Raw genomic sequence first — 108,300 nt, 5'->3', positions numbered from 1 at the left:
AAAAACATGCAATACTTTTAAATTATGAGTATGCCGCTCTTGACACAGTGATTGAGCTGCGCAGGGTCCTGCTTTGCGTCCACTGATGCTTTTCTGTATTTTTCATTCTCTCCCAAATGTATTTTGTTCCCTCATCCAGTGTCCAATTTGTTCATACTGTCCTTACCTCCCAGCCAACAGTGCTGTTCACAAAAGGGAAGAGCTCTTGAACAGCTGGAGAAGCTTGATGGACATCTAGCCTTTCTCAAGAAGCAGATAAGAGAAACCCTGAAAGAAAAAGTAGACCAAATTCAAATCACAATGAGTCCTCCATTTCAAGTAGCTCTTGTATAATTAACATGTACAAAGTATACAAAATAGTTACTCTGTGAAGACACCTAGCCATAGTTTCTGAACATGTAGAAATATCCAAGGCCCAACATTTCTAACTCAGAACATTACAAAAGGACAGTATATTATTCCCTTTGTTGGTAGTGCACTCCTTACCCAATGTTGAAAAGGTTATTTGGTGTGCCATTACTGGATATATGAAAAAGAAATTACTTTTTTACTTTGAGTGAATGCCAAAGACACTGCCAAACCATCCTTTACACTAAAAACGGTTTCTCTGGGTTCTGTGAGATGAAAATATGCAAGAGTGGAAACAATTTATTGGTCGCTTTAAAAGTTAACATATGAATTAAATTTCATGTGGTCACATTTTACACTAACCATTCTGCCGATTATGTGAAGACAATCCACCGCTCCTCTGCTTCACTCCAGATTATTCGAGCCACCGCTGATGACCCATCACCAAATGGCGCACAGAAAGTTATATGCCTGTCTGCCCACAGCTGTCATTAAGTTTTTATACTCTTGTTCTTATGAATATTTTGAAATGTATAGGAGCATAAGCAGTAGAGGATACGCCTGATCTTAGTGAAGAAACTGAGGTTCCAGAGTAAAAAGCCTGCACCTTCTTCAGTTAAGGTGCCAGGATCTTGTAGCCCAACATGTGTTGGGGGTGGGATACGGACAAGGAGTTCCTCAGCATATTCTGTAGCTTATTAAGCACTTCGTAAGCAAAAGTAGATTGAAAACATGAGTTTTAGAAGTTAATGCACAATATTCCCACGCTTTCACCTGCAAGCTTTCGGTGCTTGTAGTTCACCATCACATACCCTCCAACATTTCACATCTAGAATCCGATACAAGGGCGTGGCAAATGATAAAGGGGGCATGTCCTCTGGTACTGTACCTGGGGTCCGGAAGCAGCCAGTACAGGCTGGTTGAACTTCTGTACAGACTACATTGCAGAGAACCTGGGGAAGAGGAGCAGAGCCGCATGTCACTCAACAGCGCTGCTATAAGAATTGGGAACTCAGTACAAACGGTACAGCCCGTTTGCTGGTACAGACCATTAAAAAAAAACAAAAAAAAAAAACAGTACTTTACCGGCTAAAACGGTAGAGTTGAAAGATATGCCATCATGTTTTTTCAAAAAAGACATGTTGAAAAGGCAGCAAATGTGCAATTACTGATTGTATTTTACCAAAATATGCCTACAGGAACAGTACTTGAAAAGGCATTGTGAAAAATTATATATAAAAATGTGGTTTTTTTACCATTTCAATACTATGGCAGAGTAAAAAAACAAAATATTCAGCTATTGTTCCGATTATGCCCACTCAGTCATTGTTCTGTTTATAGCTGCCACATTTACACTGCAAATACCTCCCAACCTGCGAAGATGCGACATCAGAACAGTGGAACCGCCCATAATGCTCTCAAACAACGGAATTGGGACTCTGCCCCAAGCCGTCCCGCCGAAAATTGTGGAGGTAGATACAGCATGCTGCACCACGCAGTCAGTGTAATACAAAACAAAATCTATGTATTCAAATGCATACATCTGCAAAGCCGCGGGGTATATTACCGCAACATTTGACTTAGTACTATCCTCTGCAAACAGCTGTCACTAAGCTGTTCAGATCTCGATACGCTGAGGTATAAGAAAACCAGCGCCATCTCTCCCAGCGCCGCCATGACCAGATCGTGCCGCGCTAAACACCAAAGCAAACAGGCGAGATATTACTAGGTAATATAAACGCAAAAAAAAAAAGTTCAAAGCGAGTCGGTGCGTTCGTAACAGTCAAGAGATCTACGTAAGGAGGCAAGAGACCGATTAACACGCCCGCAGCAACGCATATTCTAGCTCTGTCTAACTGAAAAAAAAGACAAGCCTCAAAATGGCGGCGGCTCGTCTCTCTCTCTGAGAGGAAATCTCTGCCTCATCTCTATTGGCCAGAGTTTGCCGAGCGGCGAGAGTCCATTTGTCAGGTCTCCAGTTGCCCCGCCCCGGGCTGTGTCGGAGAAGGAGGGGGGAAGGAGTGGAGAAATAATAAAGGCAGAGACGGGGAGACGACACGAAAGGAAAGGAGACGAGCAGTGAGAGAGAGCAGCCTGAAGAGAATGTGGCAGCCTCGCAGCGAACATTAGAGACCGACTCGTGCGCGCACACACACACACACACCAAGCGGTTAACGAGACCACACGCGGGGGGGAGCAACCGGGTGGCTGCGTGACGCTTTTGGTGTGGGTGATGTCACACGGCTCCGGGGAGAAAGAAGACGCCGAGGCGATGGAGGAAGAAAAGCCCGCCGCAGTCAGGGACTACAGCAGCGTGGGCGGTGGAAGCATGAGACTGGCAGCTGAAGAAGGAAGATTCGGTGCCTCACAAAATGGCGAACTGCTAGAGAAAATGCCGGGCTATAGGCGCAGGCACAGCAGCTTCACCGGCGAACAGTTGAAGGCTGAAAACAGCGGCGGGAAGGGGGTGACACCCCCGGATGAACCCCCCAGGAAGCGTTTTCAGATTCCGAGGAAAAGCAGGGAAAAGAAAGGTTGTCACCTCGTGTTAATCTCGCATACCATTGTGTATATACCATGATACCTTGCATGCCGCCTGACCGCTTGTGGAGGAAGTTGCGCGACTGCAATGCTCGAGGGGCCAGAGTAGACCTCTAGGGACCAGTGCACGCCCTACTTAATGGCGGCGGAGAGAAGATGTTTCGTTGCATCACTCGGGTTGCTGTAGCTAGTATCGATGCCACTCGTGTTACTTGTAGTTTTTACATGCCTACGTCATGGAACCGCAGTGGATCCGCGCAGTGGTTAAGCCCCGCCTACGCGTTGTAGCTCAACGCAGTTTGTAGCTTTCTCTTCTCAGTCGTTAGTTACAGCTATAGTTTGCCATGACTCAAAGTTGAGCCAATTATGGGGACGTGCTCATATACATATTAAGCCATTTAAGATCAAAGGCATGTCTAATATTTGACAGTTATCGCTTTTTGAGTTGGATAATTTGTAGTGTACTATTAAACTTTTAATTCTATATCAGTATACTGATTAGATAATTATTCCCTTGGCTCATTCTACTTTGAGAAATGTGTACATTATAATTGTGTCTTGAATTTTGGGCACAGTAATGTTTAAAAAATAAACGAGTGCATGCCTATGAAGAACTAGTGTATGACTTTGTTTAACTGAATTATGTATATTTGTGTTTTTAGGACCATTTAATAAGACCTTTTCTATTGTAGAATAAAGCTGTTAGCCTTTTGGGAACATATTATTTTGCATATGCTTGTGTCCCAATAGTATCATTGTTTACTAATTGTAAATAATTACAAGATCTTAATCTCCTAATATGTGTAATTGACAATAAATATAAGAAACCTGAGCTCTGCAATGGGATGTTTTTGAAAGCCCTTTTGGGAATCTACATGGTTGCTATTCAGTTAAATTTTTATTTGCCATGAAGCTTTTTTATTTAAAAAAAAAAAAATCACATCTTGCACCGATAATTGTACTCCCTTTTTTTTTGTTCTACAGCTGACAATTGTTAAGTGAAAGCAGCTGTATAGTAGACCTCCCCTTAAGGTTATTCAGTTTGCTCACGCCCTCAGCTTCTGTCTAAAGTGATGGGTGTTATTCAGTTGTTTGTGCCGTGTACACCCATTATGGTAGAGTATTTCCACTTCAGATATTGTACCTGGAAGTGATGTGTACTAAGGGCGGAAGTGCAGTTTCCTGCCCACACAGCCAAAAAAAAGAAAGTTAACCCCTTGTGGGCTCGCTTCGCTTGCCACGCTTCGGGCACAGTGGCTCGCTACGCTCGCCATATGGTTATGCCCACTTGGATGGTATGGAATGTTAGACACTGGCTGCTGACGTCATGGTCAATCTACGGAAGGGGATCTAGATATTACCTACACTCCCGAGGTAGCAAGCAGACAACCACCCGAAGTTGGGCTTTTGAGTGCCCTTGCTCATCACGCCCAGTAGTTTGCATGGGTTTGGCCACTCTGTGGCCAATTCTGCGTTTGGGTATGACACGTGTGATAATAGGTGCTCACCAGCATAACTATTGAATATTGGACGTCGGGCACCCAAAAACAATCAAATTCTCAGAATAAAATATGCCTATAAATTTTTTTGTATTTGGAAGTCAAATATAAAGTAAATTAAAACAGGAAAAAAAACAAAGAAGCAGATAGTTTATCATTTATTTAAATGTACATCACTGATCACATGGACATGCCTTTGATGATTCTCATGTCATTGTTAGACCTACATTTTTCAAGCGAATGAAAGTTATCACATTGACAGCTGACTACAAGTAAGCCTCTTTAAGGATGAATCATGGGGCAAACGCCTCTTGAGTTCAACAGGATATGGGGAGGTATCAATAAATAGTTTCTGTATGTATTGCATTATACTGAAATTACAGTACAATTACAAGTCTTCTGAAGCCATGTTCATTAGTGGTACATGATGCAGATAATTTTTTTCACTGTGAACCACTTTTATTTGTTTTGCAGGTAATGTTTTTAGTAATTTCCATTAATGTCCTCTATTTCAGTTAACAGCCCTGTTAATGGAGGAAGAGATTTCTGTGTTGACATGATGCACACATGGCAATTTCTGCCTAATAAGGCTACCCAAAAATGAGTACCATGATATGAGATAAAAGATGATCTGATTTAAGTCATGATTTTTTGGTGTCAATTAGGTGCAAGTTGGGTCCTGTGAGCCATTCTCACGGTGAACTCGTTCTGCAAATTACACTTGCAGTACAATTCCAAACTTATTGATTTTATTTTTTAGAGGAAATGCAGATTTGTTTTTTTGTGTGCGCATACCCCTGAGAAGGGGAAAAGGAAAGGAAAATATTTGGTACACTCCTTCCAATGAATAATCGTGCACTTGGAAGGTTTTAAATAGCATAATTGCCCAATAAAGATGTCTGTTTTCATGTAAATTTCTCTAAAAAGCTGTATGTGTTGTATTGATGAAAGAGAGGTTTTAGAACTTGCAGATGAGTGGAAAAAGTTTGTTCCAACTTTTTACAAAATTATATGAAAACACTGCAAAATTACTCTTACTGTATCCCAAGATGCTGGAAAGAAATTAATTTGCTGAAAAATACTGGCTATAATTTCTCAACCATTAATAAAAAGTGCAAAAGTCAGCCTCCAGTACTTTCCTTATGGCCACTAACAGCTTTTTATATGGTCCTATCTCAATTGTCACTTTCTAGGTGTCCAGGATGGTTTCTCCACTTTTTCATGCAATTCTCCCAGGTTGCATTTTGTAGATAAGTTGCATCATTCGATGTGAGTACCGGGAATTGGCATTTCTAATTGAATCTCTCATTTCTCGGGTGCACGCATTAATGCGTTGTGAGTTTCATTAAACAAGCTTGCTTTTGCAAACTTTCTAAGTGAATTGACCCTAAATTTGATTACAAATGAGTACAGGCTACATGTGTGTGGTGGTTTTATGGAGCAAACACCTAATTGCCATACAGGAAATCAATCATGTTGCTCTGCTGGCACTTTTGGACAGTTTAGGCAATCATTTTCAGTTAATAGAATGTTCATCTATACTTTTTTTTTTATTTTTTATTTCCCCTCCATTTTGATAAGCCATTTTGTCAACTTGGCACTAAACAGAATCAACACATTGGTATTTTCCTAGTGTTGGATGGGTTTACTCATATCTTTTCATAGGTTATTCTACATTAATGATTTAATAAGTATGCCTTGTCAAATTTGTTAATTCTGCAACCCAAATAGATCTACATTATCTTTTTAAACTAATTTAAAAACTGCGCTAAGAGAAATCATTCTACTCGTCTGGAAGTAAAAAAAGCAAACTGCACTGAGGGAAGAGCATAATAACTTTGTCAATGGCAAACCTTGAACTAACTGATAGACTCCACTAGCACAGTTAGCCCACTTGCAGTGTTTTCCATTAATGGCAATGATTACTCACCGTTCAGTTATTCTTTAGTCTACAACTCGACATATCTAGGCTCATGTTTCCGAATTTGTGCAGTTACTACTTTTGTGGTCGATTCTGTGACACATGCAAAGTATATTTTTATTTGTAAGACTGTCTTACAGTGTAAGGGAAAAGAGAGCCTGGGACTTAATAAATCAGATAATTTGGCTTTGCTTGGGCGTCTTTTTGGTCTGTAATGGTAGTTACATTTTTTATTTTTTTTTGTTCCTGAACTACAAATTAAAGCTTTAACACTCATCCATTTTTGTAAATTTGTGTACTTTGTCAATTGGTTTCCAAGGTGTTTCCTTGGTAAATGTATTCTGCAAAGTAAAACATAATAAAAGTCTTTCTATTTTTGTTGTGTGAATTTGAGTTATTTGATAAATATGCACACTTATACATTTTCTGATATTAAGTTTAAAATACATATCAAAAGTAACTTTTTATTTTTTTTCTTCATGTTTTAGCTCTTCAGTCAATTAGTACTGACTCACGGGAGTTTGACGAGATTTTCAACATTCTTCAGTCATCATTCTTGGATTTAAATTCTAAGATACATTTTACATACAAATCTGCCAGACTGGTTCATAATGAATTCTTGGAAAAAGAGGTCAGTGAGTATAGATTGATCATTCGTGGACTTTAGGGTTATGGATGCGTCAGTTAAAAACGTATAGAGAATTCATAATGGTGATTTACAGTCACTAGATTTTTGTTTTGGCAAATCAAGATTTAAAAAAAATTCATATAGAAAGGATTGATTCTTCAAATGTACTCTTTACCGTCGAATAGGAATTGGCAAGTCCACTCCAAAAGTCTTGTGACATTCAATAACGATAACTTGACCTATGTTGCATGCAGATCCTAGTATGCACATTTTAAAGATTTAAGTTATTGAACTATAGCACACTTGATATGTAGTTAAGTGTAGTTTGAAATCTTTGCCCCATAAATTTAAGGTTTGTGTTAACACCCAATCCTGTTTCCAATTCCACATTTTTATTTTTATTTTCTTAGTTCACTGAGAAAAGAAGACAATTGAAATTTGATGGTCGACTAGAAAAAGAACTTGTTGAATCTTATGCTTTTCTTTTGGTTGATGAAGAGCAGGTAAGGCAGACGGGCAGTGGCTAATTCTGTCTTTGAAGACTTCCATTTTAGCATTACACAGTATATGCACTTTGGATCATGGGAACAAAATACTTTTCCAAAGCTTTCATTTAGTAAGCATTTTTAAAACCCTGTAAGTAACTTATTGTTCATAGTAGTTTAGATCTCTCAAATATTTTCATCTACCTTCTAACGAAATATCCTGTACATTTTGTCTTGGCATTCACAAAGGCTTTATTGGAATATATTTGATAACGGAAATGAACAAAGCTTGTGTCTTCTGTAATTTGCCATTTGGAAAATTGCTAAATTTTGCTACTTGGTTGCTTTCTATTTGTTTTTTCTGTTCTGGCCATTCTACCACAAGTCCAAATATTCACCATGGTTTAGTTTTGGCTGAATACTTAACCAAAATCCAATTATTATGGTGAATGTATACTGTGATCAGTACATTAATTTATAGAAATCATTGCCACATTGGTTTAAAAGGGAATGTGTGCCTATTGGAATACTGTTTAAAGGGTTTTGTCATTCTTTTGACTTCTCTAGAGGTTTAGTATTCTATAACCATACTAAAAAAAATCTTGACACGATTTCTTCAAAATGACTTTCAATGTAACACATGGTTTTTAGAAAAGCACTCTATAACAGGGAAAATTCAGTTTGTCTACTAAAAGTGCGTATCTAGATCGTTTTCTTTGCTTTCCTTAATCACTATTGTTATATGAAACCGAAAAGAAACCGTAGTGCAAAACCTTTAAACAATTTAAATATTTACTATTCCTGAACACTCACATTTAAAAGATAACTGGCATATCAATCCAAGTAACATGGAAAATTCCTGTGCAAAAGTTCCGGAAACCTGCAGTTTGTCCAGATAGGTGTCCAACTATTCCAAAGACAAGCTCAATTCCAGAGGTCCTTTTCACCGACTTAACGTGTTACGTACCAGTATGGTTCTATATCAGAAGCTTGGTTCGAAACGCGTCACACTACACCATCTGTAAATATTGTAATCTGATCCAGTGGAAAAGTGGTGTTAACACGTTTAAAAGGCATCTGACCATGTGGACTTATCCATTGGAAGGTTTCATTGCTTTCTTAACTTCATTTTAAGTCCAAGGCTTATTTAAATTAGTTTGGTGTGGAAGCTAAGGTTGGGTAGTTTCAGATATTTAAGAAGTTATTTTTGATTTTTCTGTTGGTGGTTTAGGCATTCTTTTAGATTTGCAGTGTAGTGTAGGATTAACATGTTGGTAACATTCATAGTTAGAGGTACTATATTCATTATTGGCTAACTCCTGGGAATCTGTTTATAGCATGTTGGCCTCTAAGATTTTGGGCAACATGTTTGAGTTTTTGACTTTTATGCTTTGAATTTCTGATGTAGGCAGAAAAACGCTTTGTAACTTGGACAGTGAGTTTTTCTTTAGTGCCTCTCTACCATTTTCTGATGGGATTATTTAATACTGAGTTTCTAAGACTGGAAAACAGTTTGCCAGGTTCTCTGGTTTCCCCATAGTTACTCTTAAGTACACTATGTAGACAAGTGCTTGGACACCCCTGCTTTTCAGCTGATTTTGGCATGGTTGTAATGCATGGTCACATTAACTCTGAGAAGTATAGAGTTCTCGATAAGTCTGTGCTCCCTACATTGTCAGTTTTACGGAAACCACAAATGGTTTTTATCAGGACACCTGTCATGTTTCCAGAAAATTCGGTAACCCAGATGGACTGGCCAGCTCAGAGTACAGAACTTAAGCCCATTGAGAACCTCTGGGATGAATTGGAGCGACAGGTGCATTCTAGGCCGACTCGATCTTCAGTGTCACAGTTGGTCACTGTTCTTAAGGCGGAATGGCAAAACCTACCGTCTGCTTTTGTCCAGGAACTTGTGGACAGTTTGCCAAGGAGGGTGTCTGCAGTAATCACTGCATGTGATGGACCTACAAAGTACTGATGTCAATAAAATCTTGTTGAGATATTTGCTGTCGGTGTCCAATCACTCGTCTACATAGTGTATATAAACAGAAAAGATAAATGGATGTCTTCTGGAGCGTTGGTGTGAAAGTAGTGACTTAGTCAGACCACGTTATGTATAGTAGGACTTTAAATAGTTCCTCTACCAAAGCACTTAAATTAATCAGTCACTATCAATCAATGGGGCAGGTTCAATTCAGAGTGAGTTGAATAGCGCCGGGAAGTTGGTCCTGGAGCTATTCAATTCCTCACACTTTTTAGTCTGGCAATTGACAGTTAAGTCGTAGAATGCTGGTTGTTGTGAATTAAACTGAGTTTTTAGTTACGAGAACCGACATTCTCCAACTAAAGTGCGGGCCACGAGTCTGTTAGCACCGCGCTAAGCCGGAAAACAGCCTTGCAGCTGACACTTTAGTCCGATTTCTTGCCCCCACAGGAGAGTGCAAGAAAAAACCATTTAGTCGCCCTAACAGCGCACTGAATTGATTAGCCCCAGGAGCTCCCTCCCGATGATATTACCAGTGCTCCGAATTGAATCGCCCCCTATATGTATGTGTTATTGGCTGCTTAAGTGTATGTGTTGTCCCTGACACTTGTATTGTCCTCCAACCACATAACTGACAATTTTTTTTTCTAGAAAACCGCTCAAATTGTCATGTTTTTTTTATTTAACAGTATATATAATTTTTTTTTCATATGTTTGTTTTACTGACTCAGAAGCAGTTTCAACAGTCAATACAAGACACAGTATCTATTAGATGAGGACAAATAAAAAGGATGAATTTATCACCGTTAACAAGTGACAAGACAACATATTAATAAACCAAACGCATCTTGTGCAAAGAAAAATAAATGAAGAAATAAAAATCACTCAGTACAAAAAAACAAAATAGATAGGTAAAGAATATAAAGCATAAAAACATTATATATATATATATATATATATATATATATATATATATATATAATATTTATTTTAATCCATATCAAACGGCACTCAAAGCTGGATGAAAACAGGTTGAAGGTCCCTGGTGCCCTCCGTCAGAGACCAACTCCAACCGGTCACAATATACAATCCAAATCGGCGGCACTCGGGTAAGAAAAAAATGTCTCAACTCAGGGGTATATTACCAACGTTTTGGAGCCTTTTATTGCTCCATCATGATGGAGCAATAAAAGGCTCCGAAACGTTGGTAATATACCCCTGGGTTGAGACGTTTTTTCTACCTGAGTGCCGCCGATTTGGATTGTGTGTGTGTGTGTGTGTGTGTGTGTGTATATGTGTGTGTGTATATATATATATATATATATATATATATATATATATATATATATATATATATATAATGTGTGTGTGTGTTTTGCACCTCCATCCCCTCATGTTTATATGCCCCCATTATAAAATAACTTCCCACCCCCCATTGGCAATGGACCTCCTGGTGGTCATAAATCCTAATAACATTACCTCCCCACCCCCTTAATAGTAAAAAAAAATAAAATCCCTCGACGACGAGTGAATAGATGAGCCCAGCATTATTCGCATATATTTATGTGGCTCCGCAAGTGTTCCGCAGCGCCTTATAAAGTACATAAACAAATAGGTGACCAGCGACCTACAGTATAGTACTATACAATGCAGGACAAGGACATGGATAATATACATTGCTACATTAGCGACCAGAACACCCACATAAGCAACCAAGTGTTAGGTGCTCTAGTGGGGGAGTAAGAAGTAGATTAAAGTAAGGAGAAGCACAAGCGGGTAGAGGGCCCTGCTCGGAAGAACTTAGTCTAAATCTCTTAAGTACTGGGAATGCCTCCTACAGTGATGAAAAGGGAGGGCGTCTCTAGTTCATGCCCCTTTCCTGAGTGACCATGCCCCTTTTTTTGGGCACGCACTGCAGTGGCCTTTTTATGACAGCCTGCCAGCCCTAGAGTGAACACTACATATTGTATTTTACCCACCCTCAAATTATACAAGATTCTCTCCCCCCCCCCCCCCCCCCCCCCATAGTCAAAAATTAGCTTCCAACAAGTCACTCACATTTCTTCCCTGTTAGAGCTGTTTGGGACTGTGGTAGATGCTGTTATTGTAAAGAGGAGATGTTTGAGAGCTTTATGGACTTGATTTACATGACCAAGCAGCAGCACACAAGCATCAGATCAATATGTGCAATGGCTAACGTCTGATGCCTTGGGACTATTGATCAATAGAATGTGTTCTCTGAAGTGATTGCATTTTACCATTTGGCGGTTTTGCTTCCTAGCCGAATGCAAACTGTAAAAGATTGATAGAGAAATAATTAAGGTCTGGGGCAGTTTTTCATGATTTGGCCTGGACTCGCTGATTTTAGCAAAAGGGCATTTTAATGACATTCTAGAGCATTTTAGTGCTTCCAACTTTATGGTAAGAGTTTGGAGGAAGGCCCTATTTTTTCCCTTTTTCCATGACCATCCCCTGTTCAAACTGAGGTCCGTGGAAAAACTTAGATGGCCTGCACAGGCGCCATTAAACACCTTTGGTATAAATCAGAACGTTGCCTGACCTCACTAGGCTCTTTTGGCTGAATGGAAGCAAATCCCCAGCATTCGTGTTCCAAAAGTTAGTGGATGCCAGGCAGGAGTGGAAACTGTCATAGCAGCATAGAGGTGACGATCTCCTTACTAATGCCCAATGAAAACTGAATAAAGTGTGAAAGCTGCAGTCTTAAATTTTTTTAATAAGGGGCCAAATATATACATCATGGTTCATACTAGAGCAGACTTGGCGGAACCCCCTAGTCCAAGGAGGATAGAGTCAGCTAATGTTGAGATTCCATTGGAACCTCTCACTAATTTAACACTAGCAAAACAAGCAATAATATACCTCCTATGTGTACCTATGTGCACTTACCAGTAATTAAATCTCCCCCCAGAAGTTTCCTATTAAGTTACTCAGCTAAATTTTCTGATTTTCAGAATTTTTACGTTTTTCTTTAGGGACCAGAGGGAGATATTGGGGTGTAGGTGGGACCTGGAGGAGCGAACAGTAAAGCTTTTCAATCCCAGGATGCTCCGGTACTCCCTCCCCCTATACCCCCGCCCACAGCCTGAGGGCACTTCAGTTTCGTTGGTGTGCAGCGGGAGCTGGATCGCCATTATAACAATGCTGCATTAAGCAGCCCAAGCCTTTATTTTGATTTATTTTATTTTCTACTTTTACTATAACGGGCGCGCAGCACCAAACTGTCCTCGGGACTTATGTGCCGCCGCCCCTTCACTCCATGATGGTGCCATGTCACCAAGCCTGTGCTAGGTACTCCTGGCGAGGCTTCGACGGGGGCTAGCTAGTAGGCTCCCCAGACTCCAGCCTGGAATTCAGGGGACAGGTAAGGCGGGGATCCGCATTACCTCTGGTCTTAGGAGACAGACCCGGAGGTGCTGATGTGGACACTGGTGGGGGGGACCCGGTGGTTAACATCTGCAGGGGGAGAAGGTGCTCTCCCTGCAGCCACTCCCCCAGCCCAGGATGCTGTTCCACAGCGGTCCTAGTGTTCCCTGAGCTGCTCCTCCGTCTCCTTCAGAGACACGCGGCAGCCATTTTATGCAAGCAAGTCTCTGGGAACGCTGGGTCCAGTCTCCCTGTATACCTCTCCCACGGTCCAGGTCATACAGCGCTATATCCTACTATCCACTGTGGTCTGTGTAGTTGATTTTAGTGCCCATTGCAGACGTGATTTTTTTTCTGTGTTTGTATGTGTATCTCCTTACTGTCTGCATATATCTTTTCCTTTATTCTACTATACGCTGAACATACTAAGGTATAGGGGGTTAATTGTACCTCACATATCCTATATAATTATGAGGGCTATCACATACTATATAGCACAGTTGCACACCACACTGTGCCATGTTACACATACTGCAGGGTGTTCACTGCACTGTATTTTATTCTTGTGGCTATATCTGGCAGAGGAAAGAACAAACAGCCTGATGCTGCTCCTACTCTGGTGTCTTGTAAGTCCTGCTCAGTGGGCTTAGCCCAAGAGGACCTCATTCAGGATGGTCTTTGTACTAATTGTTACACAGCCCCAGGCCCCAACCCCTGTGTCTCTCTGTCAGTACCCACCATGGGCTGCCTTTTCACAGATGCTGGCAAAACGTGCGGACCACATAACTGTCCCAGTGGTAGCTTCCCCCTGTAGGATAACCACAGCAGGTACTCCCTGTAAATCCTTTGCCTTCCCCATAGGTAGACGTACAGTCTACCTCAGTACAGAGTATGGCTAATACCTCTACTGTTTTTCAGCAAATGCTGCAAAAAGAAAAGCAGTTACCTACTAAGCTTACTAAACATGCTATGTTTTCCCAGTCCACACAGTTATCTGATTCTGGTACATCTGGGGAGGCAGAAATCGCAGACCTCTCTCAATCTGAATCCGGCTCAGGAGAAGAGGAGCTTCCCTCTAAAATATACCTGCTCTTGTGAGCGCTGTTAACTATTAATTATTATTACAAATAGAAGAGGATGAACCCGCTCCTAATAATAAACACATATTCTTTAAATGACAAAGTTTTTCCAGAGTTTCCTCACTTTGACCTGCTATCTGATCACGTGTGAAACTTGGAATGTGCCCTGTAAAAGGTTTCAAATTCCAAAACTGTTCAGTTCCTTTTACCCTCTTCCAGCTACTGATTGTACTAAATGAGAAGTTTCCCCAGCAGTGGATGCTCATGTAACACGTCTGGTTAAAAATGCCACATTACCCATTCATACTGCAACTCCCTTGAAGGAGACTACAGATAGATGTATAGAAGCTTGTAATAAATCCATATACTCTTACAGGAGCTATTACTCGTCCTGCTACGGCCGGGGTGGCAAAAGTAATTGAGAGTTGGACAAAGGGGTGTCTACCTTATTCTGGTGACATCCTATTTGGTCCAGAATTGGAAAAAATTGTGACTACCTTGACAGCTTCAAAGACTGCGTTCTTGCCTTCTGCATATAATTCAAAGCCGTGGACGTTATCCTTTCAGTCCTTTTGCCCTCGAGGAAAAGCCAAGGGTCAGGCCTTTCCACGACAGCCGACATCAGCCAAGGCCTCCAAGCCTAGGGCCAAACAGGCCTGGGCTACTAGATGTCCACCTGTCAAGTCTGAGGACAGGGTGGACCTCTCCCTGGGGGCCCCAAGGGTGGGAGGCCTACTTCTTAAATTCGCCCAGGTTTGGCATCAAACTACGTCGGATGCCTGGGTAAGGAAAGTGGTCTCCCACGGATACGACCCCCACCCCCCCAGCAGTTATTTTGCACAGGACCTCCATCGGACCCAAACAGGGCCCTGCTGCTCCAAACAGCCATTCAGTCTTTACTGAATTCAGGAGTAATAATCGGATCCCCTCTTCACAACGGGGCAAGGGCTATTATTCTACCCTTTTCTTAGTTCAGAAGCCCAGTAGGTCTCATCGGCCTATCCTCAACCTCAAATCTCTAAACAAGTTTATTAGGGTGCCCAGGTTTCGTATGGAAACCCTCCATTCCATTATCCTAGCTATGGTGCCTGAGGATTTTATGGTATCTAGACATTCAGGGCGCTTACCTACATGTACCTATAGTGTCTTTTCATTAACAATACCTCCGGTTTGCTATACTACAGCAACATTACCAATTTCAGGCTCTACCGTTCACCCTTTCAGCGCCCCCCAGGTCTTTACGAAGATCATGGCAGTTATGGCAGCCTCTCTTCGTCAAGGGATCAGACTGCTTCCATACTTGGGCTACCTCTTGCTGTTGGCCAGTTCCACAGAGACTCACCACCATCTGCAGATAACCATTGCCTTTCTTCAAATGCATGGTTGGCTGATCAACTGGAAGAAATCTTCCCTAACACCCTCTCAAAGGATGGAACATTTGGGAGGATGGTATGGCGGACAATATTTCAGCAATCCAGCTCAAACTACGCAGACTGCTCCACAATCGCAGTGTGTCAATTCACTCTGCAATGCAGGCCTTGGGATCAGTGATGTCCACCTTCGACTAGGTGGAGTTCGCCCAGTTTCACTCCAGGCCCCTACAATACCTGATCCTCTCCAGGTGGAACAGGCTACCCCATCTGCTCAAATACCAGATGATAGGCCTCCCCCCAGAGGTTCGCCTGTCCCTTGCCTCGTGGCTAAAGAATTCCCGTTTGAGCAAGGGTCGTCCCTGTTAGATCCCGGACTGGGCTCTCCTTGCCATGGACGCCAGCACTCCTTCCAGAGCCGATGGTCCCCAGTCGAGGCAGTGTTACCAATCAACATCCTGCAACTTCGAGTCATCTACAAAGTTCTCACTCTGGCTCAGAATATTCTGAAAAACGTGCCAGTACAAGTACTGTCCGACAGCGCCACATCTGTAGCCTACCTCAATAACCAAGGGGGCACTCGAAGGCAGTCAGCAATGACAGAAGTGTCCCGCATTCTCACACGGGCCGAACGCAATCTCCCAGCCATCTCCACAGTGTTCACCCCGGAGATTCTCAATTGGGAAACTGATTTCCTCAGCCGTCACGATGTGCATGGACTCTACATTCAGAAGTCTTTCAGCTTCTAGTGGACAAATGGTGTTTTCCGGAGGTGGATCTCATGGCCTCGACACAACGGCAAGCTTCCAGTTTATGTAGCCAGAACAAAGGACTTCGACGCGGCCTTCATAGACGCATTGTTAGTGAATTGGAACTTCCATTTGGCATATCTCTTCCCTCCAATGTCCCTGCTTCCTCGAGTGCTACGAAAGTTCCGACAGGAGGGGGGCACAGTCCTGTTCATAGCTCCGGCTTGGCCCAGACGTCATTGGTACTCCGATCATCAAGGGCTCTCCATAGACGTTCCTCTTCAGCTTCCTCTATGAGTAGACCTTTTGTTTCAGGGTCCATGTCTACATCTGGTCCTAGCCTGTCTGTCTTTAACGGCTTGGCTCTTGAGACATCCCTCCTAACGGCTAAGAGTTTCTCCAGCTCTGTGGTCCACCATGCTCGGAGCGCGCAAACCTACCTCAGCCAGGATTTACCACAGAATTTGGCATTCATATTTCCAATGGTGTGCTCCAAGAAACTGACCCGCAGGTTTTTAAGGTTTCTCAAACTCTTGCCTTTCTTCAGGCTGGATTGGAACTAGGCCTCTGCCTAGCATCTCTGTAAGTGCAGGTCTCTGGTTTGTCTATCTGGTTTCTGCGCAGAATTGCTACTATACCTGATGTTCACACCTTCATGCAAGGTGTTCTACGTATACAACCTCCCTTTGTCCCTTATGTGGCTCCATGGGATTTGTCAGTGCTGTTCCAAGCACTTCAGGAACCTCCATTTGAACGCCTGGAATCAGTGGATGTGAAGTGGCTCACTGCAAAGACTGTCTGGCTATAGCATCTGCCAGTAGGGTATCTGATGTAGGAGCGCTTTTATGTTGCTCCCCCTTTTTAATATTTCATCAGGACAGGGCTGTTCTTTGAGCACGCCCAGGCTTCCTTCCCAAGGTGGCTTCTTGCTTCCACCCGAGTGAGGAAATCATGGTTCCGGCCTTTAAATTACCAGACCTCTTGGCAGGTGTGGTCCATGCTCTGAAGATCTACGTGGACTGTACTACTTCCATCAGGAAATCGGACTCCCTCTTTGTCCTATATAGATTCCACAAGAAGAGATGGCCAGCTAACACTCTGGCCAGATGGATTCGCATGACCATTTCATAGGCTTACAAACAGACTGGCATTCCTGTACTGGCTACAGTATCTGCTTAAACTACTCGCTCTGTGGGCCCGGCGTGGCGCCTCAGCTGAACAGCTATGTAAGGCGGCCACCAGGTCTTCTGTCCACACCTTCTTTAGGTTTTATGCCTATAATACATTTGCCTCTCAATATGCTTCCTTCGGGCGTAGGGTTCTCCTATCATCTCAGGAGCGTCATCCCAATGTCTCCCTGTAGAGCCCTATGCACTCTGAAGAAAAAAAGGAGTTATGGTAAAACTTACCTTTGTTGACTTTCTTTATAGTCCATAGGATCCACAGGGCACCCGCCCTGACGGTCCTAGCTTCTATGGGTTTCTTCTCCTGGTCACTTGTTTCCTTCTCTGTGTGAGAGTGTGATTACTCAGTGTACCAGTCTTCCTTCTCTCCTATCCTACTCCTGCCTTGGGCTTGTTAACAAAACTGAAGTGCCCTCAGTCTGTGGACGGGGTATAGGGGAAGGACCAGAGCATCCTGGGATTGAAAAGCTTTGCTGTTGGTGTCCGGTCCTCCCAGGTCCCACTTACATCCCAATGTCTCCCTGTGGACCATATGGACTTAGAATAAAGAGAGTTAACAAAGGTAAGTTCTACCATAATGCTACTTCATACCTTTGCTTCAATTATGTGGTGATGGACATAGTTGTCTCTGGTTGTTCACCAACATTTGTTTTGCTGATCACACTGAGAAGAGGAGGGGAAAGGAGAGGCCTGATAAGCGGAAGGTGAGGATGGAGAAGGTGGGGATACTAAAGGACAGTGGGTTTAGTAGCAGACGTGAGTGGGGACAGATAGGATGACCTTATGCTGGGACTTGTAGTTCCACAGCAGATAGCGCACTGGTAACCTGCAGTGTCTCTGCATAAGAAAATATTTATTCATATCTGGTACAGGTCACAAATTACAGTATTTTTGCAGGAGCACAAACATTCAGAGTTCCCACTCTTGCTTATTGTACTTTTACAGTCCGTTCTTGCCTACAGAGGAAGGAGGTGGAGCACTACACTTCATCCTTATTAATCGGCATGCTGTTCCCCACACGACTGTCGGGCAGGGTCCAACTCGCAGAGGAGGGACTGGTGGGGGTGGAGCCAGATATGCATGGCAACTGCATTATTGCACAGTGCGGTAGCCTGTTCCCTGCTCTGTGTACATGGCCATGCGCTGTAGCTAAAGCAGCGCACGGCACAGCCTACTAATTTTCCGGCCCAAATCATTTGATTTGATTTGGGAACTGACTGGACCTCCTGGGTGCGGCACACCTGTAAGGGTGTTGCGGCACACAGTTTTGGGAAACTCTGTACTAGAATCTGTAAACTACCATCGGTTACAAAGTAAATTGAGTTTCTTTGTAAAATGGATCTTGGATTTAAAGAATTTCTTCCAAACGGTAATTTTAGACTATTTGAAATGTTAGCTTTCAATCTAATAAGTTACAGTTTAGATAGTTTGATACATATTAGATGGGAAAGGTGGCCTTTGTGTTTGGCAAGGTAACTAGTAAGTTGTGATGACATCTACCTTTTAGCCTATGTACTTCTAATCTAAATTTTTTTATTTAGAATTAATTTCCCAAAAAATATATAATCTGTGGAACAGGATGTTGCCAATGCGTGACTAGTTTATTCCTATAGCAAAGTGTTTACAGGAAGGAACAGTGTAAGGCTAAGTTCACATAGGTGTTAGGGCTTCCATGTTAACTATGCAACATAAGAACAGTAAGTTGTACTAATTATATTAGATATTGTGAGTCTAGTTTGAGAGTAAAGTTGGATACACACTAAGAATAATCGTACAATTTATTGTTCCTGCTCAGATTGGAAAGAGATCGTACAATAGTGTGTATGCCCAATTGCACATTCCAGTGGGTCGTTCATCGCATTGTCCCATCTAAGGAAACCAATCCCCCCTAATTTTTTCAATCCCGGAATTCGGGATAGAAAAATATCTCAATCCCAGGATTGAGTTGAGCAATGAAAATAATATTAAAATAAAACTTTCATGGTCCCCATTTTTTTTTTTTTTCCCTGTGGGCCTGTGCTTCTGGCCCAAAAAAAGCACAGGCCCACAGGAAAAAAATTAAAAACTTTCAGAGCCCCCCCAGAACCCCAACAGAGAAAAAAAGTAACTTTTATGCCTCCTCCCCCCTTCCAGTTAACCCAGCCCCCACACAGGATTCACAGGAATAAAATTACATAAATGCCCAGCCCCAACCCCACTTGAAAAATATACCCACCACAGGGATAAAATAACTTTTTAATTTCTTCCACTCCACTCCAGAAGGCAGCAGCACTAGTCACTCAGCACAGCAACTTCGAGTTCAGGCAGGCTGACAGCAGGACAGCCTCGCTCAGCCTTGGCCCATGCAGCCAGCAGAGCCTGGGCAGGGCACTCACACCAGTGACACCACCAGGTCCACCACAAAATAGGCAGTGCAGCTTCTAGTCTCTGTTGGTACCTGGCTCCGTCTCCTGTCATTGGCCTCAGTGAGCAGTCAGTGCACTGCTCAATTGCAGACTTGCAGGCAGCTCACCTCCATGGACAGGCAGGCACGGCTGTTAAGGGGGCGGGCTGGCTGGCGTGGGGCTGCGCATTGTGATCTCTGACATCACGCCCGCTCAGCCTCACAGTCTGCCCTCCGCACTGCCTGCCTATGAACGATGCCATTCTGTAACATGAAGCATGGAATAATACATTGCACAGTTGTACACCGGGTCGTGCAGTGTAGGCCAGTGCATTGTATCGGTACATCGCTTTGTACCTTCGGCTTGCTACGCATTGTATAGTGCTTACTCAGCTTAAGGGGCCAATGCATGGTTGAACGCATGTCCGTTTTGTGAACAGATCTTGCTTGATCATGCCCTCCACATGCGCCATTGCCGAGCGCATACATCTACAGGCATTTCAGAGTTATACGCTACTCTGATAACTCTCACTTGCAGCTGGGTGGTAACAGGGCGTTTGAACATTGCCTTAGTTTAATGAAGAGATTATATCGTTGACTGATCGCCCTGTACCTTCTTGGTATGCTGGGTGATCGTTATCGTTCATCCAGCACACCACCAACGACGGACCAGCGACTATGTAACCTGGTAAATATCGAGCAGGTTGGCTGGCATGCACGGCCGATGGACGATATCGTTGTTATCCATACGTGCCCGCGCATCGCTGGTCGTTTGTGGGTTGGAGGGCACCAAAAAAATTAACTATATGAACGATACGCATTTTTATCGTACCGTGTATGCACCATAAGAATAAGAGGCAGTACGTTTTCATTAGTCAACTTTTTTTTTTTTTTCTCTTTTGAAGTGCATCCTTTAAGGGTCTAAACTCTATCTCTTTAGGAGCTGAAGGCTAAAATCAGATCCTGATTATTGGTCCATTAATATTTATTGCCTGGTTATCACCAGACAATGTCAATGTGCACTGCAGAAATACTAGTAGAGCTGGCGTATGGGGAGAGCACTTAACTTGTACGATTTCCCCCATTCAGGCTCTTACACACCTCATGACCTCGTTTGGAAGAAGGGATTTCTCTCTTTCAAACAATGTGCCCTTAATAGTTGTTGTTTACCAGATAATATTACCCTATAGTACAGAAAGTTCAAATATTTTCCTGCTCAAGTGCAGATTTTTTTATGAAAAACTGTGTGTAGAATTTGGTAGTTTGCCGTTTTGGAAAGGTGGATTAATGCAGCAGCAAGAACCGCAAATAATTTCTCGGTGGTGGTTAGAGAAAATAAATGAGCTAAACGTAATAGGCGGATATTGTTGAAGTCGAACATTGTCACCAATGACTTAAATTTGTCCCGCTGTTAAACTCTATTAATTATGCTCTGCCTGACATGTAATTGACTAAATGCCTTACCTCTTAGGTACATAGTATATGTGAGAAAGGATTACTTGTGGGACATTCACGGATTACAACGCTTGGCAAACCTTCTATGGGTAAGTTGTTTTGGTTTTTTTTGGCCTTAATCATGGCCCTATATCATACTGTGCCTCAATGATTTTAAACACCCCCCTACGCCTTGCACAAAAGGTTTTGTTTGTGAGGAGTATCACTTCTCAGGAAAACCGACAAGAGACCTATGTATTTAAGACAAAAGCATCTCTTCTAAATTAGGAGCTTGGAAAGTATATGATTATTGCACTAATTTATATTAAATGAGTTAATGAACAATTAAAATGTAGTATTGAAATGTAGTTCATACACAAGCCTTGTTGCATACATTAAAGGATAACTACATATAATAAATGTTTAATTTTCAGTAAAACCATGAATGTGTTGGGGCACACTAATAACTCCGACCTATAATTTTTTTTATATTTTTTTTTCGCTTTAACACTTTCCATATATAAATGCTAAACATTATAATGGCTTTTCAATAATGGGAGACATATGGGACTTACCCACTCCATCTCATGTTGCTTTTAACACAATTACCACCACTGGATGACTACATGTTTAAAATGAATATTTGTGGATGATTTCATTGAGCAAAAATAATACAATATATAAAGTAGACAAAATTAATGGCACCCAGGAGCCCACTCATATGTACTGTGTGAAATTAATGATTTCAGCATTATGGACTGAGTAGAACATTTGTCATGAATCTTGGCCTGTATTGTTTTCTTTTGCACATCAGTAATTTTTTATTTATTTTTTTGTTTACAAAGCAAGTCTTTAAGTCCTACTGTTAAAGGTGCCCATACACTGTGCGATAAAGCAGCCGAACTGACGCATTGGTACTATTTGGCTGCTATATCGTACCATGTATGGGCATGATATCGGCCAGTGCGTGCACCCGTGGGGTCGTACATTGCACCCCCAGATCTTACTGCAGGTTCAGTCGATCTGGGGATGTGATGTGCGATCCCATGCAGCGCTATGCGAGTGGGGGAGGAGGCAGCCGGCATATCGGGCAGTCGGTCAACCGATCGCTCCGTGTGTGGGGACCATTCGATATATATCGTACGTCGGATCCTCGTCACATCGCACGGTGCATATCGCACCATGTATGGGCGGCTTTAGAATATTTTCGTTATGATGGAGCAGTAGCTGTGAATTCTTTGTTTTTATATTTCCGGTTTAGGCATGTTAGTTGTTTGTTTCATTAATTAGCTGTGGCAACACTTAATGCAGAGACCCCAAGTTGAGTTTTTGGATCACATTACACAAATCGCAAGCAAACATCATATCATCCTGTTTGTAGTAGGATTAACTCATTGGATATTGCTGTCTGTTTATAAACCAAATGTTTGTATGTTTACCAAGTACCTACTTTTTCAAGGGAGAGTCCTATTCACACTGTATGAGAGTCCTGTACACACTGTACGATATCTAGGAACGATAACGAAATTGTTCATTTTTATGCAACGAACAAGCTGCACTACAGTAAAGTTCAAGGGAAATCATTCACTGAACAGATCGTACCGTGTGTATGTAGCTTTACATCTTTTCTAAATTGTCCCTCTTGATTCTGCTCCAAGATTGATCTGTTTATTAAATATTTAATGTATGCAAAATTACAACTACTGTTGTAATTGTCTAATGTGCAGCTTTTGCCCCTCCACAGACAGCCTTGGAGAAAGGGATTTAACCAAAACAAAAATATCCTGATTGAAGTACACATTGAACTGTACAAAAAACTGCATTTCTGCGTTTTTGGCCAAAGGTGTTTGCATCATGTAGACAAACTAATGCTGTGTACACACTGTACTATATATAGTTTGTACAGCTGACAAATGATATATTGTTCAGTGCATCGGCTTGTATGCTCACGCTAGATCTGTGAACAACATCTTTCACAGATATATATCGAATCGGCTGTGCAGCACAGTCGCTGGGTCCATCTGTCGGTGGCGCCGTCGGCTAAGTTGTATACCCCACATAAGATTTACATGTGTCTTAGCTAACACAAGCAATTTTATTTTATTTTTATTCTCCGCAGGGGTATACCTGTCTAAGTTTTCAGATTTATTGCAAGCCAACCCCTTAGAAGCAGGCGCAACTGGCAGTATTTTCATATTTAAAGTAATAAAGGTAATTTTTTATATTTAATCATGGAAAGTAAATTGAACACCATAAAAAATGTGCATCTTTGTGTGTGCGTGCACCTTGTTATCTGATAAAGAGAATTTCATTCCAATTTCTTGAAACTGATCTGAAGGGCTATTGCAGAGAGGATTTGGAGCACGAACTAATTAAAGTGTTGTGGATGATCCCTAAAACTGAATTATCTATGATACTCTCCTAACCCCTCTCCGTCCATCTGGTCTTGCGTTTCCAAATGCTTCTGCCATCTCTTCCTGGATGTCTCAATGTTTTCTGAAGCTTAACATGGCCAACACTGAACTGATTGTTTGTTCTTCCTTATAGGGTCCCTAAACACCCCTTTTCCCCCTTATTCTCTATTGCTACTATCAAACACTCTCCTGTCCCTTCAAGTTCACTACATTGGTATTTTCCTCAACATCATGCTCTCCTTTCACTTACATTCAGGCTATCTCTCAATCCTGCTGCTTCTACAGATGTGTCCACATACATTTATTCTCCATGTACTACACATAACACAGGAGCTCTGTGTGACTGTAGTGCCGAGTTTTTTCGTGCGTTTTTTCGCATTGTGAATAGATAGCACAAGCAGCCTCTGCTGATTAAAATGATATGCAGCATGCCTATGTTATGTGAGCGAGTGCGGGTGTATCTGCATGCAAAATGCTACGTTACTGACACTAACTTGGCATTTTGCATGCAGATACACCTGCAGTGGCATACCATGCTGCATATAATTTTAATCTGCAGAAGCTGCTTGTGCACAAGGTACCAATCTACTGTTAAAGCGCACAGGATCCAGGCAGCCAGTGTGATGCAATAAGTTCCTTGGAACTTCTCTCTTGTCTTTCTATCTCCCCCTCTAGCAGTGTTGCTAAGGGTCCTAAAGCAGTAGCAAGAGAGGGCTCAGGTGATTCTAGTGGCATCAGATTGGCCTTGCAGAACCTGGTATTCCGACATATTAGGAATGTAAATAGATGCACGTTTCGTATCTTTGTAAGACTGGATCTTCTCTGAGACCAGTACTACGTCATATACCTTTAATGGTGTGGCTCTTGAAGCCTCCATAGTTGAGGCAAAGTGTTTTTCTGATTCTGTGATTCAGTCAATGCTGAAAGATAGAAAACCTTCTTTGGCTAAAGCTGGGTACACACTATATACAATATATTGGCCAATCTTGCAAGCCGTGATGGACCTCAACGACCATTATATACACCCAATTCATTGAATGCTTAATTGGGTGGTTAACATCAAGCATGCAACAATATATTGTGTTGTACGGCGGATCATGCAGTGTGTACGTCGATGTGATATAACGTTGCATCGCTTGCTTGACACATCGTTGTGTGTTCCCAGCTATAGTGGTGCACATCAAACCAGTTCTCTGCATCATCGTTCTGCCTTTCACAGCTTCTTTGATTCATTCAGCAAGGGTCTGGAAGGTGGTCTCTGTAGTAAATTCTTAAGTTTAAGCTTTCTGCCCTTTCTATTTTTTTCATAGAAATCTTGTTTTAATCCCAGATATTCAGTCCTTCTTACAAGGGATGCTCCATTTTCAACACCTCTTGATTGGCAGTGAACCAAAGCACCTTTGATTAGTATTCAAAAGGGGGGGGGGTTCACAGAAGGGAAAAAAAAATAACATATTTGATATAGAAAGTTATGAGATGGCAAATTTCCAGGCATTCAAACAAGGATAGAACACAAATGGGAAGGAGGAGGAAAGGGGGAAGATGAGACTGAACATAATACACAGTTCTAATTTAGGCTGTAAAGAGCCATGACCACCGTTAGTGTCTAACTGACAAAGTAAAAAACAATTTGTTGATTCAAACAATTTTGGATATGACGCTGAGTGTCATTGTCTAGATGTTTAATATAATGTCCCCATTTTTTATAAGTGGCGTACACCTTTCTCCACATATGACAATTGACGTTCCAAATATAAAATACGGAGAAGCATATTCTTGACTCCAAATACGGAGGGGAAAGATCTACTCGTCCAGTGGAGTAGTATAAGTTGTTTTGGCAACAGTGAAGAGAACTGTGAGCAAAGGGATAACTTAATACTGGGATCCAAATCCCACATTAAAAAATTGGAAAATAGGCATGGAATAGGATCCTTGGTTAGGTGTTGTACTAAACTTATTACAAGGATAACCATTTGAGCTTGAAAGACCATTTTCCTATTTATTGCCAAAAAAAGGAACGTTTCAGAACTCGGGGCCTGATTTAGAGGTGGACTCTAATGTGAACGTAGCCACAATTTCCCTCACTCGTAGCTGGGAAAATATGCTAATGTTAGCAATCATCACCCAATCATAATGACGCCCACTGCTGCCTTCTTACCTGCGTGCACGTTCGCAGATGCACATAAATGTCTAACTTCAAAGGACATCGGCGGCCATTTTGCCCAGCCTATGGAGCTCTTCTACCATACACTTGCAGTGGCTAATTTATGTATGCCCATGTAACGGCGTTAAAACTGCCAGGCACGCCTGTGTTTCGCTAACCATCCCCTGTCAACTCCCCAAAACGGTCACTTCCTATCAGTCTGCACAGGGTCTGCGTGATCGCACTGAGGCCCTGATTCAGAGCCGGACGCTCCTCCTGGCCGCTCGCATAGCTGTGGGTGACCACAGCCAGGATGATGGTCGCGATGGTCAAGACCATCGCGACCATCGGGCTTGCGACGAGACCCTTGTGGTAGGGTCTTGTGGCCGCAAGCCCCAAAGAGCTTCTGGCTCTGATAGAACCGGAAGCTCTCCAACTGACATCACTGGAGATGTCAGAGGGACCGCATGGGAACGCCTCCGTTTGTGAAGCCACCCCCACGCCACGACTCCAAAACGGTGCGAGCTGTCGATCAAAATCGACAGCTGCCCCCTTTTGGTGCGAGACACGGAGCACCCGTCGCTAGCCGGGTCTCACGCATGCGCACGTCGGAGCCGGCTCCGGCGTGCGCATGCGCAGTGGCCTAACATCGACCCGCTCGTGAGCGGGTCTGAATCAGGCTCTGAGATCACAGCATGATCGCACTGCTGCCGTCGCACATGCGCACTGCGATGCATGCGCACTGGCAAAAAAATTGCGAATTGCACTAGCGTCCATCTCTGAATCGGGCCCTCAGTGCTTTACTCTGCAGTTCCCCTTTCTTGATTTTTCAACAGGATAGGGAGGTTTTGCACACTAGGCCATCCTTCCAACCAAAGGTAGTTTCTAAATTCCACATAAATCAGGAAATTGTAGTTCAAGCTGTAGATCTTTCTAAAGGTGCTAGACACATGGCGATATTTTACCCGATCTGGCCTATTCTGACGCATCGGAACGACAGATCGTGTAAAATATGCCGAAATCGTGAGTCCACGATCGCGATGCACGTCCCCCGCAGGCCGCACATCGCATCTTCAGATCTGCCATGCTGTCTCAAGTCACGATGCACCCGGATAGTTTAGGCACTATAGATCGTGTGTCAAATTGGCAGCTTTTTCAGTCCAAATCATGTCCACGACTGCTGGGGAGAGTTCAGGGGGAAATCGTATACTTCGTGGGATTGTGAGCACATCGCTGTGTGTGTAGGCACCATAATTCTTTACAGGATTCTAGCATACCTTTTTTTCTTCGGGTATAATACCTCCCTGGAGCTGTGGTGTTGTCCTTAAGAGTCCCGATATCTGCTATCCTGAAGAAGCCTTGCAGGCGAAACGCATCGATCGCAGATACATCAATCCTGACACGAGCCGCACAGCGCATATCACGGCCGTCTCGGGCAGTCTGATGGCAGCACACCACAGCTCCAGGGAGGTATACCCGAATAAAAAAGGTAGTTTACACGCCAAGGAACTAAAACTGAATTACCAGGTACGGACCTTTCACAATATAAGACCAGAGTCGCTATGCCACATTTCAGCGGCACTGACCGCGGAACTCTCGTACAAGGCAGAAGCCTTAATGTGAAGTGGGAATCATCAGTATATGGTGACATCTGTCACACGGCATTAGTCCAATCCGGACACAAAAGGAACATTGACTATCTGCATTTTAAATACCCCTCATGCAGAGTGAGTAAAATGCTTCAAGCATATAACTACACACGACTTACAGTAGCTTGCAAAAGTATTCACACCCCTTTGAATCTTTCATGTTTTGTTGTCTCACAATCTGGAATTAAAATGGATTGTTTGAAGGTGTGCATCATTTCATTCACAGAACATGCCTACAACTGTGAAGTTTTTTTTTTTTTTTATATTATGAATCAAACAAAATTTAGGACAACATAACAGAAAACTTCAGCGTGCATTACTATTCACCCCCCTGAAGTCAGTACTTTGTCGAGCCACCTTTTGCTGCAAGTCGCTTTGGATTTTTCTCTGAGCTTGCCATATCTTGCCCCTGGGTTTTTTGCCCATTCCTCAAGGCAAAACTGCTCCAACTCCTTCATGTTGGATGGTTTCCACTTGTGAACAGCAATCTTCAAGTCTGACCACAGATTCTCAATTGGATTGAGATCTGGGCTTTGACTAGGCCATTCCAACACATTTAAATGTTTCCCCTTAAACCACTCGAGTGTTGCTTTAGCAGTATGCTTCGGGTCATTGTCCTGCTGGAAGGTGAACCTCCTTCCCAGTCTCAAATCACAGGCAGGCTGAAACAGGTTTTGCTCAAGAATATCCCTATATTTAGCACCATCCATCTTTCCCTAGACTCAAATCAGTTTCCCAGTCCCTACTGCTGAAAAACATCCCAACAGCATGATGCTGCCACCACCATGTTTCACGGTGGGGATGGTGTTCTTGGGGTGATGGAATGTGTTGGGTTTGCGCCAGACAAAGAGTTTTCCTTGGTGGCTGAAAAGTTAGTTTAGTCTCCTCATCTGACCAGAGCACCTTACTCCATACTAGGGGTGTGCACCGGCCACTTTTCGTGTTTTGTGTTTTGGTTTTGGATCTGGATCTTTCTTCGTGTTTTGGATCTGGATTGGTTTTGCCAAAACCACCCTTCCGTGTTTTGGGTTCTGGGTTTTGTGTTTTGGATCTGTATTTTTTTGAAAAAAAGCATAAAAACAGCTAAAATCACAGAATTTGTAGGTTTTTCTGCTCCTATGCTATTATTAACCTCAATAACCTTAATTTCCACTCATTTCCAGTCTATTCTGAATACCTCACACCTCACAATAGTGTTTTTATGTCCAAAAGGTTGCACCGAGGTAGCTGGATGACTATGCTAAGCGACACGAGTGGGCGGCACAAACACGTGACCCATCTAGGCGTGAAACTGCAGTGGCAGACAGGATGGCATTGAAAAACTAGGCCCCAAACTGTACATAATGCAAAGAAAAAAAAGAGGTGCAAGATGGAATTGTCCTTGGGCCCTCCCACCCACCCTTATGTTGTATAAACAGGACATGCACACTTTAACAAACCAATCATTTCAGCGCCAGGGTCTGCCACACAACTGTGGCTGAAATGATTGGTTCGTTTGGGCCCCCACAAAACAAGCTGGCAATTTATCTGTCCCTGCACAAACTGGCTCTACGGAGGCAAGAAGTCGTCCTCATCCTCCTCATCCACAGATTCCTCACCCTCTTCAGTGTTATGTACATCCTCATCCTCACAGAGTATTAATTCGTCCCTGCTGGAACCACAGGTCCCTCTGTACGTTCTGGAGGCTGGTCTCCCTGGAAGAGTTGATCATTCATTTTATGAACATCATCTTCTCCACATTTTGTGGAAGCAACCTCCTACGCCTTTCGCTAACAAGGTTCCCGGCTGCACTAAACACTCTTTCGGAGTACACACTGGAGGGGGGGCAACTCAGGTAAAATAGAGCCAGTTTGTACAGGGACCTCCAAATTGCTTCTTTTTCCTGCCAGTACAGGTACGGACTGTCTGACATGCCTACTTGGATGCTGTCACCGATGTAATCCTTTAACAGACAGACGCACGCTTGTCGCTGCTGCTTTGAGGATTCAAGTGCGGCTACAGCCCACACAATTCACAAAGATAGAAAAAAAAAAAGAATATTTTTATTGTTTGTGGAGCACACTTTGAGGGTTACACCACCCTCTAACAGACAGACGCACGCTTGTCACTGCTGCTTTGAGGATGCAAGTGCGGCTACAGCCCACACAATTCACAAAGACAGAAAAAAGAAGAATATTTTTATTCTTTGTGTAGCACACTTTGAGGGTGTCACCACCCTTTAACAGACAGACGCACGCTTGTCGCTGCTGCTTTAAGGATGCAGGTGCGGCTACAGCCCACACAATTCACAAAGACAGAAAAAAGAAGAATATTTTTATTGTTTGTGTAGCACACTTTGAGGGTGTCACCACCCTTTAACAGACAGACGCACGCTTGTCGCTGCTGCTTTGAGGATGCAGGTGGAATCTAGACGGGATTTGGAACCGAGGACACACTACCTCCATCAATTGTCTAAATCCCACTGCACTAATGTCGGATACCGGACGCACGTCTAACACCAACATAGCAGTCAAGGCCTCAGTTATACGTTTTGCTTCAGGATGACTGCTGTCGTACTTCATCCTCATCGCTAGGGACTGTTGGAGGGTCAATTGTTTAGTAAAAGTAGTGATGTTCCTACTTCCTCTCTGGGATGATGAACAACTCCCAGCAGCAGCAACAGCACTAGTAGGAAGTGGTTCTTGATCTTTCCCTATTTTATTTTTATCAGAGAAAGTTTGGTCCTCCATTTATGTTATATTGATATATATACGTGCGGCTAAAGCGCACACAAACACAGAAAATATTTTTTTATTTTTGCTGGAGAGTAGTGCACTTTGTGGGTTACACCACCCTTTAAGAAATGAGCCAGCCGGCTCTTTACTTATGGGACACAGGCGCACGCTTGGCTTTGTTGATGCACGTGCAGCCACAGTGCACACAAGTCACAAACACAGAAAATATATATTTTTTTGGTTTGGAGTGTACTTTGGGGGTTACAGAACCCTTTAACGGTCAAGCCAGCCGGCCCTTTACTTATGACACAGGCGCACGCTTGGCACTACTTTGTTGATGCACGTGCGGCTACTGCGCACACAATTCACAAACACAGAAAATAATTTTTTTTTTGGTTTGGACTGGAGTGTACTTTCGGGGGTTACAGCACCCTTTAACGGTCAAGCCAGCCGGCCCTTTACTTATGACACAGGCACACGCTTGGCACTACTTTGTTGATGCACGTGCGGCTACTGCGCACACAATTCACAAACACAGAAAATAAATTTTTTTTTGGTTTGGACTGGAGTGTACTTTGGGGGTTACAGCACCCTTTAAAGGTCAAGCCAGCTGGCCCTTTACTTATGACACAGGCGCACGCTTGGCACTACTTTGTTGATGCACATGCGGCTACTGCGCACACAATTCACAAACACAGAAAATAATTTTTTTTTTGGTTTGGACTGGAGTGTACTTTGGGGGTTACAGCACCCTTTAACGGTCAAGCCAGCCGGCCCTTTACTTATGACACAGGCGCACGCTTGGCACTACTTTGTTGATGCACGTGCGGCTACTGCGCACACAATTCACAAACACAGAAAATAATTTTTTTTTTGGTTTGGACTGGAGTGTACTTTCGGGGGTTACAGCACCCTTAACGGTCAAGCCAGCCGGCCCTTTACTTATGACACAGGCGCACGCTTGGCACTACTTTGTTGATGCACGTGCGGCTACTGCGCACACAATTCACACAAACAGAAAATAATTTTTTTTTTGGTTTGGACTGGAGTGTACTTTCGGGGGTTACAGCACCCTTAACGGTCAAGCCAGCCGGCCCTTTACTTATGACACAGGCGCACGCTTGGCACTACTTTGTTGATGCACGTGCGGCTACTGCGCACACAATTCACAAACACAGAAAATATATTATTTTTTTAGCACTTGGGGGGAGCACCCCTGATGGACAGAGCACCCCCTGGACAACACTACAGCACCTCTTTAGGACTGGGACACTGCACAGGACTTTGGAGTGGACACAGCCCCTATGGAGAACTGACTGCACAACACAGTCCAGCCAGCCCCTATGGACTTTGAAGTAGTGGACACAGCCCCTATTAACAACAGCAGCACAGCACAACACAGCCAGCCCCTATGGACTTTGAAGTAGTGGACAACAGCAGCACTACACTACACTACACTACACAGCCCTAACTCCCACCCTCCCTCTTCACTGTCCACAGCCGAGTGAGAAAATGGCGCCGACGTGGGTACCTTATATAGGATCCAAAACCCGCGAGACTCGGAAGGCGGGAAGATGACGTTTTGCCTCGATTTCAGAATCCGAGTCAGGCGGGAAAAGTCGAGCCTGACTCGGATCGGGGGGGCTCGGGGGGGTTCGGATTTCAGAAATCCGAACCCGCTCACCCCTACTCCATACATTTATGGAGTCGTCCACATGACTTTTGGCAAACTCAAATCGTGGAGTCTTATTTTTATCACTTAATAATGGCTTTTTTTCTGGCCACTCTTCCATAAAGCCCAGCTCTATGAAGTGTACGGCTTATTGTGGTCACATGCACAGATACACCAGTCTCTGCTGTGGAACTTTGCAGCTCCTTCAGGGTTACCTTTTGTCTCTGTGCTGCCTCTGATTAATGCCCTCATTGTCCGGTCTGTGAGTTTTGGTTGGCGGCCCACTCTTGGCAGATTTATTGTGGTACCATGTTCTTTCCATTTGATGATGATGGATTTGATGGTGCTCTGGGGGATCATCAAAGATTTGGATATTTTTTTATAACCCAACCCAGAATTGTACTTCTTAACAACTTTGTCCCTGACTTGTTTGGAGAGCTCCTTGGTCTTCATGGTGTGATGCATCTTGCTTAGTGGTGTTGCAGCCTCTGGGGCCTTTCAGAAAAGGTTTGTTTATACTGACCGATCATGTGACACTTAGATTTCACACAGGTGGACTTCATTTCACTAATTATGTGACTTCTGAAGGTAATTGGTTGCACCAGAACCTTTGAGGCGGCTTCATAGCAAAGGGGGTGATTACATGTGCACATGCCAATTTTCAGAATTTTATTTATAAAGATTCTTTTTTTTATACATATTTTTCTCATTTTACTTCACCAAATTAGACTATTTTGTGCAGATCCATCACATAAAATTCAGATACATTACAACCTGTAATTTATTTATTTATTTTAACAAACAAGGTAAAAAGCCAAGGGGGTGAATACTTTTGCATGGCATTGTACATTGTGTTTTTTCACTAGTATATATAGTCTAAGTTACATGTTGTATTAATGTTGTATACCAGTATTAGTCCCCCAAACAATTAATTGTGCATCATTAGTGCATTTATTTCTCTATCCGTTCAGATATTTAATGCATTTATATTGATACATACCGTATCACAGACTTACGATTTTGTATATTTATTTTATCCTGACCTCTTCTAATAAAATTATTTATACTATACACATGTTATATTATTTTATTCTATTTCATTTTTTAGTCTGCTCTTAATAATTTTATTTTATTCTGCTATTTCATTACAGTATTTTTTTTATTCTTCTTTGACACTGGTTTTAGGATATTGTATGCGCTCAGTGTCCATCTTTACATTTTCCATATGTATTTATAGTGAGGTTCTGTAATGCCCTCACTGCATAAAGCAGCTACAATAACAGCCTTACCACCGCAGATTAGCGCATTCCCTTTTCATATATTTTGTATCTTCAACTTGCTCTGTTGGAGCCGTTGGGCATCATGGCATGGTGCCTCCTATAAAAAGTTTTGCAGGGCAGCGACTTTGTTATCCATTCAGACTTTTGCCTATTTCTATAGGGTTGACACCTTTCCATCCAGAGACAGCACCCCTTTCCGGGAGGACAGCTTTGGGAAGTCCCCAGTGTTCCCCACAGAATAAAAAGAGAAACCTGGAATTTTTTGCTCACCATAAAATCCTTTTCTCTGAGTCCTTGGGGGACTCTGGACGCCTTCCCAGCGCACTTGTGTTATCAAGTTCTTGTTCAGCAAGTGAAATTCATTCTGTCGGGTTGAAATCCAGTCGTTGACTTGCCCATTGCACAATATACCACTGTTTTGCCTTAAACTCTTGGGTTGCTTTCATTGTCCATCTGTACTGTGAAGCGATGTCAAATCATCTTTGCTGTATTTGATGGACTCTGAGAAGACAGTATATCCCCTAACCACTTCAGAATTCAACTAGCTGCTTCTATCATATCATCAATAGCCCCAGTACCATTGGACCCATGCCATCACACTGCCTCCACTATGTTTTACAGATTATGTGGTATGCTTTGGGTCACAAGCCATTCTAAGCCTCCTCCATACTTTTTTTTTCTTCTGATCATTCTGATTAAACAACTAATTCCTAAACCCTTCCTCCAATTTGGATGTGAATACCCTCAAATTAAAGCTTGAAGGTTTTAGTAAACTGTCCAAATATATTTGGAACCGTGTGTGTGTGTATATGTATATATGTATGTGTATGTGTGTGTGTGTGTGTGTGTGTGTGTATATATGTGTATATATCTCATCTTTTTTCTGAATATATTAAAAAAAAAAGAAACTTCTACAATGCATTTATCTGATTTTGTACTTCTAAAATGGTATTCTTCTGATTAACATTTATTCACCAGTGCACTACTCATGTCTTGGGTTAACTTTTCTTTTAAGTCTATTGTATGGCATTCAGCTTAATCTTTGTGCCATGTCTATTAAAGGAAAAATTTCTTGCGCATTACTTAGAGAAAAAAAACATACATTACTTTTTTTTTTTTTTTTTCATTAATATAGGGAAAAATGAAAGCTATGTATGATAACTTTAGGAATAATCAGGATTCCGTTACTGGTAATGGCAATTTGGATCCAGCACCTAAGCACGAGTGCCACGTGTTAAAGAACTCCAATGCTGTCACATCACTGCTAAGCTACAGGGCGTTTGAACGCACTCAGGTACTGTTCACGTTGAATTGTATAGATCTGCTTGCTGTGTAATCACTGGGGCTGTACCTATGTATGAATCCATTGACCTGCAGTCAGTACAGATAATTTCTGTTACAGTTGAGACTAACAAACTGATATCAAATAATAATTTCCTGCTGCCCCTGAATGATGCAGAAGCATTCCCACTCCAACACAGGATCATTTTATTTCCTGCGAATGCTTGTGAAATTTTGCATATTAGAGCCAATTAGATCTAACAATCTATTACAGGTATATTTTGTAAATTGGTAAATCCTATATTGGATTTGTTTTATTATCCCAAAGTGCCTTTATCTGGAATGCTAATTAGAAAGCTGATAAACATCTGCCCTTTCCATAGCTTTCTAAAGATTACAATACCAGTCAAATATTTATTATCATAGACCTGGTTAAGGCTCTTGTTGGAGTCTCCAGTTTTTCTCAGCCATCATGTTTCATTCACACTGTTTATTTTCCTAGAATTCATTTTAGAATTCTGTAATGATTTTGCAAAGTAGGATGGAATTCATAGTTTGAGCAACTTAAGGTGAATTGGGTGTTCTAGTTTTTAAAAATTATTGGAGCTCTAACTAGACCTGTTTTTAATGTGACCATCAACATGGCAGTTGCCTGTTTGGTTTGTATTACATTCATGCAACTCGCACAAAACAAAGTCATCACTGATATTTGGATATTCCTCAGCCATCCAATCTGGGGGACACTGCTGACTGAGAGTTTGAGGGGCCGGCAGAGGGGTAGACAATAACAACTCTGCCTCCTATAACCCCTTCCACCTTCACCTGAACTGTCTTTTCTTTTAGTGCGTTGGAGTAAGTCACATTTCCTAGGTAGGTAATTTGTTTTGTCTATGTCTAGTTTTTGTGAGTGCCTCAGTCCCTGCTTACAGGTCTCAACGTACCTCAGAGCTGGACCATAGTTAGTGCTGCAGACAGTTAAAGAGGCACATAGAAGCACAGTTCTCGCTTTGCTCCTGGCTCATGAGTGGTCACCAGTTCACTTATCATAGTGTCCCGGACCTCCCGTCAACACAACCGCATCACTGTGCACTCCAGGCTCTGAGAGACTGGTAAAGCAGCCACAGCCTTCCTCCTGGTTGTGCTGGACTGCTAGACAAATGTACCCCCACACAGTACCTCTGTGTGGATCCTGTGGCCAAGTAAGGTGGCCAGTTTATACAGCCGCGATCAGAGTCTTCAGGAACGCTGTGGTGATCTTAAAGATTGCAGGCTGAGAGGAATCAAGTTGTCAGCCTCCCTTATATTTACGGAGACAGAATACTGTAGTTCCCTTTCCTCCTTGTGCTGCACTGCGGGAGGCTCCTTCCATGTCCCTCCTTGGGGTCTTTCTATGGAGTAAGGAGATACTGAAAAGCCATTTTTGCACAGGGCACTGAGGAGCCTGCTTGGCATTGTGTCCATGTTTGTGTCTTACAGAGTGCTCCTATATTGTCCTGCACTGTCAGTTTAGACCACATTTTATGCCATTTGATTATAGATCTATTCCTGCATGAGTGCTTAAAAATTTTAGGCAGGATCCCTGCTGTACCATTATCATGTGCTATATGTGATACATTTATTCTGCAATTTTCCTGCACTATTTCCTTAGTGACCTTTTAGTTAGAATATAAACTTGCACAGTAGAAGTTCTATCATTTTTGTGTCTGTCATTCACACACAACATTGCAGGAAGGAGAGAGGTTTTCCATAGCAAAGAGTGGTCTTCCTTCAAGTTGTTTTATGCATGTTCCAAATGGGTAACCAAATTATCAACAGGTCGCACGGAACCAGGTCCCCTCTGCACAGTTTGTGATACGAAGGCCCTCGATCAGCCTTTGTTTTACTGTATATATTATTTAATTACAATAAATGTACCATTTATATTACTTAATCTTTTGGTGTTCAATTATCGGGTATTTATCGATCCAAATAATATTTTCTAACCAACTTAAATATTGATGCATATTGGTTTAATAAATGTCCAAAGCACATGTACAGACAATTATGTATCTGTAAAGTATGATATATTTGTTCCAAATTGATCTACACCTTGGTAGCACTACATTGTGTGTCTTACTATATCATTATGGAGTAAGAAAATAGCAGGACTGCAGAGAGCAATTTTGCCTGAGCAACCACTGTAGGATAACTGATTTCTGTAAATGCTTTTTTACCACCAAAGGTGAGTGGATGTATTTATATTTCCGGGTTATACTCTGTACACACTATTGTCTCAACTTTCATTCCCACATGCTCCAGGATACCCATTTCTAGAAATTCTTAATCATTCAGAGGAAAGAGTGTGCTGGAACAACCCCACCCACACTTGTTTGTGCAAGTTCTTCCCAAGAAGAGGGGGAGGTTGTGGACCCTGACTGGGAAGATCAGACCGGTTGGAAAGAGGACTCATCTGCCAGCATTGGTATCCAGGATTTAATTTCTACAGACCACCAGACCTTAAACATTCAGGAGAAGGAGGTTTCTGAGGCAGGTTCCTCTTATTTAAACATAAGAAAAAGCAGTTTACATGTTTCTGATTTTTTTTTTTTTTTAAAGGAAGCCTGCCTTTTAAGCCTCATAAAAGATTTCAGTCCACTTATTCCTTTGCGGATGAGGACACCAAAGCTTGGGAGGGTACATCCTGCGTGTATACTCTTTGCCAGGCTAACCAAGGCCAAGGTCATCTCTGCAGCACAGGTGACGACTTTACAGGATCAGACTAATAGAGTGAGGCTTTACTAAATTCACTTTTTTGCTTTTCTGGTGCTTCCCTTCGACTGATTTTAGCTATTGCCTGGGTCAACAAGGCCTTGGAGACATTGACAGAGCAGGTGGTGTCTGGTCTGCATTCGGTAGGTGATGCCACAAAACTCCATCCCTTGGTTGATCAGATCTGTGAGGCTTCAGTCTATATTGGTGACGCTAAACTGGACGTGGCCTCTGTATAGTTACAGGTCTCTGCTTTGGCGATTTCGGCCAGAAGGTCTCTTAGGCTTAGATCTTGGGAAGCAGACAAAGAGTTGAAATGTAAGTTGGAGACTGTCCCATTTGTTGGGAAAGCTCGATAAGAGTATATCCCAGGCTACAAGGGGTTAGAGCCATTATCTACAAGTTTAGGCTCACAAGCCCTGAGCCACTAGATTTTGACCCTTTAGGATGGCCGGACGGGGTAGTTCCTCATCCTTTAAAGGTCAGTTGGGTTTCCCCCGCAGGGGACAGTGTTGGTGCTCCAGCTCTCTTTTTGATTCTGGAGTTTACTCCAGTTCCCTTCCACCAACAGAGGTTGGGGTTTTACTCCTAACTTTTTCCTCTTGGGTAAGCCAGACGGTGAATTTTCATTTCTCTATGGTACATTTCAAGATGGGGTCCCTGTGCTCTTTTCGGCGCTATAGAGGGATGGGGACTCCTGTCATCCCTAGACATAAAGGACACCTAACTTCACATTCCCATTTGGGAGGGCCATTAACTGCTCCGCTTCATGGTGTGGATCCTGCACTTTCAGTTTCAAGCCCTGCTGTTCAGGCTGCCCACAGCCACCAGAGGTTTCACAACTCCAGAGATTGCGATCATTCCTTATTTGAATGACCTTTTGGAATCCTTGCTGCTTAAACATCTGCAGGTGGTGGTGGACACTCTGGAGGCTCATGGCTGGATACTGAATTATCCAAACTTCAACCTCATACCATCCCAGAGGATGGTTTTCTTAGGCCTATTTGACTCTCGCTGTCAGAGGGCTTTTCTCTCTCTGCAGAAGATTCAGGCCCTCCAGTCATTGGTGAGGTCTCTTCTTCATCAACCTCAGGTCTCCATTCTCTGGAGTATGCACCTCCTGGAAAATAAAATGATGGTTTTCTTTGAAGTGGTTCAGTTTGCACAGTTTTGATGCTTAGAATCTAGCTCTGTAGAGTCTCTCATTGGACCCTAGCCACCATAATACCACCCAATTATAATGGCGTGCTGTGACACCCGTACAGAAACCGTTTGCTAATCCTTCTTTTGCACGAGGATCTGCTGCGTCAAGGTCCATGTCTACACCCAAATTTGCATCAAATTACTTTGACTGCATGGTCTTGAGACCCAGATCCTGACGGCTTGCGGGTTTTCAATGCCAGTTGTTCAGACGTGCTTCATGCTTGAAAGCTGGTCACTTCCAGAATATATCATGTTTGGCAGTTTTACATTTTTGTGGTGTGAGCGAAAGGGGTTCTATGCTGGTCTTTTTTGCCTCCCATGGCTTCTGTCCATTCTTCAGGAGGGATTGAAATGTAAATCTGGGCTCATGCGTTTGGAGCGTGTGGGGCAGTTCGACACGACGTCTCGATGGAACAGCTGGTCTTCTGTACATGCTTTTACAAAAATTTAACCGGTTCCATACCTATGGGTCCTGTGACGCTAGTTTTGGGCGCAATATTTTATATTTGCTTTGCCGGACAGTTGCTCCACCCCACTCCCCACAATCAATAGTGTCCCCCAGATTGGATGGCTGAGCAAATAGGATTTTGTACTCATCATAAAATCCGTTCCTTGTACTCCATCTGGGGAATACTGCATTCCCTCCCTATCTTGTTCATATTCTTTTTGTTTTGGCTTATCCTGTTTGGTAGGCTTTTGTTTCTTTTCTTCCTCCATTCGGCTTTGATAGTTTAAAAAAAAAAAAAAAAAAATCTGCAGTCTGGTGGAGGTGGCCGGAGTTGTTTTGGTTAACTTTTTAGTGCCTACTCCTGTGCCAATACTTCAAACCCACAGCAGTGTCCCCCAGATGGATTACAGGGAAGACATTTTAGTGTCCCCCAGATGGATTACACGGAAGGGATTTTACAGTGACTACAAAAAATCCTATTTAACAGTATAATGCTAAATATTTGTTCTGTGTCTTTATTTCTTTTGTCTTTAGTATTATTTTTACGAGTATGGCTTTGATGAAATTCTCAAGAGGCCTCGTCATGTGTGCCCATTTGCTGTTATGTCTTTTGCCTACAAGATTGATCACAAACAATCATTGTCACCTGTTCCAGGGTAAGTGACACACTAAGCATGATTGTTTCTGTGTACTTTGTCCCCCGTTCCATTTAAATAGGATTTATTAACAGTAGCCAATGTTAGTGTTCCTGGCATTGCTGCAAGCAGGTACAGACTTTGAGGCAGGATGTTTGCAATTTGTATTGTAAGTAATTGTCACAATGTTAAGGTAGTAGGATTTTTTTTGACACTCTCATTTGGGAGATTAGATATACTTGATAGGAAAATCATAAGGCTACTTTAATTTCTTCCCTTTTTACACTACCATTCATTCTGGGCGGGTGGATGAAAGAAGACCTACTGTATTTTTCTGTTAAATTTCTGGCCAAAAATTAAGTAGAGTTCTTGGGGGACATTTGATTTGGTTTCTCTTCTATGAAGTTACCAACTTTACACTCCCTGAAATCTAGCAAACAAGAATAACAACCGAAATATGTAATAGGAAAATTTTGTTTTATTAACTTTTGGTCAATGACACAACTAACTTACAAACAGGCTCTGTCTACTGTCTAATTGCTACTGTCAGTAAAAACATTAATCAAAGATGGACCAATTCAGGCCTTAATTTCGGTAGAAAAAGAGTGCGCATAAACTTAAATCCTTATGGGAATCCCAATTCAACCAGTATGCATGGACTGCACGCCCTAATTTTAAACATAATAGGAGGTGCTGCCATGCTGAGACTTGTAGTACAATACAGGGGACATAGAATGCATGCGCACACTCTAGGTACTAAGAACAATGAGACAAAAAAATCCTGATAAACTCTACAATTAACATTGAGTATAATTGAGGTTCTTATGTTTGGCCAAAAAGGTTTGCCCTTCCACCTCGTCAAGGTGAACCCCATAAGATGGGTCCCTAACATCCCTAATCCTAACACATTCCGTTAAATTTAGTACCTAGAGTGTGCGCCTGCATTCTATGTCCCCTGTACAGAAATGGCAATATGCAGACTCATTATCGCATTACTCTATTTATATTCACACTTTTCGCTACAATACTAGGTATGAATATCTCCATTATATTCATTTTTTAATTTATGCACTGTCTATTTGTTCTATATAGGTTATATTTAACCATAGTTCGAACATAAAGTAGCCTAGGGAACAGACTTTTTATTAATGCAAACTATTTCTTAGACACGCTGCACTCTGACCAAACATGCCATGTGATAAACAAGCTTTAAGAGTGCCCTTCTAAAATACAGGCTGTCTGAATGTGTGTTGGCTAATGTGGAACTATTTGATAAACTTGTATATTGTCCATATCTGTATTGTAAATATGCATGAAATCTCGTATTTAACCATTTATTTTATTCATTAAAGCAATAACATGTTGCAAAACATAACACATAAAAAAGTGGATAATGAACAAATCAAAAGCTCGCTGTAGGTAGCATCACATAGATAATATAACAGTTGTCAACGATACATTTTCACAAAAAGGCAGTAACCGAAAACGGTACTAAGCACACAATATAGCTTGAGTGTGGCAGGCACATCCTCAAACAATCAACTTAAAAAAAAACCCCACCAAAATATATTGGGCTTGTTTCAACCTAAGGAAGGCAATTAAATTGGCGGATCATCCAGTAGAATACGGGTTTCATACCTGGAAGTACAATGAAAGCCCAAATGTATTTTGACTTTTAAGAGCCCAAGTGAAAAGTCTATAAAACTCTCCCACAGCTGGGAAAAAAGAAGAAATCTCGTAATTTAAGATTCTGCAACTGAGACTTTTGAGAAATAAGCGACTGTCTACTTAGCTCCTATCCAAGGCAGAGTTCTGGAGGCTACCTTCAGTTTCTAACATTCCCCCGCCCATGTCGTCATTGTAACTTTAACATCTCTGGATGAAAGTGCTCTTCCTTTGCATTTGATGCCATTTTGAGCTTAATAAAAAGACTAGGAAAAACAGCTGCCTATAGCCTTCTCTGGTGCTGCTGCTAGGAGAATGAGGGGCCCAGCACTGCTGGTTGTAGTACTGCTTTAAATGAGAGGCAGTCCTCAAAAAAGTTTCTACCAGATGATTGTATTAAAATGTAATTACCCTTTTTTTTTGCCTTTTTAATAGGTTGGTTAGCACCTCAACTGATCGGTACAATGGTACGTATGGCTTTTTACATTTTTATTCAGAATTTCATTAAATATAATATAGTGAGTGGGTATGGGTCTGAAGCAGATGACACCGCAAAACAACTTTCGCAGTTGCCTGTTTGTCTAAACATCCAACATCTGGTGGTGGTGGTGTTACTAGGAACCATGCACACTGGATCCTGGCACTAGGATGAATACAGCATATAATGTGCTGCACTGAACACCAACCATGTATCCACTAATAAGCTATCTGGTCTTTAAAGGAGATTTTGTATCTTAGAAAATCACAGGAGACGTAATGTAATTTTATGTTTTGCTATTCATCTACATGAACCATGGGAACATCTCAAAGCTGCCCCATGGGTAAGTACACTCTGAAGTTGTTGAGCTCAAAACCTTCCATCCAAACTATATGCATTCTTGGAGCAAATACATTGAACCTGTAAAATTTTGGAAAGCGGATCAGGTAACTGAATAACACAGCTGCTCTGTTGGGGACCCACAAAAATAACAACAAACCGTATACATATCAGGCACAACCAATGTAGTACGCTAAAACATTAAAGAATATATCAGAATAAGTATATGACAAAGCGGGCGGCTCAGTGAAATGCATGAAATACAAGTAAGCTGGTATAATATATCATAAGAGTAAGGCATACGAAAGTAACTCGCATAATATTGAAAAGCAGTATACACTAAAACTCTTTACTTTATAGTAATTATGAAGCGAGAACCTGAAGTGGCCATTCAGACCCACGCAACATAGGACCAGGAAAATGAGTCAATAAAATAAGTATGAACTCTGCTCTATAAAAGGGTTCAGTGCAAAACATCCATATCCCTAAGCCTAGCATCAAACTTAGTCACTCGAAGATCAACCTACCCATGCAAGACAAGCAGGAAATAAAGAAAAAACAAATAAGTAGAAATTAACCAGAGCAAATCAGGTCATATCCTTGAAACAGTCAAGTACTAATAGGCTACTATATATAACAGAATAAAATTATGAATCAGAGTAATTAAAAACAAATTACAGCAATTAGACAAATGTACACAAGCCAACACAGAATATAGATTAACAAATGCACATAAGGTAATCGGGGAGGATCATCCCACTCGGAGGTGTGTAAATCAACCCATGTTGGGTGCCGCATAGAAGTTGTAACAAACCGCCACCACCTGCCACCGAACCCCAACATTCTTAAGGAGAGGGACAACATCAGGATTTACATAATTTGTTTGCACTAAATGTTCTCCATGGGCACCTTTTAAAAGATGAGACTCCAGAGATATATAGCAGGGTCGGTGAGAAGAGAACCGACAAAATGGCAGGATCTTCTGGGCACAGCACTCCATGTAATTCCAAGGGGATAAGCTGGTTATGGTTATAATCAGTGCTACAGAGCATAAAGACGGGAACAGAAAACTCATCCTCCACAATCGCAACCCACTCCTGCGGCAGAACTTGATATAGAAGAGAGAACTCAGCATACAGCTCAATCACTTGAGCCGCCAACTTCTTTTCTGAGGAGATAATGGCTTGCAGGAGTACTTCCATGATCAGCCCAAAAGGCACAGTCTCCGTAGGGGAGGAGCGCAAAGGTAAGTATTAGCAACCCAGGAACAGACCAAAGGGTAGCACTGAACAGGAGACTTAGGCACAGGAAGTCCAGGATAATGCAGGGAATGGGATAGATGAAACAGGAGAGAAAAATGACAATCCCTGCAACAAGTACACAGAGGGCTCCGCAACACTGTTGTTCTCTGTGCCTGTTTAGTTGACCACCCCAAGGTCAGATACCACTTATGGACTGTTCCACCGGTGTTCGCTTATATCTGAGCCAATTAAATTCTCACAGCTCCAGTGTTTTAGCGACCGGCAATTAGCACAGTCTAGCTAACAGTAGGAGACCTCCAAACTGCGCCACCGCCGGGTCAACTCACACGAAGACCCGCACAAACCCCCAATATGTCGTCAGGCCGAGGAAGGCAGTAGGGAGACAGCGTTGCAGAACCAAATGCAGATGTGGTCACCAGAGAATGGAGGCACAGGAGGTTCAACCATGGACAGGAGTCATTAATCACGGAGGGGAATCCCTGAAGACAGTGGAGCAGCGGGTAGACTGTTAAAACAATGGCGGCCCGTCGGTCGGAGATGACACAGGCTCCAACACGACACGGATGCACTGAGGAACAAAGTGGAGATCTGAAGTCCAGCAAAGCAGCCGCAGGGCAGCAGGAGGATGTCCCTTCAGGGAAAAACTGTAAGAAGGAATCTCTGGCTAGCCGCAGGATAGGGAATCAGGATATTTAAGTTGGAGTACTATAAGACACATGTCTTACTCCATGCCTATCCAGGACATGCCCCCGCCCTGCAACCGTTATAGCATGGCCAAATAGTAAACTGGAGCAGGACATGCTGGGTGCCACCCTGAGGAAGGAAGTAATTCCGAAACGCGTTAGTGTTTAGAGAACCCCTGAGGTGTTGGTTCCACTTCTATTTGATGGTACTCTAGTTTGTAGTTTGGTTCCACTTCTATTTGATGTTACTTTAGGTCCGTATTCAATTTGAGGCGAAAAGTCCGTATCCGCAATACTTTTTCGCCGTTGACGTAATTTTCGCCTGTTTTGACTTTCCTCCGTATTCAATTTGAAAGGCGGAAAGTCAATGCATTGTAATAGGCGGAAAAGTTTTGCCTATGAATAGCAGGCAGAAAAAAGTGCAGAATTGGGATTTTGGGGTGCAACGTTGCAGGAACCCCCGTGCAACGTTCAGACAGTCCCCCAAAGGTAAACTGTCAAATGTTTTAAAAAACACTGAACACCCCAAATATTGACTTTAAATTTTGGGGCGTAAAAAAAAAGTTGGGGGACAAAGTTAAAAACTAGCAAACTTGACTCTGGGGGGGGGGGGGGGGTGGTATCTAAGTATGCCCCAAGTGTTTTTTTTTTATATTTTATTGCAGGTGCTTGCAGCAGGTGGATTTTTCACGATTTTTTCAACTTCAGCAACTTTTAGATATGCTGACCCCCATTTTCAAGTACCCCAAATTTGCTGGGATAAGTTATATTATGCACAAAAAACCTCCTGAACACTATTCTGCTCCACGTATACAAAAAAGCTATTGAGCCCGTTTAAAAACACCAAATACCTTCAGCAAGCCAAATCGGAGGGTACCATAGCTAACCCCCATGTCAGAGCATCTTTTGGGGGGTGTCAGGCTGATTTAAATAAGCGGAAAGTACTGTCAGATTTGGAAGTTTCGCCGTTCCGTTTTCGCGTACTTTCAAATTGAATATGGGGTTGAGCGGGCACGCGCGTGATACTTTTCCGCCTACAAAACACGCGATGTAGGTGAAAAGTCTGGGAGGCGGAAAAGTATCGCGGGTCCACTCAAATTGAATACGGCTCTTAGGCTTCATTTTTTTCCATCTTGAGGACCTTTCATCCAAACTGGATTCCCGTGTACAGTGGGGTGATGAGAGGTGCTTTACATTATTTTTTCCTCTGATTGAGCCTTAAGGAATAGAGTGGAACATACCATATCGACCTACAGGGGTTATTTGGTATATATTTTTATATTTTTCCTGATTATTATGTGAATTATATCTTCTTTTGGAACTTTTATTATATGCAAATAAAACCTTTTTTATGAATTTTTTTGGGAAATTGATTATACTGGTGATTTCGAACATAGGGCCTGATTCAGAGCCGGACGCTCTGACCAGAGCGCTCGCTCTGAATCAGGGCCCACCTCCATAAATATGGAGCGTCCTCCTGGACGCTCGTATAGCTGTGGGTCACCACCCACAGCATATACGAGCGTGCCGGATGATGGTCGAGATGGTCTTGACCATCGCGACCATCGCCACTGCGAGCAGAAGCCTGCGGTTGAGTTTTTCAACCACAGGGCCCGGAGTGATTTTGGCTCTCAGAGCCAAAATCACTCCCACTGACATCACTAGTGATGTCAGTGGGGCCGGCTTCTGACTGTAGGCGTTCCCTTGGGAACGCCTCCGTCTCGCAGGCACGCCCACCAAAGGGGCCGTGCTGTCAATCAACATCAACAGCACGCCCCCTTTGATCAGACACAACGAGCGAAGGAAAGTCCTTCGCTCGTCGCGTCTCACGAATGCGCAGTGCACACCATCGACCCACTTGCGAGCGGACAGCCGCTCGCGAGTGGGTCTGAATCAGGCCCATATACTGTTGTGAAAACCAGGGATAAAGAAACCTTTCTGTGCATATAGGGACTTCTATCCCAGGTGAGTGTGATTCTTAATGAATATGAGTATTATTTCTCCATGGAAAGCAGGACAAGGGGTAATAAAACCATTGTGAACGCATCTCACTGAGTTGGTGTGAGTCCAGAGGTTCCTGCCTTAACAGTGAAGAAGTAATATACACTATTGGATAACACAATCCCCTTGTTCTTCATTTTTGAATATATCAGACGCCTTAATCAAGACATCCATATTGTATTCTAGCAGCGCTTGTGGACCACTCTTGTTTTATATAACTCATCTTGGTGGTTTGCTTCATCGCCAGGTAGCTCTTGGTGCCTAACTGATGGTTAATATATGCCACAGCCATGCCATTGTCTGTCTTAAGCTTTATGGTGATTTTTCTCCTATTGATTAACGCCACTGTCCATTCTAATACATTCATGGAGTCCTTTTGACTCTGAGACCAAAGGTCCTGAAAATGAAAATTGACATATACCCCCATCTTAAATTGTGCATGGATGATCCCGGTCGAAGTTTAAATGCTGCATTTCGAGGTTGAAGAACCTGGTTGGTCAACTGATGGTCTTACCCTGTTCCATTTCAGTGTGAGCACAATGTAGAATAACCTACAATGGAACCATGCAAATTGCACTGTATCAAAGGTCAAGACCATCTATCTTATGAATGTCATGTAAAACCGAAGTCCATTTGACAGCCATAGAGACTTTATTATTCTTTGTTATTAGCGAATCTGGTCTTCCATGAAGAGTACTTTCTGCTGTACTATACAGCAGCCATAAAAAACAACATGCGCTAAGCGGCTATTTGTCTTGATGTTTGGAAGTTAATGATCCACTTATGGATAAGGTTGCTCCGTCACCCGAACATAGACCTGGAGTAAAGTTGAAGATCAGGTCTTGATTAACATGCCATTCAAGTAAAAAGCTTGAAATTTTATATTTAAACTGGACAGCAGATCTGAGAAGATATTGGTGATCTTCCGAGATTGGGTTATGCAAGTCTGCAGCTCTGACCATGGAAACTTTGAACTTGTTGTCATATGAAAGGCACATAGAACATCAGCCAGAAGAGCGAAACCCTTAACCTTAGCATGAGGTCTGCGGTGGTAGTGACTGGTACTCCCCTACTAGTGGTATGTATAGATAGCAAACCGCAGCAGTAGTTGGTGACACCACATGGCCTATTCAAAAACATTTGGTAGCACAATTAGTGCAGTGCCAGAGTGCATATTTTTTTTTTATTCTAAATATTACTTTGATTTTTAATTAAATAGATGCTCCTGTGGGCACTTTGATATAGAGTTGAGAAGTATTCAGGCTAAGGCCCATATTCAATTAGAGCCCCCCCCCAATGACTAATTAGGCAATAAATAAAATTTTCGGCCCAAAATGTACGTGTTTTTTAGGGTGCATTTAGATTTAAGTGTTTGAAAATGGGGCTAAAGTACTGGGACAGGTATTTTGGGGTGGTGTATGGATGGGACAGGTGTTTTTAGGATTGAAGGAGGCTGCAGCATGTCTATTTTTAAAATTTTTAAAATCTGCACTTTGCAGACACAAAAATATACTAGTACTCATTTACATGTACCTCCAATTTAACTACAGAAATAATTTTTAACAAAAGACATTGCTTTATATGATCTTTCAACACTTATGCAAATATGCATATAACGACCCTTTGCCTCCATTTAAGATCCCAGAGTACTTTTATTTGGGCTAATAATATATTGATTCCCCAGGCTTTTTAGGGGTTACAGACTGATTTTCCCCCCAAAAAATTTCCTATTCGCTGCATTCGCACATATGCGTTTTCGCCTATTTTGCTACTGAATAGGACGAAAAGCGGGAGCGCGCATTGTGTAAGTAAGCGAAAACTTTGCCTGAAAACAGGCGAATGAGGCGAAAACATTGAGCTTATCGTCGATCTCTGCTTTTCGCCACTAATTGAATCCGGCCCTAAGGGGCAGATGCTCTAAGCTCTGGAAAGTGATAAATTGGAGAGTGGTTGGTATTTTATCAATCAGCTCCTAACTGTCATTTTTCAAACACCGCCTGTAACATGACAACTAGGAGCTGAGTGGCTGGTAGTTTATCACTCTCCAATTTATCACTTTCCAGAGCTTAGTACATCTCCCCTTAAAATATTTGTTAAAGTTCCCAATCTCCTGGGTGGCCTCTATACCAAGTGATTCTAGTGTCCCACAATTGGACGATTGAGAAACCTCTCTGTTTAGAAATCTTTAGGGCTGGCGTAAGTGTGTACTGTTTCTCAGCAGGTTTAAGGGATTAGAGTAGGGAGGAATTCAGGCTTTGTCAGTGCCTGACTCCTGGATGAGCCCTCTACCAAGTGGTTATCAGGGCTAGCAGTGGGATTCCAATGCATTTCTTTCCTTTATATACTATTTTAGAAACTGTTTAGGCTTCATTAAAATATTAGTTGCAGTTTTAGGGCATTTAGTGGTCTGGAAGAAGTTAAAATGTGGGTGGTAAGTCCTTTTTAATGTAATCTTCTAATATGTTGCAGTTTGTTCACAACAGCAGGTTTACGGATGGATGTCTGTTTATTTTCACAGATCGCAGTAGTTTTACATTATGGAGAGGACAGCTGCAGAGTAAAGGAAAACTCCTGTGCTATGCTTCTCTTAGATCGACAAATGGCCCATTCTTTCCTTACAAACTGTGAGTGCATTATTTTGTATTTACATTTTTTAAAGGCAGAACATACTTAGCAGAGGTTATATAGAAAATGCTCCTGATGTGCACTTCAGAACACCTTGTTTTACTCCACGTTGTTTGGATGGTCCACTCAGTGTGTTTTAAGGTGCATACCTCACATCTGTCGCAATTGTACCTCCTTCTGTACGGTATTCTCCAATCCGTTAGTTCACTATAAGAATCTTGTTCTGCATAAACATTCTGCACAAAAAGAAGCAAAGGTGCACCAGCTCCATACGTTGGTTAGAACGCCTTTAACCCTCCCAACTCCACCCACCTCTGCCTGTGCAAACTGCTGCTTCTCTGCACATGCAGCCAATTTGGTCTTTAAACCACGTGCCCCATCAGAATTCTAGGTGTATTTGTCCAAATCATGTCTCGTGGTGGATCTAAAGCTGCTTTTGTGTTGTGGAGTAACCATTTTTTTTTGGTACAAGTCCGCCAAAGGAAATCTTTGAGATTCTTGCTAAATTTGTTTTCTTTAAAAAATACATTTTGTTTTATGTTGCCTAGGACGGATAAAATTGAGTTGGAAATTGTCATGCGCTTAGAACAGATCAAGAAGAGAATTCCTCCATTGTTGTTCTATAAAGAAACTCACAAATACAAGGAAGGTATGTGAAGTACAGTTCTGGAATTGTTTGTAGACCTACTAAGGAGATGGGTTTTACTATGTAAGGTAATAATGTATTATCCTCTTCTCATTACTTGACAGTCAAAAAGGGTGGGATATGTAGCTGCCTTTATGAAGTGTGTGACAAGACCAGGACTGGAAATGAGTTGCAGAGCTTGTTACAAAAATTGGAAAAAGAGAAGCTGGTAAGGCTGGTGTTGTGTTATTGCTTTAGACGGGAATTTCTGATGTTTTATACTATATAAAACCGATTGTTAAAGTGTACCTGTCATCTCAGCACAATATAGATGTACTCACTATGAATTAGGGACATTAAAGTACAGATTTATCATTCTTTAGTGACTTCTCCAATACCTAGTGATTTTCTAGTATTGTGTTTTTGTAGTATATTGGTTTTGCCCAAACAATCCTAGCATTTAACATATGACGTTCACTTTAAGAGCTGTTGATGTCTCAATCAGTGATTTTATAATCCAAATATTTTCTTGTAAGTTCTTTTCTGTAGAAGTTCATAGTTTTAAAGACATTTAGGGGCCTATTCATCAACACTTATATGGCCCGTTAACCATGCAGAAACATTAGTTTCTGCTTGTTTACATTAATGGGCCATTCATCATCAGGGGTCCGATAGGACTGCCTGATATTTGGCAAACTCCGAAAACTGAAAGTTTTTGGAGTTTGCCTGCGAGAACAAGCTCCATCTTCAGATGACTCTTTTTCTCATAGCCCCCCTTCTTCCTATGGGCAGTAGTTCCGGGAATGCGAAGAGGGATACGAGCGTATCCCTCAGCCACCTCCTCACCTACTCCCCAGCGGCTTTGCCCATGCATAACCTCAGGTCACACATGCGCAGAAGTCGGCGATGGGGACAGGTAAGTAACGCAGCCACTTCTGTAGCTGCACTACTGATCGCGGGGACAGCTGCTTTTTTGAGCAGCTGTTCCTGCATCGGAGCAATGATAAATTGCTGCAGTGATAGGTATCCCTTGCGGCGAGGTGAATACTTCATAGTCAGGAGCCATACGGCCTCTGATGAATAGGCCTCTTATTGTGCTGTTTCATATATTACATGTTTGTTCATTTTCTCTTCTGAAAGAAAGCCACAACTTGTTAGCAGACACACTAGCATTTACTTGGTGTCTCGCCAATGACTATTGGTTATATACCTCGAAGCTCTTTATTGACAAGCATTGTTTATTGTAGTATGTTCATAGTATTGGCACATATGATTTTATTTTAGTGATCGAATTCTTTTACAAAAAGCTATGTAAAGACTTAAGGTAATTTAGAGCAACATTTTACCCGTAGGCTTTGGTTAAACCACTGACAGACAGAGGGTTCATATTCTTCTATTTCCCTACACCCATGGCCACTGCCTATGGTAAGTATTTATTTTATATCCTTCTATTGAAAGCATCGAGAAAACTTGCCATGGTCTAAAACAATATTTTAACATTTAAGGTGCTCAAAGTACGAAATCGTGGCCCCTGCATGCTCTCTTTATTTATCCGGAGTCCAGAGAACCTCTACAGACTGGTGAGTGTAACAACCCATAATTATTGGTATATTTAGAGAAAATTCTGTAATTTGAGTTTCCATTGTAATAACCATATTGGAAGCAATGTAAGCATGTCTAGTATTTATTTTAAAGGCTTTTTTTCCTCATTTTGTGTTGCTGTTTTTGGCCCTCCTTTCTTGGAAGCTGATAATCAAGTGCACTGATGGCTTGGTTGGACTCCCACCTCAGGTTAGGAGAGGCTATGATAGCGAAATATTCTCATCCAATACCGTCCGTGAACTCTTACTAGCCCAAACCAATTTTGAATCTGGTGTGTGGTCTTCTCATGTATCGTGACTTCCAGTCTTCATAAATGTACCTCTGCAGGTAGTGTGTGGCTCTTGTATTCTCTCAGATTACATGAGATGTAAGTGCCACTTATTTGTAGACTAGGAATCCAAATTAGAGTTAGCAAGTTAATGGCTGAGGAATTCATAGTGTTTGTATCCTCTGGTAAACAGTTTCTTGCCACCTCCAAGAGACTAGCGCAGAGACTTGTGTCCTCTTTTAAACCTCTCATTACCACCTATTTCATGGGATGGCTAAGTGCTCAATGCTGTAAATCAGGGGTTCCTAACCACAGTCCTCAAGGCACACTAACAGTCCAGGTTTTAAGGTTTGCCATACTTGAGCACAGGTGACTTAATTAGTACTTCAGTTTTACTGATTTAACCATCTGTGCTTTAGCATAGATATCTCTAAAACCAGGACTGTTAGTGTGCCTTGAGGACCGAGGTTGGGAATCACTGCTGTAAATGTTGAACAGTTTCGCAACAGTGTTTCCAAATGTACACTTAGGGCCTGATACTGAGTTGCACATAATGTGGTCACAATTCCAGTCACTTCCTGCAATCAGAAGTCCAAAGCAAGCATCTGCCGGTATTCAGAGTCTAATGCATCCATGTGACTGCCCTTTCCCCTGCTGTTAAGAGCAGCCATCATCACTCGTATCAGCATTTGAGATAGTATTGGTGTAGGAGACCCAACTAAATCTGAAGAATCTCTGCGTATGCTCATGTGTGCACTCTCCTGTGACACAAGAACGGGAAATAATTCTACATTCGAACACCCAGTTGCCGCACAGTCACGCCCATCCAGCCGCAGCTGAGAAGTGACCAAGGTGTCTACAGACTCCAAGGAGACATGCTTGATTGAAAGACTAATTTAAAGCCATTCAATCAGTTTCTTGATCAAGCCAGATCATCCTGTTTGAAGCTGGATTTATAGGAAGTGATCATGGGATACACCATTATTGCAGGTTCCACACACAGCCTCAACTGTACATGTCCCACAAGAAACTCAGTTATCCATAGTAGGCAGCATTATTTTCCTACATGGATAAATGATCTGCCTAATCAGAGTACAATACTGTCTTTGTCAAGGCTACAACTTTCCTTTTAAATCATCTCCTTCAGTACCTTCAGCGTTTTGTGCCCTCTTGATGTCTCAAAGTCCAATGAAGGACCAAGTATTCCTCAGTGCACCCAGGATTTTCTATAGAAGCAAGTATTTGTGCCTGACAAACCCGAATAGTTCATGAGTTAATCTACAAATGTATTCACCAAAAGTGTGGGTGATACTGACTAGCCCACAAGCTTCTATCAGTCTCCGTGGTTCCAGCAATCACTTCTGATTCATTCTCTTCATGGCCTACATCAGCAGGAGTTCTGCCCTCGCATCTCCAATTTACTCATCCCACAGGAAATACAGTACCATTTCCTATTCAGTACTCTCCAAATGGTCTCTTCTCTGCACTGCAATTATGTTCACAATTACTATTCAAATCCAGTTTCTGTCCTAATGTCAGTCTTTGTGAATGCTGACTATAACAATGTTGACGCATGCAGTTAGGGTTCCTTTTAGGTTTAAATAGTACTGATTCTGAAAATTTTTACGTCGTCTGTTGAAATTCTGAACATAGACGTACTGAATATGTCGACAATCTGAGCATGTCAATATGAGGTCATCAGCATAATCAATGTTGACTTACTCAAAGCCCCAGGTCATACCTCTATTGGTCAACACTAAAGTACTCTGAAGTCTGACATTACAAGTGGTGTTCCTGGCCCTGGTTGTCATATTTTTCAGGGCTGTTAGTTTTGCCTTCAGACAGGCAAACACGGCTGGAGTCGCCAGTATAAACCACCAAGACAATACGAAATCTGGAGCTGCACTACAAAAGGTGGTGATCTCTCCACATTGCATGATTTGACATCCCCAAAATAGCTGCTGCCTTCCACTAGGATTAGGGATGGATATCGGAAGTGCCAGGTTTCCACCATCAAAACGCAATGCGATGGCTACTAGTTATAGTTTCAAAAATCTTAATCATACGATGGAATAACAATCGTTGGTTATACTGTGCACATGCACAGAAAAAGTGCTTTCATTGGATCGGGAACAATGATGGTTGCTAGCAATCGGCTTCCAATGTCCATCCCTATCTAGGATTACTAAATCACAAAGTGGGCTTCTTCAGCCACAGTAGATTAGACCTATGATGGTTTTGCATGGAAGATTTTGAGCCTATTGCTTGTCACTTTTATATTTTCACTAGTAAAAGGGACCCTGCATTTGCCAGTCACTTTTTAGTTGGCCTCTCCCAGCTACACTTACCTGTTCCCAGAATTTATCTTCCCCCATCCCAGGACTCAATAGTTTTTCTGTAGAGTGATTTTCCTGGTGATCACACAGATTACCAGGTAATAACTTCAATGGTGGCACATAATTTGAAAGAGAGGATTCCCTTGCTTTGAAAGAACGGTGCTCCCATTGTCCTATGTTTTACAGTCTGAGAGATAGAGGGACTTAGTCTCTCCCCTACCTTTTAATCTTTTAAAGTGACTTTGGCATGCACGCACTGACTGTAATGTAGAATAATATCAGTCACCCAGACTTAGGGGTCTATTTACTAAAGTGTATTTGTATACAAGTGGAGGTGTTGCCCACAGCAACCAGTCAGATTATACTCCTTTATCTAGCACCTTATAGAAGATAATAGCTAAAATCTGATTGGTTGCTGTGGGCAACACCTCTACTTCTATAAACCCACACTTTAGTAAATATACCCCTAAAGCCTGGTATTGACCACATTGGGCAGTGTGTACCTGCTATGTCACTGACTATGCACGCTCTCCCACGCGTCGTCTGCATGCAGGTCCGACGGGCGATATGGTCAGCTGGGGCCATGCTGCTGAAGGAGGTTTTTTTTTTTTTTTCTGCTTTTCCAGGTTCCATCAAACTGGACAACATATGGGACTCATCTGCAGTTTTAATAAATATATGCGTGCCTTTAGTCCCACTTATTATCCGCAGCGGAGGAGTTAATTTGTTCTTGAAAACTGGAGTGCTAAACGAAAGAGCATTACTCAAATTGATTTCCCCTGAGAATAAATTAAAATCTCTTTTAATTTGTTCCCAACATTCTGGAATATGCAGTAAAACATGTCTACATGTTCCTTAAATGCATCCTCTTCATTTCCACGTCTCAAAACTGCCAGCATTCATGTTCACTGCTCTCATGCCATAGACTAGTTTTTAGATGCTTTATATAAGATTTCTCAGGTCTCCAACTATGGAGTCAATCCTATTCCATGCCAAGGGTGCGAGTTGCTCTTGCAAGGACTTAAAAAACCGGCACCTTGAACCCTTCGCGGGCCGCTCCATGCCCGAATTCGCTTAATTTTGCTCGGAGCCCTATGGGACTGCGAGCACTTAAGAGAATCCGGGCTGCCGTCAAGTGCGGTCGCTATCGCATGACTCACACCCACGACAACATCGCATGGAATAGGAATGACCTCAATGTTTCCAGCTGTCGTCCCATCTAAAATGAAATTGTGGTCCAGACTTACAACAATCAAAATGAGCTTTATCAGTTTTTTAAGTGCAAAACATGTATATGACCTAAAATAAAAAGAGCTTTATATTGGAAAAAAATAAATAATTGAACAGCTTAAAACCAGGTGAATACTGTATTCAGGTTTTGGAGGGTCACAAATGGCTAAAAACAAAGGGATCAATTCAATTATATGCGAGTTTGAACTTGCATACATCAGGGCAATGTGCCTACACGTGTAATGGGAGATTCAATTAAAAATGGCAATTTGCGAACTTGTGGCGAGGTCATGCGACATTTCTACAATAAGTGACCTGGCAGAAGTGATGCATGAAATCATTCTGCACTCCAAAAAAGTGTCCAGTAAGAAAGCTGGATCTTCTATAGTAGACTTAGAGGGGTATTCAATATGAAACGTTAACTTCACTGTCGAAGTTAACGTTTCATATCGGAGTTTTTACCTGCGTTAAAGTATCGGGCGCACTCCCGCTTATCCCCGTATTCAATATAAAATTATCGAAAACGGGAACCTCCGAAGTTGGATTTGCGTAAAGTTACGATTTTTTCCATAAAAAATTTGTAAGACCCCCCTAAAGATGTAAAAACATGGGGGATCACTATAGCCGCAGCAGGTGTTTTTTTCCCGACATTGAAGAAGTGTTGCAGAAGAGCACTTAGGAACTGACAGTTCCCACGTGGGTGAGTCAGCCCACGTGGGAACTGTCAGTTGCCGGAGCCAATCAGCGGGCGCTCTACAGTGAGCGCTGCCGCTGATTGGCTGACGGGACTGCAATGCCCCGTGAAGTGCCGGCAGCGGTCATTCGGGAGCTATCTGTATGTGTGACAACACACATACAGATAGCTTGTAATGTGGATCGGGTAACACGTTTTTTTGTTTTAAAACACCCATTGATTACTGCGGAGACCAGCGCTGGATGTAGGGGAGTATGAAATCTTTCTTGCAGGGCCAGCTACCATGGATCTCTACTGGAGAAGGGGACAGAAACTTGTGGTATAGGTAAGTATGTGTGGATGGGTGTATGTAATAAACTTATACTGGGCACGGTGTGTGTTTTGTCTTTTTTTAACTTTATTTTACAGTGAAATTACAGGTGCCGCATGTCGGTGATTGGGTCTCCGGGCTGTGGCATTGCACCCCGGTCGGTTGGGTCTGGTGCTGGTCTTAAATATAGGGGGTACCCCACGTCGTTTTTGCCCCCTATATTTAAAACCAGCACTAGTCTTTGCAGCCTGGTGTTGGTTTCTAAAATACGGTGGAACCCTACACATTTTGTTCCCCGTATTTTTAGAAACCAGCACTGGCTTGCAAGCCTGGGGCTGGTTTGGCTTTTGGGGGGGGGGGGGGGGGGCCTTATGTAATTTTTTTTATCTACATTTTTTGTAAAGGTTATCAAAAACGGGAATTTTCGGGAAATATTCTAGGGACCCCCCTAATGATGTCTAGACATGGGGGATCACTATGGGTACCCCCATTTTTAACTCATGAAGGAAGTCGGGGTTTCTAATAGCCGCTGCAAGTGCATAAATGCGACTTTGAAGAAAGTGGTGCAGAAGAGCATTTAGAATTTTTTTTTGCAAAAAATAACTATGCCCAGCAAATTTGGGGTACTTGAAAATGGGGGTCAGCATATTTTAAAGTTGCAAAAGAGACTTGAAAAAATCGTGAAAAACCCACTTGCGCAAGGAGCTGCAATGAAAAAAACACCTGGGGCATACTTGGGGACCCCCCCAGAGTCAAGTTCGCTATTTTTTAACTTTGTTCCCCAACATTTTTTTTTTGGGCCCCCAAATTCAAAGTGCTTTTTTTGGGGTATCCCGATTTTTTTTTTTTTTTTTTTTTGACACAGATCGTTTCAAGGGGTCATTCTGAAGGGTGCAGGCTATTTTTTTTTTAAAACCTGCACCACTAAACCCCAATACTGCACTTTTTTTCGCCACCTATGGTGAAAAGTTATCCCCGTTTTTTATCAAAGACTTTTCAAAACTGCGATAAGTCTCTGAAATTGAATACGGTGTAAAAGTAAAACCTGCGATAATGACGTCATACCTCCAATATTAACGCAAAAACTGACTTATCGCTCCCATATTGAATACCCTCATTAGTGACCATAAGCAAAGTTCTTAAAAGGTGTCAAATTTATGATTATTTTTTTTTTTTTTTTAATTGTGGAAAATGAAAGGCAGCAAAGTTTTTATAGTGTATTTGGGTACAAAAAAAAATTTAAGTGATTTTTCCTTATTTTTCTAAGTTTTAAAAAGTTGCAAAATAAACAAAAACACTTTTAGCTCCCATTTGCAAGTTCTAAAACTGCTCTCCCTATCGTACAATACCTCTACATGTCTCACATCATTTAGCCTATTGAGCTTTTTAGTGAAATTCTCCTGAAAACTGATGTTCATTGGCCAAATTATGCTATGTAAACCCCTTCAAGTGCATGATCGATCATTGGGCAGGGTGTGACTCAACATTTTTACCTTACAGTAAAGATTTTCTCCACATTTTCACCTGCTCAAGAAGCTGCGCTCAAAAAATTGTGAATTTGCTGAGAAAATGCAAGGCGAGTTTAGAATTGAACTGCAAATGGAATTTGCTGTGCAAATTCACTGTGAAAACAACTTGCAGGACCCAATTCACTCGTAATTGAATTGACATCAAAAGATGATTTTACTGGGACTACTTTCACACTTCTCAACAGATTTAACAAAGGTTTTTGCCAATAGACATGGTATGGGCATTCTAGCAGAATTTAAGGATTTTGGTCCTAACTAGGAGTATCCTCGGGAAAATAATTTCTACCTTCGAGGCAATTGAGTTTGCACAGTTCAGTACAAGTCGCATGTAATTGCTAAAGAAATGGAATATGTCATCAGGGCCTGTCTATTCAATTGTCCAGATTGATCACAAGGACACGAATGTCTCTTCTGTTGTAGCTGCAGATGGAAAATCCAAACAGGAGACTTCTTAAAGTTGTACCTGGACAGTTGCAAAAACTGATGCCAGTCTCCAAGGCTGGAGAATAAGTAATTCATCAGCACTGCTTTCAAAAGCTATGACACATTATAAAAAGCGATGAAGGAGGTCAAAACAATATTCCAGTGGGCAGAGCTCAGAATAACAGCAATCTCCCCTGCCCAGGTGCAGACAACTGTGACTCTCCTTTCTCACCAGAAATAATCTTCATCCAGAAAATGGTGGTTTCATTCAGATTGTTCGCTTAATTGCCCAGAGGTGGCGACAACTGGTTCTAAGCATGATGACGTCTAGGTTGAACCACAATGCTATTGTGCAGGAACCAGAGATCCAAAAGCAGTTCTAATAGATGTCATGTCACATTCTTGAAACTTTACTCTAGTTTACTTATTCCGTTTTTTTTTTTCATGTGTTGCAAATTGTGCTAAAAAGGGAGGATGGAAAATGTACAAATTACTTTTCTAGCTCCAGGTTGACCAAAAAGAGCATAGTACATACAGATCTTTCAATTGGCCTGTGGTCTGTCTTGATGTCTTCCGTTAAGACATGATCTTGACTCTCAAAGGGTCTTTTCGTCACCAAAATAATGCACTACAAAGTTTAAAGGTATGCCTACTGAAGCCATGGTTTTGAAGTTAAATGATCTGTTCAGACTAGAAAATCTTCATCAGCTATAAATTACCATAGAGTATGAAAAATATACATAATTTGGTGTTAGAACAAGAGATTTTCCATTTTGTTTTCTAATATCTCTAGATCATTTGTGTTTTACAGGAGGCTCTAGATTAGGGGTGGGCAATAGGCAGCCCCCCAGATGTTGTAGAACAACACATGCCAGCATACCCTGCCACAGTTTTGCTATTAGGCCATGCTAAAACTGTTACAAGGCATGCTGGGATTTGTAGTTCAAAAACAGCTGGAGGGCTGCTTATACATCTGTTGATCTTAAATTCCTTTGTTGGAAAACCGGTTTTCTATTAGCAGTTTTCTTGGATGGGAAGGTTTGCAAATTGGTAGCTTTTAACTTTTTTTTGTGGATCACCCTATATTGTTTTTCAGAATAAAACCAGAGTGAAGCCCCATTTTCAAACAAAGGTTGTAGCTAAACTCTTATTTGATCCAAATTATCTTCTAAAGCAGGGGTGGGCAATAAACGTCCCTCCAGCTGCATTGGAAGTACACATCCCAGCATGGACTGCCAGAGTTTTGCGATCAGGGCATGCTGAAACTGTTAGGGAATGCTGGGTTCTGTAGTTCAACAGCAGCTGGAGGGCCGCTTATTGCCCACCCTTGTTCTAAATGGTCTTTCGAACAGGTATCTTTTGTCCTTCTGGATGTGGTAAGAGCATTTAAAATTTATTTAAATAGAGCTGCTGATTATCTGTAAAACAGAAAATATTTTTTTCTGTCTTGTATGATGCTGAAAAAAGTTTGTCCAGCAGCCAAACAGATTAAAAAATAGATTTGCCTCTGTGTTTGGCTATAATAGATCAGTACAGGCCTTTTTGTACCAGGCAATGTAATGGTACTTACTACCAGATCAGTGAGTGCTGCCTGCTCTGCACCAGACCTCGGTGTAACACTTGCCTACTGCAAATTGTTAGAGATTTCACTATTTTATATTCTACAGGGACACCTTCTTTTGTATGTAAGGCATTAGTCTTCTGTTTCAGTACGCTGTCATCCATAGGATGTGATTTGGTAATTCTCCAGTGTCCCCCCCCCCCCCCCCCAATGGATGCCAGGGAAAATTGTTTTTTTCTGCTTATGCTGTAAATCATTTTCCTTAGTCCCTTTGGGAGCTGTGGACACTGGATGCCCACCGCCTGGTGATGACCTGTTGTTTTCTCCTTCCATACGTGCCGCTATAGTTCCCCTGTCCTGTCCATGTAACTGAATGTTATCTGGCTAGCTGTTATAGAGTGGGAGGAGCTCAGACTTCTTTTTAATAGAGGATTTATTGTAAGTTCCAAAATCTCATCTGTTATAGTTTAAGTATACAACAGATTTGTTTTGGAGCATGACTTAATAATTTACTTCTATTTTGAACTAAATAACATTCTAGTTTGCCATTGCTTTTTGTTTTTCAGTCCAGCCTGATTATATTACAGAGCACCATGAAATTTTGCCCGATCTATCGACTTTTATTGCATCTCTGCATAATGCACTATTTAAGTGCCAGAAAGACACCTCTGACAACTTCAACATTGTTGTGGAGAAACACCTGCGCTTATATTTCAGAAAACGGTCAGAAGGGGTTAATAAGCGCAAAGAGTTTGTAATTAGAGATTATGAACAGAGATTGGATTCGAGAAAAAGCCTTTTTGCAGCTCCAAAAGATAGAAGCCGGATACACGCAGGTGTAAATAGCTATATACACGGGTCAGAAGCGTATGTCCTGCCAGTGGAGAAAGCAAGGGAACTGATCTTAGAACATCGAAGAGTTCAGCAGTTCAGTCCAGTATCGGACTATGAACCTATAGAGGACGATCATGAAGTTCCATCATCCATGAACAGAGAAGTTGTTCGTGAAAGAGTATCTGAAAGTACAGATTACGATATGGACAGACTAAATGGTCTAATAAACTTAATTTACATTAAGAAAAATAATGTTTCTAAAAATCCAGAAATCGAAGATGCTTCATATAGTGGATTGAAAAGAAAACTTGAAAGCAGTCCAGAAGCAGAGTGGAAACATCATAAATCTGAAGACTACATAAAGAGTCCCAGTAAGTAATGGCTAGGGTTTGCGTCAAATGTTTTTTCATGTTAATGTTAACTAATTTTGTGTGATACGTCTTTTAGATGCTTTGCTGCTAAGTATAGTCTGCTCCAACCTTACTCATACCACTTTCAGACATACGACCCAGGAATTTCCCTGCTCAGACCCCAGATTCTCATGTGCAAAATCCCAGGTTTTTGGTCGAGACCCCAAATCACACTACACCTAAGAGGCGGGACATTCCCGGGTCGACCCCTTTCAGACATAAGCAGGGTTTTTCAATGTTTTCCATAGTTTTGTCATTTAAAGTGGACGCTTTGCTGGCACACAATAATGGGGTCATGCAAAGGTTCATACCAGAGTGTTTGCCCACTGTGATTTCCATCCTGCTCCCTCCAGTTAGCTGCAGCCTGTAAAGGACATGTAGCTGGGCCAAAATGCCAGAAGTATATAAACAATAAACCTTTCTACTGCAACTGATGTAAAGTATACAGAGGGTCCTCAGAAACGTATAACTTGCCCATTTTGATTGATGACATTGAGGAACAGTTGAGTGCTGCAAGGGGTAGATTAGGGGGTAGAGTATGCAAGACCAGAAGATTGAGGAGTTGTACCGTCTCATTTTGGTCCAGACTCCAGTCCTCTGTCAGTGGTTCTCAAACTCTGTCCTTAGGACCCCAAACAGTTCACGTTTTCCAGATCACCCAGCAGTAGTACAGGTGTAGTCATTACTAACTTGACACATTTTAAAAGATCCACAGGTCGAGCCAATTATTTCACTTGTGATTCTGTGAAGAGACCTGGAAAACATGCACTGTTTGGAGTCCTGAGGACTGAGTTTGAGAACCTGTGCTATATGTAACCACATTTCTGTCTAAGGCACATCATTTACATAGAGAGGCGTGTCCTGTCATTTCCACTCCTCTCTGTGTGTACATAGATCAGCCCTAGCCGGCCAATCAGAAGCTGCGAGCTGCAGCCCAGGGGTAAACTCCCGGGTTGCACCATCCAGACATGAGTAGGGTTGTCTTCCTGGGAAATACCCTGGACAATTGCAGGAGCGGCAGCCCGGGAACATATGCCTTTCAGACATACGCGAGACCCGGGAATTTTGGCAGAGGCAGACCAAAAACCCTGGTATCTCAGTATGTCTGAAAGGGGTATAAGCTGTTAGCTCACTTGTGGTGAAATCCTTAACACATTCATTTTGGGAACACCTGTATGGCAATTCAATTTGGCGAGCATGCCACAATGTGCCAGTCCATAATGGCATATAGCGTCAGCAACATTGCAAGTTTTTCCCCGCACCACATAGAGGTGCACTATAAAGCTTGTAATGTTCAGAGTACCTTATGTGGCAGATATGTGCTCATACGAACGTCGGGTTAATATTCCACGGCACGTATCACTGAAAAGAATTGGCCCTATATAATTATCACCATTCATCTTGTTTCTGTGCTTCACCTGGATCTATTACCAGCTTTTTTGGTTGTTGGATCACTTTCACAGCATTCTCAATAGTTATTTGTGTAGTTTCACCCAGAGTTCCACATCACATGGAAGCCACAGTGAGGTAATGCAAGGTATTACCATGCAAGACAGATTGCCCTATGTCCTAGAAAGCTTATTTCTCTTCTCAACCATTGTTGGGCACTGGGACACCGAGTACGGAACATGGAATCTGGGCACTTTAATTAGTCTGCCAACTACTTGGTATTCAATGGGTGGGTAATTTCTCCTTTGCATGCACCGTGGTATGGTGATTGTGAGCCTATGTGGTTCCCATCGCCTGGCTTGTGTGTGTGGGCAGGTAGCAGCATTGAGTGGAAGCCCCATATCCTCCCTCCTATGCATGATTAGTGTGTTCCTCCTCGGGTTATTAGGAATGGTGGTCACAATGGACACTGTCAGGTCTGAATCCCTCGGGGGTGCCAGGGCTCTTAAAGGGACCCATTGAAAGGCATCTTGCGAGGGTAGGTAGAAGGGTGGGCGATGTGTGTGGCTACCTTCGCGCCCAGAAGTGGCACAGCGTGTGCAAGCTCATGACTGTTGTGAGCGCATGACTGTTGTGAGCGCATTGACTGAAAGCACTGGAGTACTCACTCCTCCTGTTTGATTAGTGTGCTCGGCCCTTTGCTGTAGCCATCTCTTAATTCTCCATGATGGCTCCCCAATGCATCATCCTCTGGAGAAGTACAGGGCGCAATTCCAACACTCACGGCAAGGGTGCATCTTATCAGTTACAAATTGGGCAGGGTGCGACCACCTGCCAAACCAGCCTAGCGGGAACACTAAAGAGTTTTTCTGTAAGCTCTTCCCTATCTCTGGCCTGTGCAGTTCCATATCTTACTGGGTAGTGCAACTGTAACTGTGTTTAACCTTATTTCTTTGTCTTGGAATGGGAGTACATCCAGGTCTCAGTCTAGAGGAGGAGGGTAAGTGGTAAAATTTTTTGCCTGCTCTGGATGTAATTCTAAATTGTTTAGCATCCAGTCGAGGTTGGTAAACCAGTGGCCACACATTTCCATGAAATGACAGAGCCAGCCTGAGACAAATCTCTCTGGGCCAAGCTATTACGAAGCTCCTGCAGCTCGCCAAACACTTTTGAGATCCAAGCAGTAATTCTCCCTTCTCTGTTCCTTCCATAAGACCCATGGGAAGTGACAGGGCTCCCCCTTTTGGTCTCAGACCAGCCCCCTGTGGTTGCCACTTCGACAGCATCTGACGACTTAACCTCATTATAGCTTGGCACTGTAAGTGCAGGGTCTGCTGCAACTGTTCTCCACTTCTTCCAGAGCTCAGAAGCTGAAGCTCCTGGTACTTGCCTACATGCGAGATGGGGAAGACTTTAATTTTTTTTCCTCTTTAATAAGAAGGCGAAGTGCCCTGACAAGGGTTTCACTAGGATGATAGTGGATGGTCTAGTGCGTGCTATTGGAAACAGCGAAGAAATCGGAGATGCCAACTGTTTATATTCTATTTTCCATTTAGTTGGAGGACCTGCTAGTTAAGAAATAAGCATGATCAAATGCTTTTGGTAACTTGCATATTGCAGTACCTCCTATCCTCTCCCTAGCATGGTTACGGCAAAATGGTTCTTCTATGGTGGGCCGATCTGCTTCTCTTCTGGAACCAGTGGTTCAATTCAACTATGGGTCCTGAAAAAAGGGAAACCAGGGCATTCCATTGATTATGGAAACTCTGGACTGGCCAAGACGTCTTAATACATGGGCATTCCAAACATGGCAAGAGGTCCCAGAGAAGCATTTTCTTCTAAAACTTGTTCTTTTAAACTCAGGTGATGAAAAGTACCCTACGTTATTTCAGCTGGCTTTACTGGCAAGGTTATTGAGGAAATGATCCTGATCCTTAAACCTAAGAGGTTGTATGACACTGAGCTTCAGATAAGGCTCAAAGCTTATAAACCTGTCAGCCAAGAATTAACACTGGGTTTAGAAGATTTACATAACCTGGTGTGAAGGCTATGTCTTCTATTCACTTGAACTGGTAGCTGTCGTTTCTATAACTCTGCTTATGAGGGGAGTTTAAACTTTGCCACTTGAATGTTCAGGTCTTAGTCGTTTTGGTTTTCTGTCAACGAAAACTCTTTAGCATCCATATGCTGCCCCCCCTCCATCATTTTATAGATTCTTGAAATCTCTAGCAGGTGTTGATGACTTTGTAGCATACTCTTCTTAAATCGTTGGATTCAGTGGATTTGAAGTTACTAACCTGGACAGTTGCTTCCTGTTGGCTATATGCTCAGCTAGGAGAGTTTAGCAGTTGGGGTCTGCCTTGTAGGTCACCATTCCTCATTTTTCATGAATACAGGGCTACTTTGGATCAAACCTTCTTTTCAGCTGAAGGTGGTCTCATAATTCCATCTGATGCCAGGGATCCATCCATTATCTTAATGTGGTAAGGGAGTTGAGAATCTAAATTCATAGGAAACAGGATTTGCACAGAATGGATTACCTGTTGATTCTTTGATGCCCTTTAGCGTGGCTGGCCAGCTTCCAAAGACTAGTGCTCGGTTGATTACTTTGATAATTCGCCAGGCTTACTTGGGTCAGGACTACTCATTCCTGAACCTGTGAGTGTGCATGCCTCCAGATCAGTGGGTGCCTCCTCGGCGGCACGATATACTGAGCTATTGGCCTCTTCGTTGCACAGATTCATGAAAACCGACAGATTACTTTTGTTTCCAGAGGTGAAGTTTTTGGTCTGTCTGTCTGTTTGAGTAGAGAAAATGGGATTTCTATACTTGCGTTAAATCTTTTTCTAGAGTTTTATTGGGGAACACTGTATGCTATTCCTTTATTCTTTTGTGTTCTTGTTCAACGTTTCTTTTGTTATCCTTTTAAGGATTGCTGTTCTTGTAACGGTGTGTGTACACGGTACGATAAAAAAGCACGATATGAATGATCACTGTATAGTTGATCGTTTTATCATTCATACCGTTAACATTTAAGTACCAACCAACTTACCAACGATGCACGTTCCCGCATGGACGATAACTATATCGTCCATGCACACAGGCCAACCTGGACGATCTCATTACCTCTCCATAGGAGTCCGCGATTGTTGATCGTGGGTCGTTAGTGGTTTTTTTTGTTTGTGGATGAACGATAGCGTTCATCCAGCACACCGGGATTTTTAAGATCTAGTTATTGCTGACTATCGTCCGGTGTGTACGCACCATTAGAGAACGTTCTATTCTTCCGCTCTCATTCTGTTAAACAAAACTGACGTTACCAGGTGGCCAGTGGGACATATTTACTGCTCAGCACTCTATAACCCATGTTGTTCCAGTGTTCCCCAATACTACTAGAATAGGATTTAATGTAGTACAAATATTCAATTTAGTTTATTTCCATATTGGAGACCCTAACACATGTAATTTAATAAAATCAACAAACTACTGTGGAGAAATAAGGTTAAAATATACTTAAATAAACATACAAATTCTCTTAGACAATGCACAAGTAGAAGTAATATATAATAAACTACACATTTGCAATTGTAAGACGGTGCAATATATTTGCACCAGCATTATGCAATAGGTTTAGTCATAGGTAAGCTCATGACGTGTAAATGTCTGCAGATGATCAATTTGTCTTGTAAAGTGTTAATATGCTTTTGACTGACACATTTTTGTTCCATATATAGGAGAAGACGCAATGGAATCTGCACATTCTTTTATCACTGCACTTGGTGGGCAAGATACAGATCTGAGACAGGAGAGCCCAGAACCAGAATCAAATACTTCAGATCCAGATTATTACAAAGTACTTTTTGAAAGACTGTCAGACTCTGGGCTATTAGACTCCTTAAACAAGCTATTACCTGATCAAAAAAGAGCCACGGAAGAGACTGTCAAAATGGAGATTTCAACGTCATTAGACACTGTTGCTAATACTGCAGATAATGAGCAAAGCACTTATGCAGAACAGCAAAGTGAGGACCATCTGGAAAGCATTGCACCACTAGCAACTCCACCTGCAGATGATAGTCTTGTTGGAAAAGAAGCTGGTTGGAGCTTCCATCCATTGCCTGCTGAGGAAAGCGTTCAGGTAAGGTGGTGTTGCATTTAATTTTGGATAAATTGTTGCCAAGTAGTAAATGGATTGCACATAAAAGGTCTAATAGGCAAAGTCCTTTCTTTGTACTAAATGGAACCTACAAAGGAAATGTCAGTTTTTGTGTATATAAAAATCCAAAAATAAATACTAATGTTCATCAACAGTACTGCAGTATAAAATGTTATGTTATAATACAAGATCTGTTCTAGTAGTTGAAACGAGATATCCACTTTAACGCCTCTGTTGGATTACACTGCAATAGTCATCCATTGGTGCTCTTGATGCATTGCGCATATACAGCACTTACATTCACATTTCTCTGTCATTTCATGGGGGACACTGAAGACTCTGGGTATATAAAGTGAAACCTGGGCATGTTCATAAAAACTGCTGCAGTTCTGGTGAACTCAGCTGGTAAACCTGTACCCAAAGTATTGGAGCCCACTCTCCTAAGTCCATGCAGGCTTTGTGAGCAGTGTGGCATGGGACCTCTGCTGATCAGCTTTGCAAGGTGGCTATCTGGTGTTCAGTACACACATTTGCAAAGTTATTCTGATTTGACTCCATTATGTCCAGTGACACAAAGCTTTGGCGAAGGATGCTATGTGCAGCGAAGGAGCATTCTCTGAGAAAGAGCTATGGAACGTCTCCAGTGTCCCACTTGAAATTAAAGGGTAGACAGAATTTTTTACACCTACCATTCATTCCTTTTCTCTGAATTCCATGGGGGACACTGAGCATCCTTCTGCACATTCTTTGTTAATTGTTTCTGTTCTGGATAAATGTTTTGTCTATTTCTGCAATATATTGCTAAATTCTATCTCAACTACTTTGTACTCCACCCCTGTCCTTATGCTTTGTTAATAATGTAGGGGACTGTTCGCCCATTAGTGGTTTAGAGGTGGAGGAGCCTGAGTTACAGCCCAGTACCAAGGCTCCACACACCACCTTGTATACCCTAAAGCAGTGTTTGCCAAACTCATTTCTCAAGGAGTACTAACAGAGTAATAATTAGAAAATGTGGAAAATGTGTCAATCAGTAATGAATACACCTATGCACAAACTATGAAAAAAAAAAAATTGGAAACCATGCACTTAGTTCTTCCTGAGGAATGAGTTTGGGAAACACTGCCCTGATGTCTTCAGTGTCCCCCATGGAATTCAGGGAAAAAGATTTAATGCTTAGTGTAAAAATCCTGTTTTCTTATGTTTTCCTGTGAAAGGAGAACTGGTCCATTACACTGATGAGATTTTATGATCTCCAAATGGCAAGGGTTCTGCTTCCTCAAGGTGCTGCTCGTAGTGAGTGCCAGGAAAGATGTTCATCCAGGGAGATTTACAAAAACACAGTGAAAATTAAACTCTGCACCATGAAACTGATTATATCGATTGCCATACAAAAAATGTTAAAGAGAAAATATCCTAGTTGTCTTGCTTTATGATCTTATATATTTTATCAGATACAGGTAATCAGCATTTTTGCATTTTTCTCTATCTAATCTAAGGAACACTGCTACCATGGGGTTGTGTTGAGGGCGCAGGAGCTGATCACTTAAAAGGTTACCTTTTGTTATGGGACAGAAGTGCCTCACATCTCCATGCCCTCTCTCTCCAGTTTAGTTAAGTTCCCAAGGAGTTGGGTGTGTTTCACTGAGACTTTTTTTCTTTTTCAGGGTCCATAGGGATCCACAGGGATACCATGGGGTTATGTGGTTGGAGAAGACCAGGCACCAAACAGTTAAAGCTTTCAGCTCCCAGGATGCCTCGGGTCCTCCTCCATATATACCTCGCCCCCAGCCACAGGTCTTCAGTTTGTTTGGTGTGGCAGGATTCAGATGCACCTTTGTAACAGGGGACTGCTTAGGCAGTCCTAAGCATTTATTTTATTTTCTATGTTTTTGGGTTGGCAGTACTGAGCGTCTGAATTAAGACGCATGTACTGCGACTCCATCTACATCCGCCGGGCCGCAACACCAGTAACAGGGCTGGTGATTTTGTCGGGTCTTGGCTGAGCTTGCTAGCAGCGATGCTGGGACCTGGACTGCAACCGGACGCACAGAGATGTCTGGTATGGCAATGCCTCGCTTATGGGGAATCGCGCGTGACAGTCCTTCCTTCCGGTGCAGGAGATTCACCGGAAGCCGCTGCAGTCAGGGCCCGGAGCATCCGCGTCCTCACTAGACCACCGGGGCCTTATCGTCTGACGCCGGGGATCGGCAGCAGATGCATCTGCTGCCACGAGACCAGCGTACCCGGCCGATTGATGCAGCTTAGGGGAAGTAGGCGCTCCCCCGGCAGCTCCTTCCCCAACCCGGACGCAGTCCCTTCAAAGGTTTTTGCGCATCTGGGTCGCACCTCCTAGTGTATATAGAATGCTCGCAGTCCACTATCTGTACGCTGCTGTAGCTGTTGGTCTCAGGAGGTTTTGGGTCAGTCTCCCTGTATAACTCTCCCATGTGCCAGGTATATCGTGCTCTATATCCTACCTAGCATTGTGTTTTGAGTAGTTGATTCAGAGCCCAGTGCCACTAAATTTGCATATGCATTGTATGTGACTGTTTGCTAGCTGCTGTGATAATACTGCATTTTATTTCTGACTGTCAGTTATAACGATCACTGTTTTAATCCTCATCCCTCTGTTGCAGGTGTGTGGGGTTTTTCTTTATACTTCACATTTATTTGTTTATTGTTACCTTTTATAATTGATGTTTCAAAAAATAATGGGAACTAGGAGGGGTAGGCCCCTGTGCTGGTTTCATGTAAAGCCTGTTTGGCGGGCTTGTCCTCTCAGGACTTTATAAAGGATGGTTTGTGTGCTGTCTGTAATAAAGAACCACCTCATCAGTCCAGTATACCAGTCCCTGAACAAGAGCCATCTTGGGTGTCCTCCTTGTCTCAGGTTATGAAGCAGTTTGTGGATAGTATGGCTACTCCCATACTGCCTCCTTGTATGTGGTATCCACAGCATGCTATGTTTTCACCTCCTATACATCCTTCCTGGATGGATGCTTATGCCTACTCAAGTCAGAGTATGGCTCAGTCAGCTGTTGCAAGCAGACCAGTAGTTACTAAGGCACCTAAGTGAAAGTTCTCTTTTTATTGGTCTGTTCAGCATATGGATTCAGACGCATCATCAGGGGACTCAGATGTGTAGGGTTCTTCTCCAGTGTCTAGCTCGGGAGAGGAGAAACATCCGTCCACAGTGGATGTTCCACCTTTGGTGAAGGCGGTTAAATCAATCCTAGATATTCAGGATGATAAATCAGCCCCTAGTAAGAAGGCTCCAGTGTTTAAACATCGGAAGGTGGCCAAAACAGAGTTTCCTAAATCTGAGCAGCTCACTGAGTTTATGGAAGAGGCATGGGGTAACCCAGATAAACTGTTTTACGTGATTAAAAGGTTAACATCGTTGTATCCTTTCCCAGCTTCTGAATGTACTAAGAGTTTTGGGGTCTGTACAAGAATATTGTAGTTTTATTCATATTGGGTTACTGTCTGCCTGGTCTAAATTTCGTTATAATATCTGAAAAAGGGGACAGTTCGAAAGTTGGAGGGTGGTTGGTGGTTATATTTTACCTGTTCCAGGTGTACAATATGGGGAAAAAAAGATTCAGGCGCCCACTGCACATCCTGCGAGGCAGGGGATGGTGGTATGCGTCCGGGACCCAGCTGTGATGGAGGAGCCTGCTTGGGCGAGAAATGTGGTTTAGTTCATTAATGAGCTGACTAGGCTCCCTCCAGGTCCTAGAGATTATAGGTCAAACCTTCCCTTTATCAGCCGGTGCTGGATGATTTCTCTCATCCTGTGAAGACCAAGTTGTGTCAAGTTCCTCGGCAATGGGCCTTGGATCTCTTTTGGCATTAGCAGGTATATCTTCATTAGAGCGACTCCTTGAGGTTCCCTTTGTTTTAGAGAATGCATAAACACAAGCAAGTTCAGTGTGCAGAGAATTTGCATTCAGTTAGAAGGGAAACTTCAAGGTAACTGCGACCCATCTGATTCCTTTCAATGCAAGTGTGTTCGAGCTCTGGGCATAGGTAGGCTTGGATGATCCGCCAACTTTGAAGATGGATGTATTCAAAAAGGAAAAAGTTATCTTTTCCCAACTTCTCATTTGAATGAACTTCTGGGAGAACCATTGGTTACACGTAGGACGTTCTTATTCTGATTCCTGTGGCATATCCTTTACTGACTGTGAATATTGCTAATAAGAAGTAGCTGCTGAAAGTGGACATCCCAGGGGCATGATTCTCCAAGTCTACCACTCTTCCCATTCTAGGGGTGGTTTCTCTCAAGAGTGGTATGACCGAAAATGTAAAAACATTTAAAGTCTGTTTATGTTCCTGCAGGAGTGGCACCCAGACCTAAACTAGTGGCTGCATGGGTTTCCATGGAGGTTTGCAGACCGTCAAAGCTCCTCATCCTGGCAGAGTTTGTCAGGGCAATGTCTGAATAATTTGGAGATGCTATAATTGACTCAAGTCTTTGCCTTGGTGGTTTGTTGCCAGGTTTTACAATTGGGCTCCGGTCGTGGACCGCAAATTTGTAGTCCAAGATTTCATCGGAGACCCTTCCTTTTTGATGGAGCGGTTTTGTTCATGCCTGATCTTAACCAGATTATGCATAATGCTACAAGAATAAAGAGCTTGTTCCTTCCTGTAGGCGCATCTAACTGTAAGAGGCAGAGGTTCCTTTCCATTTGTTCCATCTTTTGTGAGCTGGTCTTTTTTCCCAGGGATCAGATGTTTTCTACAAGTGAGGATCCACAGAGGAGGAGGTTTTCTAGTTTACTCTATCCTAGTATGGGCCTTGTAATGTATAAACTGCAGAGAGTGGGGGTGGAGACTCAGCTCTCAAAGAACGCCCACTCCTTTGCCCGCAACACAACCCACTGGTAGCAGTGTTCCCCAGATGGACACTGAGAAATGGATTTAATGCTGAGTATCAAAAAGCCTCTCCGTTAGATTTTAAGCTGCCAGACTCTTATGTGCAAAAAAAATGAAAATTTAAAACTTCATAAATGTGCTTCTCCTTGAAAATGCAAGATTATCTGTTTGTTTATTTCCTATTTATTTTTTCATTTTTTTTTTTTTTTTTTTTAATTTTGAATGTATTTTTAGGAGCCATATTTAGGATGTGCTAGCCCTTGTCCCAGTACGCCTACTGAACAAGTTTACCCGCAGCAGAACCCAAGCAATGCGCAGTGTGATGAAATGCACTGGAAGTTAATCCCAATTACAGGTAATGTTTATGGATATTTTTCAATCTTTCAAATTTTCAACTGAAATATTAATGTGGGGAGTTCCATGTTTTTTGTTTTTCCCAGCCATGCACATTAGTTGCTGTGTGGAAGACTTTTCCCAGCCATGCACATTAGTTGCTGTGTGGAAGACTTTTCCCAGCCATGCACATTAGTTGCTGTGTGGAAGACTTTTCCCAGCCATGCACATTAGTTGCTGTGTGGAAGACTTTTTCCCAGCCATGCACATTAGTTGCTGTGTGGAAGACTTTTCCCAGCCATGCACATTAGTTGCTGTGTGGAAGACTTTTCCCAGCCATGCACATTAGTTGCTGTGTGGAAGACTTTTTCCCAGCCATGCACATTAGTTGCTGTGTGGAAGACTTTTTCCCAGCCATGCACATTAGTTGCTGTGTGGAAGACTTTTCCCAGCCATGCACATTAGTTGCTGTGTGGAAGACTTTTCCCAGCCATGCACATTAGTTGCTATGTGGAAGACTTTTCCCAGCCATGCACATTAGTTGCTGTGTGGAAGACTTTTCCCAGCCATGCACATTAGTTGCTGTGTGGAAGACTTTTCCCAGCCATGCACATTAGTTGCTGTGTGGAAGACTTTTCCCAGCCATGCACATTAGTTGCTATGTGGAAGACTTTTCCCAGCCATGCACATTAGTTGCTGTGTGGAAGACTTTTCCCAGCCATGCACATTAGTTGCTGTTGTCAAAACTGCTTTTGCATTGAAAGAAACGTTAAAGGCTATGGTTCAAATTACACCAGTCCATGTTAACAGACCAATTTCTTGGTACACGTTGACCATTAATTACTTCAAGTATCATTGTTTGCTAGACCTAATTTAATGTTACTGTTCAATGTATTAGAACTTGAATATACAAACTCTAGCTACATGACAGAATATAATTTTTTTTCCCCTCCAATACTCTTGTTTCCAGCAAAAAAAAGGCATGTGGCCAACATAAAATGATTAGCAAACCATGTTTTTGAATGTGTTGCTTAATCCAGGGTGTTTCACTGGCTATTGGCCCCAAAGTTTTTTTCTTATAACTTTAAAAGCAATTGGCGTCATTTAGTTAAATGTGACAGACCTACCCTGAGAAACATGAGGAAGTCATAGTAAGTGTTGAAAGCTTTTGCCATTAGCACCCAGGCAAGCTTCAACGCATCGCTCCATTTTATGGAAGGTTTTAACCAACATCTGTGAATTTCGGACTGCTGCTGGCTAGTGTGGTGAACATCTGGCCTTCACTTTGTGCATGCGTGAACAGCTGGCCCCTATGGTAATGGCGAACACTTTCAACACTTGCTAGGACTTCCTCATGTTTCTCAAAAAAACCTTTGAGGCCAATAGCAAGTGAAACACCCTGTAGTGTTTGGCCCTATTTCTTATGGATGCTTAACTTGTTTGGTCTGAACAGGTAAAGCTGGCACCCCTCCCCTATGTTTGCACTGAGACTACTGTCCAGTTAAACTATTATGCTCTCCTGTGGAATCTTGAGTCAGGATATATTTTTTTCCAACCATCATAAATGAAAGCACCATGTGCCCCTAGTCACAGGACCAGTTCAAATAGTTCTTAATCGGTGTCTAATTCAGATGGTGTACTGTATATTTATAAGATCAGGTCATGTGCTATTTTTTTCTTTGTTTTCGATATCTGATATTGCTCTCCTCTTCAAATAATGCAGGTTATTTGCTTGAACATTTGCTGTGTTTCATTTTTATGTATCTACCATAATTGTTTTCATTTTCATATAGTTTCGCCTGCATTGTCATCTCCCTGCATTGTATACATACATTTTACAGGTTTGTCAGGTGTTTTTAAGCTGGTTGAAGTATTACACTGTAGAATTCATCTCTGTACATTAGCTATGCAGTATTATTTTAATCTGATATATTGACTATTTCACTCAATATGCATGTTGAGCTTAGCGAGCCTGAATAATCACCATGCCTTTCCCAGGAGTGTATTTATAGTTTTGATTTTATTTTGTTTTAGACCAAATAAAACTTTAAAATGGTTAACCTCAGCCAGTGTGGGTAGGACACTTTGCGGTCATATTATATTCCACTTGTATTATGGCCTCATGTACTTATTTCTGGACTGTCTTTCTTTTTATATTTGAAAATAAATTTGTTCAAGCTCAAGTCCTCTAGACTTAGTTGGGGACATAAATATTGTGCATTTGTAAGCCAATTAGATTCTATATTCTATGCTTTTTTGCCTGAAGGTTTGTGAGTGACAGAACCAGCCTTGTCTAAATCTTTAGTCCAGTCTGTTGCAGAGCTTACTCTACTTGCAGCACATCTCAAGAAAATGCACGAATGTGTTATGCATTCCATCTCCTCCCTCACAACTGCAGGTAAAGAGTGAGTTTCTTCAGGGGTCTTTGGCCCCGCCTCCCTCTCCTTCAGGTCTGGGTTTAGTAAAGCTGTCCTTGGATAGGAATGATAGATTGGGGCCTTAGCATAGATCACCTGACGTCCCCACCAGGTATATATTTTAACCACTGGTCTTCCCGGAGACCAAAAGAAGATGTCACTGAGGACTTTAGCTCCTCTGGATGGTCATTCCAGTCCCTGGGGAAGTAGACTGGTTTGGGATTATTTTCAAATCTCTTCTTGGTTCAGGTATCTGATGGCTCAGTTTAGCCCATTTTAAAACCGTAAAATCTAAACACCCAATTTTGGGTTGGCATGTTCAGAATAGAGGGCCTGATTCAGAGCCGCTCGTAAGCGGCCACTCGTTCGCTCCGAGCGATGTTTGCCCAACTGCGCATGCGTACGGATCGTTATATGCATGCGCGAACCAGTCAGTGCGGTCGAAATTCATGTGCTCGCAAAATAGCGAATGCCTGATAATTTGAGTGACAAAGAGGCGTATGTGGGTGGTAACGGGAAGGTGCTTGAAAACGGGGAGTGGGGATCCGAACGCAGGCGTGCTTGAAGGTCAAAACGGGCGTTTTATGGGTGTGCATAATTAAAACAGCAGCGTCATTGACCACGTCACTGGGTTATTTAATAGCCAGAACTGCTCGCAAAATTGTGGTAGCAAAAACCAACCACAAGAATAGCGAGCAGTTCATACCCTGGTCGATGTACTCGATTAATCTAATAAATAGCGGACATGACATAGGATGCGAGCGGCCAGGGGGCGTAGTTTCCCAAAAAACGACCGCAAGTTTTGTTCGCCTGTTCAGACCTAGAGGCGTGAACAGACCGCAAAGAGCGAACGGTTGATTTGAATAGCCACCCCTATTTTCTGGACGAGCGAGCGCTAATTGCGTCCGGCTCTGAATCAGGCCCAGAGTCTCTAGAGTCCATCCTAAATGGCACGGAACAACAGGATTAGGGGATCCATGACCCATCAGAGATTTGAACCTGCATGTTCCAATCTGGGAGATTATCAGTGATTTATGAGGCTGGAAATCCAGTTTCTTAATTATGAAATTTTAAGCTCTACCTTTTGGCCAAAGGCATTCAGGACCTCATTCAGAGTCTGTCGTTGCGGCCGCACGGTCGTAAGGTAAAAGGGGCCGGATATGCAAATGAAGTGCTCGCAAATTGCATCGTTAAGATGGGATCGTTAGCTGGAGGAGCGAGGGGAGGATGCGGCCGTAAGACTAAAAATATGCCCCCTTCTCGTTCGCATTACACGTCATCTCCGGGCATATAAGGATTAATAGAGACCATCGGAGCAGCTCGTAGAGCTTAAGGTTGACCCTACCCTCTTAAGCACTACGATCTAGTCAGTGTAAAAACCTCCCATGTCACATGTGCCATGACAATACTTAATTATGCACTCCCATAAAACGCCGTTTGCATAGTCAGGCATGCCTGCGTTCGGATCTCCACTCCCCCGTTCACAAGCACCTTCCCCTGTTACTACCCACAAACGCCTCATCCTGTCACTCAAACTAAAGACCTGGCTGTGTTCAAGGAGATAGCAATTTCTGAATAGCTAGTTTGCGCACGCGCATTGCGAATTTTATGCATGCGCAGTTTAGCGAACATCGGTGGCGTACGACCGAGCGGCCGCAATGACCTACTCTGAATGAGGTCTTCAGTGCTTGTGGCTGCTCTTCTGGAGGATGACAATCGATCCTTACCTGGACATCAAGGAAGGATCTTTGACGTTAGTCCTGGTCCATATACAGGTGTCGTTTCAAATTTTCGAAACTTTGAAATTTCCCCGTAGCGGTGGCCCAGCGCATGAAATTAACAACCTTTAAGGCCTTGTTATTTGAACAGTTCCACTTTAAGACATTCCGCATAGAGCTCATATTAAAATGGTCAGACCACAGCTTGACCAGCCAGTTCAATGGGCTGTCACCATGGTTGCTTAGTCACTTCTCTGGTGTCTCAATGTCCAAAACCTCAGCAAAGCTTGTCCCTTCCCTATTTAGAACTGAGCACCAGTGATGGTTGCCAGCCTTCAGGGATTAGGAGTTTGTTGCTCTTCAGTGTTGACTTTAGGAAGTTTGGTCTCTGTTAGTTTGATAATGGGTAGCTTTAACTCTTCCAGAGTGGTGATAATTGCTCTTGTCAAAAAACAGCCTCTGTTGCAGGAAAGTCAGTGTCACGGCGGTGGCATACATCAGCCATCAGAGAAGGTACCAAGAGCTCAGAGGCAATGAAGAAAACCAGCAGTATAATGCATTGGTTGGAACAAAATGTTCCAGTAATCTTAACTGTGTTCATACTAGTGCTGGAGAACTGGGGACAGAATTCATCAACAGGCATGCTCTATACCCTGGAGAAAGCACTCCATGTGGGCAGATAGATGTCTACATGGTGGTATCTCGGTTGAAAAACAAGGTTTAGTGTTAATACTCGAAAACAAGGGATCCAAAGATCTTTTCTGTAGAAGCCATGTTGGTCCCATGGAATCATCATTTAATTTATTCTAAAGGAGGCAAAAAGGGAGTGTTCACGTGATTCTCGGACTGGCAAAGAAGGTCATTGTACACAGATCTTCTAAAATGGCAGCCAGTCAGTCATGGTAACTTCCTCTAAGACAGGACCTGTTAAGCCAGGTATTGTTTTATCATAAATTTTACCTTTACTGGCTTTAACAGCTCATGTGACAATGTGGTAGACTCCAAGCTTAAGACTAGAAAGACAATTTGGGCTCAAAATTATCAGTCTCTGGAAGATGCATCTCTCCAGGTGCAGAGGAGGTTCTACCTCCACTTCATTTGGCTATTTCAGTTTTGTAGAGGGACTGGACAGTGATTTTGGACTTAAGCTGCATACACACCTAAAGATTTTCTGTCCAACCATCCAACTAGTTGATTGGTTGGAATGAAAATCTGGTAACGTATGGGAGTAAATGATGATCAGCAATTTGCTCCTAAATGCCAGAAAACAGATGAAAATGGTCGTCAGAAAAGTTTTGTTAAATGTTTGATCTAAATAATTTGTACAAACAACCGATTTTGTCCATTTTCCAGCATTTGGCAGCAAATTGCTGATTGTCATTTGCTTTCATACCTTACCAGATTTTCATTCCAACCAATCAACTAGTTGGATGGTTGGACAGAAAATCTTTACGTGTATGCACCTTTAGTTCTTAAAAAGTTCAGAATTTAGCCCATTGCTGTTCTTTCAGAAGAAACTGGCACGTTTTCCAAAAATACAGACAGATTTTGCTGGATGTTCCACCATACATTCTTCATATGGCTCCTAGGGATCCAACAGCCTTACAACATGCTCCTTTTCAATCCTTCGAGTCATGGATTAAGTTTCTTACAAAGTTTCCCTACCGTTCTTTTGGCAGCCTCTCAAGTAAGGAGAGTTTTGTAATATCTGCATATACTGTATCATTTTTCCTAAAAGTGCTGTTTGTAGAACTAAGCTTTCCTTTAAGCCAAAAATTGGCTAATGGTGCGTACATAGGGTATAACCTGCACAACCAACGATATCGCAGATAGAATTCCCTTCAACTTTTTGTAGTGCAGAGCAAGCTATTTTGGGTGTACACACTGATAGATATCTATGATAGCTATTTCAGTGAAGTCATTTCTTAACATACAAATTAGTTTTGAAATCGTCCAAGTTGGCCTAAATGTACGGAAGATTATAGATATGGTCATCGTCCATGCTGGAACGTGCATCGTTGGTCAAAGTCAGGTTGGTGACTGCAAAAAAGTGAACGATAATGATATGAAAGATATAGTTATCGTTCATTAAAATCGTACCGTGTGTACGCACCATAAGTGTGCTAATAAGTACATACTGTCTGCAATAAATTAGCAGATGCGAATTGCCTCCTGAAAGCCGCTTTTACACCACCCACTATTACCTGCATATCTCATAGTGTGGCCAACTTTCTTGGTACCTTCTTTCACCCTTTCCAATCTTCCATTTATAGCATACTCTGGCTCTACTTGTCTACAGTGCCTCTCGCTATCTGGCACCCATAGTGTGCACACTACTAGTTCAGGCACCACTGGGCAAGGCTTGTAAGTTAGCTAGCACTCCTTATTTAAAAATAAAGCGTAACGAAAATCAGCTAGTTACAGTGACTGCAATGGTCACCTATCTTAACAAAGCATAGAAGCTACTATGTGAATGAAGTGTGGGATGGTAAGCCAATGAAGGCATTATCAGATGTCTTTGATTGCACTGCTCAGCCTTCTAGTAACTGCGTATTGTTTTATTTTTGCCCACTAATTGGTTGGAATGGAAAATATGCTCTGATACTCTTCCAATACTGCAACAAAAAACCACAGAATAAAATGTGTATCCATGTTAACACTTGTTTAGCATAATTTGTGTAAAATATGTATCTTTACATATTTCTGAACCTATTTCTACAAAATTTGCATAACTAATATTTCCATTGACAAAGATACATATATATATATATAAAATGATCAGAAACTACAAAATTATCTTTGTGTTTGAAGAGGAAAAGTCCCTGACCAGTAAGTAGCCTTGCTGTACACAAATGAGTCTTGGGCGGGCATGCCAACTGTGCACTGGTTTGTTTTATTACAAGTGCTGTGCAGAGAGGGTCATGTAATCCACCAGCCTTCCAGCAGCTATTGTACCTCTAAAGACCTAAATACATCTCCACTCTGAGGTGACTAAAAAGTAGGGTTGTTTTATTTGTGTGTTACTTCTACAGCAGTGGTTCCCAAACGTTCTTGAATCACGGCGCCCAAGTGTCTTTTGTATGGCTCCTCTAGGACATACTTTCCATATTCACAAAATTAAAGTGCTTACCTGTCATCCTTAGGTTTAGGTATGTGGTGATGGACAAATTGCTCTTCAGTTTATCCCGACATTTTATGTTAGGCAAAACTACTGATAGTGTCTGCCAATCACATTTGTCATAAATAATTTGATTTGGTCCTAGACCACCGACCTATGGCACCTCTGCAAGTGCCCTGTGGTACCCCAGTGTGCCACGGCACCAAGTTTGGGAACCACTGTTCTACAGTGTTCCACTTTGTAGACTGTAAGCCAATAAAACCAGCTAAATGACAACAGTTAGTATTTAGATAAGAATCCGTGATATCTAACAACTGGTTTCCCTCAGGAGAGGAAGGAAGAGCACCAGAGGATCATGTTGGAAATCTTAGAGATGGAAACCATCAAGGTGAGGAGGCTGATCAGTTTGATCCAAATCCCAGTTCTTGTCAAAGCACTGTTGTATAATAATACATGGAAACACTGCAGTGTGCTTGGGACTGGAAATCCAGGCTAATACTGCAGTATTTCCAGTTTGGGGGGACCCCCCAATTTATAAGTGATACTTCCTCTGCAAGGCACGCTGCAGCAGCTGCTAAATAATGGATATTGCCTCCAATGGTGGCTTTAGTTTTGTAATTCTATGAGGGCTAGTTGACTTCTGATCACAGGTAAGGTTTATATCTCTCTGCCAGGATAGCACCAGACAATTGCACAAGTCAGCTAGACACTCCTGATCTGAAAACATGAATTGCCAAAAAAGAAAAGTGACAAAACGAGAAGAAGAGGAAGAAACAATTACAGATCACAATGCCTTCACATGACATGGAATAAAGTATTTAGTTTCTCTTGTGTACATCTAATTTTTTTTTTAATGGTTGGATAATAGACCCATTCTCCCTCTAACGACATTTCCATCTCATCTGCATGTACATATTCACATGTTATGGTGTTTTGTGTGTCCTCATTTCTGGGAACAAAGACAATATTCATGTATTTTAATCGTTAATCTGTTTTCTGTCAATTTTTATATGCGAGTTGTTTAAAATCCTTTCTTATACACTTACAGTAATGTAAAAGTTAACAAAAACTGAAACCTTTAATCCTACTATACTGCATTCTGTATTATAACTCCCAAGATAGGAAAAGCAGAATTATTTTTTTTTTTTTTTTAAACCTTTTATAATTTTTCAGTTTTAGACTGTAAACCCAATGCAATCTTTTATGTTCCTTTGATATGATAGAAATTACTAATTTTCCCATAACAAAATTCGTATTGCTTAAATAGCACTTCTACTAATATGCACACATTGACTTGTATACCAGTGCCTCATGCCTCAGCGATACTACCAGTTTCAAATGATACATTGCATTATATTGCTTCAGCCCACAGAAGGGTTTCCGCTGTAGTGGGTAGGTGACTCACGTACACATGTACACACACACACACACACACACACACACACACACACACACCACCCCCAGTTTGTTAGACTGATTACTATTACTATTTTATCTTTAGAAATAATCAGATTTGGGCAATGCCATTTTACATTAAGCGTTTAATCCATACTTGCCAACTCGCCCTCATTGTCAGGGAGACTCCCTGAAATAGCAGCAATCTTCCTGAAGAGTCTGGTAATCTCCCTGATTGCGCCTTGCCCCCATTATGTAGCATATGTAGATAAATAAAACAAAAACAGATCTATACATTAAAACTGGATCATTAGTATAATTTCCCTGCATTGGGTATAAGGCACAATAGGATTTATTTAACATTATTTTTGCTAATATAAAGTGAAAAAGGGTGTTTTCACTCCCTTTTCACATTATTTTAGTTTCACCTAAAGTTACTACAGGGCAATTGGAGTAGAATTCGTAAAATTCTACTCCAACCCCTAATTATCACTTATTTTTAGTAAGCAAATCGCATTTCCCATAATTTTATTGGGAAATGTGATCTGTCTGCAACTTACTAAAAATTGTGATAAAATACCGGGGAAAGCCCTGTGATAATAAAGCCACCTGGAGGCGTTATCCAGGGTCTTCCTCGGTTACCGGACTCCTGCTCCGCAGAGCAGAGCCCGGAGCCGGTCCCAGTAATCAGCAGTGTGGTCTAAACAGACCACACGCTGATACACTGTAAAAAAAAAAAAGAAAAAGTAATTAAAAAAAACTTGCCTTAGTCCAGTGATCGGGGCTCCGGGTGATGTTTTCCCTCTGGTCAGCTGGTCGCCCATGCTGCACTGGGGCCAGGTCGTCACCTGACAGGGTCCCAGTGCAATAAGGGATGTCAGCTGACTGGAGCCACGAAGGACATCACCGGAGCACAGAACACTGAAGGTAAGTGTGATTACGGGGGGTGGGGCTTGGCGGTCGGCGCATGCGTCGACACGTCACGGTATTTTTTGCGAAAATGCTATGATAAGTGTGCAGAGGGGTTCGCAGTGACAGAGCTTTATCGCAAGCTCTGTCCCTGCAAGGGAATTTTAGTAAATCCCTGTGATATTGCCTGAATCCGCAATGCGAATTCAGTCGGTAATATCACACTACAATCTGCATTACAAATGCGGATTGTAGTAAATAGAACCCAATGATCCCTATGGCTACATGCATTTTCTGAAAAGTATCAGTGAGTTTTCACCAACAAGTAGATCTTACTAACTGCTTTGGGGCTCGTTTATATTTGGACGCAAGTCAATTTTATGACACACTTCTCAGATGTAGTAGTACAATTCCGCTGTGACGTGTGCTTATAGGTGTTGCTTTCACAATCTTCCTAAAATGCTTTTTCAAAAGTAGACAAGTATGGTTTAAACTGAAATCCTCTTGATTGACAAGCATCAGGATGTTAGGAATCCTTATGACCATTTGTATTTGATTCCCCATCACCAGAAAAAGTATTTCTGAAAAAGTTTGACCTAAAGGGGAAATCCAATTCTGGACAAACACTTATTTAATATCTGCTGCTCCTTCACCGCATAATGCCAATGAGGACTGAAACCTCCACCTGACCTTCGCCTCTCCCCTGTCCTGCTCTACAGGAGAGCACAGGACATATCGTCTGTACACACTGGCCTACGCGCACGCGATAGATCGGCCATTATGTCGGCCACTGTGCATCCAGCCTTAGTTATGTCATTTGCTACATGGAAGGACTGCAAGTAAGAAAGGTGTGATGGTCAAGAGCTGGACTTCCTCTTTCACATATGAGATTTCTCGTAGCCATGTTTTAAAAAGGATAGGCTAACTTGGATTTTATGGACAACTTCTTTGCTTAGTCCTAATTACTGATATAAAGTTGGATAATAACCATATTCTTTTATTCTTTGTGTCCATGTCTAATTCAGGCTTAAGTCTCACAGAAGAGCAGTCTGTTTATATGTCCCCAAATAATGCGCTTCCAAATGATCCAAGAGTTCATTATGTAAGGAGGAACAGAGGTTCTGGCTATTCTCCACTTGAAGAGTACAGGAAAGGAAAGAGACGGCCCTCTAGGTATGAGAGAGGACCTTACAGAGATCACACTACAAAGAGAGGACATGACTTTTTTAAAAGCCGACACTGCGAGAATGGAGTGATTGAGAGCACGGTGCTCGAAGTCTACAGCAAATTTACCGAGCAACTGCAGGAGCTTTTAAGTGGAAAAGATATTTCATTTACTGCCACTTCACCACCTTTACTGTCTTCAGACGAGAGAGTGGTGAGACTGTCAGACTGGCTGTACGCACAGGCCTCAAGTATTCCAGTGGACCAATATATAGAGGAACTGCGTGTAAAACTGGACAGTGTTGTAAATTCATACATAAGTCGTTCAGAGATAGAAAAGTTTATTAGTATGGTTGAAACAAAGGGACCAGAGGAGTATTTTGCGCAGCAAGCGGACCGTATAAGTGTTCCTACACACACTAAAGTAGAAGTTTCTCAGACATTAGAGCCTTTACAAAGCTCTGGACTGAACGGAAATGGTGATGTAGAGCAGTTTCCTCTCAATAATGCACAAGATCCTTCACTAGGTAGCAATCCTACTCCGGTAGATTCGTTGCCCCAGACGTCCCAGGATGTTGTGCCGCACGATCCAGAGAAAGTTACATCTGACATGCCAGACACCATCACTGCATCACATACAGCACTGGCAGATTTAATAAATCAAATGCATCCTGAAGTATTCAGCAACTTGGTGAAGATCTTCTCCCATGTGAATAAAAATATAGTCAAATTCTATATTCACGCAGAGCAAGAAGACAACACAATATGCTGTGAAATCAAGGTAATGGAAGTACAGTGTTCAATGTATTTAGTTAGAATTCCTGTTTAATAATTTACTGTTAAAAATGTTATATGTGATTCAGAGATTGATGTGAGCTGTATTAAAGGCATACTTGCCTACCCTCCCGATTTGGTCAGGAGCCTCTCAAAATCGATTGCCGCTTCCGACCTCCGGGAAGGCAGGCAATCCTCCCGGCTGCCGCCCACCCCTCCTATCCCCCCGCCCCACTTACCTTAGAAACCCTCACCGCGGGAGGGCCGGTGACGCGATTCACGCTGGATCACGTCATTTTGGCTCCGCCCCCTGCTTCACAATGCCTGTAATATCGGCATTGTTTAGCGGGGGTGGGGTCAAAATGACGCAATTGTGTGGCCCCGCCTCCCGCTCTGCCCACAAATGTCATCTGGCCGTCCCCGCCTTCTCGCGATGGCCATGCCCCCCTGTCATGCTGATCTGGCTTCTCCCTCCCGGAAGGGGCAGCCAGAAAGTCGGCAAGCCTGATTAAAGGTCTGTACCAATGCTGGTCAGTAAGTTTCCAAAGCAAGAAAAACAAAACAAAACTCAATGTTGACATAATAGCTGGGACCATTCTTGTGTTGCAGGGTTTTAGTGTCCCAGCCAGTGGTGTGAAAGTGGGTATAGTGCTTTCCTGGCTACATGATCTACATTAATATATACTGTAGCACTGTTGAGCCATAGCACAAACCCTCTAACTTTAGAAGGGAATGTTTTTGTTCATAATTCAGTTTTACTGTAATTGAACTAGACAACATTGTAATTGTTAGATTTATTATGTTTATGTGCGACACACCAGGCAGGAAAGAGGGACTGCACGGATTGTGATGGGTTCAGGGTGCTAGAATGAAAACTACATTATATATTATGTATTAAGTATAATGCACTCCCTGCTCCAGTTTTTACACTATCTGTGTAAGGTATGCAGTATTAAAGGTGCCCACACACATACCGATCTGCACACGATCCCACGATGTGTGCGATTTCCCCTGAACTCTCCCCCGGCAGCCCCTACACATGTTTTGGAGTAAAAAGCATAAGATCTATCGTCCTTCTTAACTTTTTTTTTTTTTTTTTTCCCCAGTGCATTTTGTCCCAGATTGTCAGATCTGCCCTACTGCATGGCACATCTGACGATGCGATGTGCGACCAGCGGGGACGCGCATCGTGATCGTGAGTTAGGGCTCACGATTTCCTCACGATTTGGCCATATTTTACACGATTCGTCAGAATCGGCCAGATCGTGTAAAATATCGCTATGTGTGTGGGCACCTTTAGTGTTTTATTTATCCACATTGAATTTGGAGATGTCGTAGCAAAATGTATAAATCATTGTCTCTTGAAAATGCACTAAGATTCCAGATGTTTATAATGTTTTATATATTTTATTGCATTGCAAATACAGCAGTTAGTGTGTGTATTTTTAAACCGCTTATCCTCTTGAAGAGATTTGTTTAAATTAACTTTTTAGTGCTGTCCTATAATTTTGTCTTCAAAGTTGAAGCAGGATGGGGAATTATTTTAGAAATGTAGCACAATTGTCTATACCATGATTACCATGCAATACATTGTGGCAGGTATCCTATTAGCCACATAAGTTTTTTCATGAGAAAAAAGCTGGCTTGTAACGAGACGTTTGCCCGGTGGTCATGATCAGGCTGTCCAATTAGAGACCATTTTGTTCGCAAGAAAAATGAACTGTTTTCGCGATCACTGCAACAAAAACAGGGCTGATTTCGGGGATTTTGTTTAGCCTGCCTGAGGCAGGTGGAACACAGTCCTCGATAAGTGGCGGCTTTCGGGGCTAATCGGATAGCCCCCACCAGATCTATTAGCTGCGGCAAATTATCGTGGCTAAGAGAATACCGGCCTATGTTGTATACATCTGTAGTGTTTTAAACTGGCTTCTTTGAAAAGTACAAAGTTTGTTTCTAAATGTGGTTGTATTTCCTTTGCTATAGGATTATCTGCTAAAACTTGGCAATCTACAGTGTTACCCAGAGCAGTTTTTACAATGTAATTCTGTCTCTGATAAACTGCTAATAATTATTCAGAATGAAGACATTGCCTACAGTATTCATAAGGTGAGTCGTGTGAATGAGTGTTAAGATGGGTCACACTTGTCCAATCATCTAGGGATCCAACACCCAACCAAATTTTTGACACAATTCTACTGGAGTTCTAGGTCGCACATACAACACCCATTGTAGCATACACACCTGTCCAATTGTGCTGCAGATCTCCAATCTGCATATGCAAGAAAAGATTGTCACCGTATACACACACTTCCAACCTTTGCCAGACCGACTGCTACTCACTGCTTGAGGGATGAATCTGGAGAAGAATTTGACCAATCAGACACAGGAGCGTACGCAATTCTATAGTGCTAATGTGATTGGCTGTTGGATCTCCTGAGTTTAAAAGTCTTTTGACAAGACCAGACGAACAGGATGGGGTGAATCTAGGGGTCGTGTGAGCATCCACACTTTACCAGTGTCAGGCCAACTGGTAGGACGGAAGTCGGACTGGATAAGAATTGGACAAATGTGTTACCAGCGTTCGATTTCTTCCGAGATTAAAATATTGGAGATTTGACAGTCCACTGTTTTGCTCTATAACTTACAAAGTAGGTTTAGTTCTATTTTAAACATGGAAATAAATTTGGACCGGAAACACAACCATCACCCATTTGTAGAGTTTATTAATAAAATTATGTATGCCCATCAGTAAGGTTTTTCACTTGCTCAAAATGTCTCTCCAAATTACCTAGTGGACAGAAGTGTGAGTCAGAATGCCAGCTGTTCTGGTGAGGAGTTCCGCTGACTTGGCAGAACCAGTCTGCAATAGATCTTTAGCCCAGGATCTTGTTGAGCTGACCGCGCACTGCTAATCCCTGATCTCTGCTCAACACTCTTGGGTGCGGTCTGGACCAAACCTTTACCATAGGTTCCAAGTCTCACTCATGCTGCCCATTCTCTAGTGGATGCTCCCTTGGCATGTTTGACAAACACCATCACTATTCCTGTCTCCAATGCGATGATCCTTTTAGTATAGAATGGATGGATAATTCAAAGATCTCTTTAAGTCTGTTTATGTTGCAGCTGAGGCCTCTCTTAGACCCATCTATCTCATCTGTCTTGGATTAACAAGGGAGTCGATAGGTTGTCAGAGAATCTGTTGAAATGCTTGCAGACTGGAAAATTGCTGAAGTTGGTTGAGCGCATCTGGGAGGGGTCCAAATACCTGGGGAATGTGGCCATTGATACTGGGTCTAGGATTTCAGCCTCCGTAGTCATAGCACACCATATACCTTAGCTTATGGCCTTGCACGCAGATGTGTATTCTGAGAATTTGAATTACAGTTTTTCTTAAGTAATGTCATCTTCCTTAGTCTCAGTGTGGATAACGTTCTTAGCCAGGCCACATGGAAATGGAGATATATTTCTCCTTCATCCACTATCAGATTCAGTAAGGAACGCAGTTGCTAATAGGCACGCAAACGGGCGTTGTTGTGTACTGCGCATGCGTACGCATAGCAGTGCGCTTGCGCGAACCAGCCATTGTGATCGGAACTGCGATGGCAGAGACTACGCAGACCCATTGCAGAGTGATTGACAAAAAGGGGCGTTTGTGGATGGTAACGGGGGGGGGAGGGTCAGTGCATTTGATAGTCGTTGCATGGGCGTGCATAAATTAGCCACTGTGATACCCTACGCAGCCTGAGGTCTCATAGCGTGCGTGGAAGTTAGCAATTCCTGAGTAAGGTCAGAGCTTGTGCCAGTGTGTGTGAGACTGCGATGGTACTCTGTTATCGATGGTTTCGAAGTCTTGCTAAACTTTACAGATGTGTGTAAGGTAAAGTGGGCATCCTTATGTAGTGCTGCAGCGGCATTGCGATCACAGTTGAACTGCATGCATAATCGCTATTGCATTCCGTAGTGAATCAGGCCCACAATGCACTGTCATTTTGAGAACTTCTAATGTGCAAGTTATTCACTGAACAAATGATCCAAAAAAGCCTTAAGACTTGCCCTCTTATTGCTCTGCAAATGTTATATATCAAACTACTTCGGTGCAGTCATTATTCCGGGCATTCCAGCTTACATTAAGTATCATAGGCAATAATCTGCAGATGTGAAACATCACACATGGGAGTATACTTGTTCTCTAAATTGCTAATAAGCATGGCTGATCAGATGGAGTAGAAAGGAGTGTTCATAAACCAGGTCATGTTCTAGCTTTGAGCTTAGATGCCAGCAGCTTGCATTGACATGTGATTTTAGCGTGTGAGGACTAATATTAAGCTATAGTGAAGGGTTTGGAGGGAGTGTAAGCTGGGCTTTTCAGCTGCAGAATCATTCTGAGTGGCCCAGTAAGGACAGGTTATACTCTAGTAGAAGAGGGAGATATTGGATAAAATCTGTGTCATTAGAACAAACACTTCGGCAAATTATTCCTGCTCCTTTGGCACATTGCAGACAGATCAAACCATGATGGTTTGGTTGGTGATGGTGTCCAGTACTAGGAAGGCAACACACCCGGGAATTTGCTCTACTCTGCGCAAGATTGTGGCATGTAGTAGGGACCACTGGCATACCTAATTCACTCAGTCACATTACTTTATTTCAGCTTTGCAATGTTGCCTTTAATTATTATTTTTTATTGTATTATCTATGTAAACTTGTCAAAAGTGTAAAAATATCATTTTAAATTGGCCTTTAGATTATTTGTGCTTTGTACCCAAATTCCTTATTTACTTTGTTTTTCTTTAAACTAGATCCCATCCCTGATAACATTGAAGAGGCTTTCTTGTGTCAGTTTTGCTGGTGTTGACAGTTTGGACGACTTGAAAAACCACACGTATAATGAATTGTTTGTGTCTGGAGGATTTATAGTATCTGATGATACTGTGCTAAGCCCTGATCCTGTCACAATTGGTAAGATTTTTCACACCTAATCTTCCTTGGCAATTGGGTCTAATTTTTTTAACTTTAGTATTAAGCATGGCACATATATTTATTTATTTGGTAATTGGTGCTATATATTTTCTTATAGATGAATTGAAAAAATTCCTGCTGTTTCTGGAGCTAGTGAATAGCCCTGAAGAAAAATGGCAATGGAAAATACATTGCAAATTTCAAAAAAAACTGAAGGAGCTGGGAAGGTGAGTGAGTGATTGTATTGCAAGTCGTCTTGGGGTTTAGGGAGGAACAGATGTCTCATAGGTGGAGGACAGAATTGAGCTGGAGATTTAATTACGCCAGGCTGGGAATAGTGATGTGCGCTAGCTATTCTGCTTCCTGAAGTGATAACTCTTACGGCCCTCTTACCTTGGACAAACTACAATAATGGATTGTGTGGAATTTCCCACTGACATATAGTGTATAATATACTATGCTGGGTACAGCCACCCATTCATTCTCTTTTTTGCATTTGTAGATCTACTAACAAGCACCCTGTCTTTTAAAAATGATCTGCCTTGGAAATGCCTCATTTTAGTTTTTTTGGCTAATAGTTGGGGAATATGATGCTCTATAGCCATCTCTTCTGGTTACCCACAACCTCTGTGAAGCACTAACATTCTTTTAGTGTGTGTATCTATTGCAATGTATTTGGGTACACCTGTATGGTAATGGAAATATCTAAGCGACCAATCATTGGCAGCGGTTTAATTATCTCAAACTGGTGTTCTGGAAATTTTAACGGACAACAGTCGCTGGAGTATGGTGCGCAAAACAGTATGCAGTCGGGAAGCCGGCGGACGTAATCCCGACGGCCGGCTTCCCGACTGCTTTATCCTGGCGAGGGTTAAATGACAGGCGTCTAAATCTAGACCCCTGTCATTTTACCGACACCGGGAGACCGGCGCCCGGCATCCCGATCGAAGTGATGCCGGGCGCGGATAGCCGCGGGGGGTGGGGTGGGGGAGGGTTAGGTTTAAGGTTCCTGGGGGGGACGATTTAGGGTTAGGCTCCTAACCCCGGGAGGTTAGGGATAGGCTAGAGAGAGGGTTAGGCACCCCCTGGGGGGTCTTAGGTTTAGGCAGAGGGGAAGGGGGGGGGGGGGGGTTAGGTTTAGACACTGGGGGAAAGGTTAGGGTTAGGCACCCAAAAGGAGGGTTAGGGGAGGGAGGCTAGGTTAGTAAATACTTACATAGGGACGATCCGGATTTTCAGCCATGTCGGGCAGCCACTGTCGGGATTTGAACCGCCAGACTTGTGTCCGCCGGTAATTCATACCGATTCCAGCAAAAAAGACATCCAGTAAGCAGCAGTTTGTGAGGAAAAAATGCTGTTTTGTTTGTTAGGACCAATTAAGCATTATTAAAATGACAGTTTACCAGAACATTGCTTTTTGCCCTCAGCCTTTTTATCTTGGCTACTTCCAGTTTGGGAGTAAAAGGCAGGCAGACCTATGTGCAAAATAAATTGCTTTTAAAGGGAATGTTCATTATCTTCTGTCTTTGTTATGGAGCCTAATTGAAACTAGAATCATGTTAAATGGTTCATCTGCATCTCCATGCATTTAGGAGAAAAACGCAAACTTATGTCTGTGCTCAAAGTACGTTGATGCAGGATAATATGCCTGGTCACAAAGCACACGTCATCTCTAATTGGTTCCACGGACATCACAGTGAGTTGGTCTCCACAGTCACCAGATCTCAAGAGCAACATTGGAATGTGGGTGGGAGGGGAGATTTGCCGCAATAATGTAAAGTAGACGAATCTGCAGCAACTGCGTCATGCTAGGTTGTCACCTTGGACCAAAAATTTTTCCGGCACCCTGTCAAATCCATGCCCGCCAGAATTTAAGGGAGGACCTACCTCATACCAGAAAGGTGGTGTATCTAATAAAGGGGGTGTGTGTTAAAACTGAACTATTGGAAGGAATTATGAAACTTCAGAAGATTATTTCATACATTTAATCCTATATTTTTCTTTTAAATGTATATTAAAAATAAAGCTCCTCTTATGTTTATTATATAGGGTGAACAAACATGCGCTGAATATTTTGGCTCTCCTAAACACATATCAGAAGAAGCACCTGGTTGAGATTCTTTCCTATCACAACTGTGATTCTCAGACCCGACAAGCCCCAGAACTAGACTGCTTAATTAAGCTTCAAGTTCAGAACATACCGCAGCGTCACCTTATATTTCTGACAGGTAACCTTTCTATGCCTGACTGTGACAGCTATTAATACCATGTGACACTCTAACGATCCATTCATTTTTGTTCATCATCCTTTTCCAGAAAAGAATGCATCCTTATTTGCCAGTTATGCTGAAAGTGGGATTGTAGTCGCAAGGATGGATGATTTCATGAATAATTTTACCAGTCTTGTTGGTCATCATGGTTCCAGTAGTGAAGAAAATTGCTTATCACAGCTTGCGAATCAAAAGAACCAGCCAGGTATTTAGCATGTTATTGTGCTGACCACTCCGATTCAGCCACATCTTATTGTTTATGTTGATCTCTGATTATGAATTACACTTACCACTATGTCCTTGTCCGGGTATACTGGGTGTAGTATTTGTGCGTGTGGATAGGGTAAAACCCTAGATAATTTTGGTGCAATCTATGAAACGCAGTAACAAAACCTTACCTCATCCACTTAACACTGCCACATGAGTTTTATGAAAAACGTTGCTTACAGTACAAACTCTTAGGATGTAAGTGGTCACAAAAAAGAGAGCCCCAATAGATCAATTATATGATGCAGTTGCCTATTTTATGTTTGGTATTGAAACAACTCATTGATGTTAACTGTTACATTGTGGATACATTTTATATTAGTTTCAGGTGTATTTACCATTTTTCTTCCCGAATCAATTTTACAAGAATTTCACATCTCTTGTCGGAGAACCTTGCTCCTACTACTATTTATTTAGCTGCCACTGTGTGGCTTCCTACTTTAATCCATTCCTCTCCTCATGTCATGAGGCTGCTGCTCTTCCAAGCAATGCTGTCTTCACTTGCACAAAAAGCAGGTCACACTGACAAATAGGTTCCAATTTGGCAAACTTGACTGGCGATTTTGCTATAGGACTTAAAGTGCCCATTTTTTTTAAATGCTGTTAACGCTTTAAAGTCTGTAGCAATATTGGAAGAAAATCTACTTGCTCTTTCATCCATGGAGGACACTGGTGCCCAGACTCTAGCTCCTATAGCCACGGTTCCAAAGTGTTAACGTCTCAAACAGCACAGGCTCTTTCTTCCCTATACAGCTGCTGCCTACACAAGTGCCCGGTGGTGCAGTAGCCATGCACTCACCTGGCAGATCCATTGGAACCCCACTCTGGTGGCCAGAGCACTTGCAACTGGGTCAGTGACACCAGACGACCCCAGAGCACACAGCGGGGAAGCAGTTGGAGCAATTGAGGCAGCAGGTTAGCAGCAGTTCTCCTCCCGTGGCTACCCAGGGTGGGGGGCTCAGTGGCAGCCTGGTTCTCCTTTTCAATGCTGGACCATCAGAGACATAATTTGCAATTTGTTTGCCATTCAAACAAAGGCAAGTCCATGGGGATCAGCCATGGGGGGGAGAAGCCTTAATTCGGTTCTCTCCTTCCCTGACCTTTGGCACGTCCCCTTATTAGGCTGCCAGTCAAAGCTCCCCCTCTCCTCCTCACAGGACCTGTGCAGCCATTTTGCAACTCTGCTTACAGTCTGTTTACAGAGAGGGACTCTACTCCTGCCTCCCCTATACCTCACATTCAGTGTCAGGTTATAGTACCTTCTCTACCTTACCTTTTGGTCCTAGTGTAGTTGGAAGTTTCTGGTGATATTAAAACTTTAACTTTTTCCTGTGTGTTTGCTGTATGTCAGGCTGTCAGGTTTAGGCTGTTAGTCTTCTTATATATGTACACATACTTGCTGGGACACCTGGCATTGCCAGGGTTGAAAAATGGACCTTGAAGTACATCTGCAGCCTAAATTTTTTACATTGCAGAACAAATGGCAGATGAAAATGTGCTTGGAGTAAATTAGTGACTGTCAGTACAGTGTGACAGATGACCCTCCGTATCGCTGCTCCTCCGTTGGAGCTTTAATTCACACCCACCCACCCCCCCCCATTGGTACAGATCAGCCTGTGCCTTCAGATCAGTGCAGTTTTAGGCATCGGAAGACATCCTGATCAAACTTAAACACAAATTTCAAATCAGAGCCTCCATGGTCTACTTAGTAGGAGACATGTAGACTTCCATGGCCATGATGAATCATAGCCAAAAATCTAAACCTGGACAAACTATACCACCATGCCAAACTTGGTGGGGCTAGGTACAAAACTCTCGCCGTGCATAAAGGAGAAACAGACACAGATACTTTCTCGCTTATTAGATAGATATGTTAATTATTTTGCCTGTTTACTATATGCATATTATCACCATTACTGTTGAAATTTGTTTCCACTTGTATCTGTTCATTTAGTTCGACATTTACTGAAATTGTTAGTTTCATTGCAGCAATTCCCAGGATAACCACTTATAATTTTATATTTGATGTGTGTGTGCATGCATTCCACTATTTTGGATGGGCAAACATAAATTCCAAAGGAATTCTTCTAAGGCTAACCAGGAGAGGGGCACTTCTTGCAGAAACAAAATAGTCTAGTTCAGCCCAGGATCACAGGGGGTCATACTCGAGGGCACATCAATCGGTTTCCCTGGTGGTTGCCTCCAGTGAATGTGCCTATAGCAAGACTGGTGAAGTCCACCACTCTCCCTATTACCAATGTTCTCTCTCTTAAAGACACAATGGATAGTCCATTAAGTGGACTGTTGGGGTTGTCCCGATATAGACATGGTGGCCTCCAGTCACAATCAAACTTCCCCAATACTGCTCCAGAGCTTGAGTTCCAGTGGCCCTTCTGGTAGACACCTTGTCAGTTCCATGGGGGTATTTCTATAATTCATCTATTCCCTCCGATTTGGATGCTAGCTCAAGTACTCTGCAAACTGAAACTGGGGTGCGGATCGGCCATTCTGACTGCTCCAGACTTGCCACGCAGAGTTTGGTATGCAGATCTTTGTCGATTGTTGGTAGCCCTTGGCGTCTTCCTCTCAGGCTGGATCTTCTGTCCCAGGGTCCATACCTACACCAATCTTCCTGCTGTTTTCGCTGGCTCAAGTGAAAGACTGTGATTCTCCTATCTATTTCTTCTGCTCAACGGGTGTCTGATTTTAGTGCTTTATCTCATAAATCCCCATTTCTCATTTTTCATCAGGACCCTGCACCAGACTTGATTTATCTTCTTAAGGTGGTTTCTAAATTTCAAATAAATCAAAAAAAATCATAGTACCCTCTCTTCTGGAGACTAGGCCACAGGACTTCACTTTTTCCAATGCTTCGCAGGATATGGTGCTGGCCCTCCACATTTACATAGACCGGACCAAGGATTTCCTCCGATCGGATTTGCTTTTTGTTCTGTATGATTTTTATAGAATGGGTTGACTGGCTGCCAAACACACTCTGGCCTGTTGGCTAAAATTAGTAATCCATCAGCCTTGGGCTTGGCAAACAAACCAGTTTCGGACTTCGGAGGTCGAACCGATAAATATTAAACAATACATAAGATACGACCTCCCTATCCCGACCGTTCCAGGAGAGCTGTCATCGGGACAGCGTACACACCTATACAATCCAACGCCCATTCTCTCGATATTGGATGAACAGCCCGATTATTGATTGTATAGGTGTGTACCCAGCTTTAGAGCCCAGTCCAACCAATCAGTAGGCACTTCCTGGATGGTTAGATGGGGTGCCTCTGCAGCACAGCTCTGCCGAACTACTACGTGGTCCTCTGCACATACCTTAATAAAATTCTACAGATTTGCCACTAGAGATGCTAGTTTTGGGCATCGGCAGCACCGGAGCTAGTTTTGGGCAACGGCAGATGGGGATGACAGCTTTAGAACATCCCACGGTTCCAGTGTCTCCCAAGCGATTTGGGTTCTTACCTGTTAAATCCTTTTCACTGAGTCAATAGGAGGCACTGGGTGCCCTCCCTTAAGCCCTAGCAAGCCAGGAGTGTATTTTCCTGCACGTGCACACAAATTCTGAGTTCGCTTACCTCTTGTGTGGCTGTTTTTTCCTCCCCCTACTCAGTCCTTGGGCTTTGTTTTAGTATTAACTGTTTGTGGCAGGGGGTGGGGTATAGGGGAGGAGGAGCCTGAGTTTCAGGCGTTAACTCTTTGGTGCCCAGACTCCTACAGCTCTACCTATACCCCCGGTTACAGTGTGCATGGACTCAGAGAAAAAGATTTAACACTTAAGAACCAAAATCCCATATTTGCCAAATTGGAACATCCTTGATTTTGCCCCTGTCGGTCAGTGGTTCAAGATTGGGTTTAGGCAGGTTCTAACATGAAGTAGAACCCATTTCAGACTTTGGAATTTTCCTTTTAGTATAAAAATTTCTGGTTTACAGAGGTTGTTTTTTTTTTTTTTTTTATGGTTCAGGCAGTGCTGGACATCTTAGAATCTTAAATTCTGAGTTTCCACAATCTCATCTACATTATTTTTTCCCTGAACCAATCACAGCTCCGATACCCATTTCACACTGCACTTTGGTCCCAGATTATTCCCAGGTCAGCCCTTTTCACACTGAACCCATGTCTCCCCTACAAAATAGTGTGTAGAGATCAAAAGTGAAGGTTCCTTGCTGATGTTATCTCAGTGTTCCAGTGCAATACAGATCCAACAATTAGCAGCTCAGTAGCGTGACCTGGGTAGAATAACTCGGGCCACACCGTTCACACTGCAAGCTACCTGGACATTGGATCCGTGTAGACCCTTTCACACCGAGACAGGGCCCAGGTTGACCAGGCAATATCCCGGGTCAGAAGCTTGGTGTGAAAGGGGTCTTGGAGTACCTGTGTGATGTGGTTTTGAATGCCGGTCTTGTAGGGTCTAGAATTCAACCCTATGTTATAAGACGACACAGGAAACTCTTCACAATTCACGTTTTTTGTTTTGTTTTTGTTTTTATCCAAAACTCTGTGAGTCCTTTCTTTGGTTCTTTAGCACGAGTGGTTAGGCCTGTTGTGGTAAGGCTTCTGTTACTCATGGAGCCTAGCAGATAAGGCAGCCTGGTTCACAGGACCCAAGAAGAATAACAAGTCAGGGACCACAGTTCAGCTCCACTACATAAACCTGGGTGATTATATATTGTGAACTTGGGGATCTGTCATAGATTTTCTTAGCTTCTTACCCAGATAGTTATTTACCAAAGGTCTTCCTGGAGACAAGTCAAAGGGATACATCTTGCTTTGCAGGAAGTCATTAAGTCTTTACTGTACTTAAGAGTAGTAGTTCCAGATCTGGAACAAAGAGGTTGGGACTTTACTGCAAACCTTCCTGGCGCAAAAAACAGATTGGTCTTTTCGTCCTATTCTGAACTTGAAGTCCTTGAACACCCAACTCGGGCTGGACATATATTTAAATATGGAGTATCTATATCTGTCATACAAAGTATGGCAAGTTAATGGTATCTGTGGATATAAAGGGCATGAATTTGCACATACCCATAAGGGAGGAACATCAGAGCCTTCTCCAGTTTGCAGTGTAAAACCAGCATTACCATTTCGGGGAACTTTTGTTTAGTCTGGTGATAACAACACTACAGGATTCACGATCATTTTCTTCTATGGTCTGCAGGTAACTGTCATTCTTATCTGGGCAGTTCAAAGCCAGTTACCCTGTATGTGCTTTAGACCATGTGCTGGACCCTGGAAACCCATGGGTAGATTGTTGATTACAAAGTCGTGCTTTACCCCTTAACTGCAAAGTTTAGTTTTTCTGGGGCTATTGTCCGACACCCAACAAGGAGGACAGGATAATCTAGTTGCAGGGTCTGGTGGTGTCCTTTTTCGACATCTGTGAATTTTTTTTGCATAAGAATCTGGGGCTCAAGGCTTTGACCTTCTGAGCGGTTTAGCATGCACAGATTTGCTTAATTGTGGGGACGTACAATGGACCACCCTTATGTCAGCCTCTAGTTTGGTGGTGGACAGAGCACCTCAGTTGAGGTTGCCATTGGATGCTGTGAAAGTAGATGCCAGGAGTTGGGAAGAGAAACAAGCTTCAGGCTCATTTGCATTGTCTTTGAACCCTGCATTAGTAAAGAGATGCCATTTCATGAGCAGAAAGGCAGTCTGACAACACCATGGTAGTGGCATATCGCACCAGAAGTCCACTTGCCATGAGAGAGACCCTCCAGATTATGCAATGAGTAGAATGGATAATGCGGTTTTTCATTTTTGGGGCGGCGACAATTGGGAAACTGATTTTTTTTCAGCCGCAGGATCTTCATTTTGGGGTATGGTGAGTTGTTAACTCCAGGTTGACTGAGCGTATGATACATGGACATTCTCAACATTTTCCTAGTCTTCTATCAAGGCCTGGCCTGTTAAGGCCCTTTTCTTCACCTGAGTTTACAGTGACTGGCTTAAAGGCATGGCTGTTTGAAAGCATTATCCTTATAGTAATGGGCGAGTCTGAGAAGGTGACTTAGGCTATGCTTAAAGCAAGGAAATCTGCTTCTGCTACATAGGGACATAGAGTATGATATACAGTAATCTTATGTTGTAAAGGTTGAAGTTTCAGCTCTTTTTGCTTTTCTTTCAGAGAATACAGACTATGTTCCCAGAAGTTCAGATGTTTATGCAGGGCTTACAGCATTTACAGCCTCTATTTTTGTCTCCTATTATTCTGTAGAACCTTAAAGTTCCTCACATGACCATTTTACCGGCTAAGACATTTTCTGAGCTGGGTGCTCTGTCTTATGTCTCCTTTTTTATTTTCCCATGAGGGCTGGATTGTTCCTCAGACTAGCCTTCTGTATTCAAACGTGATCTCCTTTTTCACATTAATCAAGATATTGCATTTCTGGCTTTGGACCGTGTTCAATCTGCAGAAGAATTGAATCAATTTGTTCATTGGAGGTGGTCAGGGTATAAGTGGCGTCTGAAAGACAGAGGATATCTTTCTTTTTTTTTCAATATGGAGTTGACTTGCGTACATTGGTAGGTTATTACTTCTACCATTTGTCAGGCTTACAGTGGACCTAGTCAGCCTTTTCTTAAAATCCGGTTAGTGTCTCTTAGCACAACACTGGGCCTCACATGGCCCACCACATAGTTTTCTATTCATACAGCTACCAAATTATACATGTTTAATGTGTGATACTGGTATGTAAGTTTTGGAAAGAAGGTGCTTCCACTGAGCTTACCCACACTTTGGAAAAGTCCCAAAGCTGCCCTTGTCTCCATTAATAGGTGAATAAGAAGATACACATTTCATACCTGGATTTAAAGAAGAAGATTTCATGTGTCTGTGGCACTGGGCAGCCGACATTTAAGATTTGTTCTTAAAATTTTACATTTTAGGTGGACATTTTTCTATTCCTACTTGATGTTAGTTTTTCTCTATCCTATCATGGGGCTGAGTTAAACATAACTGAATGTAACCAGCTTATATAGAGGGGAGGAGCAACAAATTAGAGTTCATATTTAGAGTGACCAATCCTGGCACCAGGATTGGTCACCTTTATGCATGCTTTTTTTGATACATTTTGAGTAGGTTGAGACTCTATTGGTTTCAGTCTTGGTGCACTTATATGGTAAGAACGATATAATTGCAAATTGTTGGGGTAGTGGTGCATGAACTTAAACTTTTAACCAAAATGTTCAGTGTCCAACAATGGACTAAAAAAAAGGATTTCTCAATAGTAAAAAAAAATAAAGAATCATGCAAATAATCACAACAATTTTTCTCTTTTAGACATTATTTGCTTTTAACAATGTAGGAACCTGTTGGTATTTCTCATCGAGACATCTGTTATGTTACATAACCATGTTTTTGTCATTGATTACTTTTATGACCACTTGCATCCTACCCAGCTTGCTGTATTGTACCATGCATTTTCTATGACTGCATAATTTGTATTACCATATATAAAATATTTGAGATCAGGTGGATGATGTTTTTATTTAAGAGTAGATCACTGTAAACCCTGCATTTAAGAAGACATCTTGCCTTTACACATAAAATGTATGGACTTTGCATGGCTTACATTAAATAAGTGGTTATAATACAGCACACATACAAAGAAAACATTGTCACATATCTCCTAGCCTTAATGCAGACCATATGGTTCAGCATGAGGCCAATTTGCTAAAATAGAAATACCAGAGAACAATCTGATCTAAATTCATTGGATCATTTTGAGGCCTAATGAGAACCAAATCCACGTGTTTGGGCTGATTGATATGATTGGCCTATAAACCACCATGTTATCCATGACAATGAGAATATATATAAAATTGTTTGCATTTATCCTAATTTGGTTAAAGTAGAATCACATCTCTACTCGACTTTCAGAGTCCCTATTCTTAATGAACGTTACTGCCTCACCGCAAACAATTCATAATGTATAGACTTTAGGTTAAGTGGACCTTATTCTAGCATCACACTGACAGGTGGAAAATAGGAATTGCTAACAATGCTTACTTCTGAATATTAAAACCAAAATAGAATTCTTAATAAATAAGAATTTTCCAAAGCAAGCATAGAGCAATATTTTGTTAGCAGTAGTTTTTCCTTTTCTAGGAATTATTTGAAAATATGTTCTAAATCGTCCCCATACTTATGGATTGCAGTAACGTCTGACAATCTTTAGCCAGTACTTATTTTGCTATTTACAGAGAGGGCCTTCTTTCTAATAAACCTTTCCCATCTTCTCCACTCTTCATTCTGTTTGCCAGATATTAAAATCTGGAATTTGTAACCTTTCATCGGCGAGTTGGGATTTCCCAATAAACACATTTTTCATGTTTTCTGAACAAAAAATCCTAACTTTTACTCCAAAGGTCCATCACTGCACCACATGTGATAGAAGATGACCTTGGCAAAGATTGCTGACCTTGAACAGACTGCCAGAGTGAGTAATATTTTTATAACCATTTACTTAGGAAGCTTCTTTTTGTAATACAGCTCCCAGTGAAACTGAAGAAAAGGAAGAAGAGGACATGTCACTAGACTCAGGGGATGAAACACCACAGATTGAAGTATGCGTTGATGCTGCAAAGTTGAATCCTCGCACAGACGAATCTGTAAGCCAGTCAGAATTTGTACTCCCTCAATCTGAAGGTCCAAAAAACGAGACTTCTATAATTGGTTCTGATTGCATGCAGCAGTTAACACCTGTCTCTACAACTGGCTCAACAATGGGTGACAATAGTAGTGCAACAGGGGGTGACCTGTCCAATAATTTTCAAGATTACCACAGTAGGCAATCGGGCATTTCACATTTCAACCTCCTCACACATCAGACATTTCTTGGTTCTATGGTGTACCCCATGCTAGGTAACCAAGCAGCAGAAAACTATTTCCCAAATTCGTACAACCAGTCAATGGAACAGAATACATCTCAACGTTCTGAGCGGGATACGAAGTGGAATGTAAAATAGATATGTTTTTGTTTTCTTTCTACTTGTGAGGTTGTTGAAATATTTATATATAAAATGACATTTTGTAAGATTTGTTCTGTTTCTTATCCAAAGTAAAATACACATTTTATTACATATGGAGGGAAAACATTTCTGACTCTTTTTGGAATCATTATGGCATGTATATTGAACATTGGCAAGTAAATAAATATTTTTTTAAGTCATTGTATTGAAAGGTTTGCACTTTTTAAGTTTTAAACGTTCGTTCTCTTCATAACTTCTAGTTTTCAACATATTTTTTTTTTTTTTTTTGGCTTTAAATAAAAAAAATCCATTGTGTACAGTTACTTTACATTTTTTATGAATTTAGCACCCTTTCTTTAATCATTAACTCAATGTTCTGTATAGATTTAAAACACTTTTGTTTTTTATTCTAATTTTTACCTAAGGTGTAATTAAATGCTTACAAACCTAATAGACTATTAAATGGTGCAGTCTTATTTACAATAATAAACTCTGTGCACTTAGTAGTTTAATAGTATAATTAACTTTGTTACCCCTGTGAAGCATGAAATCTCTGCCATATTATTTTTTTACATTTCAGTTTTGTTTAACTGGGATTGTCACTGATTTATATAAATCTTATGTCCCAATCCATTGCATTAAAATGCTGCTATCGACAAATATGTTTGAATGTTTCCATATGTAGTATTTTATTTATTTAAAGAAGAACTAAAGGAGTATCCAAGCTACACACACACACATGCTACTAGACCTCTCAGAACTACTGGGAGTCTGTGTAATGAATGAATGGTACACTCGGAATGGCAACTTTTCTATCCCTTATGGTCATGGTATAATGTCCAAAAACACCACATTGCCCGCATTGCAAGAAAATAAAAATTGTGCTTGCTTATAGGTGGTCTAGCACTAGCGTTTAACGCAACCCAGGAAAAAAGAAAACAGACCTAATTTCCCTATAACCTCCTTGCTCCTCCATTTTAATGTTCACCCCACACCCCACCCCACACATTCTTGCATAGGAGGAGGGCACAGAGGTTCGGGCTCTAGTTTCATTTGTATTGTGTTTTTTATTTTTCTTATGAGGGACAACCTTGGCTGTTTCCATCCCCTTATGTTTGTTTGGTCACAGGAATCCATCAGTCCTTCAGCTTCAGGCCATGTGGGCCCTAGCCACCTGATGTAAAAAATAAATGGGTGGTCTTAGCAATAAGAGGCAGGGATCTATATCAAAAACCTCCTTTCATGTAGTGTATTGGTGCAGATGGTGTACTCTGTAGCAGAATGGCTTGTCGCACTGCCTGCCTACATTTCACTATTGTGCCGCTTTCTATCAATTGAGATGGGAAGAGGCTGATTAGATTTGCGAAAACAAATGACCTGGATCAGTTTGGAGCTATATATGGTTTTTCTTTCACCCATATGGGGTACACTGTAGTATAGAGGCTCAAGCTGAGATTCAGACGCACTCCATTTTGCTCTAAAAGTCTAGCCTCCTCTCTGGCATGTTTTGCACATATTATTGTTGCTTTCAATTTCCATGTCAAACCTGCTAAGCAGCAGCTGCGTGCAAAAGCCACCACTTCGCAAATCTTTACAGAAGTGCGAGTTGTTTGGCATGCTTAAATAGCAAATTGTCAGGCACATCACTTCAATTCCCTGAATATTTAAGTGGAAGAAACCTAATGCTCACCTTCCGAAGGTCAAAAAGCCTTTTATATAACACATTTACCAAACCTGATTGCAACCACAAACATCCAAACTCTTTGGGGTCAATCCTATTAGGTGCGAGTTGCTATTTTCACTTCGAATTCGCACAGCGAATTAATTTTGCAATCCAATTAGCAACTCACACTGATCAGTCGGACTGAATTTGCAACTTTCCACTCGCACCCCCTGAGGGTGAGAGATGGAAAGGAAAATCTTTATTTTAAACTTAAAATGTCGGGACACTATGCTGAACCCCTTGGACACCCCCCCTTCCTAATGACTAAGTAGGCATTTGGAAGTTCCCAATTAACACTAATTACATGTAATTTTTGGGGGGTAAAAAAAAATTCCTCAAATTACCCCTAAATCAACTTTTTGTTAGTTTAGGCACCCCAAATTTAATTACAATAATTTTTAAGTTGAGAAATAATTTGAGGGCACCTTGAAAATTTTAAAACAAAGTACCCCAAAATCACCCTTTCCTACTTTTTTTTTTTTTGCATTTTTTCGTTTAATTTGTTTGAGATTAAACAAAAAAGTTTGTTTTTGATTTACTTGAATTAAAAAACACCCCACAAATCAGCCATTTCACACCATTTAAAAACCTACAGTACCTTCTTAATGCCCACAAACAGCAGGACTGTATAGAAGGCTAACGAAATTCAGTTTTAAGGGGTCCAGGATTGTCTCTCCACATTTTCATGAATTTATCGCAAATCTCATTTGGCAGTCAATTCACTGCCCTCGGCTGTGAGTAGTGCCAATAGCCATTTTTAATTGGATTGGAGTATTCTCGGGAGCGCGCTTCGCTATGAAGTGTGCAAGTTTCAAGAAACAAACTCTCTACTCGCCATTCGCACCTAATTGGATTGAGCCCTTTATCTTCAATATGGTGAAATGGGAGTCCCTGCTTATGGAATCCTCCTATACAGCACTTTTCTAAGACCACCATCATTCTGGTTCAGAATTCTGCAGCCCTAAGGAATAGCACATATAAGATAATCAAAGCAACTCTTAAGTCCAAATATATTGCTTGCGGGCAATCTTACTGTCCGGCTGAGTCAACACGGCCATAGACAGGGGTGGTCAGAGCAACTGAAGGAAGTCATTCATGGGGGAATGTATCAAGCCTTTTAAATAGTGGAGAAGTTGGTCATAGCAACAGCTGGCTTCTAGCTAGCATTTATCAAGTACATGCTGTAAAAGGATAGGTAAAAGCTGATTGGTTGCTTTGGGCAACTTCTCCACTCTTTAAGATGAACTATAGTAAGCCTTTCTACCCTTTTGGCTTTGACTGACACAGGGTAGTCATTCTCATCCTGATAGAGCATAAGAGGTTAGGCTGCTACTCAAAGCTCTTCTTGATTCACCAACCAGACTGATCATTTTAGTTTTTTTCATAATCTTAACTCCCTCATCATCCAGCTCTGGGTGGTCCAAGATTAAGTATTTGAGGACTGTCAACATAGAACAGAACAAAATATGGTACCCATGGTCATTATGGATGCATACTAGAGAAGTCAAAACTCCAGAAAACACCAGATAAATGTGCTTGATCTCAGTGGTGGTCAGCACAGGGTACTTGCTCTTTAAGAAAGTGACCTAAAGATCCATAAAACCATGCCATGGCAGTGGCATTTATGAATCAAGGAGTCACTAAGTTTCCTTCTTGTGCAAGAAACCAGCAGGATCATGTGATTGGTGGAGTGGAATGTTCCAGCTATAACCATTGTGTCCATTCTAGGGGCTCAGTCCTATTTGGTGCGAGTTTGTTACATGAAACTCGCATACATCACACTAATATGTGCACCGGAGTGAATTAGAAATGGCAATTCACGATCGTTGCTGCGAGGGTATGTGACTTCTGCAACATGCAACCTGGGAGAAGTGCATGAAAAAGTGGGGAAACTATTCTGGACCCCAAAAAAGTGACAGGCAGGATCATGTAGAAGGCTTAGTTGTCATAAGGAGAGTACTGACTGTTTTTAAAAGGGGTCATTTGGCTATTTTTTTTGCACTTTTTTTTTTTTATTGATGTTTGAAAAATAATTGCAAGCAAGTGTTTTTCAGCAAATTAGTCTTTGCAGCATTTTGGGGTACAGGAAATTGTCTATTGTTTTTCAGTGTTTCTATACAAGTTTGTAAAAAGTCGGAATAAACACTTTTTATTTCTCAATTGCAAGTTCAAAAACCCCTCTCCCATCAATACAACACCCCCACATACCTGTCACACATCATTTAACCCATTATTGATCTATATATAGAGAAAAATATTCACCTGAACACTGACATCTTTATTGGCCAAATGATGCTATTTAAACTCTTCCAAGTGCCTGATTGTTCATTGGAGGGGGGTGTACCAGAGGTTCTGTATTGGTACCAACAGTAGTACTTTAAAGATTTTGCTTATTTTTCCAGTTGCATTGGGGGTACGCACAATACATTTCCTCAGAAAAATGAAAGTGCGTTTGGAAATGTAATTCGCAGTGTGAGTTGGCCGTGTAAGGGGCTCGCTGGTCCCACCTCGCAGCTAATAGGATTGAGCACTAGGTGTTGTAAACTGGGAAGCAGATGTTCACCTCAAGAATGCACTACACTCATGGTAATGGTCTAAATTAGAGCATATTGCCATGTTAACATCTGGCTGATTCTATCTTACGACATCTCTCAACCCAAACACAAATTTACATATCCGCACAAGTACCTTTTATTAATAGTTGTCCTTTCTTTATGATATCAATATTGTGTGTGTGTATGTACTAAAAAAAAAAAAAAAAATTCTCTATATAGAAAATTTAATAATAATAAAGGTGCACCCAGGAATAAAAATTACCACATACAGAAAAAGTATTCCAAAATGGGGCACTCGGACTGACTGAAATAATCAGAAAATATTCTTCTTATATTTTGATTCACATAGATATTAAGTTTTCTCCTATTTCATATAATTTAAGGTTCAAAGTATGTACAAATGCTCATGTTAGAAAAAAAAAGTTTTATTAGACTATCTAAAATCATAAGCATGCAAAACTTTTTTTTAAATAAAATCTGTATATAGTTTTAAAAAACATATTTAACTCCAAACAACTCCTCCTCAGTGTGAAAGAATCATATATTTAATAGAATATATATAGTGCTTCTGTCATTTAAATAATGACCTATTTTAAATTCGTGCCCTCCACTATTAATGGTTCACCAAACATAGGATCACAGTACAGTTCACCAGATATTCTTTACGGGATCACACATCAATAAGCATAGGAGTTGCCAATACACATTATTGTGTATTAGATTTTTATACAACCAAATATATCATATCCTCAAACCTCCTATAGCTGTTAGATGGTCCCAAGAACTGTCAATCACTTTTCTAATCCTTCAGTATAGCAACATTATTAATACTGTGATCCACCCAGAGACGCTCTGTAGCTTAATTGTCAGATCACTAATAATATAATAATGTAATTAGTACTATGGTCTGTACAAGCTATTCTAGCTGTGACATCCAATGCAGTAGTGATTATAATATACAATTATTACAGTGGTCTCCACAGAGAGCTGTTGTGGCTGTACCATATAATCAGTAACAGTGTTACTATAAAATAAATGCTATATGTACATAGGGAACTGCTGTTATAATTACATCATATCAGTGACCTCGTTGTAACAATGTAATTACTATGATCCGCACAGAGAGCTGCTTATTATTACAGCCTCTGATAGATGACAGTGTTGCTCTACTATTGAGACTGTAAACTGCCCTGTGACCCACTATTACTAAAGTATCAGACCATGACAATGTTTCAATGTAATCATGTATCAGTCTGGAAATTCATGTATAATATGGCTTCTTAATAAATTATATTCCATGATCTAAGTACCAGATTAATTCAGCATTCTCTGTATATTTGTCAAACTATCCCTGAGATATACACATTGTATAGTAAGAAGTATAGTGATTACCAATTCCACCGGTAACACTGATCCTATTTAGAACTAGAAGAGAGACAGCAGTCTTCTTTATTTCAACCACACGTTACTGAAACTGAGTATATCGCGGCTTCATGGCCACAATTTACACATAGTAAGTGGAACAAGCGCTCTTATGTTTGCATGAACCCATATCACACGAGGTTTACATGATTTTTCCGGATAAATCGTGCAATGGTTTTTATGGAGATAATTAAAACTACAGCACACATTAGTCTGTGCATTCTGACCGCCCTACGTGCGTTTCGCAATTAGCTTTGTCATAGTAGCAACCCATCTACTGGGATGAGACATCAATCAGTAGTCCTCAACGCTGATTGACATTACTATACACCAATAGGAATTGCCTGTCAACTTTGCCATTGTACAAAATGTAACGTAAGTGTCTGATGTGTCTATTACATTTGATTGACAGACTTACCAGCCATTAGCCGTTGTCTGTGCTCCCTCCGATTGGTTATTTCCTCATGGGATTACAATAAAAGGGTCATGATTTCTAAGATAGCCAGACATAGCAATCATTACCTATCTGCTGCAACTATGCCTTTTTCAATTCTATGCAAGGATCATTAATACATAATATTTTGTTAAAAATCATGAATTGTATCATTCACACCATATACTGTATAGTACATTTAATTACATTTTAAGATTGGATACCTTAATTAATATGACACCAGTGTCTTATCAGGATTTTATACTACTATTAGGCATATAAATAAATATATATATATATAAATATTGGTTTCCATCGCCTCATAGAAAACAAACTTGTGCTAATAAGGTACAATTGTGTACTGAAATACCTAATGTAATAATATACACAATATAAAGTGCTTTGTTCCATCAAAAATGCTACCAATGTGTGTGTAGTGTAATTATAAATTAATTTCCATATCATAAAAAAAGTCATAAAAAAAAATTATGGGTGTTTAATAAATACACTACACTGACAAGCTTTATAAGTAATTATAATTAAAACCTCACCACATACTTCTCATTATTTGTGATACAAATATACAAAAACCGTGTCAAAGTGCCAAAACCAAAACAAATATAATCGAAATGGTGACTTGATATAGTGAAAAAGATTGATTTTAAAATTAAAGTAGGATTTATAAATGTATTCATACTACCCTACAGTGCTGAAAAGTGTACTCTAAAAAGTGTATTGCTTAAGTAGTGTAGTGTCAAGGGAACCAATATGAAGTGTACAATATTTACGATTAAAGTGTATTAAAATTAATTTACCTATCCAGAAATACATTATAATTAACAAATTCATTGAGGCCTTCTGGTTGAAAACCACCAAGTAAAGTCCAATGGCTTTCTCTTTTTAATAGTTCTTGAGTTCTTTTACTGCCCAAATGTTATACTGCTTTTACACCTAAAGCCTGGGTCTGACCCGAGATTTGGAATGGTTCCAAAACGGGTCAGACCTTTTCTACCGTGGCTCCGATCCCGATTATTCCCGGATCAGTGCTATTCACACTGCACACGGGTGCAGTGGAACACTTCTCCCAGCACTTGAAGATGACATCTCCAAGCAATGAGAAAACCCGGAAGTCCCCATGCTGTACCCAGGGTTCCCGTTTACACTGCAGGGTTTCATGGGTTGTTCCTGTGTAAAACCCTGCAAGTTACCTGGGTTGGATTGCCGGGTCACCAAGGTGCAACAAAAACCTGGATTTAGTTGTGGTGTAAAAGGGGTATAATTCTTCCACACCATATGCCAACAGTCCATTAGGATTCATATGGTGTACATCAAAGAAATGTCTGGCAACCGATGTTAATTGTTTAAATTCTCTAGATAACTCTTAGGATTTTAGAGCACATGGGAACCCTCAGAAACTCTTTTTTTTAAAGATCAGGTCGTCATGTCGACAAACCTTTTATTGCAGGGGCATGTAATACAATAGACTACTCCTGACGTTCTATAATTAATATAGTCACGTATCAGATGATCTTCACCATATTTGTCCTTAATTCTTGTAGTAGGTTGTATGTAATACATGCTTTACATTGACTACATTTGAAAGAGCCCTCTACTACTGGTTTATTTTTGGCTCTATTCACAAAATAGCTATTAACCAATCTTTCAGATTAGCTGATCTTCTCCAACTGATAGAGGGCCTTGATCTAAGGGTTTTAACCAAATCTGGGTCCGTAGTCAATACAGACCAATGTTTGCATATTGTGTCCTGTATTTCTCGCCATTCAACATAATAGTCTCCTATAAATCTTACCAATTCTGGATAATCTGGTTTCTTGTTTGAGTACAAAAGAGAATTCCTATTCTGTGTTAGCCTAATATCTAGCCTTTGTGATTTCTTGTTTACTATAGCCTCTCCTAATCAGTCTGTCAGTAAGTTCTTGTGCTCTTACTACAAATCGCTAGGGATCCGAACAATTCCTTTTGAGGCGTAAAAATTCTCCTTTGGGTATACTTTTCAGAACTGGGAGAAAATGAAAACTCGTTTTATGAAGGACACTGTTGGTCGCTATATGTTTCCTAAAAAGATCTGTAGCTATGCGACCATCTTCCATCATTATCACTCTTGAGTCTAAAAAAAAAAAAAAGTGACATCGGTCATTGATCTCATATTTAAGTCTAAAGGTGCATACACAAAGATTTTCTGTCCAACCATCCAACTAGTTGATTGGTTGGAATGAAAATCTGGTCTGGTATGAAAGCAAATGACAAACAGCAATTTGCTCCCAAATGCCAGAAAATTGACTAAATCTGTTGTTTAAACAAATGGTATAGATCAAACTTTTCTGACCATTTTCATCTTCTGGCATTTAGGAGCAAATTGCTGATCATCAGTTACTCCCATACGTTAGCAGATTTTCATTCCAACCAATCAACTAGTTGGATGGTTGGACAGAGAATCTTTACGTCTGGACCCAGTCATAGGCAAAAGTGATAACTAATTGGCTCGGGGAACAAAACATCTAAATTTTGAGTCCATGACCAGGAAGATCCCCAGACATTAATCCCATTGAGAACTTGTGGTCAATCTTCAAGAGGCTGATGGACAAACAAAAACCCACAAATTCTGACAAACTCCAAGCATTGATGAGGCAAGAATGGGCGGCCATCAGTCAGTATGTGGCCCAGAAGTTGATTGACAGCATGCCAGGGCGAATTGCAGAGGTCTTGAAAAAGAAGGGTCAACACTGCAAATATTGACTCTTTGCATAAATGTAATGTAATTGTCAATAAAAGCCTTTAACACTTATGAAATGCTTGTAATTTTACTTCAGTATACCATAGTTAACATCTGACAAAAAGGTCTAAAAACACTGAAGCAGCAACCGTTGTGAAACCAATACTTGTGTCACTCTCAAAACTTTTGGCCATGGCTGTATGTGTATAGGACCCATGAAGTGCATAGGAAAGACAACATTGCTTCTATACGATACCCAAAATAGATGTTGGCCAAAGTCTGAGCAGATCATTGCTATGTAGATTACTTCGGTAATTTGAAACGATTGCATTGAAGCAGGATGGCCTGTTAATGAAAATGTTACAACACATTCTTCTTGCAGAACTGTAAGTGTTTTGGCTAGGCAGCTGTGCAGGCTGGCCACATGAAATTGACGTAGTCACTAAGGTTTGTGCTGCACACAACAATTTCTGAGTGTACGCTCCCAAATGAGCTTATGGGGGGAAGAGAAGTGACATTTTATATATAGACCAAATCTTTTCCAAAGTAGTTTTCAGGGATAGTAATAGAAGTTAAATGGAGCATAGCGTGACAGAGCCATCGAGTGCTACTGGTGGGATGTCTTGACCTGGAGATTG

General features: G+C 41.8%; 1 protein-coding gene across 3 annotated transcripts; it reads left to right on the top strand.

The window, feature by feature from the left end:
- The first annotated feature begins 2,357 nt into the window (after positions 1 to 2,357).
- TASOR (transcription activation suppressor) lies at positions 2,358 to 99,455 on the top strand. 3 transcript variants are annotated; one of them, XM_088472672.1, is made up of 24 exons: positions 2,358 to 2,882; positions 6,798 to 6,940; positions 7,348 to 7,440; positions 21,027 to 21,099; positions 23,109 to 23,200; positions 33,997 to 34,155; positions 39,076 to 39,197; positions 41,277 to 41,308; positions 48,123 to 48,228; positions 48,778 to 48,878; positions 48,980 to 49,083; positions 50,207 to 50,279; positions 50,360 to 50,434; positions 59,374 to 60,012; positions 65,175 to 65,578; positions 70,709 to 70,829; positions 78,389 to 78,448; positions 81,390 to 82,309; positions 84,286 to 84,408; positions 87,102 to 87,261; positions 87,380 to 87,488; positions 89,311 to 89,489; positions 89,578 to 89,736; positions 98,193 to 98,408. In XM_088472672.1, the coding sequence occupies exons 1-24, from the start codon at positions 2,582 to 2,584 to the stop codon at positions 98,213 to 98,215; spliced, it is 4,371 nt and encodes a 1,456-aa protein (XP_088328798.1). In that variant the 5' UTR covers positions 2,358 to 2,581; the 3' UTR covers positions 98,216 to 98,408. The 3 variants fall into 3 exon arrangements, with proteins under 3 accessions (XP_088328798.1, XP_088328796.1, XP_088328797.1); XM_088472670.1 differs by having other exon boundaries at positions 2,361 to 2,882; positions 98,317 to 99,455; XM_088472671.1 differs by lacking the exon at positions 78,389 to 78,448 and having other exon boundaries at positions 2,361 to 2,882; positions 98,317 to 99,455.
- The last annotated feature ends 8,845 nt before the right edge of the window (positions 99,456 to 108,300 follow it).

The sequence above is a fragment of the Taudactylus pleione genome, unplaced genomic scaffold (genome assembly GCF_031769625.1).
Source record: "Taudactylus pleione unplaced genomic scaffold, aTauple2 ptg000128l, whole genome shotgun sequence".
Taxonomy (NCBI): Eukaryota; Metazoa; Chordata; class Amphibia; order Anura; family Myobatrachidae; genus Taudactylus; species Taudactylus pleione.
Note: the sequence above shows the minus strand (reverse complement) of the source record. Positions and strands in the feature narration are given on the sequence as shown.

Bases quoted from the DNA above. Each gene is read 5' to 3' on its own strand.
- TASOR (XM_088472670.1), top strand. From the start codon at position 2,582: ATGTCACACGGCTCCGGGGAGAAAGAAGACGCCGAGGCGATGGAGGAA. The intron at 23,201-33,996 runs GTAATTTTTTAT...TCATTAATATAG, and splicing joins TCATATTTAAAGTAATAAAG to GGAAAAATGAAAGCTATGTA. The intron at 50,435-59,373 runs GTGAGTGTAACA...TTTGTTTTTCAG, and splicing joins CAGAGAACCTCTACAGACTG to TCCAGCCTGATTATATTACA.